Raw genomic sequence first — 143,124 nt, 5'->3', positions numbered from 1 at the left:
CCCACCACCCCTAGAATTGCCGACCCAGCAATAGGTCCTATAGGGAGTTTAATTGTCTGGCATTTGTAAAACACAGGAGAATCTCTGCCTTTGTAATACCTTCTACAGTATTGTAAGGTTTAAATATACTAGTATGCAACGGAGCAAAACAAAAACTATTTTGTTATTGCAGCATTTACTCATTATTTTCATAAATATATATATTTTGTTTGCATAACGAAAAAATCCCCAAGAAAAAAAACACAATACGTTCTTCGTTCCCTGGAATCGTCGCCCTTGTGCCGTGGACTTGCCTTATTGGCTGCTATAAGCAAACATTCATTGTGAAAAGAACAAATATTGGGCACCGTTAAAGCAGATTTGCATAAAAATCGTTTCAGAATGTCTTCTTTTCATTCCGTTTTTTGGGGTACTGCTTCGGTATGTGCCAGGCTCGGTGCTCGGTAAATCAATGGGATGGGATAGAATGTCAGAGCTGACGGGAACAATGACTTCGGTCAACTTGACAAAGCCGTCTTTCAGAGATTTACAAGCAAGATCAGAATGGACTACAAGCTACTAGTTAAGATGACAGTTTTATCTATTGATTCTTATCTAGTCCGGTGGTCATGTTCAATGGGAGCGTCTCTCATCATAATCTGGTATTGAGCCAACAAGCTTCACTGTTCTTCAACCTTGTCCTGCACAGTTTTCGGTGAACACTATCTTCTTTGACCCTTTCTTATTTACGGGATTTATCTGCTAACATCTGCCGGAATATGACTGTTTGATAACGAGGGTTCTAAAAGTGCGATATAAGTCATCTAGAGTATGATTGCAAATTGATGGTATGTGTATTATTTTGTATAGAATTTGTAAATGTTATCCTCATAAATGTGTGAGTGGTATGTTTTGTGTTTGGCTGCCAAATTCAAAATGTATGAATGATTGTGTATAGCCTACTTATATAAATACGATTGGAATGTGACGTCATTCTCAAAAGAGCCTAGATATTAGGAGAATTTTCATGTTTAATATCTTGGATCTTGGATTCTTTTCCTCCTAAATACTCCGAAGAAGAGTTTTGACTATAGGTGTGGTATCGTTGTGATTTCCTTGACTCTTCAACAATTCCAGCGCCAAAAAGTCGGCGCCATTTCAGGCATTTTGCGCTGTATGAAGATAGTGTATAATGCTTACCATACGGTTAGGCCATCTCTGGACATTTACATGGGTGCGTTTTTATTGTAGTTGTATATCCATGGGTAAGTGTTTTTTTTAGTGGCATTCATTCAATTTTGGTTTTATCTGGTAGCATAGTAGGCCTACATATTCATATTACTTTGGATATTTATATCCGGGTTTGCAATTCAAATTACTTTATAATATCACATACAGATGGCGCTGTTAAAGTCTATCATAATTATATAGAAATTCCTCATCACATTAATACACAATTGCAATTTTGGAGGTTAAATTGAATCCCTTTTTCACTTACAGTTCTGACGATTTTCGCATTAGCATTTTGAATCCTATTACTTCATTGAATTTGAACAATGTATAACTGGCTTTAAAACGTGCCCAGTAGATTTAGTGTAGTTAATTCCTAGCTGGAAGATGGTGATATGTGAATGATGAGCCTACAAGGCTCCGCCCCTTAAACTACAGGTGAACGGCACGCAAAGTCAGATGCTATTTTTTGTTTTGATTATATGTTAGTTAGGAATTAGTGTAGTTGACTTTTGACTGAGAGATAGTGGCCTGTAAATGATGAGCCTACCGGGGCTCTATCTCTTAAAATGTAGATGAACGGCACGCCCATGCAATCAGATGCTCTATTTTATTGTATGTAGGTTATGGCTAAGTGTAGTTAATTTCTAGTTGGGAGATGGTGACCTGTGAATGATGAACCTACCGAGCCCCGCCCCTTAAATTGTAGGTGAACGGCACGCCCAGTCAGATGCTCTTTTTTTATTGTATGTATGAATGTAGGTAAGGGCTAGGTGTAGTTAATTACTGGTTGGGAGATGGTGACCTGTACATGATGACCCTACCGCCCAATGAGATGCTCTTTTTTTATTGTATGTATGCAGGTTAGGGTTAGATGCAGTTAATTTCTGAATTGGGAGATGGTGACCTGTGAATGATGAACCTACCGGGCCCAGCCCCTTAAATTGTAGGAGAACGGCACGCCCAGTCAGATGCTCTTTCTTGTTTGTATGTATGTAGGTTATGGCTAAGTGTAGTTAATTTCTGGTTGGGAGATGGTGACCTGTGAATGATGAATCTACCGGGCCCCGCCTCTTAAATTGTAGGAGAACGGCTCGCCCAGTCAGATGCTCTTTTTTGTTTATATGTATGTAGGTTATGGCTAAGTATAGTTAATTTCTGGTTGGGAGATGGTGACCTGTGAATGATGAACCTACCGGGCCCCGCCCCTTAAATTGTAGGTGAACGGCACGCCCAGTCAGATGCTCTTTTTTATTGTATGTATGTAGGTAAGAGTTAGGTGTAGTTAATTTCTGGTTGGGAGATGGTGACCTGTGAATGATGAACCTACCGGGCCCAGCCCCTTAAATTGTAGGAGAACGGCACGCCCAGTCAGATGCTCTTTTTTGTTTGTATGTATGTAGGTTATGGATAAGTGTAGTTAATTTCTGGTTGGGAGATGGTGACCTGTGAATGATGAACCTACCGGGCCCCGCCCCTTAAATTGTAGGTGAACGGCACGCCCTGTCAGATGCTCTTTTTTATTGTATGTATGTAGTTTAGGGCTAAGTGTAGTTAATTTCTGGTTGGGAGATGGTAACCTGTAAATGATGACCCTACCGCCCAATGAGATGCTCTTTTTTATTGTATATATGCAGGTTAGGGTTAAGTGCAGTTAATTTCTGGTTGGGAGATGGTGACCTGTGAATGATGAACCTACCGGGCCCCGCCCCTTAAATTGTAGGTGAACGGCACGCCCAGTCAGATGCTCTTTTTTATTGTATGTATGTAGGTAAGAGTTAGGTGTAGTTAATTTCTGGTTGGGAGATGGTGACCTGTGAATGATGAACCTACCGGGCCCAGCCCCTTAAATTGTAGGAGAACGGCACGCCCAGTCAGATGCTCTTTTTTGTTTGTATGTATGTAGGTTATGGCTAAGTGTAGTTAATTTCTGGTTGGGAGATGGTGACCTGTGAATGATGAACCTACCGGGCCCCGCCCCTTAAATTGTAGGTGAACGGCACGCCCAGTCAGATGCTCTTTTTTATATGTATGTAGGTTAGGACTAAGTGTAGTTAATTTCTGATTGGGAGATGGTGACCTGTGAATGATGAACCTACCGGGCCCCGCCCCTTAAATTGTAGGTGAACGGCACGCCCAGTCAGATGCTCTTTTTATTGTATGTATGTAGGTTAGGGCTAAGTGTAGTTAATTTCTGGTTGGGAGATGCTGACCTGTAAATGATGAACCTACTTGGCCCCGCCCCTTAGATTATAGGTGAACGGCACGCCCAGTCAGATGCTTTTTTTTTATTGTATGTATGTAGGTTCGGGCTAAGTGTAGTTAATTTCTGGCTGGGAGACGGTGACATGTGAATGATGAACCTACCGGGCCCCGCCCCTTAGATTATAGGTGAATGGCACGCCCAGTCAGATGCTCTTTTTTGTTTGTATGTATGTAGTTTAGTGCAAAGTGTAGTTAATTTCTGGTTAGGAGATGGTGACCTGTGAATGATGAACCTACCGGGCCCCGCCCCTTAAATTGTAGGTGAACGGCACGCCCAGTCAGATGCTCTATTTTTTAATTTATTTTTGGTTTCGGCTAAGGGTAGTTTATTTCTGGCTGTGAGATGGTGAGCTGTGAATAATGAGCCTCTTGTCCCCTGCCTCTTAAACTGTAAGAGAACGGCACGCCCAGACAGATGCTTAAAAAAATGATTGTATGTAGGTTGAGATTTAGTGTAGTTAATTTCTGGTTAGGAGATTGTGACCTGTGAATGATGAACCCACCGGGTCCAGCCTCTTAAACTGTAGGAGAACGGCACGCCCAGTCAGATGCTTAAAAAAATGATTGTATGTAGGTTAAGACTTAGTGTAGTTAATTTCTGGTTGGGAGATGGTGACTTGTGAATGATGAACCTACCGGGCCCCGCCCCTTAAATTGTAGGTGAACGGCACGCCCAGTCAGATGCTCTTTTTTGTTTATATGTATGTAGGTTATGGCTAAGTATAGTTAATTTCTGGTTGGGAGATTGTGACCTGTGAATGATGAACCTACCGGGCCCCGCCCCTTAAATTGTAGGAGAACGGCTCGCCCAGTCAGATGCTATTTTTTGTTTGTATGTATGTAGGTTATGGCTAAGTATAGTTAATTTCTGGTTGGGAGATGGTGACCTGTGAATGATGAACCTACCGGGCCCCACCCCTTAAATTGTAGGTGAACGGCACGCCCAGTCAGATGCTCTTTTTTATTGTATGTATGTAGGTAAGAGTTAGGTGTAGTTAATTTCTGGTTGGGAGATGGTGACCTGTGAATGATGAACCTACCGGGCCCAGCCCCTTAAATTGTAGGAGAACGGCACGCCCAGTCAGATGCTCTTTTTTGTTTGTATGTATGTAGGTTATGGCTAAGTATAGTTAATTTCTGGTTGGGAGATGGTGACCTGTGAATGATGACCCTACCGGGCCCAGCCCCTTAAATTGTAGGTGAACGGCACGCCCAGTCAGATGCTCTTTTTTATTGTATATATGTATGTAGATAAGGGCTAGGTGTAGTTAATTTCTGGTTGGGAGATGGTGACCTGTAAATGATGACCCTACCGCCCAATGAGATGCTCTTTTTTATTGTATATATGCAGGTTAGGGTTAAGTGCAGTTAATTTCTGGTTGGGAGATGGTGACCTGTGAATGATGAACCTACCGGGCCCCGCCCCTTAAATTGTAGGTGAACGGCACGCCCAGTCAGATGCTCTTTTTTATTGTATGTATGTAGGTAAGAGTTAGGTGTAGTTAATTTCTGGTTGGGTGATGGTGACCTGTGAATGATCAACCTACCGGTCCCAGCCCCTTAAATTGCAGGTGAACGGCACGCCCAGTCAGATGCTCTTTTTTATTGTATGTATGTATGTAGGTAAGAACTAAGTGTAGTTAATTTCTGGCTGGGAGATGGTGACCTGTGAATGATGAACCTACTGGGCCCCGCCCCTTAAATTGTAGGTGAACGGCACGCCCAGTCAGATGCTCTTTGTTATTGCATGTATGTAGGTTACGGCTAAGTGTAGTTAATTTCTGGTTGGGAGATGGTGACCTGTGAATGATGAACCTACCGGGCCCCGCCCCTTAAATTGTAGGTGAACGGCACGCCCAGTCAGATGCTCTTTTTTTTTAATTGTATGTATGTATGTAGGTAAGGGCTAGGTGTAGTTAATTTCTGGTTGGGAGATGGTGACCTGTAAATGACGACCCTACCGCCAAATGAAATGCTTATTTTCTATTGTATGTATGCAGGTTAGGGTTAAGTACAGTTAATTTCTGGTTGGGAGATTGTGACCTGTGAATGATGAACCTACCGGGCCCCGCCCCTTAAATTGTAGGTGAACGGCACGCCCAGTCAGATGCTCTTTTTTATTGTATGTATGTAGGTTAGGGCTAAGTGTAGTTAATTTCTGGTTAGGAGATGGTGACCTGTGAACGATGAACCTACCGGGCCCCGCCTCTTAAATTGTAGGTGAACGGCACGCCCAGTCAGATGCTCTTTTTTATATGTATGTAGGTTCGGGCTAAGTGTAGTTAATTTCTGGTTGGGAGATGGTGACCTGTGAATGATGAACCTACCGGGCCCCGCCCCTTAAATTGTAGGTGAACGGCACGCCCAGTCAGATGCTCTTTTTTATATGTATGTAGGTTAGGGCTAAGTGTAGTTAATTTCTAGTTGGGAGATGGTGACCTGTGAATGATGAACCTACCGGGCCCCGCCTCTTAAATTGTAGATGAACGGCACGCCCAGTCATATGCTCTTTTTTATATGTATGTAGGTTAGGGCTAAGTGTAGTTAATCTCTGGTTGGGAGATGGTGACCTGTGAATGATGAACCTACCGGGCCCCGCCCCTTAAATTGTAGGTAAACGGCTCGCCCAGTCAGATGCTCTTTTTTATTGTATGTATGTAGGTTAGGGTTAAGTGCAGTTAATTTCTGGTTGGGAGATGGTGACCTGTGAATGATGAACCTACCGGCCCCGCCCCTTAAATTGTAGGTGAACGGCACGCCCAGTCAGATGCTCTTTGTTATTGTATGTATGTAGGTTACGGCTAAGTGTAGTTAATTTCTGGTTGGGAGATGGTGACCTGTGAATGATGAACCTACCGGGCCCCGCCCCTTAAATTGTAGGTGAACGGCACGCCCAGTCAGATGCTCTTTTTTTTATTGTATGTATGTATGTAGGTAAGGGCTAGGTGTAGTTAATTTCTGGTTGGGAGATGGTGACCTGTAAATGATGACCCTACCGCCCAATGAAATGCCTTTTTTTATTGTATGTATGCAGGTTAGGGTTAAGTACAGTTAATTTCTGGTTGGGAGATGGTGACCTGTGAATGATGAACCTACCGGGCCCCGCCCCTTAAATTGTAGGTGAACGGCACGCCCAGTCAGATGCTCTTTTTTATTGTATGTATGTAGGTTAGGGCTAAGTGTAGTTAATTTCTAGTTGGGAGATGGTGACCTGTGAATGATGAACCTACCGGGCCCCGCCTCTTAAATTGTAGGTGAACGGCACGCCCAGTCATATGCTCTTTTTTATATGTATGTAGGTTAGGGCTAAGTGTAGTTAATTTCTGGTTGGGAGATGGTGACCTGTGAATGATGAACCTACCGGGCCCCGCCCCTTAAATTGTAGGTAAACGGCTCGCCCAGTCAGATGCTCTTTTTTATTGTATGTATGTAGGTTAGGGTTAAGTGCAGTTAATTTCTGGTTGGGAGATGGTGACCTGTGAATGATGAACCTACCGGGCCCCGCCTCTTAAATTATAGGTGAACGGCACGCCCAGTCAGATGCTCTTTTTTATATGTATGTAGGTTAGGGCTAAGTGTAGTTAATTTCTGGTTGGGAGATGGTGACCTGTGAATGATGAACCTACCGGGCCCCGCCCCTTAAATTGTAGGTGAACGGCACGCCCAGTCAGATGCTCTTTTTTATATGTAAAATGTATGTAGGTTAGGGCTAAGTGTAGTTAATTTCTAGTTGGGAGATGGTGACCTGTGAATGATGAACCTACCGGGCCCCGCCTCTTAAATTGTAGGTGAACGGCACGCCCAGTCATATGCTCTTTTTTATATGTATGTAGGTTAGGGCTAAGTGTAGTTAATTTCTGGTTGGGAGATGGTGACCTGTGAATGATGAACCTACCGGGCCCCGCCTCTTAAATTGTAGATGAACGGCACGCCCAGTCATATGCTCTTTTTTATATGTATGTAGGTTAGGGCTAAGTGTAGTTAATCTCTGGTTGGGAGATGGTGACCTGTGAATGATGAACCTACCGGGCCCCGCCCCTTAAATTGTAGGTGAACGGCACGCCCAGTCAGATGCTCTTTGTTATTGCATGTATGTAGGTTACGGCTAAGTGTAGTTAATTTCTGGTTGGGAGATGGTGACCTGTGAATGATGAACCTACCGGGCCCCGCCCCTTAAATTGTAGGTGAACGGCACGCCCAGTCAGATGCTCTTTTTTTTTAATTGTATGTATGTATGTAGGTAAGGGCTAGGTGTAGTTAATTTCTGGTTGGGAGATGGTGACCTGTAAATGACGACCCTACCGCCAAATGAAATGCTTATTTTCTATTGTATGTATGCAGGTTAGGGTTAAGTACAGTTAATTTCTGGTTGGGAGATTGTGACCTGTGAATGATGAACCTACCGGGCCCCGCCCCTTAAATTGTAGGTGAACGGCACGCCCAGTCAGATGCTCTTTTTTATTGTATGTATGTAGGTTAGGGCTAAGTGTAGTTAATTTCTGGTTAGGAGATGGTGACCTGTGAACGATGAACCTACCGGGCCCCGCCTCTTAAATTGTAGGTGAACGGCACGCCCAGTCAGATGCTCTTTTTTATATGTATGTAGGTTCGGGCTAAGTGTAGTTAATTTCTGGTTGGGAGATGGTGACCTGTGAATGATGAACCTACCGGCCCCGCCCCTTAAATTGTAGGTGAACGGCACGCCCAGTCAGATGCTCTTTTTTATATGTATGTAGGTTAGGGCTAAGTGTAGTTAATTTCTAGTTGGGAGATGGTGACCTGTGAATGATGAACCTACCGGGCCCCGCCTCTTAAATTGTAGATGAACGGCACGCCCAGTCATATGCTCTTTTTTATATGTATGTAGGTTAGGGCTAAGTGTAGTTAATCTCTGGTTGGGAGATGGTGACCTGTGAATGATGAACCTACCGGGCCCCGCCCCTTAAATTGTAGGTAAACGGCTCGCCCAGTCAGATGCTCTTTTTTATTGTATGTATGTAGGTTAGGGTTAAGTGCAGTTAATTTCTGGTTGGGAGATGGTGACCTGTGAATGATGAACCTACCGGGCCCCGCCCCTTAAATTGTAGGTGAACGGCACGCCCAGTCAGATGCTCTTTGTTATTGTATGTATGTAGGTTACGGCTAAGTGTAGTTAATTTCTGGTTGGGAGATGGTGACCTGTGAATGATGAACCTACCGGGCCCCGCCCCTTAAATTGTAGGTGAACGGCACGCCCAGTCAGATGCTCTTTTTTTTATTGTATGTATGTATGTAGGTAAGGGCTAGGTGTAGTTAATTTCTGGTTGGGAGATGGTGACCTGTAAATGATGACCCTACCGCCCAATGAAATGCCTTTTTTTTATTGTATGTATGCAGGTTAGGGTTAAGTACAGTTAATTTCTGGTTGGGAGATGGTGACCTGTGAATGATGAACCTACCGGGCCCCGCCCCTTAAATTGTAGGTGAACGGCACGCCCAGTCAGATGCTCTTTTTTATTGTATGTATGTAGGTTAGGGCTAAGTGTAGTTAATTTCTAGTTGGGAGATGGTGACCTGTGAATGATGAACCTACCGGGCCCCGCCTCTTAAATTGTAGGTGAACGGCACGCCCAGTCATATGCTCTTTTTTATATGTATGTAGGTTAGGGCTAAGTGTAGTTAATTTCTGGTTGGGAGATGGTGACCTGTGAATGATGAACCTACCGGGCCCCGCCCCTTAAATTGTAGGTAAACGGCTCGCCCAGTCAGATGCTCTTTTTTATTGTATGTATGTAGGTTAGGGTTAAGTGCAGTTAATTTCTGGTTGGGAGATGGTGACCTGTGAATGATGAACCTACCGGGCCCCGCCTCTTAAATTATAGGTGAACGGCACGCCCAGTCAGATGCTCTTTTTTATATGTATGTAGGTTAGGGCTAAGTGTAGTTAATTTCTGGTTGGGAGATGGTGACCTGTGAATGATGAACCTACCGGGCCCCGCCCCTTAAATTGTAGGTGAACGGCACGCCCAGTCAGATGCTCTTTTTTATATGTAAAATGTATGTAGGTTAGGGCTAAGTGTAGTTAATTTCTAGTTGGGAGATGGTGACCTGTGAATGATGAACCTACCGGGCCCCGCCTCTTAAATTGTAGGTGAACGGCACGCCCAGTCATATGCTCTTTTTTATATGTATGTAGGTTAGGGCTAAGTGTAGTTAATTTCTGGTTGGGAGATGGTGACCTGTGAATGATGAACCTACCGGGCCCCGCCCCTTAAATTGTAGGTAAACGGCTCGCCCAGTCAGATGCTCTTTTTTATTGTATGTATGTAGGTTAGGGTTAAGTGCAGTTAATTTCTGGTTGGGAGATGGTGACCTGTGAATGATGAACCTACCGGGCCCCGCCCCTTAAATTGTAGGTGAACGGCACGCCCAGTCAGATGCTCTTTTTTATTGTATGTATGTAGGTTAGGGCTAAGTGTAGTTAATTTCTGGTTAGGAGATGGTGACCTGTGAATGATGAACCTACCGGGCCCCGCCTCTTAAATTGTAGGTGAACGGCGCGCCCAGTCAGATGCTCTTTTTTTTTTATATGTATGTAGATTAGGGCTAAGTGTAGTTAATTTCTGGTTGGGAGATGGTGACCTGTGAATGATGACCCTACCAGGCCCCGCCTCTTAAATTGTAGGTGAACGGCACGCCCAGTCAGATGCTCTTTTTTATATGTATGTAAGTTAGGGCTAAGTGTAGTTAATTTCTGGTTGGGAGATGGTGACCTGTGAATGATAAATTTACCGGGCCCAGCCCCTTAAATTGTAGGCAAACTCCCCCCCCCCCCCCCGCAGTAAGATGTTCTTTTTTATTGTATGTATGTATCTATGTAGTCTAGGGCTAATTGAAGTTAATTTCTAGTTGGGAGATGGTGACCTGTGAATGATGAACCTACCGGGCCCAGCCCCTTAAATTGTAGGTGAACGGCACGCCCAGTCAGATGCTCTTTTTTATTGTATGTATGCAGGTTAGGGTTGAGAGCAGTTAATTTCTGGTTGGGAGATGGTGACCTGTGAATGATGAACCTACCGGGCCCCGCCTCTTAAATTGTAGGTGAACGGCACGCCCAGTCAGATGCTCTTTTTTATATGTATGTAGGTTAGGGCTAAGTGTAGTTAATTTCTGGTTGGGAGATAATGTCCTGTAAAAGATGAATCTACCGGGCCCCGCCTCTTAAATTGTAGGAGAACGGCTCGCCCAGTCAGATGCTCTTTTTTATATGTATGTAGGTTAGGGCTAGGTGTAGTTAATTTCTGGTTGAAAGATGGTGACCTGTGAATGATGACCCTACCGCCCAGTCAGATGCTCTTTTTTTTTTATATGTATGTAGGTTAGGGCTAGGTGTAGTTAATTTCTGGTTGGGAGATGGTGACCTGTAAATGATGAACCTACCGGGAACGGCACGCTCAGTCAGATGCTCTTTTTTGTTCGTATGTATGTAGGTTATGGCTAAGTGTAGTTAATTTCTGGTTGGGAGATGGTGACCTGTGAATGATAAACCTACCGGGAACGGCACGCTCAGTCAGATGCTCTTTTTTGTTTGTATGTATGTAGGTTATGGCTAAGTGTAGTTAATTTCTGGTTGGGAGATGGTGACCTGTGAATGATGACCCTACCGGGCCCCGCCCCTTAAATTGTAGGTGAACGGCACGCCCAGTCAGATGCTCTTTTTTATATGTATGTAGGTTAGGACTAAGTGTAGTTAATTTCTGATTGGGAGATGGTGACCTGTGAATGATGAACCTACCGGGCCCCGCCCCTTAAATTGTAGGTGAACGGCACGCCCAGTCAGATGCTCTTTTTTATTGTATGTATGTAGGTTAGGGCTAAGTGTAGTTAATTTCTGGTTGGGAGATGCTGACCTGTAAATGATGAACCTACTTGGCCCCGCCCCTTAGATTATAGGTGAACGGCACGCCCAGTCAGATGCTTTTTTTTTATTGTATGTATGTAGGTTCGGGCTAAGTGTAGTTAATTTCTGGCTGGGAGACGGTGACATGTGAATGATGAACCTACCGGGCCCCGCCCCTTAGATTATAGGTGAATGGCACGCCCAGTCAGATGCTCTTTTTTGTTTGTATGTATGTAGTTTAGTGCAAAGTGTAGTTAATTTCTGGTTAGGAGATGGTGACCTGTGAATGATGAACCTACCGGGCCCCGCCCCTTAAATTGTAGGTGAACGGCACGCCCAGTCAGATGCTCTATTTTTTAATTTATTTTTGGTTTCGGCTAAGGGTAGTTTATTTCTGGCTGTGAGATGGTGAGCTGTGAATAATGAGCCTCTTGTCCCCTGCCTCTTAAACTGTAAGAGAACGGCACGCCCAGACAGATGCTTAAAAAAATGATTGTATGTAGGTTGAGATTTAGTGTAGTTAATTTCTGGTTAGGAGATTGTGACCTGTGAATGATGAACCCACCGGGTCCAGCCTCTTAAACTGTAGGAGAACGGCACGCCCAGTCAGATGCTTAAAAAAATGATTGTATGTAGGTTAAGACTTAGTGTAGTTAATTTCTGGTTGGGAGATGGTGACTTGTGAATGATGAACCTACCGGGCCCCGCCCCTTAAATTGTAGGTGAACGGCACGCCCAGTCAGATGCTCTTTTTTGTTTATATGTATGTAGGTTATGGCTAAGTATAGTTAATTTCTGGTTGGGAGATTGTGACCTGTGAATGATGAACCTACCGGGCCCCGCCCCTTAAATTGTAGGAGAACGGCTCGCCCAGTCAGATGCTATTTTTTGTTTGTATGTATGTAGGTTATGGCTAAGTATAGTTAATTTCTGGTTGGGAGATGGTGACCTGTGAATGATGAACCTACCGGGCCCCACCCCTTAAATTGTAGGTGAACGGCACGCCCAGTCAGATGCTCTTTTTTATTGTATGTATGTAGGTAAGAGTTAGGTGTAGTTAATTTCTGGTTGGGAGATGGTGACCTGTGAATGATGAACCTACCGGGCCCAGCCCCTTAAATTGTAGGAGAACGGCACGCCCAGTCAGATGCTCTTTTTTGTTTGTATGTATGTAGGTTATGGCTAAGTATAGTTAATTTCTGGTTGGGAGATGGTGACCTGTGAATGATGACCCTACCGGGCCCAGCCCCTTAAATTGTAGGTGAACGGCACGCCCAGTCAGATGCTCTTTTTTTATTGTATATATGTATGTAGATAAGGGCTAGGTGTAGTTAATTTCTGGTTGGGAGATGGTGACCTGTAAATGATGACCCTACCGCCCAATGAGATGCTCTTTTTTATTGTATATATGCAGGTTAGGGTTAAGTGCAGTTAATTTCTGGTTGGGAGATGGTGACCTGTGAATGATGAACCTACCGGGCCCCGCCCCTTAAATTGTAGGTGAACGGCACGCCCAGTCAGATGCTCTTTTTTATTGTATGTATGTAGGTAAGAGTTAGGTGTAGTTAATTTCTGGTTGGGTGATGGTGACCTGTGAATGATCAACCTACCGGTCCCAGCCCCTTAAATTGCAGGTGAACGGCACGCCCAGTCAGATGCTCTTTTTTATTGTATGTATGTATGTAGGTAAGAACTAAGTGTAGTTAATTTCTGGCTGGGAGATGGTGACCTGTGAATGATGAACCTACTGGGCCCCGCCCCTTAAATTGTAGGTGAACGGCACGCCCAGTCAGATGCTCTTTGTTATTGCATGTATGTAGGTTACGGCTAAGTGTAGTTAATTTCTGGTTGGGAGATGGTGACCTGTGAATGATGAACCTACCGGGCCCCGCCCCTTAAATTGTAGGTGAACGGCACGCCCAGTCAGATGCTCTTTTTTTTTAATTGTATGTATGTATGTAGGTAAGGGCTAGGTGTAGTTAATTTCTGGTTGGGAGATGGTGACCTGTAAATGACGACCCTACCGCCAAATGAAATGCTTATTTTCTATTGTATGTATGCAGGTTAGGGTTAAGTACAGTTAATTTCTGGTTGGGAGATTGTGACCTGTGAATGATGAACCTACCGGGCCCCGCCCCTTAAATTGTAGGTGAACGGCACGCCCAGTCAGATGCTCTTTTTTATTGTATGTATGTAGGTTAGGGCTAAGTGTAGTTAATTTCTGGTTAGGAGATGGTGACCTGTGAACGATGAACCTACCGGGCCCCGCCTCTTAAATTGTAGGTGAACGGCACGCCCAGTCAGATGCTCTTTTTTATATGTATGTAGGTTCGGGCTAAGTGTAGTTAATTTCTGGTTGGGAGATGGTGACCTGTGAATGATGAACCTACCGGGCCCCGCCCCTTAAATTGTAGGTGAACGGCACGCCCAGTCAGATGCTCTTTTTTATATGTATGTAGGTTAGGGCTAAGTGTAGTTAATTTCTAGTTGGGAGATGGTGACCTGTGAATGATGAACCTACCGGGCCCCGCCTCTTAAATTGTAGATGAACGGCACGCCCAGTCATATGCTCTTTTTTATATGTATGTAGGTTAGGGCTAAGTGTAGTTAATCTCTGGTTGGGAGATGGTGACCTGTGAATGATGAACCTACCGGGCCCCGCCCCTTAAATTGTAGGTAAACGGCTCGCCCAGTCAGATGCTCTTTTTTATTGTATGTATGTAGGTTAGGGTTAAGTGCAGTTAATTTCTGGTTGGGAGATGGTGACCTGTGAATGATGAACCTACCGGGCCCCGCCCCTTAAATTGTAGGTGAACGGCACGCCCAGTCAGATGCTCTTTGTTATTGTATGTATGTAGGTTACGGCTAAGTGTAGTTAATTTCTGGTTGGGAGATGGTGACCTGTGAATGATGAACCTACCGGGCCCCGCCCCTTAAATTGTAGGTGAACGGCACGCCCAGTCAGATGCTCTTTTTTTTATTGTATGTATGTATGTAGGTAAGGGCTAGGTGTAGTTAATTTCTGGTTGGGAGATGGTGACCTGTAAATGATGACCCTACCGCCCAATGAAATGCCTTTTTTTTATTGTATGTATGCAGGTTAGGGTTAAGTACAGTTAATTTCTGGTTGGGAGATGGTGACCTGTGAATGATGAACCTACCGGGCCCCGCCCCTTAAATTGTAGGTGAACGGCACGCCCAGTCAGATGCTCTTTTTTATTGTATGTATGTAGGTTAGGGCTAAGTGTAGTTAATTTCTAGTTGGGAGATGGTGACCTGTGAATGATGAACCTACCGGGCCCCGCCTCTTAAATTGTAGGTGAACGGCACGCCCAGTCATATGCTCTTTTTTATATGTATGTAGGTTAGGGCTAAGTGTAGTTAATTTCTGGTTGGGAGATGGTGACCTGTGAATGATGAACCTACCGGGCCCCGCCCCTTAAATTGTAGGTAAACGGCTCGCCCAGTCAGATGCTCTTTTTTATTGTATGTATGTAGGTTAGGGTTAAGTGCAGTTAATTTCTGGTTGGGAGATGGTGACCTGTGAATGATGAACCTACCGGGCCCCGCCTCTTAAATTATAGGTGAACGGCACGCCCAGTCAGATGCTCTTTTTTATATGTATGTAGGTTAGGGCTAAGTGTAGTTAATTTCTGGTTGGGAGATGGTGACCTGTGAATGATGAACCTACCGGGCCCCGCCCCTTAAATTGTAGGTGAACGGCACGCCCAGTCAGATGCTCTTTTTTATATGTAAAATGTATGTAGGTTAGGGCTAAGTGTAGTTAATTTCTAGTTGGGAGATGGTGACCTGTGAATGATGAACCTACCGGGCCCCGCCTCTTAAATTGTAGGTGAACGGCACGCCCAGTCATATGCTCTTTTTTATATGTATGTAGGTTAGGGCTAAGTGTAGTTAATTTCTGGTTGGGAGATGGTGACCTGTGAATGATGAACCTACCGGGCCCCGCCTCTTAAATTGTAGATGAACGGCACGCCCAGTCATATGCTCTTTTTTATATGTATGTAGGTTAGGGCTAAGTGTAGTTAATCTCTGGTTGGGAGATGGTGACCTGTGAATGATGAACCTACCGGGCCCCGCCCCTTAAATTGTAGGTGAACGGCACGCCCAGTCAGATGCTCTTTGTTATTGCATGTATGTAGGTTACGGCTAAGTGTAGTTAATTTCTGGTTGGGAGATGGTGACCTGTGAATGATGAACCTACCGGGCCCCGCCCCTTAAATTGTAGGTGAACGGCACGCCCAGTCAGATGCTCTTTTTTTTTAATTGTATGTATGTATGTAGGTAAGGGCTAGGTGTAGTTAATTTCTGGTTGGGAGATGGTGACCTGTAAATGACGACCCTACCGCCAAATGAAATGCTTATTTTCTATTGTATGTATGCAGGTTAGGGTTAAGTACAGTTAATTTCTGGTTGGGAGATTGTGACCTGTGAATGATGAACCTACCGGGCCCCGCCCCTTAAATTGTAGGTGAACGGCACGCCCAGTCAGATGCTCTTTTTTATTGTATGTATGTAGGTTAGGGCTAAGTGTAGTTAATTTCTGGTTAGGAGATGGTGACCTGTGAACGATGAACCTACCGGGCCCCGCCTCTTAAATTGTAGGTGAACGGCACGCCCAGTCAGATGCTCTTTTTTATATGTATGTAGGTTCGGGCTAAGTGTAGTTAATTTCTGGTTGGGAGATGGTGACCTGTGAATGATGAACCTACCGGGCCCCGCCCCTTAAATTGTAGGTGAACGGCACGCCCAGTCAGATGCTCTTTTTTATATGTATGTAGGTTAGGGCTAAGTGTAGTTAATTTCTAGTTGGGAGATGGTGACCTGTGAATGATGAACCTACCGGGCCCCGCCTCTTAAATTGTAGATGAACGGCACGCCCAGTCATATGCTCTTTTTTATATGTATGTAGGTTAGGGCTAAGTGTAGTTAATCTCTGGTTGGGAGATGGTGACCTGTGAATGATGAACCTACCGGGCCCCGCCCCTTAAATTGTAGGTAAACGGCTCGCCCAGTCAGATGCTCTTTTTTATTGTATGTATGTAGGTTAGGGTTAAGTGCAGTTAATTTCTGGTTGGGAGATGGTGACCTGTGAATGATGAACCTACCGGGCCCCGCCCCTTAAATTGTAGGTGAACGGCACGCCCAGTCAGATGCTCTTTGTTATTGTATGTATGTAGGTTACGGCTAAGTGTAGTTAATTTCTGGTTGGGAGATGGTGACCTGTGAATGATGAACCTACCGGGCCCCGCCCCTTAAATTGTAGGTGAACGGCACGCCCAGTCAGATGCTCTTTTTTTTATTGTATGTATGTATGTAGGTAAGGGCTAGGTGTAGTTAATTTCTGGTTGGGAGATGGTGACCTGTAAATGATGACCCTACCGCCCAATGAAATGCCTTTTTTTTATTGTATGTATGCAGGTTAGGGTTAAGTACAGTTAATTTCTGGTTGGGAGATGGTGACCTGTGAATGATGAACCTACCAGGCCCCGCCTCTTAAATTGTAGGTGAACGGCACGCCCAGTCAGATGCTCTTTTTTATATGTATGTAAGTTAGGGCTAAGTGTAGTTAATTTCTGGTTGGGAGATGGTGACCTGTGAATGATAAATTTACCGGGCCCAGCCCCTTAAATTGTAGGCAAACTCCCCCCCCCCCCCCCCGCAGTAAGATGTTCTTTTTTATTGTATGTATGTATCTATGTAGTCTAGGGCTAATTGAAGTTAATTTCTAGTTGGGAGATGGTGACCTGTGAATGATGAACCTACCGGGCCCAGCCCCTTAAATTGTAGGTGAACGGCACGCCCAGTCAGATGCTCTTTTTTATTGTATGTATGCAGGTTAGGGTTGAGAGCAGTTAATTTCTGGTTGGGAGATGGTGACCTGTGAATGATGAACCTACCGGGCCCCGCCTCTTAAATTGTAGGTGAACGGCACGCCCAGTCAGATGCTCTTTTTTATATGTATGTAGGTTAGGGCTAAGTGTAGTTAATTTCTGGTTGGGAGATGGTGACCTGTAAAAGATGAATCTACCGGGCCCCGCCTCTTAAATTGTAGGAGAACGGCTCGCCCAGTCAGATGCTCTTTTTTATATGTATGTAGGTTAGGGCTAGGTGTAGTTAATTTCTGGTTGAAAGATGGTGACCTGTGAATGATGACCCTACCGCCCAGTCAGATGCTCTTTTTTTTTTATATGTATGTAGGTTAGGGCTAGGTGTAGTTAATTTCTGGTTGGGAGATGGTGACCTGTAAATGATGAACCTACCGGGAACGGCACGCTCAGTCAGATGCTCTTTTTTGTTCGTATGTATGTAGGTTATGGCTAAGTGTAGTTAATTTCTGGTTGGGAGATGGTGACCTGTGAATGATAAACCTACCGGGAACGGCACGCTTAGTCAGATGCTCTTTTTTGTTTGTATGTATGTAGGTTATGGCTAAGTGTAGTTAATTTCTGGTTGGGAGATGGTGACCTGTGAATGATGACCCTACCGGGCCCCGCCCCTTAAATTGTAGGTGAACGGCACGCCCAGTCAGATGCTCTTTTTTTATTGTATGTATGTATGTAGGTAAGGGCTAGGTGTAGTTAATTTCTGGTTAGGAGATGGTGACCTGTAAATGATGAACCTACCGGGCCCCGCCCCTTAGATTATAGGTGAACGGCACGCCCAGTCAGATGCTCTTTTTTATTGTATGTATGTAGGTTCGGGCTAAGTGTAGTTAATTTCTGGTTAGGAGATGGTGACCTGTAAATGATGAACCTACCGGGCCCCGCCCCTTAGATTATAGGTGAACGGCACGCCCAGTCAGATGCTCTTTTTTATTGTATGTATGTATGTAGGTTAGGGTTAAGTGTAGTTAATTTCTGGTTGGGAGATGGTGAGCTGTGAATGATGAACCTACCGGGCCCCGCCTCTTAAATTGTAGGTGAACGGCACGCCCAGTCAGATGCTCTTTTTTTATTGTATGTATGCAGGTTAGGGTTAAGTGCAGTTAATTTCTGGTTAGGAGATGGTGACCTGTGAATGATGAACCTACCGGGCCCCGCCCCTTAAATTGTAGGTGAACGGCACGCCCAGTCAGATGCTCTTTTTTATATGTATGTAGGTTAGGGCTAAGTGTAGTTAATTTCTGGTTGGGAGATGGTGACCTGTGAATGATGAACCTACCGGGCCCCGCCCCTTAAATTGTAGGTGAACGGCACGCCCAGTCAGATGCTCTTTTTTATATGTATGTAGGTTAGGGCTAAGTGTAGTTAATTTCTGGTTGGGAGATGGTGACCTGTAAATGATGACCCTACCGCCCAATGAGATGCTCTTTTTTATTGTATGTATGTAGGTTATGGCTTAGTGTAGTTAATTTCTGGTTAGGAGATGGTGAGCTGTGAATGATGAACCTACTGGGCCCTGCCCCTTAAATTGTAGGTGAACGGCACGCCCAGTCAACAATTTCCAGTTTTAGTTTTTGTTCTTGTTTCGTTTTATTTATTAGCAGTTGTAAGAACTTTGTTCAATGTGTTTAACTGGTTATTTCTGCTAGGCTAAGATATATTTAGTGTAGGTATTTTCTGGCTAGGAGATGTTGGCATTTGAATTATGAGCCTACACGGCCCTTTCCTTTAATTACAGGAAAATGGCAGTCAACTATTTTTTTTCCTTCGATTTCTAGTTTTTGTTATGTTTAGCTACCACTATTTATAAAGGGGGGGGGGGATAAAAGATGACAGAATAAAAATGGGGGAAAAAGAGAAAAAAATGTTAAAGAGAAGAAGAATGCAAAGGGAAAGGGAGGGAAAGAGGGAGAGAGAAAGAGAGAGAAACATTGAACTTAAATTTACGTGTACAGATTACATTGTCGATGAGCTGGCTCGACATGTGCCTAGCTACGAAAACTTCGGAAAAGTATAACCTAACGGGAAAAAACAGTTATACGACATTGTTTTTATAAGAGTGAAAGAGATGATTTATAATGAAATAATTAGGACTGTATGAATTTCAAGGAGAAAACTACTATTTCTATCTCTTGTTACGGCCATCTTGGAGTTTCTAAATTGTTAACAACTCGAGAGCACGCGGATGCTCCGCCCCTGGAACCCTGCGAGCCCCTTGACCCCATCCGGAATGATAGAAGTGTTTCCCAAAACAACCCTTTGTTTTGTGAACTTGTCCTTTGTAGGAGAAAGAGGGTGTGTGTGTTTTTGCATTGTGCATGTGTATGTGTGTTTTAAAAAAAGGAGATAGATAGAGAAAGAGATAAAGAGATAGAGAGGAGGAGGAGTGGGAAACAGGGATAGACTGTTTTCTTGGTTTGGATGACGAATTTGCGTCAGTTTCCGCTCGTAAAATGTTTAGTTTCCAACTTAGTCAACAATATGCAGACAAAAAAGATCATTAGGAAATATATCTAGCGGCGGATGGGTGCAATAAATGAGTGTATTGTATTAGCATTAACAAAAATGATGTTAGGCATCTTAGCAGCACGATTCATGAAATAAACACATTTTGGAAAGCTGAATGTACATCAGTTATTGTTCCATGTTGTGTTCGTTTGCTTTTAACCCGGCTCCATTGACATAAACTTGTGAAAAGATGATGTGGATGAAAGAGAAGATCGACCCGCAAAAATCCATTTAGTGGCAAAAATGTATCTAATTAAAGCATGTATTTACCCACATTGTTTATAATTATTAACACAATTTCATGTTTTGCGATCTTCTTTCTGGGACAAAATGAAATAATTACATTTGATTAAAGAGTAGAATGGTAAATGAAATAATCAAATTGCTTCAATTTTTTCCACAAAAAAGTAACCAATGATTTTTCTAAAAGTTTGCAATAAAATCAATCCTCAGGAGCCTCCTTGTCCGTAAAGCTAAATAGCAACTGCCACTGATTTAGACTTCAATGTGAACAATCGGCCTACCGAAGATTTCAGTCGCTTTGATTTCTATTACTTTCTTTCAAATGTTTTCAATCCAGAACAGCCGTTAGATTCTTTTCAATGTCTATTTACTATGTTTATTGTTTAAGTTTGTTTTTAAAGGTTTTTTATTTCATGTAAAGCGCTTAGAAATGATAATCATGTTAAGCGCTATATACATGTTCATATTGTTAACTATTCTTGTTGTTTTCATTACTTTTCATCAAATCTTGTTACTTTCTTACCGATGCCAAACTTCATAAAGCAGGGCCCATATTTTGCATCTTGGCGAATCATCGCAAGTAAGCGGGACTCGGCGCTGATGTTATGTATACAAAAATTGGAGCATATTTTCAAGGAAAAAAAGCCCTTTAGGTTGAGGTTTACGGAATGTTTATTCGACCTATCGCTAAATAGTAATAATTAATGCACCTCGGAATAGAATTTCTAGATAGAGGGCGCTATAGAAATGCCTATAATAATAATTATTAAGAGGCTCAGTCTATTAAACACACGATAAAGATATCATGCAACTTAATAACTAATTAATTAGTTGGCCGAGCTGGTACTGAAACAGCGTTATTAGAGGAGAGGAGTTTGTAACATTAAAAAGTACAACACTACAAGGGGTCTAGAAAAAAAATACATCGAAACTATTTATGCCAGAAGAAATTCTGCTCTAAAAAAGGATTCTCTCCTTAACCGAAGGCCACGCCCTATTATAATAGGAATCAGTTCTAGTTGAAGATAAACTTTAGTACTGGTAATGCGACTGCATTGTGAAAGAAAAGGTGTGGAAAGGATCAGAAACAGTTGATCATGTAGCATGTAAGTATTGGTGTGCACTGCAAGGTTCTGGAGTCATCAAAATCATAATAAATTTGACCGAGTCTTGGTAAAGTAACAAGCACATACACAGAAAGCTATGTATGGGACAACACGCATGGTGTCGGGGTTGGTACTACCTTGATTCCTTGTCTTTCTATGCTCATTACTCAGCCAGTATACATTTTCTTCCAAAATTGTTTGGCACATGTCATTTATTTGTAATCTTGAACATTCAGTGTAAGTTTCGTTTGATTCTGTGAGAAATAATTTTCTTTTTTTTTACCAGTACTCAACCTTCGCTTTGAGTTGGGTTGAATTGATCCATTGTGTTCCAAAGCGGATAGTTAGTTCCCTTTCCTTCTGTCATCATTCATTCACATGTTGATCTGTTGTTGACACAACGTTGGAATCTCCCGCCGAATAAAACCTTTAAAAACATCAATAAAACCGAATGGGCCTCATTGAAAAAATAAAAATGTCTATACACATCCCGGCCCCCCCACTCAGTGTTATTTAGGGTACGCATATGCTCGTTCCCTCTTTTTGAAATCACCCCCTATCTGAGGACTGCCAACATTTCCGAACCCCCCTTTCGCGGGCTTTTCGCGGGCTTTTCCTGCCTTGGAGACCCCCCTAAATCAGGAAAAATGCTCAATGTACCCCCCTAAATTCGGAATAATTTCTCAGGAGTCCAAATAGATGAGAGAAAAAAAGAAAAAACACCCCCTTTTTAAAGAAATCTCCGGGTGAAAAGTCAAATACACCCCTTTTTTTACAATTCTCGGGCCGGACTTTGTCGCACGAAAAGTACCCCTTTACCGGACATTTTGGCAACACGCATGCGGTCATTTCGAAACCTGAGTGGGGGGGCCGGGATACACATGTAGTCAGTCAATACAAATTGGTGTCTGCTGCAAGTAGATAGTACAAAAAACGCACGCACTCGTGCTCAGTGTGCAGTCATTGCACAGGTAACGTGCGGATGTCCCGTTAATGAACACGCGCTACTGCACTTTTGAGTTCTAACGATCATTCATTGTCATGCAAAAGTTAACTGCTCGCAGATGGACTTTGGGTTTGCATTGCTCCTATGCTAATCGAGTTGAGCGGCAGTATTTGCGGTAGTTTTGAAGGCGGATCAGTCTTTCCTAATCTATTGACTTGTTAACGGAATCTATACACGGTGCTTTGTTGAACCGCAAAACGGAGGCAGGTTGCAGATCTTACTCTTGCAGGAGCGCAGGGGAACGCCACTGGAGATTCTACACCCCTAGGGGTACAACATTACCAGAATAGGGGTACATTATCCACCCAGGAGTGCAACATTTCCTTTCATAGCAGGACCACTACAAACCTTACCAAGGCGCCATGGATCAGATCAGAGCTGTACCGTGGAACCTTAAGATACCAGCGATGAGTATCGCCTTTGTGGTGCAATTATTACGTAAGTACAACCCAGTGTTTTCTTGTTACCCTCGAATTTAATCTAGATAACGATGTGTATACGCAAATTATTTAAACTTCGCAGATACCGTTTTAATGTAGTGGTGTAGTACTGTGTTTAAACCAAATATATAATGTAATAATTTGGATAAAATACAGCATGCAATATGCTACAGTCTCGGAGTAAATTTTACATTTGTTTTTACGGTTTCTTGGACTCGAAGGTAATTTAAAGACCAATGTGGATGGAATTGGAAAATACTAAAATCGTAAGTGGGTGTTGTCTGGAAGAGTGTACAAGGAAAAAGAGTAAAGAAAATGAATGACATTGGATTTGGAGCTATCAGCATGCGAACGATTCGATACTTGTTAATAAACCTTATCACAAGTTATCAAGGTATAACGCCTAGTTTCCCTTTCACTCATCTCATCTTCCCAACCCATTCCCCCTGTGTTACATGAATTCAAATTGCATAATTATAATTATGTTCAGATATTCTCTGGAGGCCAAGGTTTCACTTTCAAACGGATTTGAAAGACATTATTATACACTAATGTCCAAGATCTACCATGCATCCGCAAGTTGCTTCATCGATCAAGGATTCGAATATAACAATATACAATGTTCTTGCGCTTTCTATGGGAGATGCTCTCAAATTGCAAACTTTTTGATGGTCTCATTATCAGCCCGTAGGTTATGACACTGGCAGAAAGTAGTTTGTGGAATTGGGGGGGGGGGGGGGGGGGGGGGGGGGGGGGGGGGGGGGGGGGTGGGGGGATCTGGGTCGAGATGGGTAGGACACAAGCAAACCAGTGTTGTATAGATTATTTTACAGTTACTCATGTATCAGCTGGCGTTTCACATGACCTCTATCCCATTAAAACTACATGTGTAAAAATCATTATAAATCTATATCCATTAACTGATGACTATTTAATTAGCCCCCGTCCGACAAATCATAGACCTACCAATGCACACATTTCCTGCATACACCAGCGCGGCTAATGTGTTGAGGTTTATCGATGCTACATCCATCTACTAGATCTAACCCCCTCCCCCCCCCCCCCCCCCCTCTGCCCCTTGGTTACCCCATCAAGTTTGTATCGGAGTTGATGAAGGCATTTAAAATGAATGTCGAACCAAGAAGTTACTAGCAACTGGGGATTCCCTGGTCCTGATGTAATAGATGCTTGCAACAAGTTATAGTGGATCTGTTCGGTAAGTGTGAAAAACCAAAAAACGGCCTCAAAAACCCTCCATCCGGCAGTCGGAGGGCAATGAGTTGTAAAAAAAGGAAAAAGAGACGGGTTAAAAAGTGTCACACTCTTCTTCAGTGGCCAGATGTGACAGATGTTTAAAAATTAAATCCGTTTCTGATGCAGACACACGTACGGTGGTCTGCAACTGGCCAGACGGATTTCAAACTAACCTGCTTAATTAAATCTTTATGATTCCATCTTCGGAATTACTGTGTGATTTCCCATGATTTGAATTTGATATTAAACAATTGTTAATTTGTTACGAAAGTGAGATTTACCCCCCTCCCCTTCTCTCAATAATCATGTTAATCACTGTAAACCAACTCTGCGATTGTGGACCTCCCTTATGGGTGTAATTAAATCGAGCGCACTTTTATTATGAATCACTTTTGTACGAAGAGGAGGTCATAATTATTAATTATTAGATGAGCAATCACACATGTCAAATCAAATACCGAAGGAATGTCAGTTTCAATTCACTGGTTTGTTTATTTAATTAGTCATCTTTGGGCTCTGTTGCATGAATAATTAAAACAGCGTATTCTTTGGTGGCTAATCGGTGCATGTACTTTTTAATTGCTGTATTATTAAGGTAATTAATAAAGCGCATCCCTGTTGATACCAACCAAATATTTTCAGGCATTTTGGAGCTTATCTCGAAAATAGAAACGCACGCAGTCTTCAAAAACAACCCTGTCAATATTATCTCTCAATTTTCAAACGCCTTGAGTCTGGACAAAAAACCCTCTCCATCTTATGTTTGGGGTAAATCAAATTTGTCACATCTGAAACATTGGTAGAGTAGGGCGGATGTCCGGGGTATGCGTACAATACCACTTATTAATTTGTTCCACCATTTCAATATTTTAAGCTTTAAAACAAGTATTGGCATTATCAATATTGTTGTCTCATCAAAAATTATAGTACCTTACATGATATGCCATTTCTACTTGGTCTTGCAGCGGTGGTAACACCGCTCTTTACACGTATGCATGCAAAAGTGATTAAAGTATCATCTGGAACTTTGCACGTTGTTGCTATGTCGGGATGGTCAGGCCGTGTTGAAATTTCTTTCTGTAAAGAAGTAGTACATGTATGTATGCGGTTTTGTGTCAGACGATTATTAAAGGGAAAAATCAATCGCACCTTTTATTTTTGTACGTGTTGTGAGCGGGGCTCACGTGGTAGGCAACAATGAGGGGAGATGACAGCCGTGGAAATGAACTGAATTACAAAATGAATTTCTTCCTCCGTGCCTCGTTTTGAGTCACAATAGGTCTACCGCAAGGAAATCACCTGTATGTCAGTAGCTACTAAAGAAGTGAGAAATACACCCGGAGGCGATCTACTGTTTGTAGTAATCCTTTTACGATTCATAACTCGACGTAGGCGATTCATATTGTCAGGATAGAGGAGAATGCAACATCGTTTCTTAAAGTCAGAAAACTAACAATACCTATTGTCACACGCCACTTGCATGAAAGGTTTTCCACCTAAATCAGCAGTTTTCTTTTCAAACCAATTCTAATATCATTTTCACACTGATCCCCTTCCTATTCCCCGTTAGCATGATTCACAGGACACAGGTTTGTTGTGTATTATTTTAAAGTCTGAGAATCATGGAGTAACCCAAATATCCATTTAAAACTAATCAAAATAAAAGTCATTTCCAAATGCGTCTGCTTATACGTTAATTTTATTTCATATTTTGATCGGCTAAGGAGAATAAACGGTCACATGGTAATATCAATATTAGTTGCATTCCTATACAAACAGGTGCCAAATCTCTATATGCCGATACTAAAACGAACCTGAACCCTTAAGGAGTAAATGCTTGATACCCTTTTTATCAAAGAAAGTTGCGATGTGAGTGTAAAATGTAGCCTGGTGATATCATAACAATTTTTTTATCATTTCATCATCAATAACAACGCCACATGTTTATCAATCATCATGTAGCATGTTCTAATTCTGTAAATAAACATTTCTTGATACGTCTGGACGCACTCGACTGCTGCGCTGCCCACCTGTCAGTTCTAAGGCATCATGCAGGGCGAAATGATTGTTATCATTAATGATAATCAGAATTACCATTACCGCACCCACGCAAAATGTCCCTCGAAAGCTATAATAATAATAGGCATTTCTATAGCGCCGTCTATCTAGAAATTCGTTAGCTTTATTCATCAATGTATTCATTCAATCATTTATTCGATCAACTAATCACTCACTTATTCATTCGTTTATTCATTTATTCAATGATTTAACAATCTATCCTTCATTAATGTTTGTTCGGGAGCGCCAGGAGTGTCAAATCTGACAGACACGGGCGCTATACAAGAACCCACTATTATTATTATTGTTATTATTATTTTTTTACGTTTATTTATTCATCCATACATTCATTTATCAACCATTAATTCCTTGATTCTTTCATTTATACATTCATTCATACATTCATTTATTCACTCATCCATTCATCCATCCATTCTTTCTACATGCCAATAATAGGCGTACTCGTCGGGGACAGACCCATAGTACAAAATGTACGAGAAAAGTAAACATCATATCTTTAGTTGTATTTCGTGATAAAATTTCAAATATTATTTGATGAGTCACACAATGCCGTCAAACGTCATCGCCCTATAGTAATATATGGCACGTAGCAGTGTTGACTTTGATATCTTTCGTAATACAATAATTATGATTGTGTTATCTACCCTTTAATCTAATTATTTTATTGATAAGTTTTTAAATATCGCCTGACGCAATAGAGAATAATTTATCATTTATAAATTTGTATTGATTGCTGTAAAGTTTTATGAACTAAACGACACAAAACACCTCAGATTAAAGAAGTAATTGCCAGTATTCAGCCATTGTATTCTGCTAAAGAAGGCATTTGAGATGCTTTCGAGTCGTGACTTACTCCCCCCCCCCCCCTATTTCATGAATCACCATTAGCAGTTTAGACACATTTAGAGGGAATTCCCAATCGATGCCCGCAATAGTCCTATTTACTTATGTATATCAATTTATGTATGTTGCTATTGAATGCACATGCTATGATCATAATGACAGGTCAATAGATGGAAATTGACGTTGCAACGGCTGCATACATTAACTGTTGCTATGTTAGACAAGCCTCAACGCGGTTGAGTTGCCAAGGGAATTCTTTCTAACTAGAAGATGCAGACAATAGACCGGTTTAATAACATATTCAAATTCATGGATTTTTCTTTCCTCGGGGACCCAGTGACGAAGTATTCCATAACCTGTTATTAATGAATGAACTACAGTCTGCAAACATTATTTTTTGCTATGTCGGGATAGCTTCAGAAAATCCTTCAGGATGTCAAGAACAATCTTTGTTTAAAAAGTATGCATACAATTTGAATATGTTAGTAGACCGATCTTTGAGTAAACAGGTATTAACGGGTATGGGTTTATCCTGTAGTAGGTCCATGGTTTATCCCTTGCAATTCAATGCAATCCCATGCGTTCGTACTGTAATGTACCAAATATGGGTGTTATGTAATACGAAGGGTAAATACCCAAATAACCCGATGGACAATAAAGAATTAGAATACTAATGACCATGTTATGTTGTTATGCCGTCTTGCTTGGTTTGCCTTGGTAGAATGCGAGCTCGTCCTTGGTAGGAGGTTGGAATGTTTACTGATTCGAGAAGAATGTTACCAATAAGCGAATAGGAGAAACACATTACAGGATTGATGGTACCTAAATTTACGTAATTTCGTCTCATTTATTTTCCTATGTATATTCATCCTTCTCGGTTAATTATATTGATTGGGGGACCTAGGTCGATATGTGTATTCATTCTGTTGTTGTTGCTGATGTTGTTGTTATTATTGTTTTCGCTGTACGCTTTGATCTCTTTCATCTCTCACGGATTATTCGCGTGTAAAATAATTGTCATATTGAGGGATATTTACAACGAGAAGTGTTCATGCTGGCTTTTGACTCCATATCAAAATGACTGCGTTATGTTTCAGATATTTTGGTTTCAAATACTGGAATCAAACATTTGAATCAAATCGAATCATTCGAAAAAGACAAATAATTATCTTGGAAATGATGTAGATAAAAACAAATTTACTGACATTGCTATTTCACTATAATATCATATTATTGCGATGTTAGTAAAATGACGATGCTTCGACCATAATGTATTAAAATGGCCGAATTATCGTAAAAATAGATGCAGAAAGATAAAGACATGAGCAAAGGATGGGACAGGGAGCCCTGCATCGTTGTAGTTGTTGAACGACTGGCGGCTGTTTAACTAATGTACGGATTACTCACACAAATTGGTCCACTAATTGTCCTAATGGTATTGATGGTCATAAATTGCGTTCAATTGTTTACAATGAACATTCGTTGGTTTTAAATGCTTGGATAACCAATGATTTCCTGTTGTACCTGAGGGTAGCCAACCAAGGGAACCGGGGAGGAGTTGAAATAGTGTAGTGTAGCTTTACAAGCATACACAAGTAGTCAGTTAAAACCAACGACCCAATCACATTGAGGAAACATGAATGTTTCCTCCACAACACATACAGAACACTGTCTCACCACAAGATGAGGAGACTTTCTCAAATTATGAAGGCGAATATTTATTATGCACATCCGGAAAGCTTATCATTTGCGCAAATTGCAACAATAGAGTGTTCGGTTTGTGTTGATTTTGAGTCTTTGAATTTGCAGAAAGTTTTTAAAATATGTTTAATTTTGTAATTTTATAGATGGGCTAATTGAGAAATGGGGGGGGGGGGGGGTGTTTCATCAAGCCTTAAAGTTGATCATGAAATGACCGGATCAATTTTAAGGGCCTTAAACTGATGCCGTCTTAACATTTTTAAGATCGAAATCGATTTTAGTTGATGAGACACCCCAGAGATTGCCGCTCGTATAAAAATTAAGATTATCAATCACTACGCATTTGAAGCGAGTAGAGCGAGGCTATAGTGTTATCGATGTCAAGGATCGTATATTATGGAAGGTTCCAAAAAACCATGACCTTTTTTTATTCTTTCAACAAAGTATAACAGTGGCGGATTAAGGGGGCCGGGGGGGGGGGCACGGGCCTCCACCCCTGGCCAAAAAAGTAAAACAAAGATGGTAATTTCAATTTTGCCTTTATTTTTTTGCTCAAACAAAAAAAGTGGAGGGGGGGGGGGGGGGGGGTGTTGATTTTTATTTTTTTTAAAACAGTGCTCACTACCCCCCCCCCCCCCCCCACCCCCTGCTAATTCGCCGGCTAATTCGCCGCTAAATATTTTCTCACGAATTGGGCCCCCGCCTTCGCCGCCGACTGGACCCGCTCCTGAAGTATAACACTAATAATCAGTGACATTAATGGGTTAATAACTTTTGGGAGACTTTACGGTTCTTATTATTGTAAAAATAAGAACTTTGCAACGCAATCGCTGATGTTGGGTTTTTAATGAATCATTTTTCTTCGTAATCAGTCTAAGTCCCAGTTGTATCAAAGTATTTCTTCATTGACATGTCAGGGCAATTATTACGTAATATAGACAAGGATGGATTAATCATCACAACTCCTCAGCCTCGCTTGTTGTCCTAAATTTCCTGTTTTAGTTAACACATTTACTTTTTTTTTCTGTTCTGATCTTCTACTTTTTTTTTACAATAGTTTTTCTTGAAGAAGGATAAGATGACCCGTAATAGATAGCCCCTTGTCATCAATTAGGCTTACATTGTGTCCATGATGAAGAATCAACTCTATTAGCTTAGTGAAAGGTAAATCAAATCGGATTGCATTGTTTCGAGTTTAGGCTTTGAAGAACACTACCCCATCCTCTCTCTCTCTCTCTCTCTCTCTCTCTTTCTTTCTTCGCATCCCTCTATATCTCATTTTCTTTTCATTGACCGACTTGCAATTTAAAATCGATTTATATAAAGAACAAGTACATGTATCGAAATCAGTTTCCTGTTCCGAACGAATAGCAGAAAGTCAAGATATAATGTCGGAAGTCGGAACATCGCACAGAAATTAATTTGTAATGTGTTTTAATGACAATAAACGGATGTGACAACATTTGTCATACTGCCAGTACTCGACAAGACTCTCATCTACTGAAAAACCTGCTTCGAAAAAGTGGAAAAGGGAATAAACATGTCTTTCCACTTTCAAAAGAACATACTTTTTTCCCTCAGTAATTGAACATGATTTTCCAATTCATGGTACCTATTGTTTTCAACGTTTTCATCTATTATTGTTTTTAATATTGTATTATCATTTATTATCATCAATGATGGTATTAATTTTATTGTTCATATTGTTATTTTTTTATCGTCATTTTTATGATAATAAATGTTTATTATTAAATATAAATTATTATTATTATCAATATTATTATTATTATTATTATTATCAATATTATTATTATTATTATTATGTCTGTGCCTAGTTATTGTATGCCTTTGTCCTGGTCCGCGTCAAGCATGTTATTTACTATGGAGCAATATAATCATACTCTCATTAATGTGGTCGAAAATGACGGATGCCTCACTCTTAAATTTAAAAAACGAGGGAAAGTTGAAACAGGGAAAGTGCATCTTGGCAACACCTTTCCTTGGTTTTCTTCCAACTGCTCCCATATTTCCCCAAATTTCGTCGGATATCCTAAATTTAATTATACAATCGAGTTAAATTTGGAACACATTTTCGTATATTGTAATGTTGTTCTGCAGAGAGGCAGGTGGGTGGTCATCGTTGCCAAAGTAGGATAATTATTTATAAATAAATGTATTTGAACATATTCCGTAATGAAGCGATCATTTTCTTAATTAATCTACATTTTAATTGGTTATGTTCAACTCCCGATAGGGAGGGGTAAACATTGTAGGAGATATAAAATGGGAAACAAAAATATTTCATAAATAAATTCAGGGTAAGGGGCTGGTGACTATCACGTTATTCACAACCTATCCATATTATGTAAGGTTAGTGCGTGGCGTGGCGTAGCCTATGTTCAGCTATTTTAGGGCAACACTGTCGTCATTTGGAGAACCTGCTTTTAATTACTGAAGATTTTACTTATGGGTTTGTAGAAAAAGGGGACCAGCCTAGATAGGCCAATGGGGTTTTGTGGTCCCTCATATCCCTACTTTACCCATTAATTATTTTTAATGTTACTGTTGTTGTTGTATTTGTTCTTATCATATTTTATATATATTGCATTTTATTTTATTGTATTTGTTATTAATTGTTATTATAAGTTATTTGATTGGATGTAAAATAAACTGAACTTGAACTTGAACCTGTCGTAATGAATTACATTCAAATCAATATATGTAATAAGGCCATTGGCGATGGGGGGGGGGGGGTAGAGGAGTGTGTTACCTTTTCTCTCCCTTTCTCTCTCTCTCTCTCTCTCTCCCTCTCTCTCTCCCTTTCTTATCTCTGTGAAAACCTCACATCAATGGAGACGATATTACAAAACTGTTTGCTGGTCCTACTCCCCCTCTCTATATAAAGATATAATCATGTACACACCAGCGGTTGTACCCCCAACATGCTCCACCCACCCCTACAATCCCGATATATTCCAGGTTATCTATACGAGGATCATTGTACTTCCTCATCCCACCTCCCCCGACCTCCCGCTGTTGATGCCAGATCATGTAGCTCATGTTCTCTTTCTCGAAGCATTGTCATATTTTTATCGTGAGGAAGGTCGCCCCAGTCCAAGCCCCCCCCCCCCCAATGCCAGTTTGAACACCTGTCTGCGTTTATCATAACCCCTGCAGAGCGTTCACCTCAGTCATGAGGCTCTCTTTATGATTGCTTCAATCCATCATTACGACATGAACTTGTTCTCCACCTCCTGTCGAACGAAATCACTGTTCTTCCTCGGCCGATATTACACATAGGCCTACAGGCTGAAACGAAGAACGGTTCATTATCAATAATTCCTGACTTGGCACGTTCAAAATCATTGGTCTCCCAGACGTACATGATAACTATTTGAAGACTGAACACAATGCACTTCGGAATATCATACCCCTTGATATATTTTAGTCTAATTCAAGTTGAAGACGGGGCCACCTTTGGGGCCACCCTTGGCTTACATTTTACTATTCGTTTGTTCCATTTACTGAATGTATTGTCTTGCCAAAATTCAATGTGCCTTGAACATTTTGTTAAGGAAAGAATGATAAACAAAGTAGGTCTATATTTAAAGCTTTGTTGTAGTCGCTAATGTAACGGGGGAAAATAAAGGGTATTTCCCTATTGTAATTTACCTCCCAAGATCATTTTATCGGCTTACTTAGGTCCATCGGGCCTTCGCGTCTTCGGGTTACACGAACTTTAAATCAAGCCCTAATATGTTTACTAACATATTCAAATACTTCTTAAATAAAGGTTGTTCGAGGTTGCTCGACATAGCAACGTTAGATAAATAATAATTAAAACAATTACAAAAATTAAAATCCTTTAGATTTCTCTTCTTATATTACTGCAGACTGGCTTCTGATTATTTTAGTTCAATTATTAATAACAGGCTCATGGAATAACTCGTTACTAGGGCCCCAGGGCAAAAATAAGCCATGAATTTGAATATCGTAGTATACTAATGTATTCCCGAAGAGTAAGCCTATTTTACCGGAGTTATTCCTATATTTGTATAGTGGTCATCCTGGACCTGGTTTGTAATGAAGTGCTTCTTGATGACATGGCAAAATATGATGTTAAAATGGTGAAATGTATAAAGGTGGCATATTAATATTGAAAATTATGCATACATTTATCGAGAACAGTTGAAGCCCTGTTTACAGGTTGGGACTGGAGCATGACATATTCAACATGTATGTTTTACTTTAATGGCAATGGAAACCATTAAATTCTATTGACAGTGTTACTGTGATGTCGTATGTTGGTTTTTATATAAATGGGATTTTACATAACATATCTTATAAACGATAGACCTAAATACACACTGTTTCATTTTAAACGCCTGTAACTGCTCAAATTATGAACGACATCGGAAATTACCAGTTTATTATTTTGTCACGTACACCTCTTGCGGTTGGACACCTTGTACGTGTATTCTGGCGCCAAATGTTGCGGTAAGGGACCCTGTCAGTCTTCTGCTAGCACCAGCCCCCCCCCCCCCCTGACCGGGTAGTGTGTCAGTAATGACATAATGAGCTTCACATATCATACTATTAGCACCGGAATCTTCGAATTAGGGACTGTCTTTTACCCTCCAAGTGCAAGGGAACAAACACGATTGACAACTGATGGTACGTCAATGAGGCAGTACCACAAGGACCACATCCGTCCATCTCCTTGGCTGTACCTACCTTCAGTGATATCCTATGTCGACTTGGCTGTAGATGGTTTCTGTAGTGTGTAAAATAAGAGATAAATTGCGAATCCTGTAACCTTTCGGAATCGAAAATGCCATTGCCTGTGATAACCGACATGTTTTTAAAAAATATTTTATACTTCCTCTTATTCTTCTTCCTTTTCCTCGTCTTGTTCCCTCTTTATCAAGAACTTTAAAAAAAAAAGATATCCACTATTGTACCAAATTCTTTCACCACCTTGGATGTGCTTAGTTTAGTCAGTGACATCCTATGTCGACTTGGTTGTAGAAAGTCTCCGCAGTATATCAATTAAGAGAGAAATTGCGAATCCCGTTACATCTTTTTTGGAATCGGAAACGCCTTTGCCTATTATAACCGACAGTTTTTTAATATTTTTTTTTTTTTTTTTTTTTTTTTTTTTACTTTCTCTCATTCTTCTTCCTTTTCCTCGTCTTTTTACCCTCTTTATCCAGAACTTCTTTAAATTCTTCCTCCTCTTCTTCATCCATTTCTTCTTCTATATGTAATTCTTCTTCTTCCCCTTTTCTTCATGATTCGACTTTTTCTTCTTTCATTTGTTGTTGTTGTTGTTGCACTTCTGCTTCTTCATCTCCTTAATATCCTTTTCTTCCTGTTATTGTTGTTTTGTATCTCCTTCTTCTTCTCGCACTTCTCCTCGCCTTTCGCCTAATCATCCCTCACCGTATTCATGTTCTATCCCTCCCTCTTCTTTCACTCAACTTCCTTCTCTCTTCGTTCCTACTTTAATATGATGTGACATTCAAACTCCTCAATCTTTGTTTCTCGTTTTCTTCATTCCTAATTAATTGTTTAAAAAAAAATCTCTCTCACTCGCCTTCTTATCTTCCTCTTTTTGCCCTCTTCTATTATGCTATAGTTTGTTTTATCGTTTATTTTCTTCATTAGAAGATAAATAGACTGCCCTCTTAAAGTTGTCAATCAAACAGACCCACGGAGGGGTGTAGGGAGGGGGAGGGGGGAGGGCTCCATTGATACATAAGCCCATACGAGACATGTCTGTCGCTTCGACATGAGCCAAAGAAGACTTAATGTCATTAATTAACACATTACTGTCAAATGGCTTCATATGACAATGGTAGCATTATACGGATCAAGTAAATATGTTGGCATGATTTCAACATCTTAAATAATTTAGTAGATTGAAACTATATTGTTTGAAATCTATATTGGAATGTGATATTCGGAGGAAACGATTCCAGGAAATATAACATTGATCAAATTTCCCTTACAGTTATCGCAGGCTTCTGTCTCAGTTGAAATATTTATATAAAGTTTCGGTTTCTTTATACACCGCTTGTACTTTATGTTCTCACAATTTATCCACATATTGTTATACTGAGTTTGAAAAATTTATGTTCCTACATAAGTGACGGTTTTCATTATTGTTGTAGTGTTGCTGCCGCTGTTGATTTGTCTAATACAGTGTATTGTAAGCCATTACAATAATACAATATTTCTTACATGATTCCCAACCCTCGCTCATGAAAACAAATCTCTTTCATCAGCGGCATACATGTACATTCAAGGTAAAGCACTATACCACTTTTACCTCATGAGAAACCAACTATTGAGGAAACACCGATACTAAGGCCATTAACAAATATACATGTTTAGCGTCCCCGCCCACTTCCTTTTAGGGGGCCGCCTCCTATATTTATTTGTTTTTTAATTTTTTAATTTTTTTTTTAAAGAAAAAAATCATGAAAAACACTGCTAAAATGGATCTATTTCTGATTTTTTTTTTTTTCAATGTCGGCGGCCATCTTGAAAAATAGCCCGACTGACAGGGAAAATGTACTACGATGAAATACGGAAATAACAAATGATAAAAAATATGTCAAGAAGTTTCTTCACTCTTTGTATCTCAATGATTTACATTTACCACCTCCAAGTCATTATAACCATCACATCCACCACATCACATTTTCGAGCCAAATTCCCACACACCATATTCTCTGTAGATCACGAATGTAGCTAATATGGTTGGTCATAATATTCCAAGAAAGCAAAACTAATACACTAGGGGCCTACAAATGTGAATCATGACGAAGCAATTAGCATCGTTAAGGGTTGTGTTGTACTATTGGTATCTGTATCGATCATTATCGATCTGTGTTGAAAGGCAAAACTAACAACTCTCCCAGCCTATTGTCTGTAAGTTGTTATACAAAATCGTTTGGAATGCTACCATTGACCTCCGTGAAATGCTTAGCCTTACTTCAGAGCGAGGTGAGATTGTTTTAATTACCAGGGTGGACTTCCCCTTTAAACTTCACACAATGAGGCCGTTAATTACAATATCCGTCATAATCAGAATTCTGTAAAAGTCCACGGCATATATAATATACGTTGTCTCATTCATTACTTTACTATAATAAACATTACCCGTTTGTCCTAAACCATACATCGACAATTTAAGTATTGTTGAAAACCCTTTTGTACCGAGTCTCACATGATGATAAGCATAAATCTGGATTTATAAAGCGCTTAATATGCATACGTTTCAAAGCGCTTTATATTACTCTGACGTCGCTCATCTTCACTCCCTGGGCCATATGGTCACCGTGAGGGCATATGGTAATTTCGTAATAACAAAGGGTTTCGTCATCCTACCAGGTCTCCATTATCTCCTAGGTATGGAGTGGTAGATGTATATTAATATCTTTCCACGGGACATTAGGGCCGTGTCGGGGATCGGACCCACGACCTGTTCATTTCCAGTCAATGAAGTGCTTAAACCACTCCACGAAGACACCTTTAGTCAATCTTCAACGAAATTACATGTGATTTTGCACTTGTGTTTATTTCTCCATGGCGCCTGGTATCGCATGAGACACGCCGAATACTTACATGGCTTGGTCTTTTTGTCTTATTGTTAGGAAAAATACGTGTTTATTGTTTCTCATCGCTATAAGTTATAAGCTCATAATTATCATCCTTCATGTTTGCTTTAAAATATAATTGTTAAAGGATGAACGGTTCCAAGTCTCCTTGAGCCCTTGCTTTCACCTTCCTTAAACAAAAAATCCATTTCACATCCTTTTCCCTCACTACCACAAGCTGACTCCACTACATGATTGAAGGGGGATTGACCCATCCTTCTCGCCGGAACCCCGGGCCAGGCATACACCTTTCATCCCCTCCCCTCCCCCTCCCCCATCCCAACTCACGTGCATTACAAAATAAACAATCCCGTTTCCTTCTCAATCGTACCTTTCCAAATTTTTCCTTAGAGTCCTCTCCAAATCTGATCATCTAAATATAGCGACCTATCAAAGCTGATATCCGTTAACTTGGAGTGATTTGAAGACAGACGGTGACCGTCATCACCTGCAAAGAAGTTGAAGACACCGACACCTGTTTCACCTGATATGTGTGCATGGATGCCGTTCGGATGTAGGCAACAACATAATAATATTCGAAAGAGTGTTAGTAGTAGCAGATAATAAATAAATAATGAACATGATCTACATGAAGATTGATAATAACGCGAATACTATTTATATAGAATTTTTTGGAAGAACGCAAAGTTAACACAATTTTAAATGTGTAAAAACAGGCTGTGAAATCGACAAACAAATAGGATGTGGGTTTGAAGAATGGGGATGGGGGCACATATCACACCCCTCCCTCATCCTCGACCTAACGATGGGTGTGGTGTGTGGGTTTGTGATCCCCCTCGTACAGCAAACTCGATTTCATGACTCTGCGCCCCTGTCGCTCTCCAATCTGCTGGCTATAGTCTCTCCGTCTACCTCTCACTTGTGTTCCTCCATTATATCTTTTTGAACAAGATCGGAACCTCGTTATATCACTCTCTCTCTCTCTCTCTGAGCCTCTGCCCCGACTCAACTCTTTCCCTTACTCGCCCCCCCCCCCCTCTCTCTCTCTCTCTCTCTCTCTCTCTCTCTCTGTCTGTCTGTACCTTCTGTACTCTTTCCCTTCTATTATTAGTACCCGTTCCCTTTAATTTTCCAAATTATACAATATATTACCATGGCAACCAGGCAAATAGTATTTATGACCATGATAGTTTTTCCTCTTTGGCAATGGTGTACGCTAGAATCCGCACAGCATATTCCTGACCTAACCTAGCGTGGTACCATACCTATGACCCTGATCTATGACCAGACGAATTTATTAATCTATATTTTCCGATAATCTTCAGGAATAGTTTTCCCCAGGGGTTTTCTTGTTGCCCGCGATTCCAGCACTGTCTTGGGACTCTTTTGTATAAAACTGCATTTAAACATATCTTTATAAACTAGTGAATGGAAATTCAGATTCAGATTCAGATTTCAGATTAGTCTTTATTAGGCCTACTCATTTTGAATGGTTTAGATTAAGTTTTTGATCGAATGTTGTGGGTTAGTGGTACCTTTAAAAGTTATTGTTGACCTGTATTATGTAGAATCGTCATACTAAAAATCGCGTTCAAATGCTGATGAAGGTGGGCAAGGAAGGACGGAGGGAGAAGGAGAGAGAAGGAGAGAGAGAGAGAGAGAGAGAGAGATAATTTGGGGGGGGGGGGGTGTAAGTGGGGGCAGTGAGAATGCAGAAATGAAACAATGTAAAAACATCCTTCAGAAGAAGAAAAAACTGATAATGATTTCAATGTTAGTTGGAAATTATACATAATATTAATGAGATCAGTTTCTTTCCGTTATATTTGTTTCCCATTCCACAACATTTATGATCAGTTTATCAAGGACATTTCATTCTAAATACGGTAATATCGATGCCATATTTCTGGAGATGAACCTATTTGTGTACTTGGCTAAGGTCCAGCTGAAAATAACATGAAGGTATGTATAGGGGGTGAAGGCCAAGGGCGGATATAACATGCTGACTAAACTGTGGATGTTTTCAGGGTTAAAACCAACGACCTATGTAGGATTTGTTTTAATATGTGCATATAAATGTTATAAACATGAGTCTATTTACTTTCAATTTGTTATCATCAGAGTATACTTTGGACCTGGAATTCGATCAGGGCAATACCTGAGTATGATTATTAGTCATACATGTAATTTAGATGCAAGTAGTAGATGAATCATGTAGGGAGGGATGGGAGAGAGATATCGAGAGAGAGAGAGAGAGAGAGAGAGAGAGAGAGGGGGGGGGGGGGGGGGACGGGAGGGGGGAGGGGGAAGGGAGGGAGGGGGAGGGTTATGAGGAGGGAAGGAATATATAATAGATGGATATATTTCAGGTTAGTATATTGGTCGGTATGATGTGAAGGTCTACAGGAATGTTTCGTGTTCCTTTATAGTTTTTCTTCTTTTTTCTAAATCGTTATCCGAGCGATATTGTCTCTACATTTTAAAATATATATCATTGTCTACCTAAACCAAATACAAAGACCTACAGAGACCTCAAGACCCAAAACCTTGTAATGTATGACTTAATAAAGACATGGTATTATGATAATATGGCCATTGTAGCATGGTGTTATTACACGGCTCGCATACATGGTTCTTTCTGTATTGTTTAGGTGTGATATTGTACTCTGTTTGAAGAGATGCTTTCAGTATTCTATTCATGTCCATTGTGGGGGTCCAACTGTGCCGAACAATATATGTGCTCGTGTTTTTTTATGACCTAGAAAAAATACAATTCGCAACTCATCTCAGCGCATCTCAAGTCCTTCACAGGTGCATTCATTATGATATGTTCCCAGGCCTAAATGTTGTATCTACCCTAACAGTGCCCGATTAGGGTGGGATGGGGGGGGGGGGGGGCGCTCAAGGAGCTAGAACTTCCCATTTTAATTAAACAGATTGATACAATAAATGGACCCGTACCGCTGGAATCTGTGCTCATTTTGGGCTTCCACTCTTTAAAATATTTTTGGGACGCACCTGTCTAATAAACCTTGCATTTTATGGGTATCCTAATCCGATTTAATTCCAAAGTGCCGTATTTAGTCAATGTCAAATAAATATGAAAATCATAGTTCGATGATTTCCATTTCCACTTGATCAGTTCTTAATGAAGTCAACTTCTGCCAGTTTTCAGTTGATTCATGCATGGACCCGTGTCTCTGGTCCAAATATCATATTATATAGTGTCATTCGAGTGTTTAACTTCCAATGCGAATTTGAAAAATGGGAAGATGGGGTAAAAAAGGAGGTAAATTAAATGAGACCGAGAGAGAGAGAGAGAGAGAGAGAGAAAGAAAGAGAGAGAGAGAGAGAGAGAGAGAAAAAGGGGGGGGGGGCAGTAGGCTCTATTTGTTTTCTCTTCCCAAATTATTGTAACATCACTGCCATTTATGAATATCACATACATTCCATCGTAGAGTTCTATTAGGTCAGGGGACCTCTTGGGTGAATAAAGCAATATTCTGCTCTAATACTCAATAGAGGTGATTTAATACACTGGCAGGGACCTCTGTGACCTCATATGCCTGACTTCTATAGGAGGGAGCCAGTGGCACGTCGCGTAGTCTTTTTCTTGGTGTCTTATCAACAGAAGAAGAAACGTGCGGTTATTTCAGGCATGGCATGCATTCTTCTCTTGAGCCCTGGCTCTTCATGTTGATCCCAGTCGCATCTCAGCTCCCATTTACAGCACTTGCCTCTCTGTTTTCATTTCGTTGTCACTCTCTTCAGGTACAGCACTTGCCTCCATCGTAAGTTTTCATCTCGACTCTAATATCGAGGCCTTCCCAGGCTCATTCTCTGTTCCATGTTGTTAGTTGTGTACCATTTATAGGTCCACGCTTGCACCACACGAAGTGATAGGGTAAATAGGCAGCAATTTCATCATAGTGTCTCACTGAACGCACGTTAACCTGAGCGTAGGATCTCAGCGTTGTGGAGGTAACGCCCTTCTGGCTTTAAACAGACGACAGAAGAAGTAGTGACTTAGTGACGTCACATAATCGCAAATCGACATACTTTGAGTCGCTCTGTACGCTGTGATTGTTCGAGGAGCCCATCTTATTTTGTCAGCGTAAAATTCTCCGATACATGTTACAAAAGTCATGTTAATCTTGATGACATTTAGAAGTTCAAGTCCAAGTTCAATTCGGAGTTATTGTACTGTTGATGTCTGATAACGAAATTGCATCGTCTCATCTCTAAAAGGACATTCCATACACCTACAATACATAGTGCTAGTGTCCTTCCTGCAGAAAGGCGGCGGTTGGTCCTGTGCCATGTTTGTGTAGTATGGTAAGTTGCATATTATCACACCTAAGGGCAGGACGTACAGGAAAAGGCATGATATCAAAGTTGGTCTGACGTTAACTGCATATTGACAATTGGAACTTCAGTTATTTGGGAAGTTCCGTTTTAAAAGAAATATTTGCAAAATGTCCCTGGATCGTTGTAAATGTATTTTAATTTGCGTCCAGTTGTCACGCAATCGTACATTACCAGGTGAACCAACATGTAACTTCCAGCACCCACGCCCCCGCCCCCGTTTTGGCACCTCTGTTCTTTTACAAATTAAGTAATCATCCCTCATGGAATTAGAAATTACCGTTTTCGTCTATTGTCCTGCATTTTCACCATCACGATTTTCTATAGATCTATATGTAGACACTATTTTAGAAGTCTTATTTATTAGGGATCAATTTGTTTTGGAGTGGAAATCCACTCTACAAAGTGGATTCCACTCTCATGTGAGTCAGAGGCAGAGAGAGAGAGAGAGAGAGAGAGAGAGGGAGAGGGAGAGAGAGAGAGAGAGAGAGAGAGAGAGAGAGAGAGAGAGAGAGAAAGCGAGAGAACGAGTTGATTTCCATTCATCTACATAATATTTCACATTTCGAGGCACTTCTAGATGTTTGACCAAAATTGCTCCAGGAATATTTTCCTGTGAAAGACACATCGATGGACTAGAAGTATTTAAACGCATTAACATTTATCAGTCGAAATCCTTTCGGATACCCTAGAACGTTCTTGACAAATGATACGAAATGGTATGTTATAAATTTTGAAGTTGATAATGATATATCATATTCTTATTCATACCAAGAAAATATAAATAATGTATTTCTGCAAGGGTTTCTAAACTACACAAATATTCTCCATTGTTTGAGTCTCATATTTCAAATAACTTTTAAAAACTTCCACCGATAAATAGTTTGCAATTCCAAATGCTTTTGGAGTTCAAGTTCTATTTGGTCATACTTTACTATGTTGTGGAATCAAATATGTTGTTGACTGCAGGTAGAGTAGAACAGGTTCTTTCTCACGACTATCAGAGTTCTGTTTCATTGGATAATTGGAATAGGTGGAATCATGGAGAGACATGCTACTCGACATAATTCACATCTAAACTATTTGGAGTAACTTATTGTATATATAGGCATTATACTGATAGGGAGAAATACACTGGGAGGTTAAGAAAAACGACAGATTAGAGAGAGAGAGAGAGAGAGAATGACTATTTCTTGGATAAAGTGCAGATTATGATTCCTTTACTCGGGTTTGTATAGTGTATTATTATCTATCCATGTAACTGCATTGCAATACTCGTAATCCTTGACCAATTTTGTCTGCCATTGCACAATGTTGTACTGAATCAATTTGAAAAAATTTGTGTCCTAGGAGGGATAGATTATCAAATGAATTGATTCATTTTAAAGAATTTCTCTCTCTGTATTGTTTGATGTCATTTACGCTGTAACCAATAGATACAAATCTTCTTACAATTTTTAAGAACGGCTGTGCTACCTTCAACAATAAATCCACATAATTATTTTATCAGGAATAATCCGATTTATTTGGTTGATATTATCAATGGTTTTTCAATTATGTCCTTACTGACTAGAAGCCTTCAAGCTAAACCCCTTAAAATATGCAATACTGCAAATTCCATATCGCTTTCAGTTTAAGCTGTAACACGAAACGAGGGTGGCCTAAATATTTTGATTCCCAATCCTCAATACCCGCTTTATCGTTCTGAAATCAAGCCATAAATCCACAGTCCTCTTTCTTTCATATCAGCTATTCGAATAATATCTGCTTTTAATGGTAGTTTTTAATCCCTTTTTCTCTTGACTGGCCTGGATTAAACTCGTGTTCAGGCCACATTAGAAGAGCCTGGAAACTCCTAATAGGCTTGAAGATAAAGTTGTGTTCTGTGAAACAAACTGCGTGGAAGTGATTGGAAACGTTGATCACCAAGGCCTATCACATAAGTATTGATGTATATAAATTGTGAGGTTTTGGAATCATCAATAAATGATAAGAAATTGGCCCAGTCTATAAAAGTATCACTGCACTCTACACAGAAATGTGTATATTGGACTACACAAAGATGAAATTTGTGATCCACAACATTTAGCTGATACTTGTCAAATTTCGAATAGCAGGAGACATTTCTTTCTATGATACTACCTCGCACTAACATAAACGAAAAGAAAGAATTTTCACCTCACCCAGAACTCAACCTTCTCTTTAAATCAACATGACGGTAATGGTTTCAATTTTCTGGGATAAGATTACTTTACTAATGCGTCAACGTACTCTTATTTGTACATTTTATGAAATAATATAATTGTTTTGCCCACTCCCTAGATTGTTCATAATTATTTCAGAAATGTTACCTTCAGTTGAGATAATCTACTTAAAGGGATCCGGTAACTTTGTCTCAGATTCTGAAACAAAATTCTGGATTTAGCTCATGATGCAATGATAATTATAAACCTTTAGGTCAGTCAGGAGCCCCATGACTTTTACAAGCCGATCGCCTGTCTGATTATCAAGATATTTATGATTGGAATTACAAATTTTGAAAACCGTTCGCCTGACGGTTTTCATAACACCACAGTCTATTGGGGAAAACGAGTATGGTAAAACCGGTCACTCAAAGATTTTTACTTTTTTGAGGCACTTCTTGATCATTTTGAAGCGAATTTTTTTTAGGGCTTCAATATTACACCATATCACAGACACTGATAACACTTAGGGCCGTGTATCTCAGATTTAACATTGTTAAACGATCCCTTTAAAGATCAATTATTCGGGAACAATCACCCTTTGTGTACTTTTGCTTTATTATACCACTTGGCAATAATATCAAGGTGAAATTTTAAATTTCCAAGGTGTTTATTTGATCAATTTTCATAACTTCGGGATGGAAATTCTTAAGGTTCTGAAGTATTTACACAAGAGGTTTGGCTCTTGATGCAATCAATGGGGGATTTTAGCGCCATTTCTCCACAAAGAATTTACAGTGTTCTGATCTTGAATGGACTGCAGCTGTAGAAATGTAGTCTTACTCACAGAATGGGCTTATATCTTTCGTTACCATGTCTTAGCTGTCTACATTAAAAAGCAGTCATTTTCGTGATCAAGATTATTCGTTTTTAATTTGGAGCCATGGGAAATGCATTATTATTCAACGTCTTATCTACCAGGCAATGAATTGATTTAAACATTAACAAACTGTTGTTGATTTTATGAAAACGCATATTTTCATCCGGAATAAAATAAATAAAGTTTGACTTTGGAGCCAGACTAGGGAGTCGTGAGAACCGTGTGGAATTGAACCAGTGGTTCGATTGTTCAGCTCACTCCATGTCTCCTCAACTTAATTTTGTGATAAATCGGCCAACAATAGTTGCCTTGACAACGTGCTGAAGGGTACAGATTTGAGTGCACTGGTTTTGACACCGAGCCCTAAACTCAATGCCAATGTTGGTGTTCATTTATTAGCCTTTCAGGTTTATAGAGGTCCATATATACATGAATGGACGGTCGTCCAGGCAACCGAGAAGTAGAGGAGTACTGTAAAACTAAATTATATTGTTTCCGGTAATTTCTCTTCATGACAATAATTTGATAATCGGGCAAGTAGAACGCATTGTGTGCAATGCGCTACCTAAAACATCGAGTACTACAGCACCATAGTATACCTCATGAATCTGCGTTGATATTCCTTCCAAAGCTTTGATCAGACACCATACCAATAATGAAACTTTCAATGTTAATTATGAAAAGTAATGAAAGTATGCCTGGTAATGTAATGGACACAAAGTGTATAGAATACTGCACACTTGAACATCCATTGGGAGCAAAACATTAGATAAATAAATGAATGAATAAACAAATAAAGAAACAAATAACATAGGGCCTAAGATGAGAATAAGGAAGAAGAAGTGGGCGAGGTGGGTGGTGATTTTAGTAGTTTTATATTTATGAACGCAATTCGCCCCCTATCCCTCTGTATCCCCCGCTTTCTCTCTCTCTCTCTCTCTCTCTCTCTCTCTCCTTCTCCCAACTGTGATTATATATTGATCCTTGCTCCTTTATAATTTCCATAATCTTTTTTTGTAGAGTCACATAACTGGCCATGGGCTCGAACCGGGTGTGACTTAATGCTTATTAGTATGGCTAAAAGTATGGTAAACGTAACTTGCTTGTCTGTCTGCCAGTTTTTTTTTTCTCTCTCTCTCTCTCTCTCTCTCTCTCTCTCTCTCTCTCTCTCTCTCTCTCTCTCTCGCCCCTTTATTATTTCCACAATATTTCTATAAAGTCACATATAATACCTGGTCCTGGGCTCGAGTCGGGTGTGGTATAATGCTCACATTAGTATGGCTATGTAGCATATTGAAACTTGTAAGGTAATGCAATTCGTTCCAAATCCTTGAGATATTTTACTGCATTACAAAATACAAATCGGATTTTGTGTTATTATCGAAACTAAAGCGATAAGCTGTATGGGGTAAGAATAATACAGTACTTTTATATCAATCACGTTAAAAAAAAAATCGAGGAACCGTAAGGATTTCTTTCCTGGTAAAATGTATAACTTTCTCTCCACTTTTCCTGATTTAAGTGGAATTAATTAGGTCAAGCACGAAACGACAAGTGGCTAGTTAAGATATTACTCAAGCACGGTAAGATAAACGACTGGTCATGCATGTTTTACACGATTCCATTGTGATTTAGCTTGAGTTTCGTAGAATGGGTAACATCACGATTAAACAAAATTCACCTACATCCCCTTTCAAAATACTAAATCACTTCTTTCTTTATTATTTAGAAAATATAGCTATCCGAACGCTTCTGATAAATTTTATGCCATAAGCAAAACCCTTGTAATGATAAAAAGTAGCTAGTTTAACGTAGAGTTTGAATGAGACTTTTTTTATGAATCAACTATTACATGTTAGACCGATAATTTGTAAAAGAAGCTATTGGCATCGACACGTGTTATTTTGAAAGCGTCAATATTCACAATGATCTGGTTGATTTACTTTTGCGATGTCTTCTGATGTATATAGTCAGGAAATATATTGTATATATATTTCGGAAATACATGATTTTTTTTCTTTCAATGTCTTCCTTTCCTTTTCTGCGATTATCAGGGCACACGCAGGCGCTCTTCCGGAAAATCCTATTGCCAATCAGACACAAGTCTTTCATCAGGAGGCCAGTCAGGCCTTGCGTTACACGATTCTATTCTCTCCCTTTTCAATGACATATTTTGCTTTTATACTCATCATTGTAAATATATACTATTTAGGTGAAATACCATGAAATCGTATTTAGATGAAATACCATGAATTCCGTAGATTTTGAGGACTGCATGTTACACGGGACGGTGAGCAGGTATAACACACGGTAAACTGATATGTGCCGTCTGCGAAGAGTCACCAATTTTCTTTGAAAGTTTGAAAGACCTTTAATTTTTTATTATTAGTGTCTATCACCTCCTTGGTTTTATAGTGAATTGGAAATCGTTTTGACCTGCAAGTCGTTGACATGGCTATATTCTTCTTCTTTTTCAATCTGATTTCTTTGGATAGTATGGTAGTACTTTGCAAACGTGTTGCGTGAGAATGACAGTCAAGTGAGTGCAATAATACTGAGAGATACTAGGGAATTTATTGAAAATACCAGGAAACAATTTACCTGACAAAGGTTGCGACATACACCCACCAAGGTTGAACAACCTCAGGGGGGGGGGGGGGGTTGGTGTAACTGTGCGTCTCGGTGTTTCTTTTCCTTCTAAATGTATGTAGCTCTGTAGTTACTTTCACTTTTCATTCTAATTATCTGGACTCCAAGGAAAGTAGTCATGTTAACAAATACACGTGTAATTGAGTGGGCTATTTAGCCGCGCACAATATCCTTGATAATATGTTTACTTTTCTACTCTGTACATCTTGTTTTTGTATTAGTGATTTGGAAAACCAATACAATGGACCAGTTTTAGATTAAAGTACCCGAAACAAGTGCGATACAAGTCAAGTGCACAGGAAGAAACGAACACCCATCAAGGCCCACTGCGATGACCTAGTTAACTACACCTATACTAATATTTTCCCACTTATAGGTTGTGGATAAGTTTACAGAAACTGTTTTATTTTGAATACTTTGGATGTAATGCAAACTGAGTGGCTCTTATCATCTCGACTTTGTTTCAGGGCGTCGTCTTGTGAGCATCCTCGTCTCCAGCTGAGTCTCCTCGCACCATTTACTGTGTCTTCTCATACCATCTACGGTGATGAGGTCATCATGAGATATGTGCATTCTACTCATTAGTCGGATAGATAACACGCATCACATTACTGTACCTCTCAGTCGTCATGTTGGCTTCGGGGGGGGGGGGGGTCTATAGTAGAACAGTGACCTCACCAACTCGTATAGGAATGCGAGGGTAGATATATGTATCTTTGAATTCCCTTTATGTATTTGTTCCTGCATATGGGGACACGAAACACAGATATTTGAGTGAGCACATTTTGATGCATTTTACAAGTGTCATAGCGCAAATGAAATTTAGAACATTTTCATAAGAACATGCCTAATGACGTGGTAGAAGAAACAAATTCTTCACACCCCTCACTCTTCTTTTTGTGTTTGGAATATATCTATTGATTGTTCACCACTAGCATATAGACAGCGAATCTTACTAAAGGGAAGGGGGGGGGGTGTCATGATATCAAGAAAACCGTCCTCCTTATGTTATTTTGTTAACTATATACTAGACATGACTGTCTATGCAATAAGGAGATAATGATTATGATATCCCCTTGCCATTAAGGGGGGAACGCATTCGTCTGTGCACAACGGCTATCACAACTATCATTTTACAAAGTGTTAACCATTAACTTATTGATTATTGTTAAGTGACGTGATTTCCTTCTCTAAAGAGTCGAAACGACCTATGATATTACTATCATGACTTCTTCGAGGAAATAAAGGCGAAGGATATAGTTGAATCCTTCATGTGGAGTGCCTGGGCGGGGAATCCCACTTGTTTTCCTCATTTCTTTCATATTTAAAGACACCTTCTAAAGGGCGGAAGGAACATTTGAGATGAACCGGAAGTTATTTGATACATGTACGTCCGGTAAAATGACTTCAAAAGTCATTGACCACGTCTCATCAACTTAAGCTTTAGACAATGATAGGGAATATAATATTAAATTTTTCATGAAATATTAAAGAAAATGAACCAAAGCGTTGTGAGCATAACTTAGCTGAATAGCCAACACCGTTAACAACGCTTATTGTATAATGATTATGAATGACATTATTTCATGTCAATTAAAAATACTGAGTAATTATGATTTTTTTTCTTCTTATCCTCAAGCGAGGTTTTTATTTCAATAATTTCAATACATATTTACATTAATAACTCAATGATTGAGTTAAATATAACATAGGCCAAAAAATTAAAGTATATTCAACAGTTCTTTCAGCTTGGTATTATTTTATTTGCTAACACATTCATATCTTAAAAATAATCTTAGTATCGACTATTTGGGTAGTAAACAGAACCCTAAACAATCTTCTTAACGTAATATTTAGTAATTATGATAATGACGTAAGGAATGTGAAACAGTGTATGTGACGGGATTCGATGTGCATTGTAAACTGTATATTACCAATTTCATTTTTTTTTTTTTTTTTTTTTAAATATCGCGCTCGAGCGCAAGTTTTCATCACACTAATGTCTAACCCTCGTCATTCTATCTTCTCTTCGTTCGCTGATTTTAATGGGAAATTCCTTTCTCCAAGTTCATTTCTTTATTTTTTTTTTCCATTCCCTTGAGCAGAATATTTCCCAGGAGAATAAACAGCCGACCGAAGGAAAAAGAACATGCAAGTAGAAAAAACAAACATGTAGATACGGAAAACTAACACCAATTTGTGAATTTCGTCGCTGAACACGAATCGAAAAACGATGTTGTCAGTTTCGATAAAAACTCAAGGATTGTTTGTGGAACGTTTGGATAGCGTTCATACCAGATTTTATTATTTTCCCCTATTAGCCTATAGTCTGGGGGAATTGTCTGGGGGATGTCGCCTAGTTGTAATCATAGGATGGGTGGTTGTCCAGGGGTACCTACAATGGCGTTGAGATAATTTTAACTCTTTTCATGAAAATATTGTGAGGATAAGATTTATTCTCCATAATTTTTACTCATTTTGACGTCACAATAAATAAAAATTGGCCCTAACCCCTGTCCCTGAAAATTACTCCCTAAAACAACTAACCCCATATAAACTGTTGCGTATAAAGTTAGAATTGTATTTTGTACCTCGAAATGATTGTAATATATATAATTAATTCTTGATGGGAAAAGTTTACATCTTCTCAACTTTTTTTTATCAATCTCAGTGAGATACATCAATAAAGCTCTGAGAAGATGTAAACTTTATCTATCAAGAATATATCTTATATATAGTTACAAACATTTCATGAAAAAAGGTTAAACAAAAAAATCCTCCTCCCGAGGCATCATTGTATCTGGGGTCAGTTGTACTAGGGAGTAATTTCTCGGGGAGAGTGTTCAGGGGCAAATTGTATTCATTGCCGATGTACTGTGCCTGAAGAGCGCTTAGCAAAGTGAAGAAATATAGACATATTAAATAATATTCATCCCCCTCTCAGACGGGATGGTTTGAATGAAGGAATCGTTGCTTGATTGAATTCATGTAGAATCCCCATCCGAGACCCCCTCCCCCTTTCACCAAAACCAAATAATAACATACAGAAAAGAAAAGAAAATCTGTTAAGAGCATTTAAAAGGCTGAAAACAATTCATGTCAAGGTGTCTAATACGTATGCGACAGGTGCGTATTACAGTAATAAAAATACATGTTTAGTTCTTATTTAGTGGAACCTTTTTAAACTTCTCAATGCCGTTGTGCTTGTGCGCTCTGTTTCTGAAGTTTAAACTCTAAAACAGTCTCTCCTTGCGTAAGTTAAATTACCCCATATCTTAATATTTCCTAATTCGCCTGAGCTCCTATCAAATTCAAAGCAAGACAATACCTCACAAAATGCACTACGTTTACAAATACTACCCTGTGTAAACCTATGGAGTTGTGAGGTATGCTGAAATGTCTGGCTCATCGACATACTTCGTGAACTATTTGACAGGCGACCTTAACCCGTTTTGTTGCTGGTTTCCATGGTAACCGGGCGACGACAGATCTACCCCTAAAGGGGATATTTACACGGTAGCGGTCATCGGTCAAGTTGAGTTTACTTGCGGGTGGTAGAGGAGATTATTCCTGCAGATCAGTTCAGCTGAAACCTTACCTCAGCTTTCCAATTCGTGGAGAAAATTGGATGTTGACGGAGAAAAGGGTTTGACTTCGAGAGAGATTTTGCCTTGAAGGTGATGATAAAAACAATAAGCTAAAGTGTCAAGTTCTCAAGTTAGCCTGCCTGCATTTGACAATCGACATGGATAAAATATGTCGTCTTGCTCGATCTCTTTTGTCTCAGAAGCAGAACTTGACATGTTGAGGAGAGGCCATTAAAGTCAGTGCAGAAAAAAAAGATTATAGCAGAAGTGCATTCACAATGTGCTCATGGCAAACAGAAAGAAGTTGCTAGTTATCATGGTTATCTTTACGTAAAGCTGATGTCTTGTGTAGATTTTTAGTTTCTAAGTGTGCTTTGTCTTATAAAAAGTGCTGAAACGATGTTTTCAAAGCGATGTTGCCAATTTATTATATCACTCAGCATATTAATAACTTGTTTTGCTTTATCTTTTGGTTATTTCATTTCTGCAGTGATTTCGTCATCAAGCTACGCACAATCATCAGTCCCATTCGCAGACGGCGGTGTGGGCCTACGCACAGACCTTACTACAGCAGACGGTGTAACGCAACCACCAGTATCGTTCACGTCGATATCAACTGTTATCGTGACTGTACTTTCCACATTGACGCCACCGCCATCACAAGAACCTCCATCGTCAACCAACACGACTGCGCCTGCGACATCGTCGTCTGCTTCAGCGTTGCCACAAACTGATACTGCAAACTTGAACATCTCTACAGAAGTACCTTTTACGGAATTATCAACAAATCAAGCACAAAACGATTCCAACACTCCGCAAAGTCTCAGCACAGATCTTCCAACGACGGGACCCCTGATCGACGAATCCGATGCGACATCGCTGATCTCGACGTCCATCGTCGAAAAAGACTTAACGACATCGATATCATCTGCACCGTCGATTTTAAATTCATCAGATGCGATGGAAACTATTCAGCCGACTTCGTTAAGCAGTATGGGCGTAACGAACAACGAAACGATGTCAATGACGACGGCTACAGATGATTTGGTTACATACGAACCAGTCACTGACGGTATTAATCCAACTTATGAAGACGTCATTACGGCAGTTAGCGATGATGAGGGCATTTTCACAGGTAAGCTGGCTATTTTCGATATTTCGATATTTCGACATTTTTCCTTTCACCGCTTTCATTATTTTATTATTATATGTACATAAATAAACGTGCTTATTCAATCCTCTTCCTTTTCCTGTTTTCGTGCGGGACCGGGGTTCTAATGCCCTCATGAACTCGATTTGCTGTTATTATTTCCATTTTGATATTTAGTTTCACGAATGTGAGTATGTTTTCAATTAAAATGAATCAATAATAGCAACTGTAGTAGGCATTGGCCTATCATCTATGAAATATTCCATCCCGGTAAATAATGTTCTTTGCCCCCTCATTTTTCCCCGTATCTCTACACCCCACTCCCATGCTCACACCCCCTCCCAATCACTGCCACCCACCCCTCTTTCTCTTTCTCTTTCTCTCCCTCTCTCTCTCTCTCTATCTCTTTCTTCCCATTCTTCTTCTTCCTCTCCTCTTCTTATTCTCATTCTTCTTCCTCTCCTCTTCTTGTTCTCATTCTTCTTCCTCTCCTCTTCTTGTTCTCATTCTTCTTCCTCTCCTTTTCTTGTTCTTCTTGTTCTTTTTCTTCTTTTCTTCTTCTTCTCCTTGTTCTTTTTCTTCTTTTATTCTTCTTCTCCTTGTTCTGTTTCTTCTACTTATTCTTCTTCTTCTCAATCCTCTTCCCCCTCTCTCTGGCACTCACTCTCTTTATGCTCGTATAGTAGGTGTAGGTATCATAAATGTGAATGTAATAATGCAGATATAGATATTATTTGATGGACAATACATCGTCATCCTTTATCTCTGTACATCACAGGGGTGGGTACCGTGTTTGCATCGGATGCCAACATGTCATAACACAGACTGAGGATGGCTCAGACCAAACCAAATATATAATCAATGAAATACCTTCTTGTCATCATCTCTCATCAAACTCCCCCCCCCCCCCTCTTTCCCTTCCCCCTCTTCCCATCCCATCTCCTTTGTCCTTTCTCGCTCTCTTATCCTTTCTCGCTTTCTTTACATCCTTTCTCGCTCTCTTACATGTGCAACATCCTTTCTGTATTCATTTCTCATGTTTCTGTACCCGTCTTTCCCCCAACCCTATCTCACCCTTTACATTTCTCTGTCTAACACATATGATTACCCTTAATAGATGGCCCCATGTCATCAACTAGGCTTACATTGTGTCATTGATGAAGTATCAACTCGATTAGCTTAGTGAAAGAAAAAGCAAATCGGATTGCATTGTTTCGAGTTTAGGCTTTGAAGAACATTCTAACCCCAACCTTCTCCCTCTCTCCTACTCTCTCTCTCTCTCTCTCTCTCTCCCCTCTCTCTCTCTCTCTCTCTCTCTCTCTCGCCCCTCTCTCTCTCTCTCTCTCTATACGTTCCTTCGTCTCCTCCACTACCCTCTCTTTCTGTCTCTGTCTACCCCTCTATAAGTCTATTATCTGTTCTCCATCTCTACTCCAATATCAATACCCCCTTTTATCCTTCTCCAACCCACTCTCTTTCTTTGTACTTTGAAACAAAATAACTATTATCACCCCCCCCCCCCCCTCATTCTTTCACCTGCTGTCAATTTGAGTAAAAAAGCATCTCACAAAATATTCATTCAAATCTCCATTCACCTACATACTTTTATCCTTCTACATCCCACTCTCTTTTTTTTATACTTTGAAACAAAATTAATTTTATCAGCCCCCCCCCCCCCCTCATCCTTTCAGCTTCTGTCAATTTGAGTAAAAAAAGCATCTCACAATTATTCATTCAAAGCTCCATTCACCTACATAGCACCTTCACATCAACTTGGCAACCAATTAAACTCCCTTCTCGCCTGCCAAGGTGAAATACAAACCGGGCGGATGTGCACCCGGGCCGGGCTCTGGTGGTGGGGGTATGCGTAGAGAATTATGATGTATGGAATCTGCGCTATGCCCAATGTGACAGCTGATCCAGTCGCCAAAAATACACCAATGTATGATGGCTATAGCAGACCTCAATACATTTGCCCAATAGAAGGGGTAAAGGGACAAGGGGGGTAATTTGCCCCTCCCGAAAGATTTCCGACTAAGAAAAATAAAAGATAAACCCCGTTGTATCTTCATGTAGTTGGAAGCGAGGTTAGAGAATCAATCGTAAGTCAAATGTGAGATGCATATGGAACTGCATGAAATATAGGCACATCCGCGGAAGACCCCCCCCCCCCCCCTGCAAACAAAAAAGAAGATCACTAGGGGACGATACCCCCATGCTGCAAAGCAGAGATGGGCTCCTAAAATGCCGTTTCCAATACTGCACTATATGGGTCACTTCAACTATGTTTTTACCCCCCCCCCCCCCCCCCCCCCCCCCCCGGTGCCCTGGTCTAGATGCGCCATCCCATCCACATAACACATCTTTGATCTCTGAGAGTCTTTACAATTCCGTTTATGATTTATTGCGCATTTAAGGTGGGAAGAGTGCCGTGACGCTGGTTCTAACGGCGTCTGCCATAAACCAATATTTGGTCGAGATGATAAACTGCCAAGAGATTGGCTTAGCAATATAAAAGGAGGGTCAACAAATTGCAATAACAGGGCCGGGTGTTTAGGGAAGAAAGGAAATTGCTTCTGAGATTGAATCCGATGTTGATAAGGAATTGTAATGAATGTATTGATATGTAATACTAGTAGGCAAGTAGCGTATCCTGTTGTTCTTTCTCTGTATATATTTATTTGACATTTTTATCTACAACATATTTAGTTGTCAGTCATCATCTCCTTTAACTTAACACTGTTGAATACAGTTTAAATCATTAAAAGCGTTGAAAGGGAAGTCCATCTTGATATTATCTTGGTTTAAGTTTGAAAACATATTTGCAATAATTATATTTAGGGTGAAGGGAAATTCTCTTTAGAGAAAATATATATTTGTTTGAATTTGTATTTGATACCTGATAAATGGGAGAGGAGCTCGCAAGATACGTCACAGAGTTGCCCATTATGTTTGATTGATCGCAATTTATTAAAAATATAAGAAATTTTCAATTGTTTTTTGCTCAAACTTTCACGAACCCTTTTTTCTCATATTTCCACTCCTAAAATCAACTTGATATCAGCGTGGACTCCCTTTCAAGAATCTGTCTTAATCTTTTTAGTGAGCTTTGTCTAACGATAGCATCCCATTGGTATAAATGCATTGATAATATTTCTAACGCGTTAAGCTGATGACGAGTACTGTTGTGAACTTGTAACAGCAACATCAGATCAATTTCGATAACACTCATCTTTGATTGCAGTCGTCAAAATATCACCGGAGTAAGCAAATCTCTATGGAATGCTAAGGGGTCAGTCTAATGGTCAAACCTTCTATAACCTATCTTCATTTTACGTAATGTTTATCGGGGGCAACGTATTACCTGGGATCCATTTAGTATCGCGAAAGTTCAAGTTCGAGTTCACGTTCATTTTTCTCACTCAAATCTACTTTACACATAACATATCAACTTAATACATTACTAGGGGGGAAATACACGGGGGCTCGGAGGAGACTTAGCCCCCGAAAGTCATAAAAGAGCTCCCCCCCCCAAAAAAAAAATAAATAAAAAATAAAATAAATAATAATAATAAAATAAAATAAAAAAAATATATATATAAATAAAAAAATTAAAAAAATGTGCATAGAGTTCAATGCAAAACATATTAAAAAGTGTTATTTTCATGCAAGCAAGCTTGAAAAGTAGCCCCCGAAATTGTTTTAATTTTTGTTGGTGATGCATAATAATTTATTTTCAGAGGAAATGGACCGGTCTAGCTACTAGCATATTCATATGTTACGCATACTGTTTAAACAAAGGTTGTTCTTGGCAACCAGAAAGATTATCTGAGGCTATCCCGACATAACATCAAGTAAAGTATGCAGACTGGATTCCAAGTATTGTAGTTCATTCATTGATGATAGGTTTAATAGATTAACTCGTCACTAAGTCCCCATGCATGCAGGAAAGAAACATCCAAACATTTGAATATGCTAGTAAACCGGTCTATTGCATACCATGCTGTTTTTGAAGATACCCCCTTCGTGTAGTTGATGAAAACAGTGACTACATCTAAGAAATGATGTTATGCTCAAACATCCAACAACAAAAACACAATAAAGTCGAAAAAAGAGGGCTAAAGTCGGAGTGCATGCAATCCTCCAATTATATGCATAAATCGTAGTCTGTCCCACAGTGTACGTTTGTAGCTGCATCGCTTTCTCCTGAGATATTCCGGATACACATAGGATTGCTATATTCGAATGTTTTCATGTATGTTTGTATTTGTTTTAAAAAGACACAAGTGATGCGCTATATAAATATCAACATACCGTATGTCATGTCACCTATATTTAGTTGTTAAAGTTTGACGGCTGGTAGTCAGACTAACCTTGGGACGTTAACTAGGAAGGTGAACTTGACAAGCGGGGTCAAGAGGTCATCAAAATACTGTCAAGTGCAGTAAGGTCGCATGGAAAAATAGAGCGTTTTGATTTAAAGGGAAAACTGGTATCATGGGTATTGAGCTCTAAAGGTGAATGCTATACCATGAAACTACAGCTAACAACTGCATTATTCATACCCCTGGTAATATAAATATATAAATATTTTTCTTTTTCGCGCCTGAAGAATGGGAAGTAGACTGGTTGAGTTAGGGACATTCTCAGGGAAAATCAATCGGAACAACTCAAATGTTCACATATTTTTTAAATATACAAAATTTGGTTAGGGTATGAATAATTTAGTTGTTAACTGTATAAGGTAAATGTAACGGTCAGGTATTTTGTAATGGGGGGGGGGGGGGATGTAATAAGTGTTTTACCCTGCAGACGGAGGGCTAGAAATGAATATTTTGTTTACATATAGTTTTAATATTGTGATAAGAGAGTCGCCTTCCTTTTTAAAAAGAACTTCGACAACAAATTTTCGGGATGTCCTTAGGTACGACTCGAAATTATCACACGAACAAACCCTTTCCTTTGTTAGTAACACAATCTTAAAAAAAAAAATTTCAAGAAGCTTTCTACAAGAGATGTTATATCTCGCCATCCAATTGTTGTATATTTCATGAACATAATTTCTCTCATCATATCCATTGTAGGCATACGGGAATTTAACATATTCGTCATCATTATTATTTTTCCCTTTGAGAATAGGCCACTCATTCTTGAGGTACATTTTTGATCTATTCTGGGACAGATGGTAATAAAACTTCGTTTTTCATTTTTGATCTTCTTCAGAATCATTCCTTCGCCTGATCATCATCGCTGGTGCAACAGCGGGCTCGTGTCTCGTTCTCCTCATCTTAGTCTTCATCATCGTCGCATGCTGTCATAGACGACGACAACGAAAGAGAAATGCACGATACTACGAATTCAAAAAGAAGTATGTGTTCTTCTTCTTCTTCTTCTTCTTCTTCTTCTTCTTCTTCTTCTTCTTCTTCTTTTTTCTTCTTCTTCTTCTTCTTCTTCTTCTTCTTCTTCTTCTTCTTCTTCTTCTTCTTCTGCTTCTTCTGCTTCTTCTCTTCTTCCTTCTTCTTCTTCTTCTTCTTCTTCTTCTTCTTCTTCTTCTTCTTCTCCTTCTCCTTCTTCTGCTTCTTCTTCTTCTTCTTCTTCTTCTTCTTCTTCTTCTTCTTCTCCTTCTTCTGCTTCGTCTCCTTCTTCTTCTTCTCCTCCTCCTCCTCCTCCTCCTCCTCCTTCTTCTTCTTCTTCTTCTTCTTCTTCTTCTTCTTCTTCTCCTTCTTCTCCATGTAACATATCTGTTACATTGTATTCATTTAAATTCTATTTTACTTCAGACGTAAAAGACCTGACGCAGATGCATGTAATGATATTCCTGTCATTATACTATTGATACTCTCTGCCATTAAACTAAGAGATTAATTGACTTTCTCCTTTTGAAGTCTGTCTAATTCTATTTTAACTATTAGTCTAATGTTCTCACATCATGCCAAAATGTTAATCTAATTCTTCTTATTTTCTTTTATTCTGTTCTTCCATATCCTTTTTTTGCACAGAGACTTCAGTTCAAAATATGAGAAAGTGGAGCAGAGGAACTCATTAGCACGCGGCAGAGACCACGCAGATGGCGGCACACCAATCGGCGGAGGCTGGGTTTTCAATTCTAGCGGTTACCATGGTGAATATGAAGACGAAACCGCGCCAAACGTCGCACTGCGCTCCGTCTCACCGCTAGCGGTCGCTACACCACTTCTCAAAGTTTCTCCAGTTGAGGACCAAAATGGCGTTCCTGATTCGGGGCACGGTGGCTCGATCACGGCGGATGACTCGGCCTTCGGGCTCTCACCGAGCCTCGAAGAGGACATTGAGATGGAATTGAACCCTCTTTACAAAGCCTTGGGGACGTCAGTCGGGACCGGAAGTGAGGTCAGGGATCATAGTTACATCGGAGGTGATTCGGACACAATAAGCGAAGGCAACGAACCAGTCGATGATGCGCCGATACGAGACGTTCTTTTCAATTCATTTGGTGCTAACAGGGTGACCAGTGAGGAAGCTGTTGAACTTTGAACTTTCAATCATATTTTATACATTATTATATTCATTTATATTAAATGCATTCTCATCCAATGTGACACAACTTACGTTCGAACGAGCTTTTGGATGAATGGTGCGCGCAAGCAGGGTGGAGTACTTTTTAATAAAAATATATTTTCTCTCTCTTTTGTGTCATTAGAATGATTCGTCTTCCAATATCTTCTGTTTTAATGACTTGTTGAATTCATAGGATTAGGCTTTATGATATTTCAATGACTATGTGCCTTATTGGAAATGTTGTTTCGATGTATATTTTGATAAGTAAAACCTAGTGTGAGCTGAAAATACGAGAAATGTCGGGAATTATCAAGGCAAGCTAAAAGAGTGAATTTGATTTTAAATTTTATCTTATTTATTTTTACTCAGAAAAATAGATGTAATCATGAACTTCATTAAGTGAAGAGAAGATGCACAATTATAAAATACAATATGACGTACAATATAAACAAAGTATTTTCATCTTCATGTTTCGGGGAATATACTATCATGACCATTACATGGTCATTTATTGTGATGGAAGTCAGATGCTATCAAAGCACGTTAATTTTCTAGAGAGAATCTTTTTCAACACCATATTCAATATTTTCGAGAAAGAATAATGTGTTTCATAATCTCAGTTCCCCATTTTTACCCATCAGGGTAGAAAATGAAAAAAGAGTAATCACGAAGGGAAATACATGTCTGAAAACGGATCTTTCTATGATAATAATTTGGATTGCTGTATGTTATTCAATAATATTGATAGTAAAGCAGATTTAAAAACAATAGCAAAGAAAAAGGGAAATGAAACGGCATGAAAGTATCCTTTAGTACTCAGGAAAAAAGTACATGTAGTTTCCTAACTTTGTCTAACCTTTCCCAAAGCATTTGTAGAAAGCTCCATGCAATCTTCAACCAGTTTCATTTTCCTTTGAAATGTGTTCATAGTAAATTTTAATTAATTAAAATAAATATTATATCAGGGTCATGATGGCCGGACCGTAGGTGTATTGAGATTGCACGAAAAACGGCTCCTCTTCTTTTGGAGCGCGTAATGTCTAACATTGTGAGTTTTCTTTATTAAAATTCACGCAAGTGAATGATACCTGTTGTATGTTATAAATCAAATGAGCAAAGGGATATATTTGTAAGACCGTGGTCAAAACCGGCCGTGCACTTCTCTACGTCTGCTCTACGACGGATTTCGGAGGAAATCCTTGCATAGGACTCACGGGTCTGCACGTTTTCTTTTTAAGGCAGCAGAACACTCAATCGCCTGCAAGAGTTTGTTTTTTCTCTCGACATATCCAATATCCTCTGCGTGTGGGTATACGTTTTTTTAATGAGCGCACGAGACCTAGGCAGTCGTTGTACTTCGGTGCAAACCGCGCAAGGGCTTCCTGCAAGCATTTCACGGATTACTTGAGGTCTTCTACCTAGTCGGAGCCGTATTAAAGACATCGTACGGCCATCGTAAGAAGGACGTACGAATAGTAGAGGTTGGCTTACTACCCGACCGTAGCTGCGGACACGGACGTGCAAAATGACACAGGCGGGCTGTTACCATAGCATACACGGCAGAGGGACGAGTCAAGAAATAACGAACCTAAACAATAATCTGACATGATCAAATTCTCTTCGTCATAACCCAAAGACGGATCAATGAAATCTTTGGCAAATAATAATTATTTCGGGCCATATTGGGCTCACGCAATGTATACATGACTTCTCTATAAAGCTGTGTGTAAAATTTAGATTAAAAAAAAATCCACGAAAATCAATAATTTATTTAAATAAGTTGATACGATATTGCTTCCAGAAAATGTGGAGGATTTTTCTAAAAGCAGTATTCTCAGTTCACAGTTAAAACCTAGATTATCCACGAACTGATGTTTTTTTTGCGCTACTGAGAAAAGTCCACTGAAACCCCACTAAAACCCCACTGGTATCAAGTCCTAGTCTGTCGTGTATGTGTAAAATTGAGATACAACGAAAATCCACGAAAATCAATAATTTATTCAAATAAGTTGATACGATATTGCTTCCAGAAAATGTGGAGGATTGTTCTAAAAGCAATATTCTCAGTTCACAGTTAAAACCTAGATTATCAACGAACTGATGTTTTTTTGCGCTACTGAGAAAAATCAACTGAAACCCCACTGGTACCAAGTCCTAGTCTGTCGTAGGTCTGATCTGAATGATCAGTATATGATCGTTATATATATGTATGTATCTGTGAAATATATGCAAATAAATATCACTACGGAGCTTCTCGTAAACAGAATACAACACTGACATGTGGCCTTTGATATTTTACCCCCCCCCCTTCTCTCTCTCTCTCTCTCTCTCTCTCTCTCTCTCTTTCTTTCTTTCTTTCTCTCTCTCTCTCTCTCTTTCTCTCTTCTCTCTCTCTCTCTCTTTCTTTCTCTCTCTCTCTCTCTCTCGCTTTCATCAACTGAAACTCGTTACTGAAAAGGGTACACTGACCTTGCGTCATTTTATTATTGTTCTTAATTTCCCATAAACACATTATGATGGTGTCTTGATAATTATGTGAAAAGTAAAGAATCATTTCAAATTTACAAATGTAATATTGAAATCATGTTCTATAAGAATTGTAATAAAGTGTATTATTCTAGAAAAAGATGAGCTAATTTTAAATCGACATGAAATCGGCGTTTTTTGTTCTTCATATTGTTATTTTTTAATCCAAATGTCAACCTGGTTTTCGAACTCCAATATCATTGTTGCTCTTATGATTTGTTTGTACAGCATCACATTGATAATAACATGGTTTCGATGAAAAGTAAACAGGCGTACATGTACATGCTCTAGGATATATCATTACAGAATGGAGAGAGAGAGAGAGAGAGAGGGGGGACGAGGGAGAGGGGTGAGAAAGAGACTAATAGCGGGAGAGAGAGAGAGAGAGGGGGAGGGAGAGAGAGAGAGAGGGAGAGAGAGAGAGAGAGAGAGAGAGAGAGATGGGTGAGAAAGAGACTAAGAACGGGAGAGAGAGGGAGAGAGAGAGAGGGGGATAGGGAGGGGGAAGGAAGGAAGGAGAGAGAGAGAGAGAGAGAGGGGGGAGGGGAAGGAAGGAAGGAAAGAGAGAGAGAGAGAGAGAGAGAGAGAGGGGGGGAGAGGGAGGGGGAAGGAATGAATGAGAGAGAGAGAGAGAGAGAGAGAGAGAGAGAGAGAGAGAGAGAGAGAGGGGGAGGGGGAGGGGTGAAAGTAGAGAGAGAGATGAAGCAGAGAAGGAACACATGGATTTGGGGGAAGAGGAATAAATAGTACGGAGACTAAGACTGACAAACAAATGGAGAAGGTAGTGAAATAGAGAGAGAGGGAGAGAGAGAGAGAGAGAAAGTTTGATAGATAGAGGAAGTGTGTGTGTGAGAAGAGAGAAAGAGAGATACATGGTGGGTGTGGATTTCCTTGGCATAATGAGCAATCATCTCTTCTCTTTTAGAATTAAACTTCGTGCTAAACTTTTCTGTTTGTTAATGTTATTTTTGATGAATAAAGTCAATTGTGTTAAAACCCTTAATATTCCCCTCATGCTGCCAAACTGACCGATATCCTATACACAAAATATTGCCCATTTGTGGTATAATAATTATAATATCATAATTAAAAAAAATAAAAAGACGTTTTGTTTTGTTTTGTGCTAAAAGGTGACCAAAAAAATGTACCCCCCCCCCCGGCTGGCTGAGTCGTTGCGAAATTTTCGGTGCAATTTTCAAATTTTAACCCCCCCCCCCCCCCCCCCCCCCCCTGCGTACGCCCAGGCTGGATGGCGGTAATATCGGAGTGACTGGGGTACTGTTCATAGTGATACCCAGCGGTCTCAGTCAAATATAAATATAGAATATGATTGAAGAACCGCCACCAGAAGCCCGCCCCCGGCCTAAAAGAAAGAAATAAAATTAAAATTAAAAAGATTATTGATCAAGCACTTGGTCTGCGTATGACTTAAAAATAAAAGCTGGATAAAATTTACTCCAAAGTGTGTGAATAGGGAAAGCTGAAGAATGAATCGAAAGCACCCAAACCAAGATAAAACATCGACAGAAACATTGAATATGAAATGTTTTTATATACTAACGGCATTACTTTGATATAGGGATTACTCATCTGAAAAACATTTCTCCGCTCTGTCATTAATATTTTGCCAGTTTCGAAATCCAATGAATTTTCAAATACCAGACGAAGTTTAAAGAGAAGGTTGAGTTCTGGGAAGAGGTGAAAAATAATTTGTGAGCATTACTCACTCTTATTATGCAAGTGTGGAAGAACATCAGTTAAGACATGTTCCCTGAAAAGCATGGCTCTTCAAATGCCTTCATATTCTAAATATGCATGTAACATCGTAAAAATCGGGGGGCCGGCTTTTTACGCCACGTGTTCGTGTAGTCCCATATACTTCTTTCTGTGCAAGTGTTTGTAACTTTACCAAGACTTGGCCAAATTTCTTATCATTTTGATGATTCCAGAACCTTGCAATACACACAAATTCTTATATGCTAGATGATCAACCTTTTCTGGTCGGTTCCACACCGTTTCTTTCACAATGCAATCGCATGACCAGAACTCAACTTCATCTTTAAGGAATAAACGTGGGAATCTTGGCATCCTGTGACTATATGTGAACTCTACGATATAATACAGGGGAAACTGGAATGCTTGGTATTTCTCCAGGAAAATGTTTGTATTTCGAAACATTTTCATACCCTCGTTGGGACAGTAAATGTTTCCCATGATCAAAACTGTACAATATAGACTTCCTAGTACACTGACGCTCCGGGTAGGATATTCTTTAAACATGTTTATCCACACTGTTGTAAAAGGCCGAAATGTCTAGGGTAAAAAGGTGGAATACAGGCTTGTCATCCATATCATTTTTTCTTCAGTATGTGTTTTTCAAAAGTTAAATAGGCCTTATACGTTTAAATATTACACTGAGTTCTTAAAATGACGAAAATTAATCAACCCCATTGTAATCGTAAAGATATCTATACAGACAACTTATCTTAATGAGAGCAAGGAATTATATGCTAACAGACTGTTCTTGTAGAAGGAGAAAAAACGCCCACGGCTATGTACCAACAACGAGTCCCTTTTTTGCCCCTAACAATTTCATATCCTGATGGCATGTTTTCCTAACGTCAGAAGATGCAAAAGACAAACAAAATTTCTCACGGATATCATTTTACCGAATGCTTCTTTTGTACTAATATGACGGGAAATGTACCTGTTTTGTTTTCCATAAACGCCAGGTATCGTAATTATAATTAATTTTTCTGATCATAATTATAATTCCCAGGAAGTATAATCCTACACCACGTTCAATAATGTGCACTTGAAGTTCACTTTGCAAATATTAGACGTGATTTTCAAAGCAAGGGAAATGTTACTGCCACGTAGTATAAGTTTCATTTGTTTCTCAGATGCTTATTACTTTAAATTACAGAAATATAATAATTCGCAGTTGGTATATTGTTTCACTAAAACTCACCCTGAGTGTAAACAGGTTTATTTCATTAAATATTTGTGATAAATGTTACTCTAATAACATTTCCTTGTTAATGTTGTAGAGACTTATAATTCAGAATGAAGAAAATGAAAAGTGAGGAAGATAATTTAAATCCCCTACTGTGATCTGTTTCCTTTATTTCCAATGAACAGTCTACGTGCAGTGGTAAATGTGTACGGGGGGGGGGGGACATGCCCCCTCCCACAATCGCCCCCGTGCCCCAACAACGTGAGGACTCAAGCTACCCCCACTGCCTGAGCGTAATTATTGATTTCAAAGTATAAATGTCAGTTAAAAAAATCATAGAAAGTCGGCTTGAAAACTGATACGTGAACAACCAGATAATACATTTGACCTACATTCATTTTGTGAGATGTCTTGAAATATTGAACAGAACGGATGAAGGTTGGTATGCATGGATAACTTATGGCATTAATAAGTCTTTCAAAAATATTCTTGTTTCCATTTAAATTAAAAAGCGTGTAAGTAAGTGCGAGGTCATCATTGATACACTCCATGTTTTTTCTTCTTTCTTTATGATCTTTCTTTGCCTTTCATGACCGTTTTAGCTCTAACGTATCAGATTTTCTTTCTTTAGTACGCCAAGCTTTTCTTTTGCTTATATATTTTACCAGTCGTTTATATAATGAGCACATTCCTATAAACTTGTTCTCTTTAAGAATACAAGAGTTCAGAGTGTTTTTGAGGTGGTGGTTGCCAGAATATCGGAAATTCCCAGGGATGCTACTCCTCCCCCCCCCCCCCGCCCTCCCCAGCACCTTATACGCTTGTGCTCCCGACATTTAAAAGGTTTGATTAAGTAAATGGATTACATGATCGAAAGTGAGAGGAAAACATTGATGTCTTTACCCACTTTAAAAAAGATTTGCATTGTCATATCTTATAGTATCCGTAAGCATTCATTCAAGTATAATAGATGACTCTTATCACGCTTATCATTATAAACAAGACAAAAATGTTGACAAGGAGTGGTTTGCATAATGTGTTGCTATACTACCATAATTGTCATGATTCTGTTTCAAGATCGTTTTGGTTTCATATTGACAATCCTTGAATTATGAATATAATAAACGAGATCAATACCTCTTCAAAAGAGAACATTAATTCACTAGTTGAGCCCCATGATGCCAGGGTTTTCATCGCGTTTCTCTTATATTTCTCTTTATTTCTCTACCTTTGTACCACTGCACCATGTCACAAACGTCTTTGTTTTCATGACAGTGTTTATCGTGCTTTAATTTATGGTACTTATGAACTTCATGATTTTTTTTTCTCCATCCATCTCACAGTGTTTTTATTTATTATGTGGTTTTTATACAGGGAAGTCTCTTTAGTACATAAACACTGCTTTGACAAAGAGCCCTGAATGCCTTAATACAATCAAAATAAAATGTAAAACAATAAACAAATTAATAAGTAGTAAAATATTATAAGGACAAAATCTGATAACATAACTCACTTGAAAACACTTCCATTTTAATAATTTATATTATCCAAAAGCATTAACTTAAATTTAACAGATGACTTTTATCACACTTATTATAAATTGATAAACAAATTAGTAAGTAGTAAAATATTACAATACACAATAAAACAAAATAGGAAAACAAAATATAGACTGATAACGGAAACTACTTTTATTGAATACAGACAAAATACCACAAACTTAAAGGGACAGTATTTCGTGTTCATTTTCCATTCCCCATTCTCTTTCCCATTAGTATTTTAACATATCATGTAAATGACTAACGGTCATACCCCCCCCACACACACACACACACACACACACACGGACACACACAATCTCTTCGTCATAATAATTAAGAAAATGTATACAAAGGCGTCGGCAAAATATTGCAGGTTATTAGGTAAAAGGTAGAAATGAAAAAGTTATAGTTAAAATCTACCAGTAATTAGTTAAAAATCGAAAGTTGAAAGTTAAAAGTTAGAACTTAAAGCATGATAAGAGAAAAACATTGTTTAAAATATGATTTAAAAAAATATATATTACGATAACTTTGAGCCATACACTTGTAAAGTTTCCAAACTGTATGGATGAAAGGAAAAAGAAAGAAAGATGGGGCCATGAACATGATTGTGCAAAACAAAAGAGGAGAAATTATGGAGCATAAAAAGTGCAAAAATATCAGAAAACAAAGCTATTCAAAAAGAACGCTTGAGTAAAGGGAAAACATGACATAAGACGTTTGTCTCAAATAGCTGAGATTTCTGATAACTCGGAGGGAAAAAATTGATAGAGGGAGAGAATATGAAGATACACAGAAAAACACATTCTTAGAAAGAGATAGAAGATAAAAAGGGAGAGGGAATGAGAGAGAGAGAGAGAGAGAGAGAGAGAGAGAGAGAGAGAGAGAAAGAGAGAGAGAGAGGGAGAGAGAGAGAGAGAGAGAGAGAGAGAGAATGAGAGAGAGAAAGAGCAAATGCATAATTGGGAAGTAACGACCTACTGATCATGCTCAAGGCACTATCGTACCGAATTAAATTCGACTCTGGGACCTTCTCTTTCCAAGATCTTTTACTGTGGAACCAGCTACCAATTTGAAGCAAATTTTATATTGATATACTACATTAAAAAAACACTTACAATATTTATGATCAGTATCGGTTGTTAAACGCATCTATATCTCAATAGTATTTCTATTCAATAAGACATGTATTGTAATTAATGATAATTATCTTACTTCATAACAATGCCCTTGAAATAGCAATGACAAATGTCTAGGCATTAACTCTAAACCGAACAATAACCACGCTAACTGGCGTGTTGCCATTAACTTATGTTTTTTCGATCTCCGTACTCTTGATTGATGTTTTTTTAATAATTATTATGCTTCGCTTACGAGTGCCATGATAACTGAATTCAATATCTTTTGTAAAGACAATCGCTCAGGCCCATCGCCATCTCATATTGCTCTGTCAAAATAACGCATCGTCTCCCTTCTGTCAAGCGTGTCAAACGCCAGGCGGTGACATGTCAGGTATTTATGGACACTCTCTGGCTCTCACGCACATTAAGCTGAACCCTCTGTAATACCATCAGAAGGGTTGTGTACAGGCTGGAAACTGAACTTCAATCCCGTTGGGGCTTCTTTGAACGAATTTACAACATCCTAGCTTGTTGTTCGTGTTGGTAGCCATTTTTCAAGCACCCATCTATTTCTGCAACATTACTAAATTCATCTAGACATTATTGCAACTGCAGTAAGCTGATTTTACCTAGCTTTCGGTTGGTTCCTTTTCGATCGATTTACAATTTTCAACATCTTTCAAAGGCAAACTACATTATCCAACCTCACGCTCTTCAAGTTTCGTTATATTCGATCTCCATCTCCTATTTTGTTTTGTCTTTGAAAACAAACTTGTTATCTTGTCAAGGTTGCTTGAATTTGAACATCTCGCACGGACAGATTACCAAGATATATTATGAGTGGTGCATGAAGGAGTGTTACCTGATGTGAATTATGGAATATTCGACGGTATTTTCGTTTCTCCTGATCGTCGTCCTATTCAAAGGCTCTTCGTCCACGGACAGATTACAAAGTAAGAAATCAGGATATTTTGATATTTTTATATATTCATTTATTTATCCATTTATAGTTTCTTTATACAGGATTCCTCTTCTGCAACTTGCTTATAATAAATATAAGGTGTAATAAAAAAAGAAAATCAATAATTTCTGCAAAAGTTGACTTACTATATAATATGTATTTTATGTATTTTAGTTTTGTATCTGTTTATATCTCTTTATAATTTAAATTTGTTTGTAAATTGAACATTTTCAGCCTGCGAGCTGCTTGTTTGATGTGTTTTCGCAATAAACCAAACCAATTCAATACCACCGTATGAGATTGTACCAGTACCAATTCTTTACTGCCGTTTTTAGGAAAATAAGATATAAATTTGAAAATTAATGAAAGGAATAGTTTAAAGCTAATCTTGAGCTGTGGTATGGGGATCGAATGTCGATAGAACATGACTATAATAAATTCTGGATTGTGTATCCTGCAGTAGATTGATTGTTTGAATCATTAAAATAAAAACGAACTCACAAAGACTTGCTGAAAATCATCTTCAATAAAACCACAATTCTCATTTGCACATAGTGACCTGTACTTGTAAAGGACATGATGTCGGGCCAACTTACCTTGATGTCCTTATCTTTCTTTGCTCATTACTCAGCCCCTGTACATTTTTTACCAAAACCGTTTTGCACTTGTCATGAATTTGTAATCTTGAACATTCAGTGTAAGTTTTGTCGGATTCTGTGAGAATTTATTTTCTATCATTACCAGAACTCGAGCTTATCTTAAATGGAGAGTGAAGAAAAAAGATGAGCCAAAACAATGCTCCCGTTTAAAAGGAACATAGAGAGGGATATCTACATGAAATATTTTAAGACGAAATTTAATTATAAATTAAGTTTAAACAAAAACAATGACGTTTGCTGTGCATCATTAGGATGGTTTATGTAATTATCATCACAAATATTATTTAGATATTGTTTGAACTTTTCACTAATGATGATTGATAAATGTAATTAATCATCATTTGCTCATGACGTCAAATTTCATCTTCAAATGGTATACATTGTTTGAAAAATGACTAAATTTTTGTATTTTGTGTCTAGCAACGCGATATAAATATTAATATAAAAACTTCTTCGATAATTGTGTTGAAGGCAAGGACGATGATCCACACATCTGTCTTCAGTATACATCCTTGGTATCACTATATCGTTATTATTCTTATTATTGTCAGTAAAATTGTTTTAACAGTTTCATTTGCTCTCTGTTAAAACAACTTTTCTTCAAAGGACCAATTATTTTAGTGGACCATCACTATGGAATTCACTTCCCAAAGATATTGTCAGCTTCTCATCACTTTATTCTTTCAAGTCAAAGTTGAAACAATATTTGATTTCGTATCCAACTCTTAAGATTTTGTTTGTACGGTGTTTCTTACTATTTTTCTCACTATTTCTTTTTTCTTCTTTCCTGTATATCATTCATTTCCTCTATATATTGTATTTATTGGTACCACCAACCCACTACTACTCACCCCACACATGGATTTGCATGTAATATTTATATATGTTTGTGTATGTGTTTATTGTTTAATTTAATTTTTTTTAATTGTATTTTGATATTGTAATTTTAAGCAGGGGATGATCCCCGATAAACCTCTGTGGTTTTTGATCATCCCCTCTGCAGATTCTTCTTTTGTTGTAATGCTTTTATATTTGATTGTAATTTATATTGTCTTTTATGAATCTGAGGAAATAAATGAAATTAAAAATTGAACACGATCGTAGACACTTTCAAGAAATCAACTCAATTGCAATTTCAATTTCCAAATGTAATGTCTTTAAAAGCATTTCGGGTCGTGTAATGCGTTATTGGAGTGTTTGCATAATTCCAAACGGCGACATAAAAGGCTATAAAAGTTGACTTATATTTAGTTTTCGGAAGTGATCTTACATGATAATTGTTATCATCGTAATTTGCATATTTTGTGGTATTTTCAATATGATACTTTGACATTGTTGCCTTTTGTTATCGTTCGTATTTACCACAAAAAAGTCTGGATAGCAAACTTCATATTTTTTGCAATATATTGGGAGAATTTTTTTTGAATATTCCGGATTCGAGGGCAAAGTATATAAAGTAAAATGTTGACCCCTCTTTGGTTCTATTTTTACGAATACTCAGACGACAGGCATCAAATTGCTGTAGTTACAATCGATATCCTGTTACTCAGATTCTAAATTCCCACGGTGAAACAGTTAATTCAACTTTATGAAAACAGTGTGTGCGTGTTTTAGTACTTCCCCAAAATCAAACAGTGGGTGTAATTTAACATTCTGCCTACAGGGGGAGAGAGGTTTCACTTTATGTCATTTCCAGCTGTAAATATTTTTCAAAGTTTTTACTCGAAATCATGAAAGATACGAATTTAGAGGGAGAAATCATGTTTTTTCATATTAACAGGAATGGAAATATGACAGGGTGAATGAAACTCAAACAATGATAAGTAGTTAAATACCTCAACTTGGAGCGAGGTGTGAGTACACACAAGTTTCCTTTTAGGCCGTGTGCTGAAAAGGTTATTAATGGTTGGCGTTTATTGTTGGAATAATAAACATATTTGACCGAGGGGATGTAATATAAACTTTGGCTGGTTAATGACCTATCAAGTACAGTGATTGAGGCCTATGATTAATTACGTGCCACAATAAATTAATTCTATTACGACATGTACAGAATTTGAAACATTGGTCATTACGACATTCTCCTTGTATGGTTTATAGTGAAAGATAGGCAAGATTAAGGACAACATTAAATCTAACTTAAAAAATAGACATGGCCAACAGTTATATTTTCGATAATTTGTGTGAAAAGACCACTATTCTCAATTATTAAAGTTAAAAATCCTGCATTAAAGGTAAAGACCAGTATTGGAAAGGCCCCAATTTCAAAAAATGAAATGGAAGCTCTTATTACCAATCATGTAAAAGAATATGTTTTGACTAATACATGATGATAACAATTTTGCCGGGAAACCGCCTACTAATTGATATATTTGGTAAATTAGTTTATCTACATGGTCTGTGAGAGATAAACGCACGTTTCGCGCATGTGTGCGTATAGTCCCATATACATCTTTCTGTGTACAGTACTTGTAACTTTACGAAGATTGGGCCACATTTCTTATCATTTTGATGATTCCAGAACCTTGCAGTACACACCAATAGTTATATGCTAGATGATCAACCTTTTCTGATCGATTCCACAATGTTTCTTTTGCAATGCAATCGCATAACCATAACTGGTCTTTACCTTTAAGAAACGAAAAAGCCGACAATTTTTTCCCACTCAGTTTGCTCTCTAACAAACAGGTTTTGGGGACGATAAATGAACACATAATCAAGAAAGTTTATCAAACTTTGCATAAAAAGATATTATATTACACAACGCTCGTGCAATACTCAATCTAATACATTTTGGTATTCTAGAGCGAAAGAAAACAAATATCCGCTGCCATCGAACGTTTCTCGGATGCGTTGTGTAAGACATGTGCCCATTGTTTAAAAGTTTTAACAGTTCAATGCTAATGGCGTATTTGCCACTTCCCAGTGGAATTCCAGATCGGAAATTAACCGTTAGATGACAAAGTAAGTTCGTTTACCTATTCCACCTAACCTCATAGTTATCATGATCAACATTTTTAATCGAATCACCAGCGATACAAATTTGTTTTTTTTTTTCAATGTGTTTGTTACGACAAAAACAACCGTGACAGCGTAAATTTGAATATTCTTTTCTTGATGTAATTGGATGGCAATGTACATTTACAGATATAACTCTAAATATCATCATTATTGTTTTACCTTCAACGCTCCTTTTGTAAATTGTAGGCGGCAACAACAACAACAACAAAAGCATCAACAACAACAACAACAAAAACCCGGAATTGATGCAGGTATAAGAAAATTATAGCTGTGTAACACTACATTTTCTACCCAATGGTTTGCTAATTAAAAACAAAAAATACTCGATTCAACGGATTTTTTATTAACGAAATATTAGCTCATCAAATCCAAACTTTTACCTACTTGGATATCAGATTTGTTGAACTCTTCCAAACTATTTTAATATGTTCAACATAATTCATCAGTATTATAAGTTAATCCTCGTCGTATCTTACACAGCCTCAAGTTTGTATAGTATCAATCCATGAGTATTATAGGTGCCCTAGGAACCATATCTCTCTTTCTCAATACCGAAACTCTTAAAACAAAACCATGTTTGAAAGCTCCTTTTTACATGCTTTCCATTGTTTCTTTCACCAAATAAATTATTTGATTAAACAAAAATCAAGCAACCCTTCAGATGAGATGTTAAAATGGTTATTCCGAATTGTCTTTGTGCATCAACTTCATCGGCATTTTAACGATATTTACCTATACCTTGAATCAGCTGTCAGGAAACTTTTCTAGATTGAATAAAGGTTTGCTAATGATAATATCATATTAATTCGTTTGATGAACCATTCTTAATGGCATGACAAATTAGGCATATTTTTGATTAATGCTGCCAGTGACGTCATTATCAATGTACTTCATGTACCGTGGTTTGGTTCTCAAATGAACTAATATGATGATTACTTATCATTCCTTATCATATCTCGGATTAACAACTAATGATATATCTTAAATGTGCCATTCATACATATTGAAGGGATTGGTCGAGTATCAGCGCCAGGTAACAATTGGTTTTCTTTAATGTTTTTTCAGTGAGGGGATATTTTTAAACATTTTAATTTTAGTAGGCCTACACGGGTATCACTACGTATACGTCGTAACTTGTACTGTTCCTATGCATATGACGACAGAAATATACCTGTATTTATTTGCCATAATCACAAGGATATCATGATAGACAGAATGGCAAAATATTATCAATTTAGTAATTTATTCGCGTAATATTTTTGACTTGAGGTATCTTTATCTTTTCTACAAGTGTGAAATAGTAAAGACTTATTGAGAAACTGATGTATATTTCATTATTTTCCAAGAGAGATCAACATTATAAATATAATAAACTTTATTTAAATAAGTAATATATGCCTTGAGAAATCATAAACATCATGAAATAGATGAAATGAAACGACTTCCAATCTTTGGAAACATGTCATCTCCTGTGATTGGCTGCGCTGCTTTGATTGTGACTTGTACGAGTGTTACTAAACTATACAAATAAAAAATGAAGTATATTATAATTCAATTTAATAATAAGAAGTACAAGTCGAAGAGTTCCCTCCCTATCGTGGTGGGTGGTATATTTACAGTCATTTCGCTTTCCTCCCTGTTTTACAGAAGCTGTCATATCACTTATTTTCTCTTTTCATAGATATATATATATATATATATATATTCTGATACAAATACATAATACGCGCTATTTCCATCATTATTTTAACAAACGGCTATTTGGAGTACTCACACAGATACAAATATAGATTTACTTCGTGTATGTTTTATATCCTGGAAGTCTATAATGATGCAATGACCATTTGCGAGGGGTGAAAAAAGACTAATGTTGTTCTTTCACACACACAATAATGATTCTTTCAGACATGATTCTTTCAGACATATATGTTGTTTTCCCTTCTCCTTCCTCCACTACTTTGTGGCTTTCACATGAAGGATGAATAATTAGCGAGACACCGGCCTTTTATAAGGGCTGTGTACCTCATTTGAATGTTACACCACTTCGAAATTCTTTGCGGGATTCCACTGCCTGAACACCCGGGATATGCCAATTTCTTTTGACTTAGTACTTCTTATTATTAAATAAAATTCAAATTAAACTTCATTTCTATTTATATAGTTTAGGAATAACACTCTGGTATGCAGTTTGAGGAATGTTTGCCATCCTCATTATTAATGTAGCCTAAAGTGAACTGATGGTAAACTCGGGCCATTAAAATTCATTTCAATTCCGTACATTATTTAATTTATATATTTGATTTTATTTTATTTACCAAATATAAAAACATCTAAATAAAAAGATACATGATAACAGGAAAAAATAACAGTGGATGGATCGCACTGCTTATGCAGCTGTGCCAGTACAGTACAGCTGTTCTACACAGCTGCAGTCTGTAGAATGATGACTATGTTTCTACATGATTTAAAGTTCATTAAATTACAATAGTCTGGAAGATAGAATAATCTACTTAAAATGGATATGTACGATGGAAAAATTAGGAGCCAGAGAAAGAGCATAACTTTTGAGCGTTTGTATGGTCGACGATGAAAATGTGTTTGTTTATATACACAATATAAAGATAAATATGTAGATTCAGGTCAAATTAGACAGAATGGAATATATTAATATATTACAAATATGACATCTTCTCCTTCGGTCTCTCTTTCCCTCTCTATTTTTTTAATAATTTTATTGTTATTGTTGTTGTTGTTTGGGGGGGGGGGGTACTAGAGTATTCATTGAATCCCCGTATTTCAGTTTAAGAGACGTGTGTCTATCGCTCATTGTGGGCGGAATATAAAACCCGGATGATTATTTGAGGGGGTTAGGGCTGGAGAATTAAACTGAAAAAAGTCCCCATATGTGACTTTTTTTCTCTGGAAAGTACTTGTATATATTTTGTGTTTATCTTATTTCATTTCAATATTTGTATTCATTCATTTATTCATTTTTCTACATCGAATTTATTATTTTGAATTTGCATTTCAGAGTAGGATGCTCAGTGTTTTCTTCTTTTTTTCCTTCCTGTATGCTTCCGACAGATTTTACTTCAGTCGGCTGCCTTAATGTAAGCTGTTTCGAACCAGGCTTCAACGTTTCTCTATCTCACATGACTGCATCACTGTGTACGAATGAATGCACAAGTCGTGGGTTCTACTTTACCGGTCTCTACAATGGGACCGAGTGCCGGTGTGCCAACACCCCTCCCTGTGAAGGGGTGTGGTCTAGATCAATGCCGGATATGTGCGGTGTACCCTGTTCTGGTGACGTCGGAAGCCATTGTGGAGGACGGGATGCTGTGCAGGTGTACTCTTATCCAGGTAAGATGTCATGTCCTGAATGAAACAAAATACAAAAGAATTTACTTATATAGACATGCCATATACTGAAATGTCTAACATGGAATTTCAAGAAACACGCCCCTACGACCTTTGTAACCCTTCCCCTTTTTGTGTGTCTTTCTATTTTCGATTTATGATGGAAAACTAGATGGAAGATGAAAAGCGATATAGAGCGAAGCCTTAAGAACTGACATTTCAAGATTTGAATAACAGTCATCTTGTAATACCAGAACATAAATACTAAAGATGAAGTAAAATTTCAGCTTACTTGTTATCACTAATATAGATATAGGGTATTTCATTGTGTGAGAACAACATTGGTTGTTTGCTGAAAAAAAAAGAATTATTTTTAATCAATGCTCTGCATGTTATTTTATATGTTCAGTGTATCTCCTCATAAAGCATTTTTTGATACACTAACATTGAAAAAGCTTATTCCATTAAAATACGATAAGATAAGTAATAATATGTGTGATAGAAAACAATCAAATCTCTGTAAATCATGCATGCAATTCAGCCATTGGCTGCGATATGTTGATGAATAAATACCAGACCATACCTTACCTTTCACTCGCATGTACCTACTTTGACCCATGCAATATCTTGAGGATTCAAAGCTCTTTCTGTTAATGTTCTTTCAATACAGGTGAACACCCAATTGTAGGGGACTGGTGGTTTGACGGCCCAAACAACATCATGGAATGCACTGCAACCAATGAACTGAACATCGTAGTAGCCACAGCGGTTAATGGGTACAACTTCACCGGCTCGTGGCAATTGGCCTTCTGGGGCAGCAACATCCCATATGACGCTGATGACCAGGACCACGGGACTTCCCTGTCCCTGGACTTGAAGGACATCCCGATCGGTTCAGATCTGCAGACAATTCAGAAAGAGGTACGATGGCACGTGGACAAAGAGCTGTCCTGTGACCAACTCGGATTCCTGTGCGTTCACCTACAACGTATTGGTTTTGCCGATTTCCCGAACAGTACGGACCCTCAACCGTCATGTCATGAAATCACCTGTGAAAGTAAGTTCGTATAAGACCTCATGAATCACTTTGACACAAACACAATAACGAAATGTACCGTCTTATTTCACATTTTTAGTTTGTTCGAATGTTTGTTCACTTGACCAATGTTCTACATCTAATCTTGGTGTCACGCACTATACCTTCTTTCCCACCCAGGGACATTTTAAAATCAAACGACAATCGGACGAATCTGCTAACAGCCTTTAAAGGCTCTACATAGAGTTATAAGAAACCTGAGACGTATAATATTCTTATATTGACATTTCGTCCCCTTCATTGTCATTGTCAAAAGCAGAAGGAGGCCAATAATCATCAAAAGTTTTTGGTTAAAGACGACGGGGTATATCCTCTACAGACGTTACTCTATAGATGTTCTTTGTGTCTTCGTAATACCCTAAATACACAAAGAAAAAGTATCCCTTTTTAATTTCATTCAAAAGGGCATTATTATTTAACAGCCCCTGCTATAAAAAAAATGATATTTGTTCTTCACAAGACAAAGAATTTCATTTTCCTTCCGATTTATCATTACCTTATTTGAAGGGAACCCTCATCTCCGGTATAAGTGCACTGACAATCAGTGTTCATGTGTGGACCGGCTTGTCGACTCAACTAAACGTGAGGAAGAAAATCTCGCAGCCATCGAAAAGGTGACATAAGATTTTTTTTTTTTTTTTTTTTTAACTACTAACTATACTTACTAATTTAAGCCTACAGTTATCATTACCTGATTATTAACTATAACCATTACCTGATTACTATAGCCATTACCTGATTACTATAACCATTACCTGATTTATATTTAAATTACTATACAATAGTATTGTTATTAGTATTATTTTAAAGGTAAAGACCAGTTATGGTCATGCGATTGCATTGTGAAAGAAACGTTGTGGAATCGATCAGAAAAGGTTGATCATCTAGCATCTAGCATCTGCAAGGTTCTGGAATTATCAAAATGATAAGAAATTTGGCCCATTCTTCGTAAAGTTACAAGCACTATACACAGAAATATGTATATGGGACTACCCTATATCTCTCACAGACCATGAGAGAAACAAATTTACCAAATATATGAATTAGTAGGCGGTTTCCCGGCAAATTTGTTATCATCATGTATTAGTCAAAACATATTCTTTCACATAATTGGTAATGAGAGCTTCCATTTCATTTTTTGAAATTGGGGCGTTTCCAATACTGGTCTATACCTTTAACTTTTTATCAGCTTTAAATACGGTCGCAACTACATGTACTTTCGTTAAATCAACGAAAATGATCTCAATAGCCTTGCACAATGACGCATTACGCAATCTGCGCTTGATTTCTATTTGGGGCATACGAACAACTTAACTACTTCTATATACCCTTACCAAGTTTTTATAACTTTTGAAGTACGTGACAAATTGATTTGTCCCAATTTATGTTTCTTGAGAATGTGATATATCAAAGCTTACCGTCGTCTAAAAGTATTCAACAAAGGCCCTCATTCAACCAATCCACCTCCCTTTTTTAGTTATGAAAAACACGAAAGACATCAAATTTCCTAGGAGTATGAATAAGTATGTTGTTAACTATGTGGGTACCCGGTAGGAAAACAAATCCTTGAATGCTTTAACGCCTTTCTATGGCGGCTCAGCTACAACTAGTGTAATGAAATGATACTTTGTATTAAGTAGTAAAAAATATGTAGTAGTTGCGTTATATAAATTGACGTGTCATTTGTTATAAATGTCCATGAGTTCATTATTCGAGAAATAGTTGTGATCGTGTTTCTAGCAGTAATATCATGATAAAGCTGTCTTTCGGAGTATCACGTTATTTATCAAAAGTGGACAGATTACTGAGTAGTTCAACGATTGATTATTGATGGCTGTTGTGTCCAGTAATGTCGATAGTTTATAATTGTTATTCTTACATTTTGTGTATTTTAAATCAACACGAAGCTCTGCTGAAATCTTCGCGAAAAAGAATTCGAGCACTGGCCCTTTGATACAATTGTTGCAGTTTAGCCTAGGGCTGATCTGTCCCAAAGTAAATCAAATCCACATACATGACATAATTTTGGTAGGCCTATAGCATTTCTTCCTCGCAGAAACAAAGTGCTTCACAATTTGCTCCTTAAACTAGTCCAAAGTCCACTTAAGATAAATAAAAAAAACTCCCACAGAAAAATGAAGCCATATAACGTTCATATTTTTTTCTTTGATCGAGTAATTAACGTTTGTTACGATGAAGCTTAGGCCTAAACAAAACAAAATTGTATTGCCCTTTGCGACCGACCCAAAATCTTGAAATCTACGGTCGGCTTAAAAAAAAAAAAACAAAAAAACAAAAAAAAACAATGACCGTTTTTTAGAGAAAAAAAATATTAAAGCATTCAAAACTGAGAAATATCAGCCCAAAGAGGGAGAAAAAAGAAGAAGATTTCCCACCGACCGACCCATGTTTTGGCACCTAAAGGGCAATACATTTTTTTGATAGGCCTTATAGGCCTTATGGTTATCTAACCCAAAGTATTTTTTCTCCCAAAGGCTAATATCACTGAGGAAACGGTTGATGAAGTTCTTGAAGGGGTCAACTCTTTGTCATCTGAGGACTTCACGACTGACGCAGTGATAACCATAGCCAATGTCATTGAAAATGTGGTGTCCTTAAACTCTACGAATACAGAGGTAAATATTTCTATTCGCATAGTGGAATTTGGGGCGTCGCTAGATAATCTTAGGGTGGGGGCTACCAGACCAAATTTGATGACAGGTTTATATCCAAAAATTCACGTGCGTAGACAAACGCAGATGTTTACATAAATTGCCTGGATAGATTATAATATTTCTTTGGTGACCTAACAAAAAAGTCTCGACAATTTTCCCGGCTTGCGACAGGATTTAGAAAGGGGCCTGAGTATGGCACCCTTCTCACCTAGTGGCACCCTTAAATGAATAATATTCTTTGTTCGCGTGAGCGTCGTCTTGATTTACAATTAGAATTAGCATCTGATTGTGGTTACTGAATGGAGGTCCTTTAAACTAATTATTATAACATTTCCTTGCAAGACTTGAGACCTCACCAAACCTTTCTGATAGCGAGAAGTATTTCAGAATCAGGAATATTTGGATTCTCTTTTAAAAGAAACGCTTCTTAACATTTTATAAAAGCAATATTGTAAAGTGTAAAGATTCATGATTTAACAGATCATACTTTGTATCGTTCCTTCCGATTCATTATTTTCTTTTTTCTTTTTACATTAAGGTAACAAGTAGTGTGGTAGCCATCATTGGGAATCTTATGAACTCTGACCCGGAAGCTTTAGCTGCAGCCCAGGGTTTGAACCAATCCAGCAGTAGGGTTATGCTGGCCTTGGAACACCAACTACAGGTGGTTGACTTGACCAAAAACAATGGCTCCTTTTCCTCTGTTCAACCGAATCTAGCTGTTCAGGTAATGTTCATATTAATTCTAATTTTTAGAAAAAGTAAAAGAAACCTCAAAAGAATCATGAGTATTTTTAGTCGTATCTTTATGGATATGTCCGTAATCTGATCTCCTTGAAAAGTATATCCATGCTTGTCCAGGGTTGTAATCGATCTTCTCAAAGATACTATAAAATCAACTTGATATACGTTTACATTTTCATAAGGGGTATGATGTCCTTTCTTCCTTTTGTTTTGAAAGCTTGGAAGGAGATCAGCAAAGTGTTTGTCTTCATCCAATCATAAGCAAAAACAAAACAAAAACATGAAATAGGAGTTATCAAAGCAAATATACTATCTACCACAGATATATAGTATTCACTTTGTAGAATCCCTCCCACTCAGAATACTCTTTTCCGTAAAGCCGCTGCTCCGATGAACACAATAAGGTGTTTACACTTTGTAGGTGTGGTGATAATCCCAGGTACCTAGATTCTGAATATATTTTGCTTTGGGATAAGTTAACGTTTTATAGAACACTGACACTATGAGGATAATTGAGCAGAAATTGTGCTACAAGAATACAGGCCTAGTGAACATCGTGAAGTATGTTTTAGATAATAGTTTCTTACATGAAATGTCTCCAACTCGTTTAAGATGTAACAACGGTGTACTCATTAGACAGACATATATATATATATAATATCGGCAGATATTAAATGAGTTGATTATCTTCATACATTTCTCTGTGGCATTTGTTTGAGTTGAACTAACTTAATATATTTACAATCCTAACAAACTCATTTACAGAATCACGCACAACAACACTAACACAATATTTAACACCTAAATGATATTCGTTTGGTAACTGATCATGGCACAACTTTTGTCCTACCTATAGGTCCAAGCGACCACACCGGATGTTCTCAGAAAAGGTATCACCTTCGTCTCGCGGAGATCGACCGTCGATGATCACCTAACCGACAGCGATATCGAACTGTACAACCACGACGAACCAATCGACGCCAATGACCTCAGAGCCTCGATCAACGTCAAAACGCACTTCGTAGACGACCTCGACGATGCGTCAATGAGCTCGAACATCAGAACCACATTTGCGGTGATTCGTGAGCCATCCCTGTTCATCTCTGATGTTTACGATCACGGGACTGGGACCTACGGTAGTCCAAAAGGAAGACGACTTCCCAATACTCCCGTGATTTCTGTCACTATCGAAGGGTCTGGACTTAGAAAGATGAACACAGAAGTTACCAGCGCTTTCCATCCCATTCTGGTAAATCCCACACTTAAAGCCCCACTGCACTACTTATAGCTACTTGCGCCCTCTATAGCAAACAATCCCTAATCGGTGCCTGTTGGTCCCCCATGGTCCCCTTTTTCTTATGTTAATTTAGAGCTGATTTGGTGAGATAACCACCTGTCAGTTACCTTGCAGGGAGTTCTACTCTCCCTGGCCAAACTAGTGCAGACGGGCTTTAAAATATATGTATACAATATAAATAAATATAGATTTAAGGCGGGCTTGACTGATAAACATGGTCACCAAGATCGCAAATTATTAAAGTGTTACTGTCAAAGTACAATGTTGGGATGTATGATATTTGAGGTACTCAAATACCTGATTGTCTTGAAATATGTTGATCATCATTATTTGGGATATTAAAGACAAACTTTAGTACTGGTAATGCGATTGCATTGTGAAAGAAAAGGTGTGGAAAGGATCAGAAACAGTTGATCATGTAGCATGTAAGTATTGGTGTGCACTGCAAGGTTCTGGAGTCATCAAAATCATAATAAATTTGACCGAGTCTTGGTAAAGTAACAAGCACTCACATAGAAAGCTATATATGGGACAACACATATGGTGTCGGGGCTAGTACTACCTTGATTTCCTTGTCTTTCTATGCTCATTACTCAGCCAGTATACATTTTCTTCCAAAATTGTTTGGCACATGTCATTTATTTGTAATCTTGAACATTCAGTGTAAGTTTCGTTTGATTCTGTGAGAATTAATTTTTTTTTTTACCAGTACTGGAGTTTATCTTTAATTTTGGTAAATATACAGTATAACAAATAAATTCGTTAAACCAAATGAAATCAACACCAACTGATATCATTCAAAAAAACGTACACTCCATACACTTGCCCGTGAAACCCCATGTATCTAATTAGAATGGCTGTACTCTCACAGCTCTCAAGAAGTTTTCTAATTTGTGGTAGTATACCTCTCTTTTTTAAAATTAATATAAGTTTCATAAGATAATGTTCTCTATTTATTTGTATTCCTTGTTTATGCGTTTTGTATCTAATGAAAAGGCGCTTTATAAATAATAATAATATCGAATATTTAGGAGCACTACAAACAATAAGTACCATAGCGCTACAAACAATAAGTACCATAGCGCTTACAAATACAAATATATGAAAAGAGGACAAACATTTACAGTACAGGAAGTATATCACATAGATCATTGGGGAAAAAGGTAAGTTTTGAGGGATCTTTTGAAGGTGGCAAGACAGGTAATTTCCCTTATGGAAAGAGGGATGCTGTTCCAATATATAAGTATATACAAACAAATTATACTTATTATGTATTTTCGTATGTTTAATATTTTAATGTATCAATAGACTAGCAACGGCTCACTCATCATAGATGATCCAATCTGTGTATTTTGGGACTTTGAAGCCAACAACGGGACTGGTGACTGGTCCGACTATGGATGTTCCTTGCTTCAGAATGCTACACACATCACCAACTCAACAGCTATCATGTGCATGTGTAATCACACGACCAACTTTGCTGTTATTATGGTAAATAGCGCCCTCCTGTCTCTTGTCTCTGTATGCTGCAAGTTATATTGAAGTGTATGAACTTAATACGGGGGTTTTGAATAGAGAGTTCGGTCGAATACGGTCGAATTTCAATACGTCCCTGCTCTGGAATTGGACGAAATGGTGGGGGTGACCCAATAGAAGTTAGTTTCAACCTGGACAGCGACATTGATATGAAAATAAAAAAAAGAGAAAAGATTAAGTGTAGCCGCGCTGGCAAACAAACTGGTTGGCAATGACGTCAACATCTTGGTATAGTGGAACATTTTTTGCGATACACATTTAGTCAATAAAACGCGTCGAAACGCATCATGACGCACATAAACCTAGGTTTGTCGACAAACCTCCTATGTGAATTCGGGCCAATATGTTTGTCTGGTGACGAGCTGCCACATCCATCAACCGTAATGCACTGAACCTCAACAGCAGGAGCGCGAAACGAATAACTCGTCGCTGCTAGGTCGGACAGACATTAACAACAAACAAAGCACCGTTACCATGCACTCCGGCCATCGAAGCACAATAACATCCCAGCAGGCACTGGCGTACTGGAGGGGGGGGGGGCGCTTCCCAAAATAAAATTAAATCATAACTTATTTTCAATTCCATACAATATTACAAGTCATTTATAAATGTTCATGATACCACATGATTTTCAACAAAATGCGCGTTTCTCCATTTTTGTTGCAAACTAACACATTCCCGAACAGGCGAATGCAACTGCCCGTCACCAGGCTCGAGGCAACAGCAGCAACAAAACAAGGAACATTCAGTTTGAATATCGACAATATTTTTAAAAGGTCATCATGCTTCTTCTACCAGTATAGCGTAATTGCTTAGGAGATGACGTTTCAGCTTGCGCTTGAACGAATATTGTAAAGTTGATTCTATGATAGGGATAGGATAGGGAGGCCATTCCAAAGCTTGGGGCCGTAAATTTTTTTGTTTATTAATTTGGGACTCCCAACACTTTAGAGTTGCTTTAAGAGATAACTGTTAATCCTAGCATCCTTGTCAAATGATTGGTTGAAAGAGCACATGTGACCAGGATTTTGCATATACCAACGATTGCCTTCTCTTCATATTTATATGTTAATTATTCTCTTTTGTCTTAGCTTCTTCCTTTTTCGCTGATTCACTTTATTTACATGTATGTTATTGTATTTGACATCTCAGAATTTCCACAGCCCCGAACCATCTGTGCACTTCAAAAGGGCTTCAAAGTACCTGAGTTACATTGGTTGTGGACTATCTATTGTCAGTCTGATCATGACTTTGGCCGTTTATGTACTTTCACCGTGAGTACTCATCAATGTCACTATTTATGAAAATAACAACTTACTGTATCGATACTTTATCAAACTCTTGAAGTACTGTATAGATCATAAATATCAAATTAAAACCGCCCAAGTACAAATAATAACTATATTTCAATCAGATTGAAGTGTTTCCGGCATCGATAAATTGCACGTATTGTTAGGGGTATACACAATTTTGGAGTCACGAAATCGCTTATACTACGGTTACAAAGGTTCGTACGAACGATAATTTCGTACGAATCTCCCTGTTTTTCCATTGTTTTCCCGAATTTCCATTGTCTGAAAATCGTTCGTACGGCGTTCGTAGCAGTTCGTAATGGCACTTGTGACCGAGGCTTTACCCATCTGTTATCCGCTCGCCCTTTCCTGTTTTTTAATGCTTGCTTGTTTGTTTGTTGTGTCAAATTTGATATAGTAAGGGAAATACATTGCTATCTTTACTACCATAGGTGCTTCAAAGTGTCCCCCTTTGCATTAAAATATATTTTCTTTCTTCTCATTTGTTTACCAATATTGCATTTACTCCCCCCCCCCCCCTCTTTAGGGGTGGTGGTGTTGGTCTTGGTGGTGGTAGTGGTGGGGGGGGGGGGTAGTAAAAGTGCACATACTTGCATGTTTCGGCGTTGAGTATCAATATCACAAACCCTGTTATGATGTTTCAATCAGATCAAATATCCATGAATCGCAGAAGGGTTGTGATTTTCTGTTAATATGATAAACAATCAAGGGTCCATGATAGGCCTACTTCCGAGAGGAAAAGGAGGTATCATATTACCTGGGAAAGTATCGTACTCGTCCTCAACTTGTCTCATATTCATCTTTCATTTTCCAAGACTTCCTGTTGAGAAGAGGGCCATCTTGGCCTTTCGATAATACAATACACGAATGTTAGAAATAAGACTAAGCAATGTATATCGACACTAAATAAACCTCAGAGTTTTCAGTCAATGTGTTTCAAAGATATTAATTTACAAGTCGCGTCTTGACCGACATCTTCACATACTCCTCTTATCTCATATCTCACATATCACTTTTTCCTCATCTTCTTAAGAAAAATTGGCATGAGTATGGTTACATCAATTACCACACTATTTCCAAGTTATCTTCATGCATCATTTTGTTTGATATCAATACGGGAGTTTACAGATACAATCTGCGCATGGGCAGATGAAGGTCATTTGTACCAAAAAGGTAAAAACCCACTGAGATGAATACTGGATATGCGCTCATGAAAGTTATGTAACATTATTCATTTATGCACCAACGGTACATTCTATGATACGCAGGTGGAAGTATTCTTTTCAAGAGAGCAAACAAAAGGTATTCATGAAGCACATCTAGGACTTTGGCAGTTATTATTCTAATATGCTCAAAGTGGAATTTCTCCATGTGTAAAAGATCTGTGGATATTTGGGGTCATTTGTACCATGTGCTATCTGTAAACTCCCTTATTGATTAGAACACTTATATGAAAGTTATTATTAATTACTTCACCAAAATAACATTAATTGCAAAAAGATATTCTTTCCAATATCAGGAAACTGCGACAGAAGCAACCCAATCAGATCTTCATGAACATCTGTCTGTCTCTCCTCTTCCTGTACATCGCCTATATCCTGGTCGTCATATTCACCCGAAAACGAATCGACGTAGCTGAATCCAATGACGACATAGACGTCGAGAAGGACGTTGAGATATGGTGTCATTGTCTGGCTGCAATGATTCAGTATTTCACGCTGACTTCTCTTGTGTGGATGGCCGTTGAGGGCGTCAACATGTATCTGCTCTTCGTGAGGGTGTTAAATGCAAGGATTCCCGGATTCATAACCAAAGCTTCGCTCATTGCTTGGGGTAATTTCTCCTCCTTCAGACCTTCAACATCTTTTGATACACATCTACTATTTCTGAAGATTTCTGATTTTATTACAAGATAATTTCTGTTATATCCCGCATACTTAGAATCTTGCAATCAGATTGGTCTAAACGAGGTCACATGATCAATGATATAAGTACTATCTCCCTGCGATATGACTTTTGTACCGTAATGTTTTGCTGCTACCCCACTTGCCCACCCTTGCCCATTGGATAAGCATAGCAAAGTAGGTTACGCGAAATGACAATGTCAATGTCAATGTCAAATGAGCGCGCATCGACTTTATTACATGTATGCATGTTGTGCTTTGTAAAATCTAGCTGAAGCTAAACTGTCTGCAGAATCAGTTGTTTATCATGCAAAATTCACTTTAAATAGACCTTATTGCCGATGTGGGATATAAAACAAATATTAACCTCCTTTACTCAGGCAATAAATGGATACAAACTATCATCGCCTCGGTGATGATAGTTTGTACCATTACCCTCGTAGTCGATTAATATTTGCTTATTATCAATTCTCTATATTTTGATAATCTCCTTTATTGTTTACTTCTAAGATTTGTTATGAATTCGATTTATTATACATGAAAATTAAGATTAAACCAAATTGTTATTTGGAATTTTAAAAAATTCTTTCTCCTTTGTGAGTATTCTTTTAATCCCATGTTCATTCTGCTTATGGTTCTTCTATTCCATCAGTTTAATTCCCCTTTTTTTCTTTCTGGATTTTGTGTTATTCATATCGTTGTCCACCAGCCTTACCTGGTTCAGAGCATCCAAAATATCATGCCTTTTTCTTTTATTTATTTCAAAACAGGAATACCAGTCATCGCCGTAGCCATTACTGGGGGAATTGCTCGCCACAATTATGTTGACCCGAATTTGTAAGTTCATCTTCGAGTTTTACAATATACCTACAAGTTATTTACTGTTTGGCCGCAGACCATTTTATGTAACTGTTGTTCTTTTTCTTAAAGGAAACAGTATGTAAGGAGATAAAAAAAAAAAAAAAAAAAACTATGATAAAAAACTACGAAACACGAGCAACAAGCAACGTGCGATGTTCCATGAGTCATCCTCCTGGTCTGATCATAGTATCAAATTGTGTTTGAAAGCATACTTAACATGTTACTTCAGTTCCAAATAATATATGACACTGACATGCATATTAATAGTCCCTCCTCTTGTTGTTACTTATCTGACCCTCCGTTTACTCCTAACTTTCTCACCATTGCCTTTATATGCATGGATGAGTAGGCATGTTATAATAACCACCCTCTATCTTGAAGCTTTTGGCGTGAAACCGGTTTTAATGCAGGAATAATAATGCGTAATAAATTGGACAGTGCCGCTTTTTTGTTTCGTACTTTCTACATTAAAATTTTGTTCGAATATTACGAAAGGATCGATATCTCATATGGGAGTCCATAGTCTTAACACAAATACAGCAATGCCCCCACTAGTTTCAATTTTATTTATTTTTTGTTCTACATCTCTTAGGTGTTTCCTCGCTAAGATGCCTAAGATCGGTGGTTTGCTATGTCCTATTGGCGTCATCATCATCGCTAACATCATCATCTTCACCTTGGTGATCATTCGACTGGGACGAACAATCCGGAGTTCATCAACCAAAAGGGATAGTATCATCCTGCGTGCCAAGGAGGGCCAACAACGCTTACAGAAGGCCATCTGCATCTTTCTCCTCCTAGGTCTGACCTGGTCATCGGGGTATTTCCTCCTCATCGGCACCGCCTTCAACCAGGTCTTCCAGATCATCTTCATCATCCTCAACTCCTTCCAGGGGTTCTTCATATTCGTCATCTACTGTCTCCGTCAGCGCGTCGTTCGGGCCGAGCTGAGCAGGCTTTGCGGCTGCGGGAGATCCTCGAAGCGACGCAGCATCTCAATCGCTAGCTCCAGTAAGCGGGAGGATACGATGAAGACTCGTCAGACCGAGATGCCTTCCACGACTATCATCGGCCCTAGCTTTGACGACATAGAGCTTAACATATCCGATGCGGAAGATGCTGAAGGACCACTGAATCGGGGTACTATTCGTACAGAGTGGACAGAATCAAGGCAAGGACGTTCAGATCAAGAGACAAGACCCGCGAGTTCTGCAGATCCTGTTCAGCAAAGACGAAGTAAATGGTTGAGCTTCACCGAGATGCGGGATCATCTGGAGGTAGTGCTGTCGAAAGGGAAGAGGAATCGCAAACACAAAGAGGTTCTCTCTTCAGAGTGTTGGGCTGCTGGTCAACAGGACAAGCATCGCTCTCTTCAGTCACGTGACAAGTAGGGTTTCAAGAAGGAATCAACGTCACGTGTCGTCACGCTAAGGTTTCAGAAGGAGATGAAAATATGAGCTGATATTTGATTTAGACTGTACATTCTAAAGAAGTGTTCTAAAAAGGAAAAATACCCCGCAGATCTCCGACTAACTAATCAGCTTGAGCAAAACACAGTACATAGATTAAGTAACCATGCGCTATAATGTGTCTCTCTGTGACAGAGGCTTTTTATCAATATTCAAGGTCACTCCGCGAATTCATAAGCGGTCGCGTATAACACATAACCTTCTAAAACAAAAATAATGGTTTACAAACATAGCATTTAATATATTTCCCATTTATTTCTCAAACGGTGAGGTAAAATCAAAAAAAGGTTGTAGCCAATCGCTCGCATATACATTATTTGCATTAATCAATTTAACTGACCTCATCATTCAAATGAAAACTTCAATGAAAACGAATGCAGAGGTTAAGGAGTTGTTTGACAAAGAGTAGGGATTTCTTCATAGGATTATGTGCTGGACGGTGCAAAAGAGCCTCAAAGAGACGCAGAAGCGTGATCACTTAATACTGTACTTTGCTCAAGCTGCTAATAAACCCCACACGACCTGGTTAGAAATGAGCAGTGGCTTTGTTCCCTCATTAATGCAAACTAACTTTGTGAAAGAAATCCTTGATAAATCTTTTTAGTTATAATTATAACCGGATCCCTTACAGATGAATGGAGGATTTGGAGATACCAAGCATAATATTTCTTTAAATTTTCACTTCACTATTCTACCACCGTTTTGTGAAAGATTTACCGAAGAACAAAATGTAATGCATTGTATGAATAAGAAACCGTATGTTTCTGTCCTTTATTGGAGTTGTAAATTTAGTTTCCTATTTATTTAGCCATGCTGATGAAAATGTCTTTGGGGCTAGGTTAATCATCTTCTCATGGATGTCAAGCTTCACAGATAGCTTAAAGGGATAGTTGAGTTCTGTTTTCAGACTGCAAATGCCTTCAAAGTGCATGCTTATTGCTCTTATTTTATCTATGACATTTCTAGTCCCCTTTTGGGACCTAAAATTGCTATAAAGGTAATTTTAGACCCCAAAATGTGTAAAATTCAGCCAATACGATCATACCCATTTAGCTCTACTTTCCCAAAAATACGGTGACCGTTAATTAATTAATTAATAATTACAATACATGGACCGGCTGGTTGTGCGTAATATACATACATCCAACATCGGCATTGGGTGAAATACAACGTAAAAGGCGCTATTTCGCTTTTTCAACGGCTTTTTCAAATTATCGAATATTTGTGGTGGTACACAAATATTAAAAATCGTTATATTTATGAATATGTCAGCCGTCTGTGAACTGATTTTGATCAAAGATGATTTTGTCATTTAAGTTTTATGTTCTTTCAAATTTGATACTCTGTCTTTCATTATCTCACAAAAAAATTATTTTGCTTAGCGTCCTCTTCAGCAGATCTCACCTATCCCTTTAAAATACATTTTGTTCGAGTTCGTTTAACCTTACATTGATGAGAGGGAAAAAAAAGATACGGTAATTATTTCACAAATGTAGAGAGCACCTTAGTTTGAAAACTCACAGAAACGTATTAAGATAATGCGAGAACTATCAAGTTTAGCACAAGCATTTATACATTGCAAAATTGCCATTTATGATAGCAGTATGCACTCACCATTGTTTGTATAAAAGGAATTACAGGCCTTTAGCTTAATCTGTACAGGATTCCGTGTTGATTATTCCCTTGAACTTAAAAAATGTAATGAAACCGGTCATGTGAGTCAGAAAATTGTACATAGTGAATTGAGATAGTTGTATTGCATACTACTATCAGTATCATGATGTTATCCACGACTATTAGCCAAGATTTCATAAATATTCACATGCATACATGTAGGTGTTATGATGTTATGGTCTTGGGGCTAAGTGGGACATAAGCTCCATGTAACATCCTTCACAAACATACCAAAGAGGGCGTACTTTTTCCACTTTAATTATCAACCAACCCCGCACACAGTTTTAGCAATACAGTAGCATCAAAAAATTTGTATAGATTGTACATATCAATGGATGATACAAATAAGTCAAGTCGCATTCAGAAGGGACTTCTGAGCAAAATATATATGCAGCATATACATAGTTTGATATAAGAACATTGAAAACAGAAATCACTTTTTTTAACCCGATGCATGAATGCTAATTCGTTTAATAGTAACTGAAATATTGCTGCTACAGTATATTATGGTTGAGCTCGTTCCTACCGAAATTCTGAAAAAGAATTTTGAGGCATATAATGAGTAAATGCTAAATCATAAAATTCGGCTCTGAAAATGCTTTGAATGAAAAACATATACTATTCAAATTTGTTAAGTTGTCTTGCTCGAAATACTACGCCTTCCTGCTCACGGCAAATCTGCCACCCAAACGTTCAAATTCACATTTATTCGGCAAAAGATAAAAACATCAAAATGAAATCATTACAAATGAAATCATTATAAATAAATACCGGGATTGCTAAAATAAGTTAAAAACTTGTAAACAAGCAACCCAAACATAAAAACATACAGATACTATACAATACAATAAGATGAAATACGATACAATACAATACAATACAATACAATGATAATAATGTTTCATGCTAACAAAATATATGAGTCAATTATGTATTTCAATAAATCAATAAGTGGCAAGTATTGTTCTTTTCAGTTTAAGTTTAAATGCGTTCTGGTTCTTAATACCCTTTAAATAACTTGACATGGAGTTCCATTTGTGAGGACCTTGATATCTAATTGATTTATTTTGCAAAAATGAGTTAGTGAATTTTGGTAGATGGAAGTCATTTTTTTTTCTTGTATTAAAGGAGTGGACATCCGAGTTCAAATGAAAACTGTCATAAAACGTTACTGGTAGTAAATTATTTTGGAGTTTGTACATAAATAATAAAGTCCGTTGAGAAAGAATATCTGGAAGTTTGAGTAAATTTAAGGATTTAAATAATGAAGAGGTGTGCGCCCTGAATGAAGCATTGCAGCACAACCGAACAGCCCGCTTTTGAAGTATGATAAGGGGCTTTAATAAATTATTAGACGTTCTCGCCCAAACTAAATTACAGTACGTTAAGTAAGGATATATGAGAGTGTAGTAAAGAGAAAGCATGGTAGAGGATGGTAGAAAACTTTTGAGCTTATTCATTACACCGACTTGGGACCGAATCTTCCTGGAAATTAATTCAATGTGTTTTGCCCATGTAAGTTTGTTGTCAATGGCAACTCCTAAAAAATTGGCAAATTGTACCTGGTCAATACAGTTACCATCTATTGTCAGATTAACATTTTCAATTAAAGTATCATTTTTTTTACCAAAGTTAAATATCATGAACTTTGTTTTGGTCTGATTAATTTTTAATTTATTTGATGAAAACCAGCTAGCAACCTTTTGAAGTTCAACATTGGCTTCGAAAATTAAGTCTTTCAAATTTTTACCAGAATAGAAGATGTTTGTGTCATCGGCATACAGTACATAATGTAATTTCCTTGAAGACTCAACAATGTCATTTATGAAGAGCAAAAATAATAACGGGCCCAAGATACTACCTTGAGGAACACCTTGCTTCATTAATAGCAATTCAGAGTCAGATTCATTATAATTTACAAATTGTGTTCTATTAGACAGATAACTTTGGAACCATTCCAATGGAATGCCTCTAATTCCATAAAAACTTAATTTTCTTAATAAGATTTTGTGATCCAAACAATCGAATGCCTTGCTAAGGTCTACATACACTCCTAAAGCTATCTCTTTTTTTTCATAAAATTTGTACAAAAGTTCGGATGCAAAAAGTAAAGCTGACTCTGTTGAATAACATTTTCGAAACCCAAACTGTTCCGAAAAAATAATTGAATGCTTATGAAGGAAAGTAGATAATCGATTGTACATTAGTCTTTCTAAAATCTTGGAAAAAGTCGAAAGCAATGATATTGGGCGATAGTTCGATAAATCATGTATATCACCTTTCTTAAATAAAGGTATGACTTTTGAAACTTTCATCGAATCAGGAAATGTTCCAGACATAAATGATAAATTAAACACATGGGTTAAAGGTTCAACAATATAGGAAATTAACTTCTTTATAACGTATGGTGACATATCATCCACCCCACATGAGTGTTTATTTTTCAAGGAAGAAGATAACTTCAAGATCTCATTTCGATCTGTTGGTGAAAGAAACAAAGAATGCGTTACGCTGGTTTTCAAATAGTCACGAAAGCATCCGGTGGTCTGGGGATCATCAAAACAACCAGCATTAACGAAAAACGAGTTAAATGCATTTGCAATTGCTTTTGGTTCAGTAAGCCTTACACCATCCTTACGAATGAATGAGGGTAATTTCGATTTACTATCTTTACCAAGCAGGTTGTTCAGAGTTTTCCAAGTGTTCTTTAAATCATGGCGATTTGATTCAAGCTTTTCAGCAAAGTAGTTCTTTTTGGAGACACGTATAATGTGAGTAAGCCTATTTTTGAAAGATGTGTACTTTTTCTTCACGGAGGGGTTTTTCAGTTTTAAATACCGCTTATACAAGCGTTCCTTTCTACCAATAGATTTGAGAATGCCTTTCGTAATCCATGGTTTTTTGGATGATCTACGTCTATCCTTACCAGGTATTGTTTTCGAATGCTTTGAAATCATCTGTTTAAAATCTTGAATAAAGGTATCGTAAGCTTCGTTGACATTGGTTTTGGATGTTACCAAAGACCAATCATACAATGCTAAATCTTCACACAATGAGTTAAAGTCTATTCGGAGTTTAACTTGGCTCGCATTGTTCCTATTCAAGTGGGTGTGGTAATTTGGTGGTAAAGAGTTCGTTACTTGAAAGATTGGAAAGTGATCAGACACATCTGAATACAAAATACCAGGCAGGATTGGCTTATTCAAAACATTTGTAAAGATGTTGTCAATACAAGTAGAAGAGTTAGTAGTTACACGGGTTGGTTTCGTGATAAGTGGGAGAAAAGAGGAGGAGTACATTGTATCGATAAATGCATTGGTATCCGAATGAAGGGCGTAACTAAGTAAATCAAAGTTAAAGTCTCCAGCAATATAACATTGTTTATTCTCTTTGTTCACTTTACCAAGACATTCTTCAAGATGGTCATTAAACTCTGCACCACAAGTATCGGGAGATTTGTATACAGTTCCAACGATTAAATTCTTCCCTTCCTTTACGATTTCAATAAAAACAGTATCTATAGTTGAAGTACAAAAATCCAAATCCGTCCTTGGTTTGAAGGTGACATTGTCCCTGACGTACATACACACACCCCCGCCTACACGACCAATTCTATGTTTTTGAATAAGTTTGTAATTAGGCAAATTATAAAATGAATGTGGGTCTCCCTTAAACCAGGTTTCCGTAAATGCGTATATTGTGAAATCGTGGTGAAGTGTATGTATGTAATCTTGAACATGAGAAAACTTTGATATAAGACTACGAGCATTCAAGTGGAACAATGAAAATTGACCTTCTGATTTTCGATTATTAATTTTAACATTGAAGGTGTCATTGAAATAATAATTACAATCAGAAATATGGTCATCTAACCGGGAACTCATCACTTCATTCAGGGAGAAAATATCAAATTGTAAATCATCGTGACTTCCATTATGAAATGAAGGGTGGTCTATTTCAAAGAAGGTATGAATAGCGAACTTAAAGTCTAAATCATCAACTATGTGATTAAAAGGTATGGCATTACTTAAACAAGGTTGGCATATCCAGGGTAATGGATATGATTCTGCTTTAGCACATGTTACATGACATATACTTCCACATGAACAAGCATATATAGATTGATTCTTTTTTGTGCACTTATAACAAATATTACAGCGCATTTTAAATAGAATGCAGTATCAAAACGAACATACATGAAATCAATAATATTATTTAACGAGCAAAAGTAGAAATTAAGATAAAGCTTTATGCATCACAGTTCAAAATGTCCGAAATCATTCATAAAAGTTTAGTTCAGATAATCTAGCAAAATGACTTTCACGGGTTACCTTGATGCGTCCACCACCGGGTTTGTTGACGATGATTACACCGTCCTGTGTCCATACTCGATGTTCTGTATTTTTTGTTGCTTTTCTGATTTTCCACAACAGCTTCGATCTGATTTTCGTCAGGTTTTCGTTGATGTACACGCGGATAATTGCTGGAGAATCCTTCAGACGTTTCCGTGCGCTGTAAATTCTCTCGCGGGCACCGTAGTTGCTAAACTTTACAATGATGTTTCTTGCCTTTGTTGTCGCTCTCGAAGTCGGTGGTCGACGATCGTTCTCCGGTGGTTCGCCATTCGGTCGAGCAGGACCAAGCCTGTGAATCCGGTCGACATCAGCAACGTTGACCTCGACGCCAAGATTTTGACGACATAGACTTCTGATCACTTCTGTTGTATTTTCTCCTCTTTTCTCCTCTACACCTGAAAAGATTAAGCAGTTCCTGCGGGAATATTGCTCTAGGTCGTCCATGGATCCTCTCACGTCTTGCAAGTCGCCATGAATCGCTGTCATTTTCTCGGCTTTTAGTTGTTCCATTTCCTTTTCAAGCGCTACGATTCTCGCGTCTCGGGATTCGATGTCGAAGTCGAGCGATTGCTTGACTTCATTGCAAAGAGATTCGTGTATTTCCAGCATCAACTGCTCCCTGATGGCTGTGACAAATTTATCGACGAACAACTTGTCTGTAAGCAGGGTTTCTAAGGCTGATTTAATTGTCTCGGTCAGATCTTGGCTGTTTTCTTCACATTCATCGCTTAATATTTCTGCAGCTTTCTCGGCGTCTTGCTTAGTTTTTCTTCTCGGGCGTCTATCAGCCTGGCTTTCTGATCTAGTACGATTAGCTTTGCTTTCGCCCGTCATTCTGTTGAGTTAGCTGCTATTGTGTAGAATTGCAATGGTTGGCGGAGCACTAACTAAAACGGCGTCTACTCTCTAACGATCATCATCATCATCATCGTTGAATCCTCATTTTTGATTTTGTAGTTATTTTGTAAATAAACAAATTAAATGCGCTACTAAAATGTGTATGCCAATAGTGTTAATTTGTCTTAGTAAATGCTTGTGACATATATTAAGTAGCCAATTTTGACAACATAATGTAAAGAAGATTGTGATAATAATGAACAACCATTATTCCACGTGCATTCTAACATATATTTATTTTCTTGGTTGTTTGACAATAATTGACGATTATGTATCAAGACTTTAGAATAACGGATCATACTATTTATAATTGCAATGTTTGCACATGAAGAATAACATAATATAAATATATGAACCAAACTAACGTCTGAAATGTTTGTTCTCAAATAATCAGCAGAAGCGCTGACTTTTTTTTTAAAAGAAAGGTAATTTGCTGTAAATACTGAAAAGCTGCGATCTAGATGTACTTCCGCAAAAAAAAAAAGGTGCACCAACTATTTTCTTACTATTAAACTAATTATTCAGATAATATTTGTACTTGATGTGATTGTCTGTTTTAATATTTCGTACGGTAGCTTTCCTTAATGTGTGAGAGTCGTTGAAATAATGCAATACTAATAGTTGTAAGTTTTTTGGAGAAAAAAAAACTGTGGATGAATCGTCCCCCGCCATTGAAAATCAAAACAAAAACAAGCCGAAGCAGATCACAAATTCTACGACTGAATAAAAGTGACATTAATGGGGAAAGAAAGAAAAAAAGAAAAACATGTTATTTAGATGGAAAAAAATGAGAAGGAGAGAGAGACAGAGAGTGAGAGAGAGAGAGGGGGATTCAGAAGGGGATAGGAATAGAGACGATATGAAGAGAAAAGAAAGTAACGAACAACAGAAGTGACGAGTGTGCTACTTGCGGTGACTTTTTAGGTGGCGTGAAATGTGTGTGTGTGTGTGTGTGTGTGTGTGTGTGTGTGTGTGTGGAAGCGTGTGCATGGGTGGGTGTGCGTTTTTGGGCTAGTGATAGGGATAAGTAGTTGTGTTATGAGCGGTGGTCACTCCGCGGGGTATTTTGAAATAGAAAGGGGAGTAAGGCAAGGACATCCATTATCGCCATATTTGTTTTTGGTTGCCATCGAAGTTTTGGCGCATGCCATAAGGAGGGACAACGGTATTAAAGGGATTACATTTGGAAAATCTGAAATTAGACAAGTGTTATATGCAGATGATATGACAATATTGATTTGGCTAGAAGGTTGCGATATTTTTTTGAATCATTTGAACAAATTAGTGGTCTTAAAGTGAATAAAACAAAGACACGTTTTATGTGGATGGGTGAGGATAAGAACAAACCTGATGGGCCTTTTTTTGGAAATTTGGTTAAGGAAATACACATTTTAGGGGTTAGTTATTCATTAGATGGAAGATTAAAAGGTGATTTGAATTATAAAGAAATTCTAAGTAAAATAAAAAAATTGCTTGTATGGTGGAAACGAAGAGATTTAACTATTATGGGTAAAATACATTTGTTAAAAACTTATGCGCTTTCAAAATTAAATTATATTTCATCTTTCGTTATTGTCCCTCATTGGGTATACAAAGAAGTTGCAAAAATTTCATTTGAATTTATATGGAGGGGGAAAGATAGAATTAAGCGGACAATAATGTATCAGGATTATGACTTTGGAGGATTAAAAATGATTAATTTTGAAATGTCTGTTAAAATACAGCGCATATTTTGGATAAAACGTCTTTTATATGGAGAGAAAAAATTGGGATGGACTCGTTTTTTAATCATTGCTTACAGTTTGTGGGTGGTAGATTTATTTTTTTATGTGATTATGATCTAAAAAAGATTAAACTCTTTTTAGATATTCCACCATACTTTATGGAAATGTTGCAAGCATGGCAAGAGACAAGTAATTAAAAATATTTGGAGGGTTATATTAATCCAATTATTTTTAATAATCGGAATATATGTATAAATGGAAAAAGTATATTTGATAGATACTTGTTTGAAAGGGGATTGTTCAACTGAATCACTTGGTTGAGGAAGGCCATGTTAAGTCTGTCAAATATTTTATGAACCTCGGTATGAAAGGTAATAATTTGCTTATGATTATTTATATTTATGATGCGATACCCAGGTTATGGAAGGATGATTCAGGGTTAATACAATTCCTCGAGGTTGATTTGATAAGCTTTAATACTTATTTCCATATTTCTAGTAAAAAAATACAGTTTGTGGATGTGGGTTCAAGAACAATTTATGATTATTTTATCAAGACACTGCAACAAACGTATGATTTGCAGGTAAGGGATGGGCAAAATGATTATGATTTTATAGATAAAGAATTAAAAGAAATATTTGTTAGACCAAAAATTACTATACTCATTAAAAAACAACGAGAATTTCAATTTAAATTATTGCATGGAGCCATGTACACTAATGAGCATCTTCATAGATTTGGTTTTGTAGGTGATAATTTATGTTCGTTTTGTAAGCAGGAAATAGAAACATACAAACATTTTGTTTTATCTAGCGGGAGCGTTCAAAGGATATGGCAGGCTTTAATACAAATTTTTGAGTTAGATGAAATTAAAGATTTAGAATGGCGAGATATATTTGTTTGGTTGGTAGGTAGTTCATATAGAATAAAAATGTGTAATACTATCATTTTCATGGTGAAGTATGTTACATTTATGTCAAGATCGGGGGGGGGGGCGAGTACCAACTTTAGAAAACATGAAAAAAAGCATTTTTAAGTATAGGGATGAGGAAAAGAAAATATAAATTAAAATGGGAAAGCTTGGAACACATTTCTTAAAGTGGGAACAGCTTAAGATTAATTAAGATTTGTTTTCTTCTCCACGGTGAGCCTGTTAAAAGGGTAACTCTATTTTGCGGCCTGGATAACTTATTTAGTATATTTTTCTTGAGTTGAGAATGTTGGCAGACATCCACTGAGTGAGTACTGTGTGTGTGTGTGTGTGGGGTGGGTGGGTGGGTGGGTGGGTGAGTATGTGTGTGGGTGGGTGAGTATGTTTGTGTGATAGAGGGTGAGTATGTTTGTGTGATGGAGGGGGCAGGGAGGGGGCAGGATTGTTCCAGTAAAATTACCTCCACATTTGTTTAAGTTTTGTTTTTATATAAGTGAATAACATTTACAATTGACATATTATGTTTAGGTACTTATACGTTTACTTTGTTGCTAAGTTATATATACTGCAAATAAGTTTGTGTTTAATTATGTTTATGTAAAAGCATCAATATTGAACACGTTTATTTTACTCAATTGTATGTTATGGTTTGTATTACACATTTGGAGAAATAAAACAAAATTGTTTTTAAAAAAAGAGCGCCCACTAGCGAACAGCGTGGTCAAGAAAGAACATATTAAGAGGCAGATAGATATAGGTTGAGATAGAGCGTCAGGAGAGAGAGAGAGAGAGAGAGAGAGAGAGAGAGAGAGAGAGAGAGAGGAGAGAGAAAGAGAGAGAGAGAAGGAGAGAGAAAAGTTCCCGGTCTTTAATCTCAAACTGATGAGGTCTCTAGGCAATGTGCACGTGATCGACGAACAATAGAAGAAGAATTGCGGTGACGACAAGATAAATAATTAGTTAGTCAACCACCGACGATCATACGGGGGAGTGTAAAATTGAGCTTTCTAACTACTAAGGATGGAGATGGGCTCCCATCAGGCAGCTCAATCCCTCCAAACCTAAGAATAAATGCATGATCTGACACCGTACTCCATATACTCCCGAAACCAAATAAATCCCCTTGTTTGATAGACTTATATTTTATAAAGTGATTCCTATAACAGATTCATCATTATTCTTTACGCCACCAAAGTATCCAATCCACAATCGCTCCCTTCGTTTCCGCTAAGGGATGAATAATGATTAGCCTACCCGAGTTAGCTTATAGAAATGCCTGCAGACAAATAGATGTGCTAATTCGGTTTCTTTTCTTTTCCCTTTCTGGAATATGTAGTCTAACTTAATCATGAGAAAGGTCAGGGATCAGGTAATTCGGCCAATGTATTCCTTGCCCAAGATATAAAATTTAAACTCATTGGAGTTTGAGTAAACCATATCCAGTTCAAATGAAATAATTTGATCATCATTTCATAGCCAACTTTTTCACATTTCTTCGGGGGGGGGGTGGACTTTTCAACTAATGTTTTTTCCCCTTCATGACTTTATACCTTTCAGTACTTTTTCTTGAAAGTGCTATTTCTAGTGGGATAATGACACATTATCCTAAGTCGAACTTAACTCTAGGTTGGACTTCAAATTTATGGAGAGCCATTTGTAGCCTTAAAATAAAATATATTCAAAAACAAAAATTCATTTTAGACTTTTTATAAATTCCACATCAAGAACATGAAATCTCCTTGATAATAGAAAATATGAATGATTTGAATCAACATTTTATGCCTTTTAAAATAAATTCTACAAAATATTTTCTTAGATGCTAACAGTTCTCCATAATTGTTAAGTCCAACTTAGAGATAAGTTCAACTTAGGATCTTCGTGAAACACTCCCCAGTTCTTTTATGGAGATCCCTGATGAGTAGCGGACATAATAGCTATTCTGAAGTCATGTCCCCGGAAATATATCCTCGAGTGGAAACCAGGGCAGGAGCAAAGCATGAAAGGAAATCAATCATGAATTATTTATGACGCCAGGAGAGGCGAGCATAAACACAAATACAATAAAATAAAGAATTTAAAGAAGTAGAGTGAAAGGTATTGAAGAGAAAATAACTGACAATCTAGTTGACAGGAAGGATTATAAATGGTGGAAGAATTAGGCTATCGCTTTACCCGTAGCCTGTCTATGAATTAAATATATACAAATCATACAATATAGGAATAGAGTGCGATCTTCTCCACCCTGTCTTCCAACTTCCAATAAACGGCTTAGTGTGCTTGATATTAACTGTTTATTGTTATAGATCAAGTTTGTGCAAGGTAGGAAAGCAAAAACGCAGCGAAAAAGAGGGGAAATACGAATTTAAAACATAAGTAACATTTATACACTAATTACAATTGATGTAGTGCTTGGAATTAATGGTGACCGCACACAATTTTGTACATTTATTGCAATGTGTTAAGGTATAGTGGATTACTCATTTTTATTGCCACTTTTTTCCACAGTTATCTTTCTTGCGCTATAGCCTTTGTATGGAATGAATTTATTGTCAGTACCAATGTTTCACAGAAGGTCAGATTTATCATTGCTTCAAAATTAAAAATGTATAAATATCTATATATAATTATATATGTGTACGTATGGACTTCCATGAGCAGAGAGTAAAGGAGGGCAAGCTGAGAGTTGAGAGGGTAGTATTAAAATATTTAGTTTACTTCTGTAAGTTCTCTCTCTCTCTCTCTCTCTCTCTTTCTCTCTCTCTCCCTCCCTTTCTCTCTCTCATCATGTCATTAGAAAATTCGCTAAAACGGTCCACAAGACCCATTCTTATTTCTCTTTTTTCATGATCTTCTCCTCCTTGTTCATTTTCTTCTTGTCTCTCGTGCACGCACACGCACACGCACACATCCACACACACGCACACATACACACACACAACACACATATGCGCGCGCACAATGCACTTACAAACTTATTCATTTTAAATGTTAAGGTAATGTTAAGGTAAAGACCAGTATTGGAAACGCCCCACAAAAAATGAAATGAGAGCTCTCATTACCAATCATGTGAAAGAATATGTTTTGACTAATACATGATGATAAAAAATTTGCCGGGAAACCGCCTACTAATTCATATATTTGGTAAATTTGTTTCTCTCATGGTTTGTGAGAGATATAGGGTAGTCCCATATACATCTTTCTGTGTATAGTGCTTGTAACTTTACGAAGAATGGGCCAAATTTCTTATCATTTTGATGATTCCAGAACCTTGCAGATGCTAGATGCTAGATGATCAACCTTTTCTGATCAATTCCACAACGTTTCTTTCACAATGCAATCGCTTGACATAACTGGTCTTTACCTTTAAGATTTTTCGTTTGAGGCCAACATCCTAGTCAAGGGTCGCTTATAAATGCGGTCTCCAGCACTTTTTCCAAAGATAGATTGGGAAATACTCTAAATGTATGATAGAAACATAAAGTGCGTTATTATATGTAAACATGTAAATCACATTTTGACATGAAGATATGATTGATTGTATGTTTGTATTAAACCTTACATTTATATGTCCTTTGTTGAATAGTTATTGTATTTGGAAAAATGCGAACCGAACCAAAAAATAATATAGGAGAATGTTACCAATTCATAATGTGTTTGGAGTACAATTATGATTAATTCACCTCTCGGCAAGTAGCCAAGTTGGCTAAGACGGTAAAGTCCGTTGACCCGAAAATCATGTGATCGAATCCAATAACTCATTCAAGCAGTTTCCTCTGTCCTTGACTTTCTTTTTATCGGCGAGCTAATTTTTCTCATATTTACATATTTCCGCAAAGGATACTTTTCTTATTTTTTTTTCTTTCTGTTTCACTGGGCAAAGAGCATTTACCGAAAGATGGCGCTAATGGAAATACATTATAGCAGTAGTAAAATGCTTTACTTGTAATATTTAATGCAATATAGGTTACATGTGTAATAATTTCCTTCCAAAAAACGATTTATCGTTTAATTTATGCTGGCACGTCTGACCAAATAAAGAATAAAAAGGTTTCCTCGACAACAAGGGATCTTCATTCAATAAAATAACATTAAATGCAGTAAATCAGTATTTGAAAAGGGTGTATGATTTTGTCGAATCAAACAAATAGTTTGTTAAAACTTCTAAAGATCGAAAGAATTCAGCAGCACATCATCATACAGAAACGTAATAAACTAAAAAATGGAGTACGAAGTCATGCACATGATGCATAAATATTAGTGCCCGGCAGCGAAATTATACTAATCGCATTCTAATTTTAAATCTTTGCGATTGCAACGACCTAAATTGCCAGGTATTCGAGGCCTCTCACTCAAGGCAGAGGACGAATCGATTCTAGGTACATCATTAGTTGGCTAATGGAAACATCTACATTGAAAAACCTATCATACACATCTATATACATAAACATTTTAATGTTTATTTTTGTCATGATGATAAAGACGTAATGTACATCAAAAATTCATGGCCTAACAAAAAAAACACATACAAAACTATTGGATCTATAACAGCATGGATCTCTTCTTCATATTTTATATATACGTACTATCTATATTCATTCTTGTCATGATCGCTTGATAAAGACGAAATTTACATCAAAAAATCGTGACCGGCTAAAACAGCATAAAAAACTATTGGAGATATAAAAAACATGAATCTATTCTTCTTATTATTAACAATTTAACATTGATAATCCTCCATCACGGCGATATAAAAATAATAATTCAAACAATTGAAATAGAAATCCTTGACAGACTTCTCTTCTTTCTCTTTAATATTGTGAACAATACAAATATTCGGAAAGATTGGAGCGCTTCAGGAAAAAAATGTCTTCCTTACAAAATTGAGCGACTAATTTCTCTGAGTTTCTCGTCCTTCGACCTCAGCAGTGGATGTGCTTTCTGTCATCTCTCCAACAGAAAAATCATTAATAATGAATTAAAATATAAGCTGTACAATTCAAATATACATATGTATAAACATTCATGATTCATGTTGCACATTAAGTTGGAAAATTTTTTTGTTCCCGCATTTCATGAATAAGAAAAAGTTGTGTGCAACTTTATGACAACATTTTAATGCATTAATTGATATGAGAAGCAAATTTTGGAGTACATAAATGAGATGTATAATGAATCATTGAAGTTACCTAAAATATTTTTTCCTTAAATATTGTGAAAAATATGAATGATGGGAAGGATTGGATCATTTCAGGAAAAAAATGTCTTTTTTACATATTTCGAGCGACTAAATTGTCCGACTTTAACATCCTTTACGAAAAGGAACATTTACTCAATAGGTAGAAAACAAAATATTTACGAGTATGATTGAAGTAATCCTCTGAGATTTTGAGGAAAACTGAAGAATTTTTTCAGGTATAACAGAACCCCGTGGATGGTTTAGCTATAAGCAGTATTCCGGAGTCCAATAGTACTGTGGATACTTCAATATCCCAAGTGCATCATTCTTAGCTTCCTCGTTTTCATTGGTCTACCCAAGCTGATTGATTGATAATAATGTTGTACTGCGGAATACTGCTTATAGCTAAACCATCCCCGGGGTCCTGTTATACATGAACAATTTCTTCAGTTTTCCCCAAAATCATTTATAATCTCGAACTGCTGGATTTCCAACGGACACACTATTTACATGGCCTTGATTTTGTCATTTGTGATTTAATAACATACCTTAATAAACTGTTATTACTCGTTTACAACCCAGATTCATGTACACTCATATACCCGTACTCAGGTGTTGTTTCAATGTCGGTCTTAGACATTTCTCTGTAGCACAATATGACTTTCATACTGCGGAATATTTTCAATCATATTCCAATCATGCCCGGGTCCTCGTATTCATGTATTGCTTCATATTCAGTCTCAGGTTGTACATGAGGCCCACTTTTTGTAAGGTCCTGGTATTCGTGTGTGATTTCATAGTCGGTCTTAAGGTGTACTTGAAGCTTATGCAAAGTATAATCATACTCTGGACCTGTTTGTCCATTGGTCCCATTGATAGGTACCTCATATCCGTCTCTCTGGGAGTTTACCTCTTGTAATGATTCTTATACCTGGAATGTAGGGCCATCATGGGGAGTCGTAAGAGCAATGTATGGATCATTCCCACCTTGACAATCCGCAACATCCGATATCGGGTTATCTCTCATTCCAGGACTCTCTCCTGAGTCTCCAAGGGCAGCGATACCTTGATTAGTACCATGCTTGAGCCTTATAATGATATACAAATAATGATACATTTCTATCAGAACTTATGAAATTAATAGTACGAGGCTATAAGCCACTATTCAGAGAGCTCACAAGACTAACGGCCAATAAGAGAAATATTTCTCTATCTCTCTCTATCTTCCCTTTTCTCTATATTTCTTTGTTTGATTGTTCTCATGGACTGTCGATCGATCTTAGTTGCCGTCGGTCTGTTGGGCCTGCTTTTCTAGATAATCAAATGTATTTATTTGCTTGGTCTGTCTAAAGGGATGACCCCCATATTAAATTAGTTACCTAGGGGGCAAAACCCCGATTTGGGGGGTTTTGAGACATGGCATGTTGTAAAAGGTCGTTCGGTCTCAACGTGTGCGGGGGACCTCCCTGCACAATTTCTACGTGGACTACCTTTGCAATATGCAACTGGAAAAAAATGGCGGCCATTTTTCAAAATGGCCGCCATGTATAACTACTGTTGTACAATTCTGGGGATTCCTTTTTAACAATACCTTATTTTACCATGTGTAATGTGTCATATGAAAGAAAATTAAATTTCCTACAAGATGATCCCTCATTCAATAGGTTTGGGGATGATTTGCATAATAATCTTGAGCCCAAAATGTCATTTTTTACCATTTTTTCAGATATATGAATTGCGCGAAAATACATATTTCTCCATATTCAATCAATTATAACGCTAACAGACTTGAGACTTGCTACAAAACTGTTCAGAAACATGGTTAATATCATATGCAAATTCCAAGTCTATTGCCTTTTTAACTAAAAAGTTAAAGCGCTCTAAAGTTGACACTTTGATTTGAGCCAAAATGGCAAATTTGGTTGCGAAGGGCTGTCTTCTCCTTAGCAACGGTAACATAGTGACGTAAAAATAAAAAATATCGCAAGAAGATGCTATCACCAAGCAGATGACTACTTCGATAGGAAGTATGATGTCAGATAATGCATTTTCATCATATTTGAATGATATATATCGCTTAGTTCCCGTTGCTATGGTGATAATATGCCTAGCAACCGATATATAATGAGTTCTCAGAGTCAAATAAGGATATAGGTCAGATAATACATAAAATTAGACCTGTTGCAAGTGGCAGACATAATTTTCCATCGTAAACATGTTCATAGTGCATGGTGTGGTTCAGAACTTTCACCCTACCCCCTCCCTCCATTGAAATGCCCCCCCCCCCCCCCATTAAAAGTAATTTTGGGATGGGGCAGTATGTTGTGTAGGACATGATGTGTGTTCAGAAATGATGGAGGCTTTCTGTCAAGTGATACATAAAATGAGACCTGGATCCAGGTGATAGTCATGATTTTCAGTCTGAATCATGAAGATAATGGGTGGAAGGGTTCAGAATGGGCACCCTCCCCTTTATCTGTGACCCTCCCCCCTCGCCTAGAATAAAATTAGAGCAATTAGTGCGCAGTTATTTTAATAAAGTAAGTGGCAATTGAAAAAGAGATCAAATAATCTTCACGCAGCATTTGCAATCTCTTGGTAGGATATAGTTAATTGATCTGTCAGTGGGTTATACTTCTTGCCACGCCACCTCCTCCATAATTTTCATCTCAAATCTTTGACATAATCCAATCGCTACGAAGTTATTAGAAAAAAACTGGACGGGTCAGTTCAAAACTTGTACGCCTGTTTCATTTTTTTTTTGGGTAGATTGAAAGACATTGACGAAAGTCATCATAACCTGCAATTAAAACGCCACTACCGTTCCTGCCAATGCCCCCAGCACCTCTTCCGATTATGCATACACACTCTCAGAATTAATGAGAGAAACTGATGCAAAGCATCATTTATTTTAAAAGTACACTTAATTTTATAAATAGATCATGAAGAATCAAATGATACAGGGAAAAGTTTGAAATTATTCACTCTCCCCCTCTAAAATTCGAAATAAATCTAGATAAATAAGTCATCAATCAAGATCTAATCTCCAGTTTTGTGACAGAAACTGATTATCGGGACATTACCAAATAATACAAGAATTAACAGGATTTACACTGTGAAACATTTACATGTACATACTTAGTTTTGGTTTGCATAGCTTGTACCTCCCTCCTTCCGTGTGGCAAGCCCATCCAACCTCCCCTAGTACAATATAATTTTGAACAATCAGTGTTAATCGTTTATGCCTATATTGTTAAAGGCAAATATGCATGTATGCCAACACCATATCCTTCTCAGATACGGAAGGAAGCGAAAACCCGGAAAGCATATCCTGTATACTCTATGTTGAAATAATTGTTACATATATGATGTATATATACATTTTGTTTCATATTGTACTGTTGAGAAGGAAATAAATGTTAATAAATACAAATACAAAATGATACAAATATCCTTCTTGCTTCCTTTCCCTCTTTCTCTAAAGTCTGACAAAAGTCGATTTCTATTGGTATTTATCTTTCTTTGTCATTATTTATTAATTGATTGATTTGAAATTACATGAGAGTTGGGTTCATAAGACAGACAGGGTCTAAACTATTCAAGAGATTAGTAATAATAATAATAATAATAATAATAGTGGGTTCTTGTATAGCGCTCATGTCAGTCAGATTTGACCCTCCTGGCTTATAAGGCTTATAAGGGGAAAGGGGCCTTTGTGCACGTTATACACACAAACAAGTTTTTTTTAAATGAAATAAGGAAATAGCGAGAAGGCTAAGCAGTGATGGCATTTAGTTTCAACTTATTTGATGAGGTTACAGTTTCGGAGGTAATGATATAACATAACATATGCATCCTTTATGAACAACTTAAAGTCTTTGAGCATTCCTTATGATTTGTTGAAACTGAACCTTTATGAGCATATTGATGTTGCATTCATTCGGCTTTTGGATGAGCTTGAAGCTCCTCTCATTTTTACCTGCTATGATTGCTAGTTGTATCACTCCGTGACCAAGAAAGTTGTTAAATAACTTGGTGTAGGTATGACAGCTCAATACAAGACGACTATACACTAAAACGGGAGTTCCAGAGCATTTCAGTCCTAGATCAGAGACGTGGTTCAAAACTTATATGTGATTATGCACAGATCGCACCCACAGCACCAATGATGCCCTGGACTAGCTAGAGCGCCTAATGGAGGAGATAATATCATACTCCACACACTCTTATAAGGCCCAAAGATTTGTGCGAACACATTGTGAAAAATCGAAGACGGAAATCAATGAAAAAATTTCAGCTGAGATTTCCCTCACAACTGCCTACGACAAGTTGCTAAATGGCCCGATACCACAATAAAGTGAAGGTGGAAGAGACATTGTAGACCAGGTAGCAGCACATGATGCTATCATCTAGAATCTCCAATGTCTTTCATGTTAAAGAAGAAAAAAGAGTGGTGGGGTAAAAATTCTGAACCCAAATCGTCCAGTATCTCCCACTTTGGTATTGCGTTTAAATCACATCTATCTTTTGAATTCTGGGCCCCGTCGTAGTTGCGATATATTCAACTAAGGAGCCTAATACTCCTTGTCCAAACCAGCTTATCTTGAATATCTTGAAATTAATTCACAACTCTGTATGCACAGTGGCGCTAGAGCAATCAATGTAACTGCGTCCCCCACCCCATTGCCCAAACTTATCTACGTAACTGCACAATCAAGTGAGTAAGGCGACCGGCTTAGGAATTTTGCAAGGGAAAAAAAACGATCGAAGTGGTTTTCTCTTCATTTCTACTTAAATGATGAACAAAATAACGAACACTTCGGTCGATAAGATAAGATTTTTTCAAAAGTTGAAGTTTTTTTCAAAGGTTGAAAGATGATTTTCTTTTGAGAAAGTTGAATCCCATTGTAAACATTCAGCTATTTAGGGTGCAATATCTCACAAGAGGCTGGTGAAACTTATAAAAGGGGGCAAAGCTATCATGGGACTTCCTCTTTGGTGTCAAATTTGGAGCATAAAGTAGGCCCTATATCTATATATGCCCCCTTTCTGTACTCTGTACCCTTTCTTCAAATGCATGTATCCCCTACCCCCATAGAGATGCCACTGCATACCAAATATATATAAATATGTAGGTTTGTGATTGGTTGGAGGGCTTCCGATCAAACTGGATTAATCATAAGTCTTAATGAAGACAATGTACTGGACTCGTACGCAGGGGGAGGGGGGTTGGGGTTAACCCCTCCCCCCTTTAGTTTTTTTTTATGTGTGTATTTTTGAACAACCCCCCCCCCCCGCTTATTCAGCGGCTGGCTGAGTCGTTGCGAAATTTTTGGCCAGATTTCAAAATGTTAACCCCCCCCCCCCCCCCCTTGAAAAAATCCTGCGTACGCCACTGACTGGACTATTTCAACTGATGACGTTCATTGGTTTCTTGCAGAAGTCAATACTTGTAAAATCTAATTTGGGTCAAAGTATATAAGGAGAGTGGAGGGATTCTGAGACACACACAAAGAGTTGGGCATTGGGATTTATATTCCCTTTGAAAGATTTAAATAATTTGACAAGACTCCTTTTTCCTATCATCATGTAATTCCAAATTGTAAACATTTAGAAAATACACCTAGTTATGGTAAAAATATCATTTTGTCATGAAAAATACATCAGATTAGATGTATTTCAGCACCTAGCCACATACTCGGATATGTCGTTATTCTAGCTCCTTACTGCCTGGATAAGAGGTGACGATTATCCAATATATGGATAAGTTCAAAATGGACAGGAGAGCTGCACCCCCCCCCCCCGGTCCCCACTCCAACTCATCATTTGATTTGATTTGATTCCAACCTCCAAGTATAAATTTTGTTAGAGAATGATACCAGTCTATCATTTGAATCCGTGTCTCTAACTATCTTACGCTTAATAGCAGGTTAATTAATTTATTGTACAAAGTAAACTATTGGGGTCAAATTTTCGAAACAGGGGGGGGGGGGGAGAGTGGGAAGACATTGACAAACTTTCCCATTCGATTTTAACCATTAGATTTCAAATGCATTGTTAAGATTCCTTGGAAAAAGAAATACTGGACCAACTTTTTAATTGCAATGTACTATAAGAATATAGCTTTGTACAAACTGCTCATTTTATGTATTGTTTGCAATATATCCTTATTTGACTTTAAGAACACATTATATATCGGTTGCTAGGCATATTATCACCAAAGCAACGGGAACTAAGCGATATATATCATTCAAATATGATGAAAATGCATTATCTGACATCATACTTCCTATCGAAGTAGTCATCTGCTTGGTGATAGCATCTTCTTGCGATATTTTTTATTTTTACGTCACTATGTTACCGTTGCTAAGGAGAAGACAGCCCTTAACAACCAAATTTGCCATTTTAGCTCTAATCAAAGTGTCAACCTTAGAGCGCTTTAACTTTTTAGTTAAAAAGGCAATAGACTTGAAATTTGCACATGGTATCAACCATGCTTCTGAACAGTTTTAAAGCAAGTTTCAAGTTAGACAGCATTAAAATCGATTAAATATGGAAAAACATGTATTTTGGCGCAATTCGTATTTTTGAAAAAAATGGTAAAAAATGACATTTTCGGCACAAAATTATTATGCAAATCATCCCCAAACCTATTAATTGAGGTATCATCTTGTGGAAAATGTAACTGTCTTTCATATGACGCCTTACACATGGTATAATTAGGTACTGTTAAAAAGTAATCCCCATATTTGTACAACAGGAGTTATACATGGTGGCCATTTTGGAAAATGGCCACCATTTTTTTCCAGTAGCATATTGCAAAGGTAGTCCACCTAAGAATTGTTCAGGGAGGTCCCCCGAACACGTAAATACCCAACAACCTTTTACAACATTCCATGTCTCTAGAACCTGCTGTGCCCCCTGGGTAATGATGTTGTATCTATTTATGAAAAATAATGTCAATACACTTTTCAACAACGTATTCGAGACTAATCACTCATTAATTTAATAGGCCTACTTTAGAAAGCATATTTACAATTGCTAACGAATATTCCTTTGCTATGGGGTAATGTAATGCGATAAATTGTTGCAATGAACAATACATTTGATTGTGTTCATGGATATTCGTTAGTCAGGATTTAACAATAACATCAATGATGATAAAAGACTATTTACCCTTTTCGCCGACAGAGCAAGCACACGATAATCGCGATGATAAATATAGCGGAGAGCGGGATCAATGTGGAGATTAGTATTGGAACCAAGCTTAATCCTGTTTCAACTTTAACAATAAGGAAATGAAAAGGAAAACTATTTCAGAATGAATTGCTCATTTGAATGGCCCATGTTAGAATAAATAATGAAAAGAATATAGCAGCATTTCATTATATATTGAAAATACCTTAAGCATGTTAATTGGTGTTTGTATTATGTATTCTTTGTTCTAATGAGACTGGCATGATAAAAAAATACATTCATTTGATATATCTTCATGACGAATTATTGGAAGGGCAAGTGAAGTACATATGCCGATTAATTGGTATCCTTAGGTGTACATCGTAGTCTAAAATGTCAAATATATCAAATGTGCCCATTAAACATATTAATATTCCCCAAAACGTGAATAGGAAAACGCCATTTCAGCATGCTAAAACTCATACACCCATTATTTTTTTGGTTTTTTTTGGTTTCATTTGATCCTTCTTTCAATATGATCGAAGTAATGAAATCATCTTAAACTTGAATCAAATGACTGAATATAACTGATAATTTAACCTAATTTGCGATTGTCAGTTTAAGCACGTATATTTGTCTAGGTTCTAACGACAACAAAATAAAGTACCTTAATAAGGTGAGAATGAAGATGTACATACCTTTCCCTGTATTTTCAAGTATACTGCCTGTAGACATGTTATATCTCGTCGTAGTATCAGTATATGTTGGAATTGATGAAGATGTGAGTGAAGGTGAGATGCTAGGTGTCAAAGTCTGCCCCCTTGTTACCTGTGAAGTTGCAGAGGTCACGGCTGTTATGTAAACACGGAAGATACACAATTTATTCACTGTTTGGACGACAGGGCGGGACAACTAAATTCGGTGACTGAATTCAGCGAGCTGCGTACATGGAAACACACAAACAAATTCGATTTCAAACTTGAGAATATAATTTTTCTTAAAGTTTGTAAACGTTACTGAAAATAACGACATGATAATCGTTTTCTTTTTCTTCAGCTTTGTTTCAATGGGTTCCTTTTGATCGACTTGGAAATTTCGTTAAAAGGTCTAATTCCGCGTTTTTCTTTAAATTCCTCTCTTGTGTTCAGTATACGTTTAGTAACGGATCTAGGATGTTTTGTTTTTAGAGAGTTCATATATTTCCGAAAATTTATGAACCCAAATTTTCGTTATTCCGATGATTCGTGATGTCGAAAAAGAAGTATTATTCTTTCGGAAAATAAAAGATGGTTCGAAGTTCCGAAAAAGGGTTCATAATTCTAAGAAAAATGAAATAGGACACTATTGAGCTTTACTTGAATTTACCAAATTTGTATCCCTGTTAAATATTTTGAAATGAACAGTATAGGAATAAACTTTGTTTTCGGAATTAAGAACATACAGAAGACTGATCCCTTTATGATGCAATGATTGACCTAGCGGACAAAAAAGCACTAAAGCCGTCCTAGCCATATCCCGTGTATATGGTATGTATTACCTGTTGTTGTAGCTAGTATTTCTGTTACGTTGATATCATCCACTATGATGCTGGTTCCAGAATACCCTCGGAAGGCGGTGAAAGAAATCTATGTACAAAATCATGAATCGGACGGTAAAGGATTAAACATAATACGTGAAAATTAAAAAAATAATGTGAGCAAAATTTTCCAACGAAATGCTGCATCGGAATTTCGACCTTATTCGAAAGCAGATTAGTTTAACTCATTTACACTGCAGCCCTCTTATGTCATGTCTATCTAATTCATATTAACTATGCATTAAGCTTGTACTTATCTTTTTTCCTTCTAAATATGCACTGCATTAAAATAAATGTATACATTTCACATGAATTCCTATGAATATGAATGTTTAGAAATCAATGAATTAGAAATAAAAATCAATCGAAAGTTAACAAGAGTTTAGAAAGTGTCAAATGGCTTCGAAAATAGGTGTGAATTGTGAGATAATTATGTTTTAATGGGTGTTGTCGTTATAAGCCTTTTGTTTATTTCTAAAAATATTGACATGGCACTATGGGACCTCACATGGGATTATACAGAAGATATTGAAATGTCTCCACCAAGCAATAGACGATAATGTAGCCTCGTTTTGAAATGTGAGAACAAGAACAAGTCATTCACAAGTTCTTGAATTCGAACATGATTTGTACAAGCTATTTCCCTGAGTTTATTTCTTGAAAGTCTTTGTGATCACGTTACACATACCTCCACATGGTTAGACCCGCAGGTGAAAGGGATTTCTATGGAATCCCAGAAAGTTTCGTCGTTGTCTAATATTATGACTGGATCCCCATCCTCACACGTTGTGACCTCAAGATATCCATTAATACGAGGCGGAGCGCTGGTGTAGAAGAAGAAACGGAATGACAGTATACCTAGTCCAGAACTCGGATACGATGCAGGTGGAAGAATGAAGGTGGCAGACGTATCTGTAGTCGGTCTGTAGTAACGGTCTCCAGCTGTTGAATATGATAGATGCAAATTGTTGATCAAGATCTAGGACTTGGGCATTCTTTGTTGTTGTTTTCTTGGTGGTACGTGTGTGTGTGTGTGTGTGTGTGGTGTGTGTGTGTGTGTGTGTGTGTGGGGGGGGGGGTTATTTTGTCTACGACACAACCAAAAATAAATAATTAATTCACTTTAAATAGATAACACCGATTCCAATCACTTTTTCTCAACCGATTCGCTGGTCATTGCTATAGAGTTAAAGACCAAGTTATGTGAGATGTCACCAGCTTGAGGCTGCCCTAGAGAGTAGCGAAGGAGTGTTATTACATTTTTGGATACTGAATCTTTGCATTTTAGAGGACTAGAAAGCTTGTTTATTGCTGAATAATAATACAAAAATTGTGTACACGTAAATAGTATTTTCTTTCAGTATCGTTCTTGTAGGGGGGGGGGTGATGAACCTGTCCTAATCCGCTTCCGGTGCCTCTAGAGTCCGTCTGTCCAAGAATTTGTTTCGGTACATGTGGAAAATTCATGTTTTTTTTCTATTGATAGTATACGATTTGGTGAGATATAGCCACTTTGTGAAAGGGTAAGAAATAAGGGTGGGAAATCCACACTTGAGAATTATTCATTCTGGCTAATATCACCAAGTGTTGGATGACGTGGCAATACTGACAAATTTACAACTTATAGAAGAACAGGCTTTGTTCTCTGTATCTGTTGGTATGTCCAATCATAACTTAATGATTGAGAGAGGAAGCCAGTTTAGCCCGTTGACCAATGAATCACTCAAATTTCCTTAGGTTTAATACATGAATGACCAGTTTCTAGTGGGCAATATATTAAATTTAAAACTTACCAATAAGTAATACCCTATGAAGTACTGCAATTTTTCACTCAGTTAAATTGAAACAAATGTTGTTTGAGCCAGTTAAATGTTATCTCTCGTTAATTAAGGGTGATTTATAGATTGACTGAAAGATATATTATAATTTCATCGCAGTCGGTGGTTGAAATGAAAAAGATTTTTACAAAAAGAAAATGCAAACAATTAAATTTCAACACTTGAAAATAATTATTAAGGCAAAACATAAATATGACAAATACATTCATATAATTTGTGGTAGGTCCCCTACCTTCGAGTTGAATAAACCAATATGAATCGTATGAGAAGTTTTGGATAATATCACAATCATCATCTTGGAAGGTGCAAATCCAAGCTGTAATTAGAAACATTATATGGTTTCATTAGGAATTGCTTGACATTATGAAGATTGTATCATCTTTTTTTTTCTTAAAAAAAAATATATATGACAGATTTAGTGGTTCATTCATTTGACTCTCAATCCAAGGGATAATGGTTCGAATCTCAACTCGGACCTAATGTTTTTGTGTTTTAAGAATACAGGATTGATGCCTGTCCTTTTTAAATTGTTATTATCATTACAGTCAGTATCATGTATCCTGTGGCGAAATGTATTATTCTAATTGATAGCTCCATTGGAGTATATGGGACTAGGCTTGAGACAAACAGGACGTCCTATAATACTGACTAATTTTCGTCAATGTCTAGACATTATCATCAACATGACATTGTATACTTTCCGTTACCATTAGTTTTTGTTCTTCTTTTTCTTTTCCTTTTGAATGAGCCTCTGTGGAAGAGGGACCAGCTTCATTATGAGAACATAATCTAAAATCGAAATAGAATAGCCGTATTACGAATGCATAATTCGCTCATGCGAATGTCCTTTCAAATGCATCTGTTAATACTTCTGAAGAAAACATATTTTCCACACTCATCTTTCACACTCTCGGGCTCATCAACTGTCGGGCCGTTTTGTTCCCCAATCATGCCAATATAGGTAATGTTATGCACATATGCTTTTACGAAGCGCCTCGATACGAATTATTTCACCCGTTACGAATAAATTAGTTTTCGCTAGGTAGGACAAACATCATGACTTCCCCTGCTTAAAATCACCTAATAATATATGCAATTTGTATTCTGACTATTGAAATGCAATTATTCCTAACAGGCTAATGAAATATTTCATATCGAGTTACTGAAGTATAAATTTGGTTACATTTCAAAAATGGCCTATTGTATAATATTATCCCTGTCACAGAGAAGAGGAATTTGTATATACAAATCTGCTATACCTCTCACACCAATCTTTAAAAGATAATAAATACATTCAGGGTACTTACGTGCAGATTGCGCCTTGGCACAATTCAATAAAAGTAGCGAAACAGAGATTGCATAGTAAATCTCCATTTCGCCTCCTCGATCAAAAGTGTAAATGATAGTGTAACAAAAAAATCAATTCCAATAATTTGTCGATGTCAATCCCTTTCTCCAGAAATGTAGGTCCACGGGATACTTTTGATATCGTGCTTAAGTATGCAGTTGTGGTGACGTTGTAATTCGAATATTGAGTTTGAGGCGACGATGTTAATGAATATTGGTAAGTATGATCCTTTCTCGTTGCAAATCCGGTAAGCAAGGAAACAAATATTATATACATTTAATAGTTGGATAATAGGCTTATCTTGACCAAACAGCTTCCTCTATATCCGAAACACACGCCTTTCCTCGCCTTCAACCGCGCATGATCAGAAAATATAGACATGGCTTCATCCTGCCTTGTACATTGTACTTGTACGATGTGGGGGATCATATCCGCGAATGATTGTGGTTTGAACGCTTTGCATTTTCACCTACACAAGAGTGATAAAAGTGTTAAGGTTTCGGATCGATTCAAATGAAAACATTGATATGAAAAACCAAATGTAAAATCATGTACGAGCTACGAAACCTTTCATTTGTATCCTATTTCAGTTCGGTCATCGAGTTTGCTGACATTATCTGACTCCCCGCTCACAAGTCTACAACGTATTTGTTTATTTATTTAAAGGTATATCCAGTTTAAAACATGATCAACAAAGGCTGTTTTTCATCAAAATTATTCATGCAACAAAAATACAAAAATATCATAAATGGACGATTTAAAAGTGTATCAAAAATTACTTATGTTGATTCCCAAAGGTGGAGAGAAGAATGGGGAGAGAGAGACAAACACTTGGAAAATGTTGGAAAGAGAGAGAGAGAGATGGAGAGAGATGGAAAAAGAAATAGAGAGAGAGAGAGAGAGGAAGAAATAGAGAAAGATATAGACAGAGATAGAGAAAGTGATAGAGATAAAAATAGAGAAAGAGGGAGAGAGGGAGAGAGAGAGAGAGAGATAATGAGAGAGAGAGAATGAGCGAGGGAGAGAATGAGAGAGAGAAAGAGTGAGAGAGGGAGAATGAGAGAGAGAGAGAGAGAGAGGGAAGGGATGAAATACAGGAAGAGAGAAAAGAGGTTTCAATTTGTAACAAATCCAATTTTCATTAAGGGGAGTCAGCGAGGTCTGTGCATTGGTCTCGCATTTGCATTATATCGAGTTATACAAGGGTTTCTATTAATGTTATTCTAAAACACTTTTTGAAATAAAAATGATTTTACCCCATTTGAAATTTGACTGAAAAAAAGAAAATATACATTTGCACGAAAAGCCAAACATTAAACAGAATATTTGCAATTCATCAGGTTATTTACATTTGATATGAATATCATATCCTGCTTAATAGTTCCCACTTGATAACAGCCCTTTGGAATTGAAGGTCACTTAATATAACCGGAAAATACGTCACCAGGAAATGTTATGACTGCAGCTAACCTCAATAATTTTGTATTTTGAAGGTAGTTTCCTCATTTTAAATAGTAGCCCAGTATTTGCAACTGAACGAATTGCTAGCAGCAGAATTGAGATGTGTGATAGTAAATTGATGATAATGGTGATGACGATGATGCTGATACTGATGATAATAATAATCATAATAATAATAATATTAATGAAACTAATAATAATAAGAAAAATATAAATAAGAAGAATATTAACATCACCAACGAGATTGGACAGATACACCTTTGCTCATCCCCCCATAATTTCCAAAAATTTAATAATCAGATCAATTTTATTTTATGACACAATATCGTATTCAACAAACATGCATGTACACACACTCGCATCCTCATCCATTGATATACACACACGGCGTCCGCACGCGCACTTTATATACAGCTGCGAACACACCCACACACACACACACGCACACACGCTCACACACACGCACACACACGCAAACACTCTCACACAATATATTTCTTCTTCTCTCTCTCTCTCTCTCTTTCTCTCTCTCTCTCTCTCTCTCATACACACCAACAGTATAAAGCTGATGGCTATTCCGGGTTTACATTCTTCTCATTCCCGCTAGATATTTACAAACGCGACGCATTCACGAGTTTTCAAACCTTTTCCAAATTATTAGTTACCATATACGCTATCTGATTGGGGAATCGCAAACCTATTACATTAAACTAATACCAACCCCCATTTGGAGGGTACTATACCTATAGATTACTATTAAAGTCTTTATGATATTGTCATCGTATAGATTGCCCAGAAATCAAACTTTAAGGAGCCCTCATTGTCCTTGATCGACATAAAAGGAGAGCTTATTTCTCATAGGATCATGTTTTACTCCTAATGCCTGTTCATGTTTCTGATATTTTCGTTTTATTTTGTTTGTTTGTTTGTTTGTCTGTTTTTTATTGTTTTGTTTAGTTTGTTTGTTTATTTGGCTGTGCAGGGGCGGATCTAGCTTTTTGCTAAGGGGGGGGGGGTTGACCAAAATAATGACGATGCGGAGCATCGTCCACGAGCCGCGAAGCGGCGAACCGATTTTTTTTGGGGGGTGTTTATTTGAACCCCGTAAGTGATGTTTTCCTGGCATCTATTAACACAATGGAGACCATAAAAAGCAGTGCATGATAACGTCTTTTTAAATCAAGTAACAGTTAAATACACAGTTATATCCAGAGTTATCATGTGTTTGGTTAAGTTACCAGATGAGTTGAAAATCTTCTCACAATATTTGCACTTGAAAGGGTTTCTCTCCAGCGTGCGTTCTTTTTTTTTTTCTTTTTTTCACTTCGGCGGTGGCCCGTGTCCTCAAAAAAGCTGATGGGGGGGGGGGGGGCAAGGGACTCTGTGACATTTGTTCGCCTAACCCCCCCCCCCCTCCCCCCAAAAAGAAATAATAATAATAATAATAATAATAATAATAATAATAATAATAATAATAATAATAATAATAATAATAATAATAATAATAATAAATGAAATAAATACATAGAAATAGAATAAAATAAAATTACAAGTTTAAAAAAAAAAGATAAGATTTTAAGAAAAATGGTCCCCGGATTTTTTTTTTTTTTTTGGGGGGGGGGTTGCAACCCCCCCAACCCCCCCTCTAGATCCGCTTCTGCTGTGCATATATTAATTCAGCAAAGAGCTTCCTTTGGCATGTTGGTCACATCCATCCTAACATAGCACTAACACCTATCCCCCACTCTCTCTCTCTCTCTCTCTCTCTCTCTCTGACTCTGACTCTCTCTCTCTCGCTCTCTCTCTCCCATTTTTTCTCTTCGCTCGCCCCTCCCGCCCATGTTTAAACCATTATATTCTATCTCTTACGCCCATCCATGATGTTTCCTTTCTCACCATATTTATCCCTTCTTTATCTTTCCCTTCATCTCAATCTCTCTCCTTCCGTTTTTTTATAAATCCGTTATAGTCATGCCCCTGAATATTCTATTTCACCTCGTTCAAGGCAAGCCCTCAAAAACATTTTCACATTCGGTATACTCCGACAACTCCCTCTTGCATTGTATTTTTCTAATTCTATACCATGTCAAACCTACTTTGGGGATCTTCATTTGTAAGGGCTTTGAACAATTCTGGGAAAAATGATTCTCGATTCCAATCCCTTGGTCCGTCATTCAAGCAGGGGTAAGTATGCCCATGTGAGTATCTTTCTCATGAGATTATTGAATTTAGGAGCCCGCAAGGCATAGTTGTTCTGGGTATAGTATATCTAAATTGATTTTCACACTAGAGACATAAAACCGTTCTCTCTGACATTCCGACTTGGATGATGGACATGTAAACAAACAGGAAAAGAGAAAACAAACAAACAAAATTCAAGAAAAGAGACTTTAAAAAAAAATATTAGATAAGTTTTTAATTTTTGAGGCCCAGTTCTTTTCAAAGATCACAATGAAGGGGATGCAAGGTGCTAAGACGAGCAGAACATGTGATTTTTTAAAAATGAAACAAAAAAAGTATAAGAATTTCTCCATTCCACGAATGATACTTAGTTATTGAGAAGAGCTTGCTTATTCTTTTAATTTCAAAAGTAAATCCATTAACATTGCTAACAGCCACGAAAAATCTTCAAGTATATTTTCCCAGGAATATTGCCGCAAATGAATCTACTGAATTTGCTATTGACACATTACTGGTCGCTGCTACTATCAGTATCATAATATCATATTGATAATATGGGTTTAAAGGAAACGTTTGATGTTTCGATCAGTGATTGCTTGAACGAAATTAGAAACACCCTATTGAGATAAGATACCTTATAATTAACATATATGAAAAGCATGAAAGTCAGTTTATCATAATTATCAAAATATATATTTAAACTATCAAGTAACATTTAAACTAAAATTTATTTTAAAACTAATTAATAACATTTCTTTTTAACCTTAAACAAATATATTTGCATTTTCCAACAATTACATTACGCATGTATTGAAACGATAACGCAAGCATTGGCATACTTTAGCTTCAAATAAATTGAAAGAGGCGTCAGCACAAAACTTAGTAATTTCACGCAGTATTATCTGAAGTATTTTATTGGCAAGGCCAAGTTAGGTCTCTGATGTAAGGATGTTCAATCATAATGCTTGTCAAATTGTTTTTGCTGGTCGATTACATAAATTGATTGAAGAGCTTGAAAAGGAAACCAAATATGGCATTGTTTTCACATTTCTATTATGATAGATTACCGGCAGTATGATGCCCTAAATATAAATTACCCTTTAATCCACATCTGTCACGTACACCCATTCGTCATACGAGCGGTAATGATGCTGAATTTCTTACAGCAAACAGTGTTGATTTTGGCGGGAAGAGCATTAATCACTGCCATCACATACATCTGCATGTCGCCCGCAGGGTATGATGCTACGCGCACTCGTACTAGATTCAACCAGTAAAATTAATGGTAGTTCATGAGAAAGAATTTGTCAAAATTAAAATCCTCGATTACAAGCGTGTGTTACAGGGTGATTGGACTGAATTCTATAATTCAAAATGAACATAATTATGACAGCATTAAAAGGAAAACGCAGCCCCTTTCATATAATACCACATTTATGAACATGGTGATGATAGGAATTGGAATCATAGAGCTACAACAAATTAAATCAGCCACGTCTAAATCAATCTGCGGGTGATAGCTTGTTTAACTGATCAACAATGAAATCAATATTCAATTAGTGAACATGTTTTTGTATGCATTTAATTATCTGTCTTTAGATGCTGTTGTCTTGTTTAATATGAAATGTTAAATCAATGAGCATGAGTAGATAGACCATTTAACTGAATACCAAATATGTTTTCTCTTTTTTTCTGTTTCGAATAATACTGACGTGTAAGTTAGGCCAGTAGTCATTGTCAGTTCCCATTCTTGTATAGCGCATAATACTTAGTCTCTATGCGCTTACAAAGAGCTTCAGAAATTATTACCCTAGCTTCACCCTAAGTAGAATGAACTTCAGTGTATCTGTACAAATTACTTTTGCCCTGCATTAATTATCTAAAGCCATTTATATTCATTAATTCATGAAAATATCATAGCATAAATTCCTTTTATTTATAATGCAAAAAATTTACCATAACCCGTTCATAAATTTAAATAATTCGGCTTACTTAAAAAAAAAGAGGTAATGTATAAATAGAGACGCTTTTATATTAAACATTCTGTCTTATTTTGTTTACTATTCTCCTCCTTCTCTCTCTCTCTCTCTCTCTATCTCTCTCTCTCATACACACACACGAACACGCACACACACACACATACACACGCACACACATACACATGCCACACAGGCTTTACGCCAAGACCACATCTGCCATCTCTCTCTCTCTTGCTCACTTCTAATTATCTCTATATGATATGTTTCCTGAAGAAAAAAACGACTCAATACATATATACATAATTTAATGAATAAATAATAGATTAATCAAATAAATAAATTAATTAACAATCAATGAATAAATTTAACAAAAAAATAGATAAATGAATAGGCGAATAGATTGATACGTGTAGGCCTACAAGTAAATTGAAAATAAAACGCAGGGAAAATTTATATTATTTTCGTTAAATATTTATTTGATGCTCTTCCAATTTACATATATAAACATCAGTATAACGTACATTGTTTGTATACATATATTTTTTCATGGAAATCAAAGAACTGAAGACATCGTACAAATAAGAATATCCGTTAACAGTTTTCAAAACTTATATGGTAAATTATCCGGGGGTTCTCTCGTCAAATAACCGTATGATGGTTATTAAAGTCACAGTACATCACATGTCTGTAGGTATAGTCATGGATTGTTCTCAATGTATGTTAGTGACGTGCTGCACAACCGCTCATCTATTAGCTTAATGGTATAAATTCGTGGGATAAGCGTGTGTTAGCACGCACTCAAAAGTAAAATATTAAAAACGACAAGAGTCTAGTCAAGTAATGGCTTTTTACTTAGTAATAATTACATGTAGTTAATTTCCGGTAAGTCATACATAGTTAGTCATGTCATTGGTGTCGTGTTGATTTCAGAGTAGATAAAAGGCTAGTCAGCCACAATAGTCAAATTTCATTAACCTCTGTCCAAAAATAAGTCATCTTGTTTTCTTCTTTCAGTCCGTATCCGTACGAGAGATGGTTAACGTCATTAAAAAAACACACCTAAAGTCTATATATAGTTCCCTTTTCATGCTTTTTCAGGTTTCTTTTATCTTTATTCGATGAATAGCAAACAAACACCTACAAGTATAAAAAAAAAAAAAAAAAAAAGCTGATGAAAATGTTTGTTCTTTGTAAGTGCAAAGAGGTGAAAATGAATAGCTAATATACTAAATCATTCATATTATATGAAAGCAAATTTAACGTCATATTCATTAAAGTCTTAAAGTAGATAAAAGCAATATGTTCGTCGGTTACCGTGGTTACTACCATGGATATATTGCAAGTGGTCTGTATTTATAGTAAGAAATAGCGCTATAGAATTAATTACTGTCCGCGTGCGGTTTGCTACAAACGCTGGTAATTGCTCCAATTACAGATACACTTAAAGTTTATTTCGATAATAAATAAGGGGTCATCAAAGTCAGGGCATTGTCTTAAAAGTGTTTGAACTTTTTTCATGTCAATCTGACAATTGTCGGTTTCGTCCTAAGCCATGCATGATCATATGGGTCGATTTTTTGTCAGAGTTTAGTCGTGTCTCACCAGTGTCACACATTGGGCAGACATTCCTAGAAGTCTAATTATCAAGTCAAAGTCTACCTTTTATTAGTACCATGAGTCATTATTCAGGTCACTTATAAATGTTACGAGTCCAGACTTTGAACACAATTCTATTTACTTGCCTGTGACGAGGCGAAATTTTTTTGAAAAGAGGAGCAAATCGTGTATAAATAGAGATTGAAAATCAAAAGCGTTATCGGTTTAAAATTCATTATAGATTTGAATAAATTGACTTCTAAAAGTGCTGTTGATGATCTCGCATTCCAACCTCTTGTTTGTAAGAGTTTCGGAAAGTAGGAAGTATTGTTAATAATGTTCGTCACACTAAAAGTACCAATTAATTTCCATTCATTTCAGAAAAATGACCTGTCATTTAGGCAAATAAAACATAGTCTTAAAATACCAGATCCAGCAAAATGGAAAACATGTTGTTTAGCTAGGTAGTCTATTAAGGTCGATGTTTCTGCAGCAGCAGAGTCAGTCGTAGTATAGGTTAATAACCTCTGCATCTTTGTCATGTATATTAAGTCTTAATTATAGATATGCAAGTAGGCATATATATTCCCGTTTGGAGGGTTGCTTTGAAAAGACAAACCGACAAAAATAAAACTTGTCCAAGTCACGACTTACTTTCATATGTTTATTTGACATTCCATGTTTAGTTTGTAGCATTTAATTTACCGCAAATAGTTACCCAATAGAAGAAAACAAATTTAATTCCTGTATAGGGTTGTATATTACTAATGACGAAGGCCATTACCTTGTGAGAAACGTGTTAATCGATGTGCATCATGATAAAGTAGGTAAGTCGGTAAAGAAAATACAAGACATATACGGTCCGCCGTGTCTTTTCTTATCAGTCAGAGTATGTCAACACATAAGACAGAATAATAAATACGTCCATAAGGCATCAACATTGAACATATGCATTCGCATATCTATTGATTCTTGACAACCTGAAGGCTTTCTCGAGGCTTGTCCGCCATAGCAACATACTATATATTCAGACTGGATTACAAGTGCTGTAGATCATTCATTTATAACTAGTTAATGGAATATTTCGTCAGTATAGGTCCCCAGGAAAGAAAAATCCATAAATTTGAATATGTTAGTGACCGGTCTATACCTTGATTTGTCCTAAACATTCTGTCACGACCGTTACGTTACGTCCTGGTTGTCCGATCATGAACATCATGTAGGCCTACATATATAGTTCAGTTGTCCCTGTAAGTGTGTACGTGATATAGCAGTTATGTCACTCTATGCAATATATTATTTATAGACGTCCAGTTGTGTATTTCAAGTCATTTCTTTCTTCTAGTCACTATAAACTCTCTCTGATTGTCTCTTCTGCAAAAAGGAAAGGAAAGACCTCATTTTCTGACATTCAGAAATCCAAAATATTTTGTACATACTTATATAATCTTCATGTTATCATTTATGATTTGCTTTCAATTGATCTACATCAGACATTTTATTAAATGTAAGCAATATAAATTTGAAAAAGATCGTCTTGGTCTTTATTTTCCACTTTAAACACAAATAAATTTAGGATGTAACAGTAAATTTTGTTTTAGAATCGGTTTCAAACCTGTCCTTAGCAAACATGACGAGAATTCTTTGAAATTCATGGCATACAGAACATCAAACATAACATATAGATACATAGTTAAAGTTTAGACAGCTTAACATTGTAGATATTAAAGAGAAGTTCGAGTTCTGGGAAGAGGCGAAAAGTCATTTGTGAGCGTTATCATTGTTATTATGCAAGTGTGGAAGAATATCAGATACAAAATGTTCCCAGAAAAGCATGGCTCTTCAAATGCCTTAATATTCTAAATATGACATGTAACAGCATTAAACTCGGGACAGATTTTTATGCCACATGTTTGTGCAGTCACATATACATCTTTCTGTGTACAGTGCTTGTAACTTTACCAAGACTAGGCCAAATTTCTTATCATTTGATGATTCCAGAACCTTGCTGTACAAACCAATACTTATAAGCTAATGATCAACCTTTTCTTTTCGATTCCACACTGTTTTTTTCACAATGCAGTCGCTTGACCAGAACTCAACCTTATCTTTAACCAAGTGGTATAGAATAATGCAAGCCCTCCGTGAACAAATTTGAAAATTAAACTCTACAACACCTTCGGTTTGAATTCGTATCCAAACGGATGTCGGACCGAATTTGGGCGATTTCTGGTTCGCGAGATTTATAAATAAATATATCGAATTTCAAAGCTAGCCATAACCCTAAACCCTTCGACATGCGCGAAAACCTACCAAGAACGTGAAGAGGAAGGACATTTTCACGTAAGATAACTGAGCCCCTTGGAAACTAACCCCTGAGCGCTAGCCCATATATTTTCAGATAACTGGCACCTAGGAATGACTACTCCCAAGGACATGTTCTCAGGCGAAACTTCTGCAGGACGAATGTCCACAGAACTGACCGCTGTCTCATAAACCTTGTTATCAATATACGATCATAGTAATAAGCTACTAATATCCCTGCATTTGATTGTCATTGATCAGATTTGTCATAGATCTGGGGGCCCGTTTCACAAAGCCTTTTTTCAATGACAAATGAAAAAAGAATCCGTGGCAAATCTGCTGATAACCAATCAAAAGCGAGGATTTCAGTAACTTATAACAAAGACTGTCATTTGTCACTGAAGACAAGTTTTGTGAAACGCCCCCTGCGCCAGTTTATATTGATAACAAGTTTTAGAAAAAGGGCACTGGAGCGATGTCCCTCGGATGGCAATTGTCTGAGGTAATCGTCTAAGTAGTTTAATTGTCCTAGGGTATTGTCTGATGAGTACTCTTCCTGGAATCATGAAACATAATGAGTTATCTAGTGTTTGTCAGACGTTGTCGTTTTTTTCTACAACTGGCCTTGGTTTTGTCATTAATAATGGCGCAGTGGAATTTGAAAGATTATTCAACATGTTCAAAGAAAGTCGATACAAGTTTGGTTAATAGTACCTATCTTCAAATGCGCCTTAATGGTCTTCGAGTTACGCTAAAATGAGACAAGAAGAACAATGTAAAGAAGAAGTAAATATATATTTTGTATCTTAGCCTTTTTCGTGCCATAACTCGTCCGTTGAGAAAAAAATAAAATAAAAACAGCTTTCGTCAGTCTTAGGAAGACATACACATCAACTGACCAAGCTCTATGTCACATATCTGATCTACTCAATTTTAAATCTCCAAAATGTATAAAATATAATTTTCAAGATATAAGTTTTAACAACTACTGCAAGGCAAATTTGAAACATTTCTTAGTATTTACTGTACTATTATAATAACCCTACAATAATGGCTTTGTGAAATGACTCTTTGTTTACAGTTTACAATCGAAATAATCATCCACACAATTATAACAAAAGATACGGTCATATCATGTACTTTTCTATTTCTCATTATAATGGCATACAAATGAACCCTAGATTAAGATAAGAAAGTGTTAGATAGCTCTTACAGATACAAAGTTGTGATTGGTCCACAGCTCACCACATGAAATCGATAACGAGGATCGTAATAAGCATATTTTTGGACCACAAGGGATTTATAGTTTCCTTCGTGATTATACTTTCATTTTCATCCCGGGATTTTCATATAATCCCTTGGGAAAATATAACTCCCTTCGGTGATCTAAAAATTGATATATTACACACGTTACCAGTCAATATAATACACTTGTTTCCTTAAGCAACCCAGTCATTATCCGTTCCTTCAGATGTCAATGACCTCAGCCGCGTTTGCGTGCGCATCCAGCGCGCACGTCTCGACGAACCACGGAAATCTAAAGTCTCACGCATGCGCATGCGAAAGTTGTCGGATAGAAGCGCGTAGAGGAATGGGTTCAACGCACTGTTGAAGAAATAGGCGAGGTAGGTGAAGGGCACGTAGAGGATCCCGAACTTTGAAAAGTACGGGAAAGTCCCTACAACAGTCCACAGTGAAAGAAGTTCCATGGGGAAGAGGCAGACACCAAATGCTACAACCAACACCACTAACATCCGAATGACTTTCTTACGCGTTGCGATGGTTGATTTGGAAATCTTTTTAGGTCGGTTGGTCGTCCTGGAGTTTATGCTTTGATTGTCCGATGGAACCATTTCTACCAAGACCGTAGGTCGCCTGGTAAATTCAGCTAGCCTCGTATGGGCTTTCTTTGCACATCGCTTCACGGTGTTAGGCAATGAATTTGGCCTTTTTGGAGATTCAGAAGTATTCGGTTGTTCAGTGCAATCTGTCTTTGTGGTCGTATCTGGTGCTCCAGTCAGAAGTTCATCATCCTCAATAGTCGAGAGAAACTCGTATCCATTTTTGACTGGTATTTTGGCAGAGCTTCTCTGTCTGATGGGGCGTGGTTTGGAATACGAACTTTGATTTTCATTTGAATGTACCTCCGCACCTTCACTCTGACATCTCGGAGTCTGTCGTTGACGAATGCAGCTCGCTTCTACAGGCTTATTACCATCACCTAAGGCAACAGCGTTTCCGTTTCTCACGATTTCATTGATGAATTTCGCATGAACGCCGATATCAAGCTCGATATCTTCATCTTGGTCTTCCGAGTTAAGAGCTTTGCAAAACTGCTGGTGATGGTAGTGATCAATAGCTCCAGTGGATCGAGATTTACCTCGTGCAAGCTCGCTGTGTGATCCCCGACACTTCCCGCTACCTCCGAGGAGGAACATGTTCTCGCAAGACTTTGACCCCTTGAAAGCATCAGGGTGGCGACGGGGAGATGCGGGAGGGTAGTCAACAAAGAAAGGCCCAATCTTCAGCGAACCTGCATCTTCTGGATGTTCTGTGTGATCTGGGACTGTCTTGTTCTCTATTTTCCCGTTACTCTGTTCATTCACAAACTTCTTCTTGATCTCGCTGGTGTGGGCGTGGGCATGATGATGTCGATGTGAGTGTGTCTTTATACTACCACCTGTGTGCATGCGAACTTCCATCTCTACCGCGGTGGAGGGCGCGGCTGATTTTTCACCATGTCTTGATGTCCTGTAGTAAACTGCTCTTCCACGTAACCACAAACTGACGATGATCCTGGCGTAGAAGAACATCATCACAAAGAGCGGCAACACATAACAGATATTAAAGTTGAAAATATTATGGACACGAACTTGGTAGCTGGATATGTTGAGGCTGACGCCGCATTGCTTGGTGCCATTGGCATCCGTTGATTCATCAAAGAACTGAAATGTTGGAATACTTAGGAGAAAGCTAAGGAGCCATAGGAGACACAGAATGCAGGAGAGCCTACCGATGGTTAGTACTCGACGAATCCTCAACGGGTATATAATGGCGACGAAACGCTCGCCTGATATCGCTATCATGATGAAGATGGAGGCATTGGTCGTCACACCTAACATGTATTTATGTAGCTTGCACATCACCGGTCCGAGAGACCAAGTTGGTGAAACGAACCACATCATCTGGGGAATGATGCAGAAGATTGCAACCATCAGGTCGGCCACAGCAAGATTCGCCAGGAAGAAGTTCGTGACAGTACGCATGCTTCGGTTGCGGACAATGACGCAGATGACGAGGCAGTTGCCGCATATTGTCAGAGGGAAGAGAGGAATGAACGTCCCAAGAATGATGTTCCGAATCGGACCAGACACGTAGGGGTCTTCATAAGACTCTGTGTAGTTTTCATAGTCGTCCATCTTGAAAACAGCACCTGCAGTGTATGGTTATTAATGAAAACAAAGGAAATGAGTTAATGGCTGTAGAATTGTTTATTAGTAAAGCATATAGCACACGATATGCATATATGCTTTAATTTGTGTTAAAGGTACTACGTCCCATTTGCAGGCCAAACAAATGAAAAGGTTAAATTCGAACGGCATTTGAAAGAAAATACAAATTTAGAACTTTCCTTAAAAAAGGGAGCTTGAAAATAGCTTTAAGTTGGAAAATAACGACTATCAGTTATCGAATCGACTTAAGATCTATAGAGCCAGTAAGGAATAGTCTGAATTTCAGACCATTGTACCGAATGGTCGTACGTTTTATGCTGCGCAAAGATTCAACCGGTTTAACTTTGGCCATTACAAGAGGTGGGTTATTGATGTAGACAAATGCTCATGTACCCTTTACAGATCATGTTATGTATGTTATTACCAAAAAAGAAAAAAAAACAGTCAGTCACTCAATAGTGTCTGACAGTGAAGTCTAGCAAGTAAACGGGTTTCCTTGCATAATTTGAATATTAGGACACTGCTAACGTTTAAATTTCACAGATAGGACATACATGACATATTCGTTATTCCTGCAAAGTTCTACAGAATTTGATGTTGGCTGCAAAAGGGACATAGTATCTTTAAATGTGCCTATAGAAGGCGAAACAAATATAGCAATTAAAGGGAAAATTTAAGTGGAATATTTGTAATCAAATCAATTACGTATGAAGTTTAAAACAAAATCTTTGCAAATCTAAAGATTCATTCTCTATCACCCCTCTTAGCCATATTCGAGGGGAGAAACAATTCTGTCCCATGACGCAACGAGTTAAATTTCGTAATGTGTTGCTACATGGCTTGAAACATCGATGTCCATTCTCCCCTTTCATTCTTCGAGATCTATCAAATTCAAATTAAATGTGATATGTTGTTAAGATATAACGAATCCCGCGGGTATTCTTGGAAAAGCCAACTCTTCAATTGAATACATTAAATGGTAATTGAAATGAATATATGTTTGAATGCTACATGATTTATTAGAAAAAGAAATGTGAGCTATCTCTGATTCGGAATGCAACGAAATACGTTTCCGCCCTGAAGGTAATTTTGTTTTTCGATAGATCACCTTTATCAGTAAAGAAGACTTTGTATTTAATCTATATGTGGTGGAAATTCTTTGAATTGTAAAACCCGAAACAAAAGAAGATGATTCCCTTTTGATACCAAATTTTAAATGATCGAAGTTTTAATGTTTACTATCTAAATGATAGCTTTCATTTAATGTTCGACTCTATAATATAAAGTCGAACATATTATGTTACCTTTCAGTTCTTCGTTCTTTACCTTACAATAAACAGCAAATGTCAAACACCACCTGAATCATTGCATTCTCTCTTTTGTATATAAGAACCCACTTTTGTCTTGGTTGGTGTCAATTCATTTTCAAATCAGAATTGTAAATCGGTTGTTGACATCTTGACAACAGGACGACTGTAAAGACTTGGCCACACAGGTTCGGAGTACCTGAATATAATTTATTTAATTTAATTTATTTCTGATTAAATTATTTGATGTCTCATGTTAGGAGGCGACAGGTTTATAGAACCACCCTTCTCACTCTCTTTCCCTCTTTCTCCACCCCATTCCCTCTCTTTTTCTCTCTCTCTCTCTCTCTCTTTCCATACCTCCCCTCTCTCTTTTTCTCCCATATCTATGTCTCAATGTCCCTCCGTCTTTCTGTCGCTTTAGCTCTCTCTCTCTCTCTCTTACTAAGGTAAAGAAAAACATATTAAGTCTACAAGAACAATGAATTGAACACGAACCCAAGCAAAAATATTCGAACATCAATCTAATATTAGCCTTTGCTATCACTTTTTCGAAAAACGTAAACACTATAATGACGTATTACCTAATACGGACTTCATTTCTAGAGACATACGATATTGTCCTTATTAAAGTTGATTTCCTAAAAGTGTTTGTGACCTTAATATTATATGTCTATAATACATTTTATCAATATGATAAACATGGAATAATACATGAAGCGTATTACAATTCTAAAATATTTATGAATAACTAATTGTATCGATGGTACGCTTAAGAAACAAAGCAGCATATATACTAGTAAAATTCAATTCTCTGAAACAAATCTATCTTCCTATTCGTTTGCCAGTGTGTTTAGCATGCATAAAAAAGACTTTGGATGATTTCCATGTACCGAACACGTCCATGTTTTATCTTCATGTCAAGGGACGAACCCACGTGGGAAAAAAAAATCATCCCAAACGGTTAAACGAGAACTTCACTTACATTTTAATCCAATTGTTGAAGCAGGAAATATAATCAATAGGACTGCCCGAGGAATTACGGGTAATACATTACTGCGATGATTTCCCCTTGCAGGTACACATGGTATACAAATGTAATTACTTACCATGTCGGCCTAATATCGGACGGAGAAATAAAAGAAATATGTCCTGCCAATTTCCAATCAAATAACTCCGAGCATTTTAGATGTAGAGGCACAATGTAGCTGATCACATTTTGAGACACTTCAAGATCAAGGCTCTAAAACGATTTCACTTCCTCTTGAGGACTGATCAAGAACTGAATGATACTCGGATTCCATAGTCGCCTAGAATTTCCTTAAATATGCATGTTTGTAGAATATTGTTGCAATGATTTCTGTGTGTTTTTCCTAAACTTTGATCAGCCGTTGGCCTTTTCATCTCTTTATGATGCCCCTTGGACCCATTTATAGACCAATTTGGCCGAGTAACAACGTGTTTTTCTCCCATGATTTTGCAATCACGACCATGGGAATCCTAGTTAGCACCTTCTAATGAGTGTGATTAACACGTACAAAGTGTAAATAACCCCCCCCCCCACACACACACACACACACACACACACACAAAGCGCTAGGCAAAAACACTGAGTACCCTAATTTAAACTCATAAATCATAATTGTATTTACATTGTTTTGAAATGTTGACATATAGATAACTGAGCCAAAAGAGAAACATTCGACGCAGTTTCTGAATGTTTGTTATCGTATTTTAAAGTGAAGTGATGTTTACATAGTAAGGGTCACGTCCTTATTAGCAGTGGGACATTTACAGAATATTTCTTAATGACCTTGCGGAAAATAATTTAGTCAATTATGAAGGCTAGAATTTGATCAATTGTTAAAGCATTATTTTTGAAGGAGATTTGTGTATGTCTGATGTTTTGTATTTGTTTTTCTTTTAAAATTTCAATTCCTTCTCATTACAATTTGACGAACTGGCAATACAACATTTGTGACGCCTTATAACACTTTATGACGTCAATGTATGCCCTTCGCAAACTTTCGCCGATAACCGGTTTACAACCAACATGATGCGTGTTCATTATCCATGGCTTGTAGAATCTGCACCATTCTACATGATTACAATACGAGGATACAAGGGTTAATGCATCGAGGGATGATCAACTTTCCATGCGTGCTACCGCAGCTATCTGTGTGCATCGCCGCATCTGCGCTTCTCTTGGTCTTTCGACGCACTCAATCGGTTGGTAAATCGTCCATCTAGATGGTTTCTTCGTATGCTTCATATAGACCCTTTTTTGTTGATTCTTTGTTTCGGTAGATGTGTCTGTATAGCTTCAGTAATGAGCACAGACAAGTAGAGGATATACAAACAACTTCTTGATTTATTACGTGTTAGATTGTACATGACTCTTCAATCAGAGAGGATGCAATTTGAGTTCTTTGCTAGCTAGTAACGCAATATACGCATATTTTTTTATTTGGAAGCAAATCAGGTACACTCATAATATAGGATTCGGCCAGGTCATACAGCTTTTACATTTTAGCTTTTATTTGTTTGTTTAGAATAAACCGTTGCTATAGTGTCTTCAGCTTCTTTTCTTTCTTTTTTTTTGGGGGGGGGGATGTATTTATAATTCAACCAGTAGGCTTATGTAAAGTATTAAATGATCTAGTGAATAAGTCACCGGACTGTAACAATAGGTTGCAAGGTTCAAATCCCTGCCACAGCAATAACGTCCTTTGTCAAGACATTAATCAACAGTTGCCACACTCGACCCAGGTGAGGTAAATGGGAACCTGACACAAATACATTCCTCGAAATGCTAGAGCACCATAATGACAGCCATGCTGATGCCGGGGTAATACTTGCCATGTGCTAAACAAGAGTCCATATCAGTATTACTATATTAGTAGTATTATCTTCACTCTTAATTATGATCATTATTATAATAGTGATAATAATGATATTTATTATCATTATTATGAATGTTATTATTAGTGTAATTTTTTTTAAAGAAATTGTTAAGAAATACGAAGCTATATGTAAATGACCTTTGTATGAACCTCTTGACTTCATTGCGGCGTATAGTTTTGTATCGTAGTATGATATGAATCTTTCGAGTCCGGTAATATATAAATCTTCATTGGATTTTGTGGATATTGGACGTCAGGTCCTTTCATATTTCTGGGTATTAAGGATTTGTATTCATTATGGTAAAGCCATGTAAACGTGGGCTATTCGCCCGGAGTACTTTGAATGTTTTCCTATCGAGTTTGCTTACATTAATCAAGGTCCGAATCATAAGCTGGCGCCCGTAGCATTGTAAAGAAAATATGTATTGAATGAAAGCAGCAAATAAAGGATTCTCCTTTTTTCCATGAAATTTATAGTAACCGGCTCACGTATAACCTTTTTTGATGTTCAATTTTCCTATTTCAACTCGGTTGGCTGCGATCGTTTTTGTTTTCAGTCTAAATCCATGTGTAATAATTTTCTCAATTTGTCAGCCGTCTTCATTTCTGTTTTGCACTATGACTACTGAACATACAAACAAAACGTTCAGAATTACAGAATGGTTTGTATCAGTGTATTGTTCTATCATAGAAGATGTGTAAAAATGGGAAAGTATCCACTTTTCCGCTTCTTTTTTTTTTTTATATGTAAATTCCGTAATTAGCTAGCAATGTCAGCACACACAAATTCCCATTTTGTTGATTTTGCGGCACAGGTCGGTCATTAATTTAGTGATGTGCAAATCATGCCCAACCTGTGACGTCACACATCTCAGCAGTGTTCGGACAGCTCTTCAGGTGCTATGCCGGGACTGTATTTAAGCGTTTTGTAATTGATAATAATCATTACTACGAATGTTTCCAAGCATTGAATTTTGAAAAAAATGTCCAATCAAAATTTCTCCTGTGCAATAATAAAAATCCTCGCAGAGCTACTTTAAACTATCCGTTTATATTATCATTTGATACCTTAGCTCACCAGCCTGTTTTTCATGGCTATTGCATCTCTCACCTCTCTTTCAGTCTGTCTTTCCGTATTCCACTTTCACCTTCTCTTTCTCTCTGTTATCTTATAACTTTTCTAAAAGGCCTTATTCTTTAATCTTTCTTGCACGTCGTCAAATTATACTCTGTCGTGTTATTATCCTTGTCAAATCCAAATATGCAACTGAAAGGGAAATCAATCGTTGATAGCAAACTTATCTCGAAGAAAGCAACAACAAAAAAAGTTCAGCCAAGCGAACAGGTCAATGTCCACTCTCTTTCTTGCGGAACGTACCAGTCAGTCATGTGATTAGTCATGTGACCAGTTATGTGATCAGTCACATGATCGACCTCATTATGTCGACGGGCGTTTTTTCTTTCGTCCTTTTCTGCACCAATGGCGATGCACGGATGAGCTCGGGTGTGTCCGAATGTCATTTCTTCATGGCGAAATGGATTTAAAAACCTAGTGAGTCGACCACAACCATGACAACCGGCAAAAGACACCCTGATCCCGCCATCTATGCTCGAAGAAGCACATTAGAATCAATACCGTATGGGATAGCATCTCGTCTGCATTGTACGTCATATTTGCATCCCATTTGACGGTCTGTCCTTATCTCCTTGATAAAGAAGACCCTTGAGGTATGTCAGGGTTTCTTCAACCGGATAATGTTGACTAATAGACATGAAGAAGGTATTCCAGCCTCTCATCGTGCTCATGTTTGCCAAAGTCGCTTTTTACACGCGACATTATGTCACTGAGTAAGCAGCTGAGCTGTGCTTACGACCCGATGCCTTTGGCTTGCTTACTGAAAGGTTCAACCTATTATACAGTGAATGATACATTGATGCACTGATGCATAATCATCATGGTCACTGGTTCAAACACCTTCACTGATTTTGCTCTGTTTGAAATGAAAATGCCATGTCCAAACCGGGGAACTGCGAAGTTTGCTATTTAGAGCTAGCTTCACTGGAGAAGAGAAATATAGTTTTGATGCGCAGTCTTAGCTTCACTGGGGCGACACATTCAAAAAGTCCACGAAACAATAAATCAAACACAGATCATCCGGTATAACCCGCCATTTAAGAAATTTGCAATGCAAAACTCCCCAGCATCGTCAAATGTATAATGTTATTTTCTTCTTTCCATGGTATTTTCGTCAAATCATATGAAACAAAGAATTGAGTGAAAAACAGTTAGCTGATAGCAATCTATAGATACGGGAAACTGAATCTATGAGAAACACGATGCTAATTTGCCTCAATCTACCCTCCCATGCCATAAGTATTGCAACATGATGAAATTCGTTAAATTTGTGGTTAAATTTGTGTAGATGGGAACATTGATAACGCCAAATATCGAGATATTCTGGACGCCCACTTGTTTCCATCCATTGCTAACATCTTTGGCAACGCGCAACACCCGTTCGTCTTCCAGGATGACAACGCACCGGCACACAGGGCAGCCAGGATGGACCAATGGTATGACGAAACTGGCGTCAACAGGGTGCAGTGGCCGGCGCAATCACCAGATGCTAACCCGATAGAGAATCTGTGGGATGACATCAAGAGAGCCAACACCAAAGACCGACCAACCACGAGTGAAGGTTTGGTCCGCTCTATCTTCAGGGCCTGGGGCAGCATCACCCAAGAAAGATTGCAAGGACTCTACGCGACGATGCCAAGAAGGATGCGCGCCATCATTAGAAGGCGAGGATATCCAACAAAATACTAGAGACTCGTGAATCTTACATGAAAAATGACTATTGATATATCAATAAAATGTGCCTGATAGTATGATAAAAAATGATGCACTACATATTCATTAAAACAGCACTCATTTTCAATTATTTGTCTCCTGTGTAATGTGTGTGTCTATGTTGCAATACTTTTGGCACGGGAGGGTATATCACTTTGTACCCAGAGAGGGAGAGAGAGAGAGAAAGAGGAGGTGAGGGGGGAAGGGGGCACAAAGATTTTTTTTGTTTCATTTTCCCTCTGGTGGAAAAATTTGTAAGAAAGAGATGGTGGACCGGCTTTACCATGGAAACTAATTGTACGATCATATTGGTGGTGGTGGTGGTTATTTTACCTGACTGCTAAGAAAGCATAAATGCTTGTAAGTAAGCAACCAGACGGCCGACGGCCTCAGGTCCTCTCCGAGGGACCTGGTAGTGAGGATTAATGCCTTACCAAAGGGCACTAGCGCATCGACTTGGTTTCGAACCCGGGTCACCGGATTACGAGACCACTGCTCTACCAACTGAGCTATCGCGCCTCCTGTATACAACACACTCTAAATAACAGTAAGGAAGAAAACTTAATGCAAATAATAATAGTAAGATTTCATCGAAAAGTGATTCCCAATGGAACACGTAGAAGAGAGCCTTTCAAAATATTGATGACTAAGTAAGATTATTTCTTAAGCACATATAACACGTTTAAAAAATACTTTGGTTTATTTCTGTCCAACATAAATATGTATTAATTTTATTTAAAGGGCCAAGAACACAACACAAGGCGAAATCTTTTTTTCTTTTCCATTTTGTATCTGTGGTAATTTCATAATGCATTTTTATTTCCATATCATGCGACTGTGAAGCTTGCTGCTCAATTCCATCGAGAAAAATTAGGCCATATGCATATTCCCAAGAGTAACACTGATTCAACTGCCAATCATTCTGCAAGCTATAATATAAATGAAAGTCGGCTGCTATCGAATCAAGCATCTTTGCTTATGATAGTTGGCCTCTGCATTGATCTTGATTATTTTTACTTACCCCCATACTTTCAAGCTTTCAATTATGCGTTTTTATTTGTGTGTATTAAGTTGTCACTCTTTATGTAAATCAATTATATTATGTACTATTATTGTTATTTGAATGTTTTATATTTGATTTATCAATAAATGCAGAAACTTTTGCTAAAAAAAAAATATATATATATATATATATACAACAGAAAGCGAGAAAGATATAAAGGGATATAGAAAGAGTGAAAGACGTACTAAAGGACAGACAGAATATAAAGGGTAGGACTTGATACTAGATCATTTTCTCTATAGGGTTGCTCACATCATAGTTTTTCATCATTTTCATCATTAAGAAAATTGCAAAATGGGCCCTTCATCATTTCGCGAGATGGTTTTATCACCCCGTTCTGATTTTGGTGAATTTTCCACTGTTGCGCGTACATTCTATATCCTCTCGCTTTAATGCATTGCAATTGTGAAAATAAATCTTTCTGTTTGGTATTTCCCAGACGTACTCGTGAATTGCGTCTGTTTTCTAAAAAGAGTATGTAAGATGAAAGACAAATTAAGGAGAAAACCCCGCGTGAATCTAAGTAAATATCATATTGATATTTCCTTAAGATTCAATCGGGGTTTTCTCCTTAATTTGTCTTTCATCTTACATACTCTTTTTAGAAATGATATTTACTTAGATTCAATCGGGGTTTTCTCCTTAATTTGTCTTTCATCTTACATACTCTTTTTAGAAAACAGACGCAATTCACGAGTGCGTCTGGGAAATATATCCGAGAAATGCAATGCTTTTCTAATTGCGAGAAACTCAGATACCTGATACATGAGCCGAAATCAAGTTTCACTTATCGCACGAGAAAAATGCTTTTCTTCCAAACCAAATTTCGAATTCGGAGCACACCTGTTTTAATAAATCAGATTTCACCAGTCCGTAATTGGGAAATCGAAACCGGTATATTGATTTTATTTTAAAATTTACATAAGAAGACGAGGAAAAGAAAAGAGGCGAGGACTCGATGCGAAATCAAATCGTGGGTAACGTCGTTTGAATAAGACATAAGGTACCTGGGTACGATAGCATTGATATCGATGGCTTTCAAAGCACGTCACAATCAGCGAACAATGGATCAGAAGCTCACTGACCCAATTAATAGTAACGTCACGACCGTTAAGTCTTTCAACACCACTGGTGGAAACTAGCATATATTTTACTCAAGGCCTGTATATTTGTGTAAGCCATTTACTAGGCCTACTCTAACTTAAGAAAATATGATAAAAGTGACTATCGATGATTGGTAGATATCGTGAGCGAAAAGCCGAATTCCGATTGCGCTATATTGCTTGCAAATTATGATTCGATACTGGCTGTTGTTGAAATATTGATGTCACGACTCTTTTATGAATATGGTTAAATTGTTAGGTTTGTTTAATTAAATTAAACGTTGATGGTTACAGAAATCTGAGCATCTGTTCAAATAGAATAGAGCCATTACCTGCATAATTATGAATACATAAAGATTTACCTCGATTTGTTAAAATATTTTCAAAGCTTATTCTTAAATTGTCATCGAAATTATAATTCATACATATTTGCCTATCGGATTAACACACTCTGGTTTTGTCAAATCAAATAACGTTTATCTGCAGTCAATAATGTTAGTTTGAACTACTATTGCTACTGCGTCCTACTATCACTTCCACTATATACTTGTACTACTACTAATAATATTACTTCTACTACCAAAAAGGATTAATAAAGAAAGTGATAATGAATATAATAACTATAATGATAATGATATTAATAACAATAATATAATATCAATAAATAAACATAAAACAGCTGACGTACCTGTAATGTAATGTTAATAATAAATAAATCGGTTGCTGCTTCGTTTTGCTTTTGAGCATCTGGAAATGGATTATTGCTAATGTATTCTGCAGGTGCAACTAAAATACTGCTTCAGTAATATAAGATGCTGATTAAGTCAATTTCGGGATAAACATAGATTTAAATCCAATAAGATAAGCTTAAAGTGTCACGTTTTCTCACAGACGATCCATTTATTAATACTCAATTATGAAATAAATAATGTTTTTGCTGACGAATCAATTATTTTCCGATATAGGATATTGTACTAAACCTATTATTATTGGTTTATTCGGTAATGTAGCTCAATCCCGGCCTCTTGGAAACGCTCTATTCTGGTGACATTTTGTTCCCGGAAAAAAATCCAAAAGAATTAGAGCACACACTGGTGATCTTTTTGTTCAATTATTGATGGAAGTATAGAGTGATTAAGAGAATATATGTCTTCGCAATATCCATACTTTTGTTCACGCGTTTTAAATATTAAAACAAATAGTATTCAATATTCTCTCTTTCTGTCTTTACACGCTGTTTTCTCCTATTTCTTGAATTCTATCATTTCGTTACCCCAAACTACCCTCTCTGTGACACTCACACACACGCACACACAGACAGACGCACAAAAACTCTCTCTCTCTCTCTCTCTCTCTCCCTCTCTCTCTCTCTCTCCCTCTCCCGCTCTCTCCCCTTTTTCATATTATCTCTCTGGGTATGTTTTACATTCTCCCTCACCCACTCATCCACCCACCCACCCACGCACACATACACTCAGGCAGATAAGGCACATTGGTGAATGCCTGAGTTTCGATCACTCTTCAAAACATCCTCATCATACATAAAGAATACGTCACGTGCATACGATATCCTACAAACCTAAGACTTGTAATGATGATGCTGTAATTAACACCTCTTGTTCTGCAGTGAAAGTCATCGAGGCTAGACGGTTCATAGCAGACGCTATAATTCAATAAATATTGAGTTGACTTCTCGCTAAGAAAAGGAGTATGGGGAACAGCGACGGCAATACATCTATAGAAAGGCACATGGATGAATACCATATGCGTAGCAAATTAACAAAATAAATCGAAGAAGCTCAAGATTTATTCACACACATTCTTTTTTTTAATGGACGTGACAGGATTAAAGTGGGATGATGACTTAAAGGGGAAGTTCACTCAGATATTAAGTTGGATTTAATAGAAGCAGAAAATAACAGGAACAGGTCAGTAAAAGTTCGAGCAACATACGATTAGAATTGTCAAAAGGCCTATTAAAATTCGCGATCAACTAGTGGAACATTCTATGTGTTGAAAGAGATTTCCTTTACTTACAGTTCTCTGAAATAGATTTCTTCTTAAAACTTCAGAAGGAATGTTCATTCAATAGCCTCAAACTGTAGGTGATAAAATCTACTTGTCCTAACCACTTTAGTATAACCATCGCCACTGGAGGGTTAATATGCAAATGAACTGAAGATATTCATGAGTTGGTCTCTTTCGGGAATATATATTCTCGTAATTGCAAGTGATCGAGTGCCAGACTGGTTGGCTTTCCACCAATACACAAGTGTTTTGTTCTATATCCAGACAACGTCCCTCCAATAACGCATGGACCATAATGAAGAACGAATTAAAACCGAATGGAAATGTTATTAGATTAGGAAAATCCACATTAAGATTGATTGGAATACTTAATATGTCACTTATTCCTTGATGAAAGAAACATGACTTGACATTCCGAAGGGACTGGACAAGACAAAAGCTCTTCAGGACTGAAAGGCCTTATATTATTCTTTTTTTAAATCAATCTCTAAAAGCATTTCCCAGTATTCTGAAGGCGAAAATCGCAAAGGAAATCAAGCTGTGTTTTTGATTTATAGCACAGAGTATGCAGCTAGATATACTGCATAAGAATAAATCCAATATAAGTAAGAGAATGCCATGACAGTATCATATGAGATAATATACTCTATATTTTCATCAATACATTTATTATACGTCATGTATTTATATTTAAAAAATGTCATGCCTCTGTAATGAATGATGATAACAGAACTTGAACGAAATTGGAATTATTTCTTCTCAATATCCGTAATTTACTTCTATTTCAAGATTATTAGGTTGAAATATCACATACTCACAACGATTCCAGGGACAAACTTTGAACGTTTTTTATTCCCTAAAGCGTCATGTGATTCGTAACATATAGGCTTGCAATCAATTGTAAAGTATGTCGATTATGATTGGTGAATGGTCAACTTTTCCGACAATTATGTCCATGCAACGATGATCTTGATTCGTCATTATTTTTTTTGCAATTATGACTGATTGCTCCTCTCATTTTCTTCGAAATGAAAGAGTTTAAACTATCATAATCGTTTCATTAAAAAAGCTTTTTTATAGGTTGAATTTCATGTTCCAGGCGGGTGAATGGCCTGCGTTGTGATGTTGTTATTTGCTTGGGAACCATTTGACAACTTGTCAATAGCGTGAAAAACACAACCTCAAAAATGCGAATCTCTCTCTCTCTCTCTCTCTCTCTCTCTCTCTCTCTCTCTCTCTCTCTTTCTCTCTCTCTCTATCTATCTCCCTTTCTTTCACCTATTGTATCTCTCTATCTCTCTCTCTCTCTCTCTGATCTTGTATCTGTCACCCATTAGTTAATTCAGGTAATTATTTATTCTATCCCCTCAATACTTAACCTTTCTATTTCCTGCTTAACACATAGATACGTTTTCTTCATTTCCCCCAATATACCTTACAGGCGACTTCAATAATAATTTCCAATTATATCGTGATTCTGAATGCAAAGTGTTTGGACTTGAAAATGAGCATCAACCCGAAGGCTTTGTATATTTAATAGCTTTTCATTCAGGGTAAATGAACTGCTCCGATAGCTCTAGTAAGGTTTCAGGCAGGCAATTATTCAAAGATCTTCAAGTGTCAGCAGCGGGATTTGATTCAGTCTAATGTTTTTTCGTTCTCGTCATTTCCGTTTCACGAGTACAAACATGTAAGTTATATATCTGTTTCCCCAAGTCATTATTGTGAAAGCTAAGTAGGAAATAATGGAGAATAAAAGAATATATGATACAAACAGTATGTTTATGCGTAGGAAGACAATTAAAATACTTTAATGAAATACTTCTACTACAATTTATATCTTGTCTCTATTACGCTTAATCCGTAATCGATTCCATTCACTTTAATAAAACACACACACACACACGCACACACAACTACACGCACACACATATTCTCTCTCTCTCTCTCTCTCTCTCTCTCTCACTCTCTCTCTCTCTCTCTCTCTCACTCTCTCATCTCTCTGACTACCTCTCCGCCATTTTTCTATTATTCCACCATCTCTTTTTGTCTTTCATATCACGTTTCTGTCCTTTCACTACTATCTCCCAATCTCTTTTCACCCCCCCCCCTCTCTCTCCCCCTCATCTACTACCTGTCTCCCTCTGCTACGTCTCCTATTTTATCCACCACCTCCTCTCTGTCTATCTTTCTCTCCCTCCCTCCCCTTCCTTCCTCTATCCCTCCCATCATCTCATTCGTGTTCCCTCTACAGTGATAACCGTCTGCCCTATAAGCTTCACCCGATCCCTCCCTTGATATAAAACAAACACCGCAACAAATCAGACCAGACTCGAGGACCCAATACTTTCGTCGTAAATTGGGAGTGATCTTCTACATCAATATAAACCTATTTGAGAAGCACCCTTTGCATTACCACCGGGAAAACCTACAGGTTTCTATCTGCGTAACTCGAGACATGCGTTAGATCAATTGAATCTCCCAAATGCCATCTCAGTAGAAATTCTGCCCAAATCACTCCTGGCAACCTTAGCTGTTCCTAACTACAAAGCTCCAATCTCTATTTATTTAGGGGTAAATTGTCTTTCCCTTGTGCACCTTATTTGTCAGGATGGCTCATACAATGAAAGCAGCATTTGGATATGCAGTGAAATGAGTTTTAAATATCCATTCGACCGAAAAAAACGTTTGAAACGACGTTTTGTATAAATATTATAGACATCTTTTTACGAAATTCACAAAATAACCAATATGATCATAGGCATCTACATGTATATTATTCAAAGGTATACGTCATTGCCTTCATATCAACAGTGAAGACTGGTTGCCTCACAAACAGTATCTTTAATAAGAGGCTGTCGAATAGGTTTTCAGATAGGCCTATTCGTTTTAAGTCGGCTGTTGAAATGTTTTATACATATAACATAGAGGATATATGTTTTCATAATGATTTTACGAAGTCAAAAGATTGTCCATGAAATAATAATCTATGCTACCAACAGACGGCAATATTGTGCCAAAAATGAGGCAAAGCCGCAATATCGGCACTACTCAAATACGCTAGTATAAGGTTACGTTAGGTTTGTCTTTTGCTGTATTAATACAGGAATGGCAACTACCTCCTTTTAAAATCAGAAACAATGGCGTAGCGGGGGGTCCAGGAATCGAGGGGCGTTGGTATCAGATGGGAGGGGGCACCGGTCTTTATTCTTGCAATAAATGTGAATAACAAAGGCTACCGATTCGAGAAAGGCTTTGCCATGTTCTCCCTTTCTCATTCCCTTTAATTATCTCATCTTCTCTACCCCCCCCCCCTCCCCCATTAATTTTGTTGCCATTTCATGAGAGCGGCGTGTGCCTCCCTTGCATCATCACTATTCAAAACTACGACTCAGATGAATAGCTTTTATGAACCAATTTAGCCGGAAAGACTCCAATATTTAGGCGACCTAATTACCGATTAGCAGTCTGAATTACATATATGTAATATTTAATGGCATTACAGTTTCTCATTTAAAATTCAAAAGTAACTACATGTAAATGTATTTCCACTGCAGTTTTGAATTTATTGCATTATCAAGTTCTCCTTGTCACAATTCTTTTCACGCTTTGCTCTTAATAAGCTAGATGCTGTTATTGGGTTTGATTTAAACCCTATCTTTATATTTAGGATCTCCGCTCTCCCCAGTTGTATTATTCAGTTGTTTGCCAAATGAACATAGATATTAAATAGTTTGAATAGTTTACTTTAGCATGTTAATACTAAAGAGTCAGTGCATATCAGAGATCACGTTTTCCTGAATGAGCTTGTTTGTTATCAGGGAGGCGGCGTATACCCTTTGATAATCTTCACCAACTAACATGATTAAGCGCAATACGTTTAATAATAAAAGCCATTTCCCACTGTTATATTAAATTTCCAACCCATCCTCTCAAATGCAAATTTGTTATTGAAGAGGCTTGTGATGGCATTGAAGGACCATTCTCCTCGACTGATGTTGACCTATTGAGTTCGTTGCTCTGATAAGGATTTGACAACAGCCACCAGATACTTTATAGATTGACCGTATTCAGACCACGTCGTCATTGTATCTGCTTCAGACCGACCGGAGATGCTTGAATAAAAGATATCACCTATTACAGGGTGTAGACCAGGGGGATCCTGCTGCCGGTCCTTCGGGGAGAGGCTTGCCCTGTTAAGAGGGTCAGTGGCCAGCGGGCTCCTGGTGCTTTCCATTTACAAGCTCGACACGTCCGACGTTGTTATCTGACAAATAGAGATCTTGTTTACCTGTTTGCCTGTCCTTATCTTTCAGATTTAAAATAAATATTTATATATTGATGTCTTAAATTCTTCAGATGGCCAACTAAAAAAACACGTAGGCAGCGCTTGTTGTGAGACATATTATTGCCTCTTTATGCTTTTGATATATGTTTTAAATCTTTTTGTGATCTTGTTTTTACTTTCATGTCACTAAGGTATTCATTTAATTTGATTCTTTACTTTTATTTTTTTAATTTATTAATGTATTTAATCAATCATTTATTGATTTGCTTATTGGTTTATTTATTTATCGATCCATTGATAAACTTTTTATATTTTCATAACTTTATTGTTCAATCTCGATGACTTTTTAGATAAATTAAAAAGTTCTGAGAATATATAAACTTTATCTACCGAGAGTAAACCAGACTGCCACAATCATTTCATTAAAATAGGTAAGACAAATTATTCCAACTCCAATTTTATGGGTAACAGATTATATTTCAAAGTACTAAGGTAGAGGAGGAGAGGAGGTGAAAGTTCTTGACATTGCATAAGGAATAGGACTGATGTGTATATCTAATTGGTTGTTCAGAATGCTCATCCATTACGGTGGTAGTTGTGGTTCTTTGAAGGATATCAAGAGAGTTATCTATTAAACACCTTGGCGATATGTGGACACTCTGCTGAAATGGAATGTCTTTAATGTAGATCAATGTTTTTTCCTTAGTCTTTCTTTCTTTCTTAATTGTCGCTCATACATCATTCATTGTTTGCATTATCGTAATTTCAAATGAGCATGATGAGAGCTAGCCTAAACGATCTTTATTTAATAAAATATTTAAACTGTCTGCTGTCTGACTGTTTTCTCTCTCTCTCTCTCTCTCTCTCTCTCTCTATTCTCTCTCTCTCTCTCTCTCTCTCTCTCTCTCTCTCTCTCTCTCTCTCTCTCTCTCTCTCTCTCTCTCTCTCTCTCTCTCTCTCTCTCTTCTATATTTCTTCTTACTAGTTGAAATCGCATACATTGTTCTTAAACTGTACATGCAATACATAAGGCGACTGAGCCCTAAATGATAATAATACTATTGCAGTGTTTTTTAGCGCATTTCACTGCTGTAGTGTTTTTATGCGCTTTATTAACAAAGAATCAATTAAATGACAGAATATCCTGTAAGGAAAGGTGTATAAAAGTAATTACTGACAATCGATATCACTAGTTCCAAATTATATTGGTGTAAGGGAATTGGAAGTATAGAATTGCAAATACGAAACTTTGATTTAAGACAATAAATTGTACAGTTATCTTGCTTGTCCTCATCTCTCGCGGAAACATCCACAGCCTTACGTCAGAGTTTGCGCCCACCCACCCTCCATCCCCACACACAAACACACACACACGCGCATGCGCACATACACACACACACGCACACATATGGAACCTATCGATCGCTCCTATTCTTTCTCTAACCGCACTTAATTCAAATG

The 143,124-nt window shown here is 37.7% G+C and overlaps 3 protein-coding genes across 3 annotated transcripts; 2 read left to right on the top strand and 1 right to left on the bottom strand.

Moving 5' to 3' along the window:
- The first annotated feature begins 22,019 nt into the window (after positions 1–22,019).
- On the top strand, positions 22,020–58,844 carry LOC594829. Its single transcript, XM_011680973.2, has 4 exons — positions 22,020–22,560; positions 50,219–50,863; positions 56,102–56,246; positions 56,878–58,844. The coding sequence occupies exons 1-4, from the start codon at positions 22,485–22,487 to the stop codon at positions 57,389–57,391; spliced, it is 1,380 nt and encodes a 459-aa protein (XP_011679275.2). The 5' UTR covers positions 22,020–22,484; the 3' UTR covers positions 57,392–58,844.
- Positions 58,845–66,237: 7,393 nt separating this feature from the next.
- LOC100890345 (adhesion G-protein coupled receptor G2) lies at positions 66,238–86,712 on the top strand. The gene is made up of 12 exons (XM_003726486.3): positions 66,238–66,512; positions 73,285–73,563; positions 74,231–74,617; positions 75,164–75,270; positions 77,152–77,292; positions 77,870–78,058; positions 78,932–79,324; positions 80,681–80,863; positions 82,061–82,182; positions 83,741–84,054; positions 84,896–84,962; positions 85,579–86,712. The coding sequence occupies exons 1-12, from the start codon at positions 66,434–66,436 to the stop codon at positions 86,375–86,377; spliced, it is 3,060 nt and encodes a 1,019-aa protein (XP_003726534.1). The 5' UTR covers positions 66,238–66,433; the 3' UTR covers positions 86,378–86,712.
- Positions 86,713–123,034: 36,322 nt separating this feature from the next.
- On the bottom strand, positions 123,035–126,103 carry LOC580626. Its single transcript, XM_030983434.1, has one exon. It carries the CDS (start codon positions 126,088–126,090, stop codon positions 124,111–124,113), a length of 1,980 nt encoding a protein of 659 aa, XP_030839294.1. The 5' UTR covers positions 126,091–126,103; the 3' UTR covers positions 123,035–124,110.
- Between the last annotated feature and the right edge of the window lie 17,021 nt (positions 126,104–143,124).

The sequence above is a fragment of the Strongylocentrotus purpuratus genome, unplaced genomic scaffold, assembly GCF_000002235.5.
Source record: "Strongylocentrotus purpuratus isolate Spur 01 unplaced genomic scaffold, Spur_5.0 spur5_scaffold_13, whole genome shotgun sequence".
NCBI lineage: Eukaryota > Metazoa > Echinodermata > Echinoidea > Camarodonta > Strongylocentrotidae > Strongylocentrotus > Strongylocentrotus purpuratus.
This window is presented reverse-complemented; position numbering and strand designations above follow the sequence as displayed.

Excerpts from the sequence above, each read along its gene's own strand:
- LOC594829 (XM_011680973.2), top strand. The coding sequence starts at position 22,485 with ATGGATCAGATCAGAGCTGTACCGTGGAACCTTAAGATACCAGCGATG. Across the intron at positions 22,561-50,218 it reads CTTTGTGGTGCAATTATTAC|TGATTTCGTCATCAAGCTAC; the intron begins GTAAGTACAACC and ends TCATTTCTGCAG. Across the intron at positions 50,864-56,101 it reads TGATGAGGGCATTTTCACAG|AATCATTCCTTCGCCTGATC; the intron begins GTAAGCTGGCTA and ends GATCTTCTTCAG.
- LOC100890345 (XM_003726486.3), top strand. The coding sequence starts at position 66,434 with ATGGAATATTCGACGGTATTTTCGTTTCTCCTGATCGTCGTCCTATTC. Across the intron at positions 66,513-73,284 it reads GTCCACGGACAGATTACAAA|ATTTTACTTCAGTCGGCTGC; the intron begins GTAAGAAATCAG and ends TGCTTCCGACAG. Across the intron at positions 75,271-77,151 it reads ATCTCGCAGCCATCGAAAAG|GCTAATATCACTGAGGAAAC; the intron begins GTGACATAAGAT and ends TTTCTCCCAAAG.
- LOC580626 (XM_030983434.1), bottom strand. The coding sequence starts at position 126,090 with ATGGACGACTATGAAAACTACACAGAGTCTTATGAAGACCCCTACGTG.